General features: G+C 41.6%; 5 protein-coding genes and 1 long non-coding RNA gene across 6 annotated transcripts; 1 reads left to right on the forward strand and 5 right to left on the reverse strand.

Moving 5' to 3' along the window:
- The first annotated feature begins 2,614 nt into the window (after nt 1-2,614).
- Nucleotides 2,615-15,004, forward strand: LOC134874925 (trafficking kinesin-binding protein 1-like). Its single transcript, XM_063899218.1, has 17 exons — nt 2,615-2,712; nt 4,379-4,455; nt 4,711-4,827; nt 5,489-5,589; nt 5,687-5,780; nt 5,864-5,942; nt 6,254-6,384; nt 6,584-6,658; nt 6,751-6,888; nt 7,084-7,160; nt 8,261-8,506; nt 8,665-8,945; nt 10,944-11,062; nt 11,211-11,418; nt 11,523-11,628; nt 11,920-12,045; nt 12,475-15,004. The coding sequence occupies exons 1-17, from the start codon at nt 2,616-2,618 to the stop codon at nt 13,061-13,063; spliced, it is 2,661 nt and encodes an 886-aa protein (XP_063755288.1). The 5' UTR covers nt 2,615; the 3' UTR covers nt 13,064-15,004.
- Nucleotides 15,005-19,379: 4,375 nt separating this feature from the next.
- Nucleotides 19,380-22,806, reverse strand: cckb (cholecystokinin b). The gene is made up of 4 exons (XM_063899248.1): nt 22,756-22,806; nt 22,045-22,165; nt 21,800-21,955; nt 19,380-19,806 (listed from the first exon to the last, which is right to left on the reverse strand). The coding sequence occupies exons 2-4, from the start codon at nt 22,163-22,165 to the stop codon at nt 19,670-19,672; spliced, it is 414 nt and encodes a 137-aa protein (XP_063755318.1). The 5' UTR covers nt 22,756-22,806; the 3' UTR covers nt 19,380-19,669.
- Nucleotides 22,807-49,532: 26,726 nt separating this feature from the next.
- On the reverse strand, nt 49,533-82,916 carry trim71 (tripartite motif containing 71, E3 ubiquitin protein ligase). The gene is made up of 7 exons (XM_063899219.1): nt 81,210-82,916; nt 66,273-66,440; nt 61,563-61,697; nt 57,505-57,747; nt 56,861-57,358; nt 55,571-55,711; nt 49,533-55,359 (listed from the first exon to the last, which is right to left on the reverse strand). Exons 1-7 carry the CDS (start codon nt 81,945-81,947, stop codon nt 54,787-54,789), a joined length of 2,496 nt encoding a protein of 831 aa, XP_063755289.1. The 5' UTR covers nt 81,948-82,916; the 3' UTR covers nt 49,533-54,786.
- LOC134874618 (protein TOPAZ1-like) lies at nt 82,623-88,663 on the reverse strand. The gene is made up of 9 exons (XM_063898688.1): nt 88,470-88,663; nt 88,199-88,370; nt 88,008-88,108; nt 86,685-86,850; nt 86,194-86,346; nt 85,241-85,444; nt 84,981-85,161; nt 84,542-84,725; nt 82,623-82,760 (listed from the first exon to the last, which is right to left on the reverse strand). The coding sequence occupies exons 2-9, from the start codon at nt 88,338-88,340 to the stop codon at nt 82,623-82,625; spliced, it is 1,269 nt and encodes a 422-aa protein (XP_063754758.1). The 5' UTR covers nt 88,341-88,370; nt 88,470-88,663.
- Nucleotides 88,664-90,254: 1,591 nt separating this feature from the next.
- On the reverse strand, nt 90,255-94,309 carry LOC134874619 (uncharacterized). The gene is made up of 9 exons (XM_063898690.1): nt 93,412-94,309; nt 93,291-93,334; nt 92,998-93,089; nt 92,080-92,137; nt 91,896-91,954; nt 91,347-91,433; nt 90,907-90,964; nt 90,533-90,684; nt 90,255-90,389 (listed from the first exon to the last, which is right to left on the reverse strand). Exons 1-9 carry the CDS (start codon nt 94,182-94,184, stop codon nt 90,255-90,257), a joined length of 1,458 nt encoding a protein of 485 aa, XP_063754760.1. The 5' UTR covers nt 94,185-94,309.
- An 843-nt stretch (nt 94,310-95,152) lies between these two features.
- On the reverse strand, nt 95,153-101,147 carry LOC134874946 (uncharacterized). The gene is made up of 3 exons (XR_010167147.1): nt 100,565-101,147; nt 95,774-95,908; nt 95,153-95,362 (listed from the first exon to the last, which is right to left on the reverse strand). It is a non-coding gene; the product is annotated as an uncharacterized LOC134874946 (long non-coding RNA).
- Nucleotides 101,148-109,619: the final 8,472 nt, after the last annotated feature.

The raw sequence follows: 109,619 nt of genomic DNA on the forward strand, positions 1-109,619 counted from the left end.
AAACATTCATGGATCACTTAAGTAGCAACCTCTCATTTTACCATGCTGTCCTCAGCTCTTAAAACCCATGTGCCTTCTTTCATTTCCCAACAGATGAAGAGTGCTCTCTCACTGCAGTTTGTTGGCTGTGGTTCCCTCAGCGCAGTGCAGACGCAGCACTTCCTTAAAGACTCCAGGGAAAGAGAGAGGCGCATTGATTCATGTAGACTTTGTTACAGCAACACGAGTACGTCTCTGTAAAAGAATCTCTCTCCATCCCTCCTTCCTCCAGGTTTGATGTTCCTGCAGTCTCCTGTCTGTCAGGTGGACCTGCTAGAGCTCCAGCTCCTGAGGCCCATGGCCCCTGTTTCTCTCCTCCAGTGAGAGGTGAGCCAAGCTGGCCTCCCCGGCCCCCTCCCTTCCCCCGGCCCCAGACCTGGACCCCGACCCAGACCCAGATCCAGACGGGCTGCACCCAAACGAGGAGCAGTATGTGAGCGAGGCCGAGGCCAGCGTGGTCGACACAGACCCGGCGCAGCCCTACTGCAGGGACGCTGAGACCATCACAGGTGTGTGTGTGTGTGTGTGTGTGTGTGTGTGTGTGTGTGTGTGCCAGCATGCGTGCGTGGTAGAAAAAATAGGAGACATACAAAAACAGAAAAACTCTAGGAATAGGACAATCTTGATCCAAAGAACAACAAGTCTGACTTTTAAAGATAAAGAGTTGTGAGTAGTATGGTATAGTATGGTATGGTATGGTATGGTTCTTTAATACATTATATATAGTACCTTAAAAAGTCCTGTATGCATCACCAGGTAGCAGTATATTGAGGTCTGTCCCTCCCTGCCCTCTCTGCGCAGATGTGTGTAACAGCACCGACCTGCCGGAGTTCGAGATCATCAGCCTGCTGGAGGAGCAGCTGCCGGTGTACCGACTGAGGGCCGACACCGTCTACGGCTACGACCACGATGACTGGCTGCACACTCCGCTCGTCGCACCGGACACCAGGATCGACCTGACCACCGAGCAGATCGAAGAGACCCTCAAATACTTCTGTGAGTCAGTACAGGGTTAAATACGTCCTTAATATCTGTCCCCTGTGCTGCGGGTGAAGTGCGCAGGAAGCTTTAAGTATTCAAATCCAGGCGATGCAAATTCAGAAAAGTAATAAATGACAGAACCTGGAGATTAAACCTGGTGGATTTTCTCTGGGGTTGGTGGTGGAACAAATGGCTTTAAAAGTGAAGGATTTAACCACTTGGGTATTTAATCCTGCAATCGCTTTGGGGTTAGTTCTCTTTTAATTTGAAATCCAAGAATATAAGGTCATATGTTATTATAGGGTTAAATAAGGGCTAGGGTGGGGTTATTATGGTACACTTTTACAGTAATATTACATTTGCATCATCCTTCTTTTCAAGTCTCCACCCACCCTACTTCTCCAAGGAAACGAGTTGCCTGGAAGTAATCTCACAGATTGGTTAATGCCATACCCCCTTTCTCTTTTCAGTTTAATTTTAACTCTTGTAAAACACATAATGATTCTGCTTATTGGCTCAGGACGATCAATACGTCTTCTGGGGATTTTGCGCTCTTCCTGCCCTATCACCACTCTGCGTTATACTTCTCTCAGAGGCAGTTCACTCTGCAGAGGCTTTCTCAGGCAAACAGTTTTAAAAGGTTTGCCATTAATATTGATACCTGTTTGTTTATTATTGTTCAGTATGTGTTCTGAATGCTTTAATGGCACTTAATGAGGAAGTTACAGGGTTTCAAAAAGGAGATTTTAAATGTTTCTCAATAGTGACATTATACTCTGCCGATTTAGCATGAAAATAAAATGTAAGTTACAAATAGTAATACAAACACAGAGATGATATATCCTCCCGCCACAAGGTGGTGCCACGCTTCATGCTATTAACGATGTTGAGTTACCGTGTGTTGTTATTTTAAAGGGGCCGTATTACACTCATTTCAAGAGAAACTCCCTGTGGAGGAAACTCTGGGAATTTAGCCTTTGCAGACCATTTACATGCACAGAAACCTATGTAACACACTACAGGGGAAAAAAAGGGAACCCAAAAAAGCAGAATAAGGCCTCTTTAAGGAAAATGATGAATCACTTTGGAATGTATTGTGCGTGATCTATTCAGATTACAGGAAGTTACATATTCCTCTTTCTTCAGCATGATTAATGGTAAGAGTGTGCGTGTATGTGGTGTGTGTGTATGCGGTGTGTGTGTGTGTGTGTGTGTGTGTGTGTGTGTGTGTGTGTGTGTGTCAGGGGTTTGTTATTGCATTAGGGTCACCATAGTAACATGCAGGAGGCAGATAGATGTAACAGAAGCAGAAGGGAGAGGATGAAGGGAAGTGCACTGCAACATCACCGTCTCTGATTGGCTGTTTCTCCCCGTCCTACATCCCCCCTTATTATAACGTTCTACATCCGTTCCACCTCCAACTCAGTGGCTGTAGAGCGCGCGTGCGCACACGCACACACACACACACACACACACACACACGCACACACACACACACACACACTTTCTCATCTCTCCACCTCCATGTGGGCGGAGGGGCAGGGAGAATAGCAGAGGACAGTGAATGCATCAGTGTTTGGACTGGTTTCTTTTTCATGGCGGAGGTCAGGGAAGAGATGGACAACAAGGACAGGATGGAGAGATTATCCAGGGATAAATGCTGTGACTGGTACTATAAGGAGGACAAGAAAGGTGAAGTACATGACTCAAATATGAGAAATTAGAGACCGGTTTAAGTAGATTGGTGAATGAAAGGGATGTAATGTGACTGAATGCATTTACTCAAGCACTGTACTTTAATAAAACAGTAGTTCCTTGTCTTTTATTTGAGTATCTCACATAATATTAGTGTAATAAGCTGATTTATACTTATACTTCATTACAGTTTGTTTTATGTAGTTATGAGTTGATTTGCAGATCTAAGGTTTTTAGGTTATTAATTAACAGAAATCTCCACACATTATATTATGAGTAAAGCAACTCAGTACTGTATAAAGTCATTCATACGAGTGTTTTTTAAAGTACCAAGTACAATTTTCAATGCCGGGCTTTTACTTGTAGCTGAGTATTTTTACAGTGCAGTATTTCCACTTTCACTTAAATAATCTGAGTACATCTTCCACCTCCAGTAACAGTTTAGTGTATTTCCCGGTTAACTTACACAGAAGCTTGTCTCTTGTCTTTCTTCTTCTCATTAGGGGGAATTTTCCTGAAGCCTACTGACTTTGACTCTGTTCCGTTTTGACATATCGGCCCTCGAGCGCACACGCGTTTCCCTACAGTCCACTAATGTGTAAGAGTGAGGCAGAGTAGATCGTTTTTGAACATACTCAAAGGAACTCAACGTGCTTTTAACAAAAACAATTACACTTTTTCACTCTGGTTGTAATACCAACAGGAGGACTCAGAAGCGTCACAGCATACTCAATAACTTTGTCAACGCATGTCATTGATCACAGCTCTGAAGTCGATAAGAGCTCAGAGGCAAATCCTGTGCCCTGCTCTCTCTAACATCACGTCAATTGTGATGGAGGCGTTACATCCCGATCATGACCCCCTCCCATCACCCCCTCCCTAACCTCTGAAAGGATGACTATTTATTTATTCTTTATGTAATGTGTTTGCATACCATTGTACATGCCCCCCACACCAGAAGAGATAACCTGAAAGTTGATATCAAACCAAATGCCGAATTCCAGTAAACAAGGCATGACTCAGCGTTTTCTCTCAGACTGAATGTAGCTCTGAATATCATCGCTCTGTTTTCCTTGGTTTAATTACATTTAATTAAATAGTCTTTATTAGCAATAGATTCTACAAGCAGTGACACTTTTAAAGACTAATAACTAATAAAATATAAGTTTATTATTCAGTTATTTCAATGTAAATAAGACAAACATGAAAACAATGAATAGATATTAGTAGGGACAATACAACCTTTTCTTTGAATAAGAAAAAAACATCTACTGATAATAAAATAATAATAAAGATATTTCCAAAATACATAAAGATGTGTTGATAGTCAGGGTAATACCCAACACATGAGAATCCATGAATTACATTAAAAAGTGTATTTTTTTTAACGTTTATCCGTCTATATTTCATACTGGTTTAATAACTCTTGGGGCAGGAAGTGTCACATACAGTATATAGCCAACACTGCTTATTTAAATCCTATTTCTTCAACTATAATGAAGTTCATCTCTCCATTTCTGTTAGACTTCAGAACTTGGGAGGATTAAGTATAGTATATTATAAGTATGAATACATTTTTGGAAGAAATCCTCCCTTATATTCCTGCAGTTTTGAGTGTTAGTTTGATTCCTAATCCTCTCTTACTTTGTGTCTTTTCCAGCAGTGCTATGTGCAGACAGAGTGGGCCAGATGACGAAGACCTACAATGACATCGATGCTGTCACACGTCTGTTGGAGGAGGTGAGACCGCCTGTTATCGTTTGTTTTATTTGTGCTATTCAAAGATGCACTGTGGATTTTTAATAATCCTAAACAACGAGGAGGTTTTGCACTGTGGTTTACCCAAATTGTATAAACAGTTGTAGATAACAGTGATGAAATAATATGCAAAATACAGAAAGCAGTGAGTTAATTCTGCCTCTAAAAGTACCAACAGAAGCTGAATCTCCACCCTCTGTTGTATTGTGGGATTTATGATTTATTTCCAACCAACAGAAAGAGAGAGACTTGGAGCTGGCTGCAAGAATCGGTCAGTCGCTTCTAAAGAAGAATAGGACACTGACCGAGCAGAATGACTATCTGGAGGAGCGAGTTGGACAAATCGCAGAAGAGGTCTGCTCTCACACACACACACACACACACACACACACACACACACACACACACACACACACACACACACACACACACACACACACACACACACACACACACACACACACACACACACACACACACACTATTTTTGCAAGGCCAAACTTTAAAGGGATAGCTCTGATGTTGTGTGTGGTGTGTATAAGCTACTCATTCATATTTGTGAGTGTATGGTGGTTGATAAGGCCCAAATTTCAAAAAGCAGTCAAAATGTATTTTACCCACCCCAATAAAAGTATAACTTCATGTGTACGCTAAATTTAGAAATATTTTCACACTGTATTTATTCAGCCCTTTCTGACCTGATTTCTGATCTGTTGCTGGTCTGTGTTTGAATGTGTGACTGGGGTTTTAAAAGACTGGTTTGTATCCACTAAACTCTCACTATTATACAAACTATTGAAATGATGGAGACATCGCCCTTTTTTTGAGTTTGCTAAAATGTGTTTTTGGTTTGCTGACTTCCATCCCACATCTGAATTCTTTAAGAAAAACCATGATTTTAATGTGAAATTACATATGATATACAGTAAGATGAATCCACAGCAGATGCATCCATGATAACAGAACATTAAAATAGAGATATACACAAGTGTTGAACATTACCGCTCCTCTCCAGCTGGCGCAGCTGCACCATGAGATGAACCTGAAGGACGAGCTGCTGCAGTTTTACACTAACGCCGTGGACGAGAGCGAGGATGAATCCAGCATCTCCCCAACGTTAGCAACTTTTCTTTCTTACTCAATTTCACTCCTTCAATCTGTAAATACTAGAGATGTGAAAGCGTTGATCTCATATTTACTTTTCTGTCCAAAGGGGTAAAAGAAGTAAAGTGGAAATCCCTCCAGGAGGCACGCTGCAGAGGAAACTCAAAGAGCTGGAAGAGGAGAACCTCTCTCTGCGCTCTGAGGTACATTCACACACCAACACAGTGTTAAGAAATGTGATTTTGGAGGGTATATTTATATCTATGGAATATGTATTCATACACAGGCAAACCATCTGAAATCGGAGACAGAAATCTATGAAGAAAAGGAGCAGCAGCTTGTCAACGACTGTGTGAAAGAGCTCCGTAAGTGTTGTCTATTTAGCTTAACTCTGGTCATCTTGATTATTGCTGTTTTTGTTTTTAAATCAAGCTCTATTTTCCACTTTCAACAATGAAATGGTGCTAGAAAGCTTTCTAAAGTCACTCATATGTGGTTATTCATTATTATACTGATAATGTAAATGTTTTCATCACAATCAACGCTTGAATCCTCCTCTATCATCCTATCTCTAGTGTCGAAACTTCACAAAACTTAACTGGATTCTTTAACTCTCTTGTGTTACTCTCACACCTTGTGTTTTTCCCTCCAACTTATTGTTATTTCCATCCTCCAGGGATGTCTAGTCTCCAAATCTCCACCATAGCGGAGGAGTTGGCTCGTAAGACTGAGGATGCTTCCCGCCAACAGGAAGAGATCACACACCTGCTCTCTCAGATAGTAGACCTGCAAAAGAAAACCAAAACTGTGAGTACTCTTTCAAGATTGAATATAATATACCAAATTTAGTGTACAGCATCCGGGGAAGGGGATAGAGAAAACCTTAAGAAATGTGCAAAATCAGTAAATGAATATGGCCGCCATAATAACACTCACCTTTGAACTCAAAGGTGAGTGGTATTATGTGATGTTTATTCTTCCTATATGAACCTGCCTGTGTTTCTAGTTCGCTGTGGAGAACGAGGAGCTTTCTCAGCACCTGGTGGCAGCTAAAGATGCCCAAAGGCAGCTCACACTAGAGGTAACTTCCTTAATTGTTCCTTATTTTCTACGGACAAACAAGACAATTTGACTTTAATTCTATAAGATCATTTGAACGTCTGCTCCTAACAGCTCCAGGAGTTGGATGAGAAGTACTTGGAGTGTATCGAGATGCTCCACGAAGCTCAGGAGGAGCTAAAGAACCTGAGGAACAGGAACTTCCCCGCAGGAACGCCTCGCCGCTACCATCCTCTGGGACTGTACCCGATGGTGAGTGTGTGTGTGTGTGTGTGTGTGTGTGTGTGTGTGTGTGTGTGTGTGTGTGTGTGTGTGTGTGTGTGTGTGTGTGTGTGTGTGTGTGTGTGTGTGTGTGTGTGTGTGTGTGTGTGTGTGTGTGTGAGAGTGTGTGTTTGTGCAGGTGTGTGTACATCATCTGTTTCTTCACAAGGACTGTTTGTGTTGCAGGACTCTCTGGCAGCAGAGATTGAGGGAACGATGAGGAAGGAGTTGAGCATGGATGACCCCGAGTGCGAGGAACAGAAGTAAGTATGGACTAATGCTGCATTTATGAGCTCCTCAGATTGTCCCTTTTATTATTGAATTTAATTTATTGTTTACTTGGTAGGGACTGCTGCAATAGACATACATATACATAGGCAAGTTGAAAAAAGCTATCTGCTATCATTGTGTGTGTAGCTAATGCTAGTTTGCAACACGTCCCTAACTAAAAAGGTTTTTAGATTATTATAATTTTACAGATTACATTGCGATCCAACAAGACACTCATTTTAAAAAGTACATTTAAAACCCAGACCTGAGTACAGGTTCCTTGCTTAATTGACCAGGGTCGGGTAGCTCTCTTAAAAGTGCTGAAGAGTTCAAGCATTTTCCAGGATTTCTTACCTTTCAAAAATATGTTTTGCAGAATTAGAAATGCAACTTTAAGCATCTCTAGTTCATCGAGTGCAGCTCTGAGACCTCTGGATTTATTACAAAAAGGATGAGGAGCACTCACATTTAAACACAACCTTTACAAAATGAAATTCAATAAAGTCTGCAAGAGTGAGAAGGGAATCTCTTTGCCCTATTTGAGGTGTTCAAGAGCTTTAAGCCATAATGTGACAACATGAACACTACAAAGAAGACGTTGTATTTTATTACACACAGTGTCTAAACCACGTGTTGTTAGCTGTTAATATCGTATAAGTGATTGTGTCTTACTCCTGTTGCTGCATCAGAATATTCTCTAAGATATTGCTTAACCTGGTTTTCAGGGTTAATGCTAATAAAATGAATTTCAAAATACATAGACTTCAACACAGTCACAGCTTAATACTATAAAAAAAATCACATGAGCAAAAAATGTATGTGCTTTACATGAGTTAATTCAAAGTTTCTCGGCATTGACTGAACATTTACTTTTGCCTGCCATGTTTTTCTGCGTAAAATGAGGTCAACTCAACTACTAAATGTTCACTGATTTCTTAGTTGTTTCCGACAACTTGAATGGGTGTTCATGTGCATTGTCTCATTGGGGAGCTACATTTCTTGGATTATTTTCATATCACACGACCGCAGCATAACAGTAAAAGCTTGCGCACATACAAACACCAACATGTTTTCTTCTTTGTGTTGTGTATAGAGTCCACCGGAGGCGGGTGTTTGAGACGGTGAAGAACGTGAACCAGACGGTCCGTCAGCGCTCTCTGACTCCAACCAGCGCCAACATACCGGGCTCCAACCAGTCTCTGTCGGCCCGCACGTCGCCGCAGTCCAGCGGCCTCTCCACGCCGTACAGCAGCATGTACGGAGGGGACCTCAGCGGAGACAGCGTCACCCTCGACAACCGAACCCAGAGCATCCTGATGGAGACAGCCAATCAGGACAGGTGAGGAGGAGCAGGCCTAATGCAGTTGATAAATGAGAGAGGATCCAAGAATGCATCATTGGGGCTCGAGCTGACTGCCTGAATTGGCTGAACTACACTTTGTCCATTTGTGCAAAATAGAATGACACATGACGTTAGTTTCTGTTTCTCTCTGGCAGCGGCTCCGAGGGTCGAGAGAAGAAGGCCACCGGAGCGGAGGACCTTCGTCTCGCCCTGCGCCGTCTTTCTCTGCGGCGACAGAACAACCTGAGCGAGAGGCGCTTCTTTGAAGAGGAGAGGGTGCGGAGACGAGGAGGAAACGAAGGACTACCCGACGCCCTGGGCCAGGAGAGTGCCATGACCCCCTCGGAAAGCATCATGTCCCTCGGGAACCTCCACCTTTGGGCGTCGCGGGGGCCCTACCTGCCCGACAAACTCCAGATCGTCAAACCGCTCGAAGGTGAGGGACGAAGGGAGAATCAGACGAGCTGCAAGGCGGGGAGGAAGCGGGAAGGCGGCAAACAGAAAGTGATTGGGACAAAGAAAGACAGCAAGAGAAGTTTGGGGCCGGAGGGGGACAGGGAGGGAGGTTGGGGGTGGGTGAGGAAGACGAAAGCTGGGATAGAGAGGGAGAGAGGAAGGAGGTGGGCCAAAGACCGAGCCGGGAGCAGGAAGGTGAAGGGAGCGAAGGAGAGGCCGCTGCCGCTCAACTCTTTCTGGTCTCTGATGCACCATCACAAGTCCGGCAGCTTCGCGTCTCCACACAGTTACTACAAAGACACACAGCCGAGGGGATGGTTGTAGACACACACACACACACACACACACACACGCACAAAATCATGAGGAATGTGACTAAGTACATTTACTCAAGTCTTGAACTGCAAGTATTATTTCACATACTTGTACTTTAATTGGGTTTTGCCATTTTATGCTGCTTTTTACTTCTATTCCCCTTTTAGTTTTAGAGGCAAATATAACATTTTCCTTACAATTGTTCAACACATATTCATTTTCTACTTTTCAAATATAAAAAGCAGTTTTTTAACTACTAGTATAACCAGTATTACATTCAGTTTTTAAATTGGCTCCACATTGACCAACTACAACATATGACATGTATTTTGCTTTTATGAATTGTATACCCCATTGAGTATAAGCCAATATGTTTTTATTTTTAACCCTTAGGGTCAATCACATATAAATAGTTTGGAAAATGAATTGATAACTATTTTCCACATTGCACCCATATTACACTCTTATTAGACCAATAATTACACAGTTATTACACTATAATTACACTGTTATTACACTATAATTACACTGTTATTAGACCAATAATTACACTGTTATTACACTATAATTACACTGTTGTCAGACCCATATAGCACCCATGTAACAACCATATACAACAGCAATGTAACATCAATATTACACCCATATTACCAAGAAATTACTCCCTTTTTACACACGGACACAGCCTGTGAGATGACTGAACCCCCCAGGATACTTAAATGATTCAAGGGTTTTAAATGTGCTTTAGTATAAAGGTTAACTTTTATTTTTATTTTGGAGAGCGCCATAAGTGTAATGCACAAGTTTAAATCCAGACAGTCACAGCGGCGTTTTATTATCCCCTTGTGATTCAGTCTGCCTGTGCTGCCCTCTAGCGGCAATAATCCATACTTCATTTTGAAGACATACTTTTCTACTGTTAACCTATCCATGATACGTGCATAAAAACTCTTCTGTTTCCACACTTTTGTTTATTTGTTTTCACATCATCCCCATTTATTATTTATGTATTTCTCTTTCTTTGTGTCCAGTTATTATTTATTCACAACTTCCTTTGCTCATTCTGTCACTGCTTCCTCTCTCTGTTTCAAATTCACGTGGCTGAATAATAAAAATCTTTCTCATCTAATTTCTCCTCCATTTCATTTCAATTCTATTCCTCTGCTCTTTATCATATTTTGGTTTTCTTATCATCTTTGTTTGTCGTCCTGATCAATCGTCTTCATTGATCGTCATTACTTTTTACTGGATATGTATCATGTATATAATCTGCAGCCCTTATCCTATTTCTGTATGTGATATGTTTCAGATATCTACTTTTAAACAGCAGAATAGTTATCAATCTGTCCTTGCACCATGATCACAAAACACATTTTCTCACACTCATTATATATATAATTAATCCTATAAGGCGCTGAAAGGTATTGTGACTTTTCATGATATCAACAGCATTAAACGACGGCCCTATTCTGCTCATATTCAGGTTAATATTCCAAGTTTTTGGTCATATTGTGTGTGTGTGTGTGTGTGTGTGTGTGTGTGTGTGTGTGTGTGTGTGTGTGTGTGTGTGTGTGTGTGTGTGTGTGTGTGTGTGTGTGTGTGTGTGTGTGTGTGTGTGAAGCTCTTGAATACATACAGTTGTGTTTTTGTCTCTCTTCACCAGGCTCGGCCACGCTGCATCACTGGCAACAGTTAGCGCAGCCTCACCTCGGGGTGATCCTGGACGCCCGGCCGGGAGTCGTGCCGAAGGGATACAGACCCCTGGAGCTGGAGCTGGAGCAGGTTTGTGTGTGTACTAGATTTCTGAGTCATAAATTCATGGTATGATTTCATTACTTGCAAAGTTCCCCTTTACCTTAATCCTTAAAACTAAAAGAACAGGTATCAATTGGTGTCTCTGTATTGATTCCTCTCTGCTGTGTATCTCCAGGCTTATCCGTGGGGGAGCTTCGAGGAGGAAGAACCAGGAGAGCAGTACTTCCAGAATCTGCCCACCTCCTCCGCCTCTGCCTCACCCGCTGTGCCCTCCACCACCATCACCGCTGTCACCAACATCGCGCAGCCTCCCCCCAGCATCGCTCCACCTTCACCTCCCTCCCCATCACCGTCTCCACATCTCAGCAACACAGACGTCATGGGTGAGGACACACTGGATGTTTATCACATGCAATATCATGGGGTTTAAACCCACCAAACATAACAGGGCCTCTTTAATGAGTGTGTGTGTCTGTGTGATTTGCAGCCGCATTCTACCCAGGTAAATCCATGGCCCACACCAGCTCCACATACACCTTCACTACCTGTCGGATCCTGCACCCGACCGATGAGCTGACGCGGGTCACACCCAGGTAAGAAACAGAAGAAATGCGGCTTGAAAATGCATGATCAAAGTCACTTTCAGGAGCACTTCCCAGTTTTCATTCTTTATCAACTACTACAAAAGATGCTTTTCTGCTCAAAACAACCATTTGCATTTTTCCCAAAGTCCAAATGAAATAGTGTTATTTTATAGGAGCTGTGTTTGCTTCCTCTGTTTTGGACATTATATGCTTTTAAAAAAAATCATTTCAATCATAAAATTGGAACTTCTATTGCCTTCTATTAATATTTCAAATGATCTTTGTTTGCTTTCTTTCCAGTCTAAACCCCGTCCCATCGTCGTCCTCCTGTGTGATGACCAGCTGTCTGTTGGGGACTCCTGCGGTCACCCCCTGCACCCCCCGCAGGCTCAGTCTCCGGCCGTCCGAATCCTCAACCAATCTCAGGCATGGTTTAAACGACAACAACAGAAAATAACTTCCTTTTTAAAATATGAGTTTTCTTGTTGCTACAGTGAAAAACTAAACTGTATTTGCTTAATGTTAATGATAGATTGTAAATTCAGTTAACTTAAAGTCAATTTCAAAAAGCACTCGTATCATAATAAGTCTTTTCTGAGTTTCCTTAAAACAAGACTTGTTTTTGTTGTAAAAAACTGCACCAATGTACAAATAAATAAACAAAGTTCTCAGAAACATTTGACCCTTTATATGATAAGTGTTCGAGAACCTTTGGAAATACGACCTTTATTATTATTGTTGTTATTGTTGTTGTTATGCATTTCTAGGATCAACATACCTGTTTTAATTGAACTTTTTTTCTCAACGATTTGTCACTGAACAGTCTGTATTATTAACTCTCCTTTGTTTGTGCAGAGATGCAACGCGCACTACCAGTACCTCCCTGGGGCTGGTGCGCCTCCTGCAGGAGCGAGGTATCTCAGCAGCCATGTATCACCAGAGCCAGGGCCTGGAGTATGGTCAGGGCGGAGTCTTATTCAGCACCTCCATCAGCCCCAACAGAGCTCCCAACCCCGACCCCCTGCGCCCCTCCACGCCTCCAAACTCTCCCACGGGACAGGGAGCTTCAGCGGTGCCGACGTGCGCGGGCTTCGACTTCAAAAGCCCGTCCTACGACAACTTCCTCGCCTCCAAACCGGCCCGCTCCATCCTGAAGGAAGTGACGGGGGGGATGAGGGGTCGGCAGAGGGGGAGGGACTGCGAGAGCCAGACAGACGTTAGCGTGACCGTACACAACCTCAACCTGCTGGACAAAGTGAAGAGGTTAGGTGTGGCCGGAGCTCAAGGGGGCAGAGCGATGAGTCCCGGGCCCATCCTGGCGCCTCTTGGAGGGCTGCGCAGATCCGGCTCCCCCTTTGGACCCGATGGGATGAGGAGGAACCGGAGTTATCCAGCCATGGTCGGGGCCAGCATGGCTATGAAAGGCCCGGGACCTCAGGAGTAGTCTGGACTGCTGCTGGGAAACCGACTGAAAATGACTGACACTGTTCATACCAGTTTTTATTCACTTCTGGTTCCACACGGACACTTCCACTCTTAAAATGCTTTGAGGCGGTGACCCCTGCTTTAATTAAAAGCAAGAAACCTTATCCAAATATTATTGCAAACAACTTTGCACGGTTCTATGGGCCCGGCATCCCAGAAACGACTCAGATATTTGCAAATTGGACACAGATATATAGAAATCTGGAAATATAAATGAGTTTTATGAAACTAAATGTTATATAATTGGGTGAAATGACCCTTCAAGATCAGATTGATATTGAGATATCTCCAACTGCTAGCGGCTCACACTCTTGCTTTGGATACTGACTCTGCTGGCTAGATGTAGTACTCCCACTCTCGCCTTTTTTCTGAAACACATCCACACTCACAACCACACACACACTGAGGTGCACTCTGTTCCATACGCCATCACTCTAGTTGGCTCGTTGTTAGTCTCTGTAGCACTAAACCATGCCTTTCTTGTTCTCTGCTGTTGGATTGAGATCCATATTTTATAAATGACTCAAAACTTTACACCAAACACATGAAAATATGTCACATGTACCCTTACTCTTTCCAGTGGTGGACTGTAACTAAGTACATTAACTCAAGTACTTTAATTAAGTACTAATTTGAGGCACCTTGACTTTACTTGAATATTTTTTTTTGTGCCACGTCTACTGAACTACATGTCAAAAGGAAATATTCCACTGCATTACATGCCGAAACTTAAAGTACTCAAACAAAACATGGAGAACAAAATATTGAACATATTGTATTACCTCTGAAACAAAATTTGAAGATTTGCTGCACTTCCTTCTAATTATTTTAATTTATTTTTGATATGGAGATCTTCTGCAATTAGCACTTTTACTATCAACACTTTAAGTACATTTTCCTGATTTTATTTAAAGAGGTCCTATTGTGCTTTTTGGGGTTTTCCCTTTCCTATCCTATATAGGTTTTAGTGTTCTGCAAAGGCTAAAATCCCAAAGTTTATACACACATTATACTTGATAAGCTAAGGGGCGGGACATCTCTAAATCGACCAATCACAACAGAGTAGGCCAGCTAACCAATCAGAGCAGACTGGGCTCTGGTTTCAGACAGAGGGTGAAAAGAGGTGCTGCAGCACAGGCAGTATGAGAAAAATAAAGAGCTTTTTGAACATTAAAGCATGGAGACATGTCACAGTAAAGGAACAAAATACAAATATGACGCTGAAAATCAGCATAAAAGGACCCCTTTAAATACTTAGGTACCATTTTAAGTGTAGTTTTAACACGCTTACTTGAGTGAAGGATCTGGATACTTTTCTCCACCACTGACTCTATTCCCTCACCTCCTAAATCCTGTCTGAAGCGATTAAGTGTGAGTCTGACAAGTCACTTTCAACCAATCACTAAATAGATTTTATGTCAGTATAAAGATACTTTGCTTTAGATTCGTAATTGGCCATAAGACGGGGGAAGTCGATGGCGCTTCCATTGAACGGGACGGGTCGATACGTGAAGCCGCAGATCCCAAATAGGGCAGAAAGAGAGGGAGGATGGAAGTGGCCAATCAGACGTCCTGGGGAAAAGTTTTCGGACAAATAAAGCAATATAGTGCCTCGACCATCTGTTTTTCATTATTTATGTTCCTCATGAGGGTGTGTAAGAGCTGTCACAGCCATTGTGTTTATTCATTTAAGAATATCCTAAGAATATAACCTATTTAACTTTTTTTTAAAGGGTTTTTTCTCACGTGTGCTCACTGTAAATACTGTTCATTGTCACTAAACTGTCGGTAATGACACACTCATAAAGATATGTGTAGTGCATAAACTTGAACCACACATCACTGTAAGTATTGCGGTATTCATGTAATGAGGCTTTTCTTTTTCAAATAAAGATTCAATTATCAACTATAACTTAGTAGCAGGAATCTGTGGGGTTTTTTTTTCACCCTCTACATGTTATTGTGAGTCATTCAAGAGATGAAAATCCCAGACAGGAAGCTGTTTAGCCTCCTCCAGCAGATGGTGCTCATGAATAACTCAGAACACAGAAAGGCAAACATTTTGTGAAATATTTATGTTGAGTTTCTCCGTCTGTCCTCATCGGAGCAGTCATAATCCATCTGTATCTCTTGTGCAATGTTTGAGGGATATGATGACGGCTGCTTATTAAACCTCTATTCAATACAGGGTGAACGAGAGGTGAGCAATAATGAAAAAATGCCACTTGAAGCCGCTGGGGAAGTCCAATTAGAGGAAACTAGCTCTGATTGTTAATGCCACAGATGTCTTGTACCGTGGATATTTGTCCTGTTAGCATAACATTTAGGTAATCGTATTTATCACAAGATCAAATCAACATCCACCCTCAGAGGAACCAAACCGATCCTCTTCTGGGCACAGAAGGTCAGACAGTAAGGCACTGTGTGTTTCCGCAGAGCCCTGTCTGAGTTTAAATAGCCTCACAAATACTACCTTTAATGTCCAAATTTCAGGCATTCGGTCAGGCTAAAAATAAGCCTTACCTAGTCTGATCCAGGCCACATTCTGTCCTTTGTCAAATTTGTATCTCATGTTGAATCAGAACATTTGCAGATGAATTGAACCAGATATTGAATCATTTACTAAAAGAAGGCCAGATGCAAGATGTTTGTTTGTCTCCATTCTGACAGGAAGGAAGCCAAAAAGCATAAAGGGTTAAAAACAGAACACCCAAAATCCACTTACTGTCTATTTAAATGTGCAGAATGCCCTGGATATACATTAAAACCTCTATCCTTAGTGATAGATTTCATGTAGCACGTAAAGCAAACCCAACTGTCTTCTATTTTACTCTAAATGGGACAATCATTTACAAAATGAACATCATGCTATATTGAAGACGACTTACAACACAGACTGAGACCAGAAACCCTCAAGGAAAATGTTTACTGAGGTATAAATCGAGCTGGGTAACTTTTTCATAGACTTCTATTCAATCAGACTTCTTATTTGCATCAATGGAGATGGATATTTTAACCAACACAGGCAGAAAGTACTTCCACATTGGCTTTAGGACTCAGAGTTTGCCTCTTGATTAATAATTTGCATAAATGTAGAATTCTATCTAAGTGTTCATTTTCCTTTCGTGCCAAACTTTTTCTTGGCGGATTCAGCAACTTCTTAGAGTCTTGTCGTCACTATGAGTTTGTGAGGCTACCAAGACATAGTTCAGCGCACTATTTTTGGACCAAACAACCAAATAAGTTAATTGTAAATTAGGGGTGGCAGTAGCTCAATCTGTGGGGAGTTGGCTTGTGAACCCAAGGATCGCCAAACCCCCATTTCAGAAGCCTCTCCATTACACAGAAATGCATGTTTGTATATGTATTCAAACCTAATGTGAAAAGAAAAAGGTGCTGTGCATTAAGAGTCTTGTTGTCCTTCTAACAGGGTATACAGGTGCTGATTTGGCTAGATTTGTCTCCCTCTTTTCAGTATCTGTTTCTAACCGGTTGCAGCGTTATATTGACCACACACAATGGACGATAAGTGTCCTCAAAATGTCGAAAAATGTCTTCTAAATTTGCAGTTTCCTGCATCATAATATTTCAAACTTTTGCTTCTATGTTATGTGGTGATGGATGCAAGAAGAAACTATATTATTTGAGCAGAGTCCAGAGCATCAAACAAAGAAACTCTGATGCTTTTTCTCCATGTTCAGATGCCAATGAACTCCCTTTGAATTGACTGAAGCTTATCTGAAGTTAAAGAATGGACATTTGGAGACAAACAGTACTTTGAACCAGTTTCAAAGAGGACACAGGAAGAGCTCGGACCATCTGCTCGTCACCGTTGCTGGATCTTCATCGAAGACACACTCTTGGAGCTCATGTTCCTTTCATGAGTGTGTGGCTTTTCCCATTAGCACACATCACTGGAGCACTTATGCATGTATGAGTGTTCAAATCACTCCACGTTGTAGGCTGCACATGCATTCGCCTTCCGACCGTTTTTTTAATCACAGGCACATGAGCGGATATCCACATCCTCACATCTGCTGGCACACACACACACACACACACACACACACACACACACACACACACACACACACACACACACACACACACACACACACACACACACACACACACACACACACAAACAGAAGAGACATTTACTGGCAGTTCCTCTGAAGCCTTTAAACCTTTCCAGAGCCTTTAACTCTCAATTCAAAGTCAGATCTCTAAAAGTTTGAGTCAATTCCCACGGCCCTCTGACAATATCTAGTTTCGGATTCAAGTGCACCTTCAGCAAAGGGCCATCTTCAATGACCATCACACACACACACACACACACACACACACACACACACACACACACACACACACACACACACACACACACACACACACACACACACACACACACACACACACACACACACACACACACAAACAAACAAACAAACAAACATAAAAACACACAGCAAACCCCTCTCTATTCCCTAAGGCATCAATAACCACTCTCTGAATAATTCAGAGTTTACTTTGTCCATCGATCCCTCTCTGCACCTCACGTAAAGACATCTTTCACTTAAGGAGAGGCCAAATGGGACGCTTCATCAGAATTCACCACCACCTCTCTCCCGTAACAGAACTTTCTACAGGTCGAAACAGAGCCTCAGTGCTGCGGCTTTTGTCAGAAAGTGGTAACAAAATGTCAACTCAATACCACGTCATCAGATCCCTCTTCCGCTGCCTCGGCCGGAAGAAGTTTCCAGTGCTCTTATAAGTCTTCATGACTCCAAAACAAGCTGTTCTCGGAGCCAAAAGCAATTATCGGGATTTATTCCAAGCCTTCGTTAATAATTCAATCGATATCAGTTTCTCCAAACGCTTCAAACCGCTTCAATATTTAGCGCAGACGTTAAAGCTCATAATGATGGCGTCGGCCTTTTAAAGATTCCCAGGCCTGCTTCCCGAGTGATGCATTCACTGACTTTCATCTCCTTTGTGGGGCTGCAAGTTGACCCTCTTTCTCAGCATCAGACATCTCTCTCTTTATAGTCATCATACCAGCATCATTACCCAGAATACACCATTATGCTTTTATTCTTCTGCAACTGACCTGCCTTTTGACACCTGAGAAGTGGTGAAATCATTTTATAAGTGGGTATCAAAACATTTTCTTGTATTACCTGTAACGCTTAATATAAAAGAAGCTCAACCTGGAAGATAATAGGGAGAGATAAGTCCGATGAAAGACTCTTTATTTATGTTTTTTAGACATAATTTAAGACACAATAAAAAATATTTATGTCTTTTTTAGTTTTGGCACATTTAATTGATTCTTTTTTTAAATTTCAATCAGAAAACCAATTCAACCTGGACACATTTTTAAGGAAGTGTCATTTGTGAATAAACTACTTAGCTAAAATAATCATACTGTTATTTCCAAACTCTGTGTTTTTGTTTTCCAATTGAAAGGCAAAATGTACTACTTTCTGTCTAGACGTAGTTCAGAAGTGGTTTCTAATAAGGATGCACTATAATGGATTCATGCTGATATCAGATATTTTCGGTCGATTGTAAATGCCAAAACCAATATACACACATGTTGCTTTTCATCTAATTGCAGAGAACATTCAAGTCTCTCCGGTACTACAGTTAACATATTTGTATGTCTACTGTGATTTTAAAGAAGGAAGTGGCAGACGTTTACCACCATACAACTAATCGGGATGGCTTTACAGGTCTGTGTCGACACAAATGAAAAAAGATTCCTTGTTCTTTGCGAACTTCACACACAGGGGTGTTAAACCATCTTATTTCAAACAGTGTCCATTGGTTGTTTGCATGTAAAAACAGCCATTAATCTCATTCCAGTCATCCGGGAAGGTCTTTAAGAGGCTGATCTAGAAATGAAATGCATTATTTTTGATCAAATTTAAAAGAAATGGATGGATAATTTAATATCCTCTGTTATTCAGAAGGCCTTTGCCCTAATAAACTATCTTCAGAATGAATATTGAGTATGTATGTCATTATCCATGTGTTATAAATATTAATGCATGCACAGGCTGTCCCTAACCTCTCTTGTGATGCATCAGGGGTTTATACATATTAGAAAACTACACAGATTCATTATTATCTGTGTGCAGCGGTAATGGGGTGCCACAGTTAATCCTGTCTTTGACACCCAATGCAACCAATGAATCTTAATGGTGCTAATTCAAGCAGCATGCATTACATTGAAGGAATTCATATGCAGAGAGAGACATTTCCATTCTTTAATCAGTCCAGTTAGTCCCACAGACCTTCACACCATTCCAATCCTTTCCACCAGAAATGATAAAGAAATCAGAGGAAAACCAGAAACAACCAAACCTCGGACAGAGAGAGCTTTTCTGCTAAATTTGGCATATGTATATATTGCATTATTGCAGTTTTACAAACAAATGTACAACAAATACATCATAAATAGACTCTTATTGTGAGACAGTGAGGAGCCAGCTTGCAAGGGTTATCTTTTATTCTTCTTCTTTTTCCAGTGTGCTCGTACACAAGGGTTTGAGCTGTGACTTTACGAGGAGTATTCGTACTCCTCTGCACTGCGGCGGCCGAAATCCATCCACCCCATGTAGTCCCTGTCTGCTATCCGGTGGTTGGCACTCAGACCGTTGCTTTTGCTGTTTGCCGAGGAGTTTCTACGCACAGAACCTGGGAGGAGAAAGAGAGGAAGATGAGGAGGGATGGAGGTGATAGAAAGAGTGGGAGGAGGAGGGGAAAGAGAGCAGGGGGGAAATTAGATAAGTGAAGCATAGCAGTCCTACTCCTGTTTTTGGTGCAATGAGAGAGTAACTGAGATTTAATAACTCAAACATCATTACTTTGTTATATCTAGTCTAATGTGGATGATTTTTTAGGTGGAATTGGACACAAGTGAAGCTCTCACCAATCACAGTCTAATGAACTAAAGTGTATTTTCTATGATTGATGCTTTTCATATAAACATTTTCATTATTTTTACATACTTTTGTGCTTAAACAAGACTTTAGCAGTTAATGGACGTCATAACCAAGTTACACTTTCACAACGTTGCATCATTTGGTGTTTAAGCCTTTTAGGGTGTATTTACAACTCCAGAAATGAGACTCAAAGTGTTTCATTTCCATTTGGTTTGTATTTTGTTTTGATTAGATTTTCTTATTCGTTTTTTGCCGTCAAGCTGGTTTGCTTTTGGACATTTTAATAGTCTCAGTATTTCCTCCTCTCATTCACAGACACACCCCAGTAGAGGGGATGATTCAACAACAGCTGGACTTCAGGGGCGATAACATGCTATTACCCTCTCTTCCTTGTGTATCCATGCCTTATCAGTGTGTGCTAGTGTGTGTCATTTCCCTTGAAATGATCATCTTGTTCTTATTTCTTGTTCTTTTCTTCTTCATCATCTTCTTCACTGCACTGTGACCCCTGATCTTGTAAAACATCTCAGATTCTTCAACTTTTTATTCCAAGCAAGTGAAGCAGGAGTACTATCTGTTTGGTAATCGATAGAGTGCTCCGAGAGATGCTGCTTACAGTCCACCCACATCCTCCTACGCAACACACACACACACACACACACACACACACACGCTCACACACAGACAAACATAGACACACAGTGTTTCAGTTCCCTGGTGTGCTGAGACGATTGGCTGCAGAAGGCTCAACAACGACACCTCCTACACCGAAGCAGGCAAGTGAGCAGCGAGCACACGATCAAAGACACCCACAAGCACAAGTCAACAAATTCCCTTAGTGTATTACATATTAAATTCAATGTGCCCTTTGACATTTTTCTAGACTTCTCCGTCTGATTGAACAGGTTCTGATTTGCATTTTTTGTGCCGAAGATTATGCAACGGCACATAGAAACTTTAAATGGTTGAAGACGCAGAAAACTTTTCAACTATTTGCATGCTAATGTTGAACTGCAGGAATCGCTTTCACAAAGAGACGTGGACACACAAGAAGGCAGGTTTTGGATGAGTATAAATGTGTGTTAGAGCCTCAATCCTGTTACTGGGTACGAGCACTAAATAGGAGGAACTATGACAGGGTGAACAGCTTGGTTTTTTTACCCTTGAAGGAAAAAATAAGATCGACTTGGAGTGACTCGGGGGGAATAAGTGAAATAATATGGTACGATGAGAATGGCCGGAAGGCTGCACACTCTAATACTCGCTCTTTCAAACCACAAAAGCTTTTCAGAGCCACTAATTCATTTTTCAAAGCTGCCTGTGTGCTGATTCCAGTAATTAGCAAGACGGAGGGGAGGAGGAGGGCAGTGAAAAGCAGTTGTCTCTGAAAATGAAGCCTTTTTTTGTTGCAATAATTGTTGATGCCAGATGTTTTTTCTTTAAATACCAACAAACATCCTCACTGACAAACTGAAATGTTGCCTTTAATTAACAGTATCAATTCCCACAAATGTATTAGATTAGTTGAAAGTATTAAGAATAAGTTGAATATTTGATATTTGAACTTGAAAGTATTGCTTTCAACTTACCTAATTATGTGATGTGAAATCTGTTGACGTAATACATTTAATTAAAGTCAACGTTTCAGTTTCTTCTGTGCATCCCCTGTCCTCCAGGATGGTGCAGGTGCCACAAAGGATGGCCGCAATGACATGCAAACTAATAACGCAGACACATTCACACACCTTTCCTGGAGGAGATGAGTCTTGCCAGCAGCTCTCCGAGGTTTGCTCGGGAGTCTGCATCCTCGTCGGCCAGAGGAAGAGCTTTCAGCTGGGGGGCAGAGCGGCTGTGTTGGAGGTGGGGCTCTCCCAAGGTGTGGGTGTCAGCCTCGAGGAGAGCTGCTCACACAAAGACATAAGAGCAGATGTCAGATATTGGAGCTTTTAATGAAAAAGTGTCTATCTTTTCCGAGCCAGAGAGAGAGTACCTTCAGAAGCGGCGGACAAGGAGCGGTGACCCTCGTCTAGAAGCTGGGAGGAGAAGGGGAGCCCCAAACAGCTTGTACATAAGATCGCCAGCACGACACACACACACAGCCCTGCAGTCATCTGAAACACACGGAGGGAAAGTTCATTACTCAGATGCAGTGACAGACAGCAGGCGTCTCCTGACTCATTTACCACATTAACAAACTACAACTACGACCGTCTGCCAGACAAGTGCTCTTTCTCTGAGAACGACTGCATGGCAAAAAGGAGCGTGAATCACAGAACAGCAGATTCACAACACGCAACACACTGGCTCTCGATATCCTGAGCGCAATTTTAGGTCAAATTGACCCAATTTTTTGTAAGGAAAAAATCTCTCATTTCCACTTTGCTTTCGGGGGGAACATCTCTGGAAATACATTCATGAAATTAAAGGAAAAAGTGAAAATTATATTTTAAAACATATTTAATTTTAGAACAAAATACACATATTGTTATTCTAAAATATACATGTAAGTATTAAAAGCTCAAGGCAAAACATTTTAACCAAATATTTACATTTTCTTGTCTTTTCCTTGCATCAATATGTTAGGTTAGAAAAAGGTACTTCACTCGTCCAAGAATAAAGTAGAAAAAATATGTTCAAAACATTTTTAAAAATATAATGAAATCTCGTTGTATGAGATAGAAAATAAATGCCTCGTCCTTACCTTGAGAAGAGGTTCAGCGTGTCAGAGGAGTGTGTGAGAGTGAGGAGAGGACTTCTCTGTTGAGTGGGAAGGATGCCCCTTTTATACTCCACGCTCAGAGCTGTGTGTGTGAGTGTGTGTGTGTGTGTGTGTGTGTGTGTGTGTGTGTGTTGCCTCAGCGTACATCCTGTGTATTCCTCGGTGTGTTTGCAAGCCGAATTCGAGCATATTTGCTATAACCTCAACATAAAAACATCGAGGCTTCAGTTTTATTGTCTGTTTGCTTATGATAAAAATCAAAGCTGCTTGGTTGATGTGCACTTACGTGTGTGTGTGTGTGTGTGTGTGTGTGTGTGTGTGTGTGTGTGTGTGTGTGTGTGTGTGTGTGTGTGTGTGTATGTGTGTTTAATAGAGTGTTGTGCACATAACAGTGAATCATCAGAATCAAAATATCAATAACATAACCTAAATTTTATTTGCATTTATTTATAAATGCATTTATTATGTTAAATTACTGACTGATTACTGACAGAATGATGCATACTTCAATTGCTGCCCTGAGAATCATGTGTGTGTGTGTGTGTGTGTGTGTGTGTGTGTGTGTGTGTGTGTGTGTGTGTGTGTGTGTGTGTGTGTGTGTGTGTGTGTGTGTGTGTGTGTGTGTGTGTAGTACATGCAGTAGATGTCAGTGGATATTCACACTTTAAAAGTGGGCGGAAGCAGAAAGGAAAATGTTCAGTTTTGTTCATTTAACAGGTGACTGAAATCGAGACATCTCCACAATCCTCCCACTGCCTCCCCTCCCCTTAACTCCCCCCTTTCTCCCCCAACCTCTTTCCCTCTAAGCACACAGGAATACCCCGGCTCATTGAACATGCATGTGTAGCTAATCAGTCAGCCTGAGCCGATAGCTAACGATCAGCTGAGTTAATGTTTTTGTTAACGAGGCTGACAGCCTGCTGAATGATGCGTGACAGGATTAGCACCGCAGCACAGGAGCAGTTTGTACCTGCTGAGATAACGTGGACACGAAACAGAGACGCATCACAGAGGCTGTTAACTGAGGCGAACATCCGTCGAGGAATCACACACGTCCTTTTACTGCTTGAGCCTTATTAGAGGCAATAAATGAATGACAGTGAACTAAACACACTCAACAAAAACCTGTGCACAGTGAGCAGGACTCAAAAGTCTCTGGCACATTCAATGAAATATGAATCGAGTGCTCAGCTGCTGCCAAATAAATTAAGAATAACTGTAGTAACAAGTGAAGAGTCTCTGTTGTAGTGAGTAGAAGTTCCCACTTGATTTGAACGGCTGCCAGTGAAGATGATGATCTGTTTGAAATGCAACTGTAAAGAAAATAGTATCCAAAAGTCAAAGGAGTCCAACCGCTTTTCTTAAATGGATTGCAAAAAATATTTGTATATAGTCTAAACAACTCAAATCTCAAATCAGTGTCAGTAAAGAAATCATATATATGAAAGTCTGCAATTTACAGTATGTATACATATATATAAAAACAAACCTGTCGTTTTAGTTTAAATATAAAATGAGGCTTAAGGCTCATTATCAGTCAAGATTTTCTCATGACAACACATTTACAGAGCACAGTCATTATTACCCTTAACTTCACAGAGCCTTTAAGTGTCTTTAAGCTCATTGTTTTGGTTTTACGGCCAAAACTTTCCCCGTTTCTTTGTGTTTTTTAGCTCATTTCATCAAATTGCTGTGGTCTTACAGCAAGAACTTTCCAGATGTTTTAAGCATTTTTTATCCTATTGTTTTTGTTTTGCCTCACAACTTTACATAGCCTTTTAGCATCTTTCATTTCATCGTGTTGGTCACGCAGCAACAACTTTACAGATCCTTTTAGCTGCTTTAAGCTCATTGTTTTGGTTTTACGGCATACATTTACAGAACCTTTTATCGTCTTTCAGCTCAATATTTTATATAATAGTCACAACACTACTGAACCTTTTAGCGTCTTTGCTTTGGTCTTACAGCAACAATTTTACCGAACCTTTTAGCGTCTTTTAGCTAATTGTTTTGGTTTTCCGGCCCAACTTTGAATAACCTTTTGGTGTCTTTTGGCACTTTTTTGGAGGGTTTTACAGCAATACAAAAAATCTGTTTTGCTTAACTTACACTGCACTCATTTCCCGCAGCTGAAGCTTAGTTGTTTTTGGAGCACCTGTAAACTCCAAGTACATCACTTGCCAAGCACTAAACAAGTTATCAAATAGCTTTGATCTGCAAAAGATTGAGATATTTCCCCCAGGTGCAGAGAGGAAAGTAATATTTTAGAGTCAGGGCTGCTATTGTAGCTGCCTCCTGGGTTTAAAGCCTTCAAAATGTAATTCAACCACTGATGGCTGCCAGTTGCGAAGCTGCTGGACATACTTTGGGCCAGAGCTCGCAGCTGTCACTCGGGAGAATTGAGTCTCTCTCGATCACATCAGCTCGCTCTGACTTACTGTCACACTCATCGCTTTCCTTCAGTTCCCCTCTCAGTTTTTTCTCGCTCCATGAATACGCTGTAAAGTTTTCTCCAGGCACCATCAGAAGGCATAAGTGTAGGAGGTGAGGCCACGGCCGTACTAATTATAATTAATTAACCATGCAGTGTGGGAGGCATGCATGTGTGAAAAATGTGTGTGTACGTGTCTTTTATACTCAAGACTTTTTAGCCCTATCTCCGTTGTGTGTGTGCTTTGAGTTTGACAGAGCAGCCTCAAGGCAACCTGTTGGTCATGCTTATTCTCTCACCTCCTCATGTGGGCGAGCAAAATGATCCACTGTCGATTTTATGGATTCATCCAAAATACATTTGAACAGATAGCTTGAGTTCAAATGCAAATGATGCGTTTAATTAGTGACAGTGAAGAGGCTTCTGTGGAAAAAGAAAGCTAAACTAAAATCTGCAATTAAAAATAGAGAGACCCCTTGACGAGGGCATTCAGCTCTTTAAACAGCTAGTTAAATTATTCATGAAACTATTAACGTCTCATAGTGCTCAACACGAATATGTACTTAGGCCAGTCTCATAATGCTGTTAGGCCCTCAGGTTAGATCTTGGAGCCGCTACAGACTGATGGATGTACCTGTTGAACTTTAGACGATGTTTTCCTCGTGTGAGCCGTGGTTTCGTGTCGCAGAGCCTCAACTCGAAGCTCAGCGGGAGCCTCGTGTCAACAGGAACATACTGTACACCAATCTGTTAGTTTATATAAGAATATCAGTGTGTGTGTGTGTGTGTGTGTGTGTGTGTGTGTGTGTGTGTGTGTGTGTGTGTGTGTGTGTGTGTGTGTAAAGATAGTCCATAGGGTTATTGACATTTTAGATATATTAAAGAAAACATGTCATTATATTACAAAACTTACTTTTTGAGCAACGTTTTTTTTCACTGTTTGTAACATTTTTATCCGAAACAAAGAAAAAACTCAATGTTTTTCTTGGAGTCATAATGGCAGGACATGCTTATAACGTATACATTTGTTTGGTGCAGGATATATTAAACTGCAGGTGGCCACTGCAACGGTTCAACTGAATAGTGCTGGATATACTCTTGATGAGAACAGACCTAAAGTGACAGCTAACTTCTTTAAGCCGTAACATCTAGATCTGCACTTGTTTTAATCTGATGACACCTTTTTAATTGTAAGGGCATACGTTCAAGTTATATTTCCAGCATCATGCCCAACTTCCAAGAAATCAGAGAGCTCATTAGCCAGAACAACTGAAAACCTAAGTAGCACTCTTGCTCGCCGAGAGTTACATATGAAGATTGATGTTACTCAGGTGTCTGTGCATTAGAAAAGTACACAGCTGGATCCAGTATGTGGTCAGCTTAGTGAGGTAAACATAGCAGTACCAAAGCACACTGACAAATGCAACAAATGATCATTTTTGAAGAAAAAGTTCAGCATTTGAGAAATACACTTATCCACTTTTACAGGATGTTTGAGACCTTGAACCTCCAGAAGAGAAACAGCTGACATGAGCTTGGCGCACTCTCCATGCAAGAAGAAGAAGTATATAGTTAACTTTTATACAATCTTAAAAATGATAAGCCTTCTATTTATTGCATGGCGGGTGTGTTATTTCTGAGGCATGGCCATTTCTTTAACAGTCTGTTAGTTGATTTGGCTTTAAGTCCAGTTGGACATTTTTTCTGACTTTTGTGGTCCAAAGAAAAATATCAAACTAGCACATTCCAGCACATAGCAAAAAACATGCTCTATCAAACTATGGCACTGTTTCTATAGGCTAATGAGTTCCTGTATGCAGAGCAGCGAGGATTAAATGATGTTACATATATCCGCCATCAACCCTCTCCATGTGAAGCCTTAATGCTCCTCACCTGAAGAGCCGAGCTGCTTCAGCATACCACCACCACCACCACCACCCCCCACCACCCCCACCACCAACACCACCACCACCGCAGTCACACACTTGTGATGGAAGGGCCAGTTTGTTTGCTCTTCTACATTTGAAGCACACACACACACACACACACACACACACACACACACACACACACACACACACACACACACACACACACACACACACACACACACACACACACACACACACTCACACACACACACACACACACACACACACACACACACACACACACTCTGGATATTGATGAGTGCCAATGTGTGGTGTGTGGATACAGAGGTGGTCCAGTAGCACTTGAGGCACAACAAATTCAGTTTCAAGTGCAATGGGGAAAAAGAAACCTCAGACCTTCAGGGGAGGATGGAGCTCCAGATACCCCTTTACACACACAGACACACACAGACACACACACAAACACACACACACAGATGAAAAAATGGTTCAAAAATATGCAGTCATACATTCTTAACAATCTGGACGCATGGCTAGGAATAGCAAAAACTGATTAAACTATATCTTAATGGTGATGGTTCCACTAGCTCGAAATCTTTCATTTTCGTCTTATATTTGAATGTCCATGCCTGTAAACACGCTTGCATTCAATGGTTTTCATCAAACTGTAATGTATTTTGTACAATACTTGAATGACAATCAAAACAGAGATTCATTTTGTTCATAAAAGTGGAGAGGTAGTAAAAAAACATTTAATCATCGGAGTTATATAAACATGGATAATGAATGTCAAAAAGGAGCTAAAACCCCCCAAAAAGCGTTCTTCATGGCGCACATTCATGACACTTCCAAGCAATCCTGACCTTTTCTTTTGAGATCTCTTCATTTCTTGCCTAACTTCCACACATGGAGCTTTTCCATTTTCTTCTGCGGGCTGCAGGCGACTTTACGTGTGAATGAATCGCTCAGGAAATCAAGCACCAGCATGGGAAAGGACATGAAGACCTATTACACTGTGTGCTTCACATCAATTGTTCTGACACACGGGGCAATGAGACCCAACTTCGCCTCGTCCCCCCAGCAATGGACCTATTATGATGGAGATGTTCACAGGTATTATCCATTGTGTTATCGTGGGCGAATGGCTCAAATCTTATTCTTGATGGTTTTTCCTCGGAGTAACTCCTTTCATCTCTTGTCAAATATAAATGAAGTAATGGAGCATCTATTTCACTTGATACCCTTCTCCTTTGTGTGTCAATCAACTGAAATTAAATTGACCTTTAAAACTAAATCATGATCAATATTTTGCAAGAATAAGATGTGGAGAAAAGGGAAAAGGGTGTGTGTTTGACTGGAGGGGGAAAGGAGTGTGTGTGTTAATGGGGAATCTTTGTGATAACCAAGTTATTAACAGCAAGCCAGACACTTTAGCTCTGTTAGGCTCAAGGGTCTCTGAACAGTCAATACTATTGATTAGTGTTAATGAAAACATTGCTTCGCCTCTTTGGAACTGTCTTTGCAGCCGGAGATCCAGACAGCTTATGGATATTTTTGCATACATTTTGTTCTTTCTAAAAATGTTCTCTTGACCTCTTTACCATCTTATGATCAATTTGTCTCAGCTCAAAGACAAATAGACTATTGTAAAACTCAGAGTATTTCACTTTCAATCATCCAGGCAGGCAAACAAAGTACTTGAAGGCAACTCCAAGTCCTGTTAATCGAGGCTAAGGTGCAAACAGTGGTTAAAGATAAGTATTGTCAGGCAATGGTTTCTCAGAGCAGGGTCCATCCGAGCATTATCTTCCATCCTGGGGATTTTAGTATGGAAACTTGTTCTTTAAAATGCTTCAATGTGTTTGGCTATCTATTTTACTTTAGCCTTATATGTTCAGGATGGACTCGAGGTGCAGAAAAACGTGTGTGTGTGTGTGTGTGTGTGAGTGTGTGTGTGTGTGTGTGTGTGTGTGTGTGTGTGTCTTGCTTAGGTTAGCCGTTGTGCAGATCTTTTGACCTGTAACTGACCGGTACAAATCTGGATGCTTCACTGCAGATGAAATCCACAAACCACCATTTTAGTTGGAGAACAGCTCTCAGAGAAACAAGCTGATCAATACTTGTAGGAAAGACAGGCAGGCAAGATGTCTAACCGGGGAGAGCTGAAGCTATGGCCGCCGTTTGAAATACATCTACATCCCAATTAGGGACTCAGAGAGAGAAGCTCCTTCCATCCAAAGTGTCAACACTTATAAATGATCTTCTTACCTTCTCTGTTAAAGTCTCATTCATCGTGTACAAACATACATTTTTTTATTTGAGTGTATGTCTACAGGCTGCAGTCAGAGTGTGTGGATATTTTCCATCCAATTAAGTTGATGAGGGTTCATTAAATCCTGGAACATTTTTAAAGTCTGTGCAATTAAAAAGCTATTGACGAACAGCCGGCGTGACACACAAAGAAGTGAGGAGTTTGCAGAAGAAGATGAAAAATGTTCATCATTCAGGAGGATCTGTTATTATAATGAAAGTAAAAACCTTATTGTTGGTGATGAGACAAAGTTAAAATGCACTCAAAATCGTACTAAAGTATAGAGATTAAGATATACTTAAAGTGCCAAAAGTAAAAGTACTTTTTATGATTATGATTTTACTTTTTCATTTCAGAATCATATATATTGAAATGACTGGATATGAGCACTGATTGTATCACAGCTGTTACAAGTGGAGCTCATTTTAGTTACTGTATAAACTGTTGCTGGATATGTTAACCTATAATTACATGTCGATGTTCATTTATGAGTTGATTTATATTCTGTGTTAGCTAATAATCTGAATCTGTGACGTAACTAAAGCTGTGAAATAAATGTTCTGGAGTAAAACATACAATATTGGCTTTCTAAATGTAGCTCAAATGTTGCTCAATTGCAGAGTAAATACTCATAATTACAAATTCACCACTCTACCAGTCAGCACAAGGTCTAATGATATGAACCCTCTCTCCTCTGCACCGGCATGTGTTTCCTGGGAAATGTGTGTGTCTCTGCACAGGCAAACATGGATAATAGAGGATAGTATTTGTTGCTGCGCTGCCTTGTTGTCTGTAGGAAAGCCTCTTGTGTGAGTCCTCTGCTCTGCTCAGTCTCGCTGCTGAATTATAAATGATGCTGTGGTGTGTCGGTGATGACAGAGGATGAGGGATATAGGTTACTGCAAATGGGCAAATACAGGGGGACAGAAATCTGTGCCGACTTTCCCGCCTTGTAGAAAAGCTCCATCGCAATGTTTGTTTCCCTCAGATTTCTTTTGTATTTAAACAAAGAGATGAAATAAATAATCTGACTGTTTTTATCGCAGATGGAACATGATTCACCATGGATTCAATCATACGTGTAAACAAAAAATATATTGATTGTATAACATGGTGGTCTGATGTGTGAGTGAGTTGGGGAAAAGGTCGATTGCATTTTATGTGTTCATCTGTAAAACATGCTCTAGATTGAGGATTTTTCGTTCGTATTCAGAAGATGTTACACTTCTAACCAAGGGAGGGGTTTAACCAATGGCAAGTTCAGGATAAAAAACCAACAAACAACAAATTAATGATTTTTTGTAATGATAAATGCAATTTTGAGCTGAACTATCCTATCATTCACCACCAAACACAATCAAACAGATTTGAATGTAGCTCTAAATATTTCATTTGGGTGAATTTAACTTAAAGGAGCTCTATTATGCTCATTTTAAGGGTCATATTAATATGTTGTGTCTCTACTGTGACGTTTCCAGGCTTTAATGTTCAAAAAGCTCTTTATTTTTCTCATCCTGCCTGTGCTGCAGCACCTCTGTTCACCCTCTGTCTGAAACCAGAGCCCAGTCTGCTCTGATTGGTTAGCTGGCCTGCTCTGTTATGCTTTATCCTCCACTTAGAGATGTTCCGCCCCCTTAGCCTATCACGCACAATGTGTTGTCTATATATAAAAGGGAAAACCCCCAAAAGCATAATAGTGCTCCTTTAACATCTTTTTCCTCTTCATGACGTTCAGTCCTCTGAGAAATGCAGCTCCATGAATCACATCACAGCTATTAAGTGTAAACCCATAAGACAAGATAAAAGAACGTGTTAAATATTAATCACAAGCCATCATCGTCATGCAGAATGATTACAGCACACTGTGTATGTGTGTTGGTTAATGTACGTACAGTATGTTGATATCTTTAACACAAGGAGGATTTGGACAGGAAAGGGAGATAAACAACAATCATTATATCTCATTAAGGGAAATCAATACCCATCACTGCCTCACTCTATTGGTAATCACGCTGTGTGTCCACACCACCATTACTTTTCTTTTTTTGTCCAGGTGAAAACAACCTTGCTTGATCCCAGGTGGTACCACATAAAAGCATCAGGGTGTTGAAAAATGACCGTCATTGGAAATGGTTATGTGAAAACAAAATGTGTGCCTTGGAAAGCAAATAATAAAAGAAATAAAAGCTAAACATAATCACATGTTTCCCCCCGGTGTAAATAGCATTACTATGGATACCTGGGTGCATGTGTGTCTGTCATGCTTTATACACCCTAGTAGCATTGTTGCATTGTTGACTATTTTGACCCGGCCGGGTCGGTGTTTGCCAGTGTTTCTTCCTCCATAAAAGTTTGTTTGCAACCTGTGTGATTGGCTTTGTAGTACAGTTTATGGAATAGGTGCAAGACATGTTGCCAATTTCACACAACTGAAGAACAGACACGGTGAAATAACCCGAAGTCCATCATGCCCAATTAAAGCTGCAGGGGACTATTTTCACTCACTGCCAGATACTGAGGCTTAGCAGGACAACAGGTCAACGTTCCCCCCGATCCATGTGACCTTTCTTCAAAGACTTCTGGTTTGTAAAACTGTATGAATGTAGAAAAACAAACTAAAGTCTCTCAGGTTAGAAAACTCCTTAAGCTGTGACGGCAGTCTGTGGACACTCCGCTATGTAACTGTCGCTCTGCATCACAGTGAGTCCCTGCCAGATTTGCTGAATTTAAATGAGCGCCAGGCAGTCAATGGACGAAAGATCCAGACATGTTTCAGTTATTTTTCCGGTGTCTCGCAACCACGTTAGCCAAATAATTAGTGTCTAAAGTCCTCATTTAATTTAACTTTTCTTTCCCTTCACCTTATATGGCTCTCTTGGCTTGCCATTGCCATACATTTCTCGCTGAATGCTGAAGACAGCAGGGGGAATTCAACACACACACACACACAAACACACACACACACACACACACACACACACACACACACACACACACACACACACACACACACACACACACACACACACACACACACACACACACACACACACACACACACACACACTGTCTCTCCCTCTCACAGGATGTATAATTCATTAGGCGTTAGTGGAGTTTGGCAGCTTTTGGCTCTGTGAGAGTTTAGAGCTGAAATGTGACACCATTTTGGCAATCACCGGAAGAAATGTGTCCAAGCAGACTGCACGGGACAACATGCGCTGTCCAGAGAGGGACGGGGGAGAGTTTTGGTGTGTATTGTTGAGGAAGATTACAGGTGTCAGTGATGCACTTGACTCATATGAAAATCTTCAGTTAGCCCGTTCAAATTCAGCATTCTAAATCAAAACACTCCGATGGGTACTTTGATACCTCCCTTGATTAAGATCTTATGCATTATTTGCGGTCGTTGGTTATTTAACGCCTGCTTTCTAAAGGAACATCTACTGGTATTTCTTGCTTTAAAGGGAATAGACTAAATAGGTAGCTGTAATATCAGTCTCAGTTTACCAGAATGCCACCTACAGAAAAAAAAACGCAGGTTTGATTGGCAGATGATGTCTGAGAGGTGCAGAAACACGACTGTGATGAGCAACCAGTCCATCATATACAACGTGTATTGATGATAGTAAGTGGTACAGATTGTTAGAGCTTCAGATGTACTTCTTTTAATCAGACAGCCCTTCATCTCCCTGACCAGATGTGGACCTCCTTTCTGTTTCTCTGCTGCTGCTGTTTTCAAGGATCTCATAGCAGAGAGGAAATGTAGAAATCTTATTTTCTAGACTCATTTTTGCCAAGCTATTGTGGCGAGTGTGCAATAAGCCATGTGCTTAACATCTACCTCTTTTGAACCTTATCAGATCATTACAATGCTTTAATCAGTTGTTTTTTAATCACGATGGGCAAAAGGTGCATATGCAGTGGAATGGAGAGAAGCAATACGATCATTTTTTTATCACTATTGTGAGTCAGGTCCAGTGTTGCCGCAGTTACCTTGAAAAAGTAATCTGATTATTGATTACTTTAAAAAGCAACTTAGTTACTTTACTGATTACTTGATTTTAAAAGTAACTAAGTTAGATTACAAGTTACTTTATTAGTTGCATTCAGCAGCTGCCGACAAACTCAAAATAGTGCCTGTTTTTCCAGCTAGAAAACGCGCATCTCTCTCCTCCCTTCATTGTTGTTACGCATTACGTTTGTGTCTCTGCGTGGTATTGCACGTGAGTTGTCCTCATGCTGAAAATGAAAATGACAAAAATAGTAACGCACAGTGACTTGGATAAGTAATTTTAATCTGATTACTGGTTTGGAAATAGTAACGCGTTAGATTACTCGTTAAAGAAAAAGTGGTCAGATTAGAGTACCGACATCACTGGTCAAGTCTTTGGTTTATTATAATAAGTGAAATAATAGAACACTGTGGCAGCGGGGTGTGGTTAGGGCGCCGGCTTCTGGAGTGGTAGGAGTGGCTCAGCCGGAGGCCACAGCTGATGGGGATCAGGTAATCAGGCAGAGTCGGCGCCAGAGCAGATCTACTGGAGGGGCATTGGGTCATTGGCGGGGGGGGGCTTGCTTGCTTTTGTGACATTAAAAACTCTTTAGCAACTTCGAACTCAGCGTCAATTATAGTCGATTGTGACAGATCGAGAATATGCTTCACAGCTGGTAGGAGGGGCATCAATGACCGCTAGGGGGGGCACGGCCCTCGAATGCCCCCCCTTAGCGCCGGCACTGTAATCAGGCACTGATTAAAGTCATGGTCGTAACCTGGTTCTGGGCTGTTGCAGTAGACTGGGTCTACTGGGCTGTGAGGAAATCAATATATTTTGTTTCAAAGTACCAGTGGTCCTTCCATCATTGGGAACCCAGGTGTGAGCCCGAACACTCATAAATACATAACAACCACATGAAGTGGGTCAATGTCACGTTGTGACATTTAACAAATGACCAGGTACATTTGGTACTAGTCATCGGGAAGATGGATACACAAGACTTTGGGTGTAGTCAGGGACCATATTACTCATTTGTTATTGTAAACTCCACTCTCCAATACATTGTAGATGAATGCACAAACCATTATGTTATCTATACACAATTAGTAACAATAACATATTTCTATCCAGGAAACCTAACCCAAAATTAATGAAAGATAATTATGAATTTACTGACATGCACGTCTTACTCATTTATGGCCCAACCTGTGAGATTCTGATTGGGTTAACAGGATCAAACAAACAATAATATTTAATTGGTAAATTTCTCTCTGGCTGGAAAAAAACCCCAATCATATTGTTGAGATCGTGCAGGTCTGGAAATGAGACACCTACTGAACGTAATCCAAGCTGACATGAAGAAATTAGTCACACAGCCACCCGAAAGTCATTCATGTGGGTGCACACACACACACACACACACACACACACACACACACACACACACACACACACACACACACACACACACACACACACACACACACACACACACACACACACACACACACACACACAGTCTGACAGGTACATCTAGCTCCCATCTTATTGCATATGTATGAACATAGCCTCGGGCGCTGCTGAAATACAGTATGCATGGTATGCCTGTGTGCTTCTATAAATCATAAGTAATATTTCATACTTGGCATGCCTCGTCTGGATTAGCAGATGGTTCCTCTTCTGCCTGTCTCCCGAGCACCTGGACCCTGTTCTCCTATTAGCATTAAAGAATGTCTCGTCCATCTCTCCCTCTTTATCTGCTCTCTGTCTGAACGATGTACTCACGTTTTCAGGAATTATCTCATTAGTTTGGTTTGAGATCAGACGCTCACATTCTACCTGATTTCCTCCACATTCTGTTTATTGTCCTTTGAAATGGGATCTAGGCTGGAAACATAAACTTTATGCACTTTGTGTTTTTATCAACACCAGTAAAAGCCAGTGTTTTATTGCACTTGGATTTCTTGTTTTTTAATGCACCATTTTTTCTGTGTGTTTTGACAGTCAAAAATACTGCACCGCCCAAGGCTAAAATCCCAAAGTTAGGCTATAGGGGCGGGACATCTCCAAGAGGTTGAGGCAATCACAACAGAGCCGGCCAGCTAACCAATCAGAGCAGACTGGGCTCTGGTTCCAGACAGAGGGTTAAAAGAGGTGCAAATCAAACCTATATATATATATGATATTTTATCGTTCTGGCTATAAGCAGCTTTTAATGAATTACCTTAAGATGCCGACTAACAAAACTGAACTGTAGCTCAGTCAAACGGCTATTAAATATTACAGGAAGACTTCATTCTAAGCTTGTAAAATGTGCCTTTTAACCTTTACCAAAGGTCAAAGGTAATAAACCTTTGCAAATTCTGGACATTGTATGCACACTGGAAGCAGGCTGGCTGTTAATGGAGATGTATTCTCGTGCAGACTCACCGTTCTCCATCCCATTAGTCAGCCATGTGGTTCACACGATGCCAAATCAAAAACAAGGAGAGAAAGCAACCTGAATCCACAGAGGATCCCACAGAGATGGAGCCAAGCGCTCGACAGACGATCTGAGAGGAGCCAAGCCGCCCATCTCCCAGATGGCTCTATCTACATGCAGCTAGGGGGTGTACAAACACAATCCCTTGAAGACCTCTTTGAAAGAGAAGATTTTTCATGTCTGTGAGAAAGTTGGTTAAATTGAAATGATAATATTGTGTTCAACCTCCCTTTTCATGGTCTGGTTTGATCCTTTATTATATGACTATACTTTATGAGTCGTGCTGCTGATTTTTGGTTTTGAATCTGAAAGTTAACCAATATGTCCTTCGATATTTCAGTAGCTTTTCATCTGCTATTAATACATTTCCCCCTCATTATTTGACATTATTGTATTCATTTAAATTATCTTCTATTCTTCACTCCACTTGGATTAGTTTTCCTGAAGGCCACAACTTCCTTGATGTCTTGCATCTATAAGCAACAGTTTGCAGTTTTTACAACACGCTTTCTGCTCTGAAACGCTCAGAGGACTCATATCACAGTAATGGCCCTCGAACAGTCGTTGCGAAATGCTTTTCAGAGAGTAAGTTGCATCACCCACTTCTCTTCACAGTATTTTAATTCAGATTTCACATCAATAATTCATCAAATTCATTTCGTACAAACTCTTACGGCTTTGGTGAACAGCTGGATGTTTCAGTAAACAAGATTACTTCAGCTTAACTTGGATCAATTTCTGGGGGTAATAAAAAGAAACTGTATGTTGACTTTTCAGAACACACCAAGCAGACATTGCATTGTACCATAGCTTGTATCGAATGCATATCAATGGTCACCATAGCACTCCATTTTATATTAATGTGACGTGAGTCCTTGTTGGTTGAAGCAGGGAAGTAATTGTGTGTCCTACGATAATGAGGAAACATCTCAAAGGTTTATTTTTGGGGAGATGCCACTCAGGATAAATTACTTGTAATGTGAGTTGAAGCCATGTACTGTAATGTTCAACAGTCCTTATTATCAGTCAAGGTGGAGGAAATTGGCACTGGAGCACTTAAGACCAAACTCAATCTGCAGCCACTGGGTCTGAGGGGCTGTTAATTAGAAAAAGGAGATGATAACATCGCTCTGTCTCACCTTGTTGTTTCGTTCTTTTTCTATTCTCCTTTCAGTATTCGTCACACGGAGCTTCCACTGTAAAACACTAATGATCAAAGAACTGCCGGGACTTTTTGTCCTTTTTGTGGCTTCACCTAAAATATGACAAGAGGATCAACAGCACCCAGTCCCCAATATTTGCGCTGCATGGTACACAGGTGGAGCTTTTTAATTGTGTTTTTGTTTGCATGTTTACCAGCATAATCACATGGTTGGAATTCAAGAGATACACATTTCTTCTAATGGCGGAGGCTGTGGATAAAGTTGGTGCCAAAACCACAGGAAGAGCAACAGGATTTCATGCCAAATGTAGTGGTCAAACAAATTACAAATTCTGTGTTTGATTCATTGGGCCAAAAAAATACCTATTTCCATTGACTTGTTTTCGGGAGAGATGTCTGTAAATTACAGAATCAATCACAATTTCTTGGAACGGCCAAATACCTACATAGCATGTGCAGTGTTTACTACAAGTGCTGCATAAACTAAATGCTACAAGAAGCTTAAACACAACGGAAACCACGGGACACTAAAAAGTGGTGCACACAGCTGGGATAGAAGCGCTTGTTGACATTCGGGCATTATAGAGTCAGTCAGTCACTGTCACTGTCACTGTCCCTGGAAATGTACCCAAATTTGTAGGTTTTTCTTATTTAAACAATGTGATCTTATGATTATTGCAGATCTGCTGTACGCTAGCTAGCTAATTTATCTAAAGTAGTCATTTCAAATATACTGACAAAACATACAAATATGAAACAGACTAATTGTGCTACATTGACAGACGGAAAACTCCAATGCCAACAAGCGCTCCAGTCCCAGCTGTGTGCATCACTTTTTAGATTACATATTGCAAACCTTTTCAAATCCTATGTTATTTTTTAATACTGTACTTAGTGAGCATGATTCACAAAACACTTGCTTTGACATTAAGCCAAGGGGTAAAAACACAAGCCCAGTCTTTGCTTTCCATTGAGTATAAATTCAGTGTCAACATTTCAATTTTTTACTTTTACCCTGAAGCATTTCCTTGATGATGATGTTAGCATAGCGCCACTGATCATTACCGATATACTGCCAAGGGTGAAACCCTCAGAGAGAGAGAAGTGACAGATTAAATAAAAACTAAAACTGTGTGTTCGTGTTTGTAAGTAACACACATCCCCCTTCATAACAGGATCTTTAAAAATGTACTGCATTCCCCCCGGCGGCGTCACAACACTTGTCCTCATTGCTGACAGCCAGGACAGCAGGAAAGCTTCAACTCTCTCAATCCCCGTCCTGTTCGTCTTTAAGGAAAACATCCACCATCACCACATGTCAAAATATAGCAGCCTTGAGACAAAATCACAACAGATAACATATGGTAGATGCTGCTGCAGGGGGTGTGATGGAGCAGGCCTCGTATAGGAGGGTTGTCACTTTGATACAGATGCATGGGGGGGATCTTAAAATTTAAATGTGGGTTCTTCCCGTTTTGTAACAGCCTCATGTGTATAATAAAGAGTATTCTCAGCTGCAAGTCTTACAATGTCTTTATTTATGTATGCCTGCAGACCTTGATGGTGACGTGCGATTATGAAGTCTCTCCGGTCTTCATTAGAGTTTTTATTCACAGCTTTTGTTACAGGGGGGAAAGAGTATAAGAAAGGGGAATAAAAGGAATAGGAAATTAGCTCAGGGTGGGGGAGAAAGATAGGGGGTGGGGACATGAGAAGATGGCTGAGATGAGGTATTAAAAAGATCTTTCATTCTGGCTTTTTCCTCAATTGTCTCACACAGTATGAGAGTTAAGGAGCTGATTAACCTGTTGACCTGTTTCAACATTTAATAACATTTTTAAAATGCCTCACCATAATCAAAAAAGTACAATTCAAAACCTTCCTTCTTTTCTGATTTCTCCATTCCAATAACATGTCGTTTTTTCCTGGATGTAGATGGAGGTCTGTGTGTGAAGCGGCTGCTCGTCTGGGTCATTTAAATGCGATCAGTAGCAGAAGGATCAGAGAAACAGCACAGTGTTGTACATTTTTAATGCACATCACTTTAATATTTAAAAGGCCGGCAGGCTTCACAGATATTGTGGCTGACAAATGTTGGCTCTACAAGTCTTGGGGAAAATCTCACAGATTAAAAGTTTACGTCTCAATTTTAGAAAGTGTCAGTTTGGGTGTGGTGCTGATCTTGTTTCCTCCTTTACAAGGGGAGGAATGGAGAATATTTAAAAAGGAAACAGGGTTTTTTTTTTGTGATATTCCATTTTTCATCGTTGTCCTGATTATTTAGCCAGACCTGTTCCCATAAAATTGGATGAATTGAATTTTTGTTCACCTGAGAGCAATGCCTCAAACAGTAAACATAAGAAGAAAAAATGACTTGTCATATTGCACTTTGAGCTGACGTTAGCACTGTTTTCTGTTATATTGTAGTATGTATTTCCAGATATATTTTAATTACTGAAAACATTTCTAAAAATTATAAAACTTTAAGCTGTTTTTGTGCTCAGAATGTACAATGGGTTTTAAGGGCTTTATTCCATAAAACATTGTCTTGAGACAATCAAAAGGAGGCTATTGAGAGCAGTGAGACTAAATCAAACCCAAAATAAAAGGCATCGAAACTGAAGATCTGAGGAGAATGAGATGTTTTTAACAGTGCCTTGTTCAGGGACACCTTGTGACACTTGGTCCTTCAGGGAATTGAACCAGTGACCTTCCAGTTCCCAAGCCAAGTCCCTATGTACCACCACCTCGATAAGAAGACATAAGAGCCAAGTCATAATGGTTTCAATGCTGGACACTGGACAACGACTCTCCAATTACCTGATATGTTCTTAATAAAAAAAACATTGTGAAAACTGTTTCCTAAATTGCTCTAGGATACATTTTATTGCAATTAAATTAAATAAAATGTACCACACAAATGCATCGATAAAAGGATATACTGTACATCCCTTCGTGATAATCCCATCGCTTAATAACAGACAGGTAACAGGCCACTTAATCGATCAGTGATCCGTTGTGCCAATAGCTCTGTGTTTGCTGTACTCGATAGATATTGACTAAATCATTATCACAGCAGAAGCACCGACGCTGTTCCACCCTCTTATCTCACTAACAGATGACTTTTAAATGTTGCGCACACATCCTTCAGATCAATGTCCCGTGTGTCTGCACCGCCAGTCAGACTTGAAGCTTGTCCATGTGTCTCCTGTTGATCATTTACACATTTCTATTTGCTCAAAATTAAGAAAATAAAAGCAGCTTTAAAGAATAGCACTTTGGCAACCTTAAAAGTGTATCTAAAATGTTATAGAAGTTCTCGCAAAAGGCTATATTACTTATATTTTGTATAACTAAAGCATGTTGGAGGACATGCTAGCATTATTAAAGTGTGTGGAATTCACAAATGAAGGAAAAATAACATCAAATAAGATAAATAATGCCATTAGCTTATAAAAAAGAACATATACTGTATGTATCCTTCACCTAAACACACACTAAATTATGTCATTTTTAAAAAATACTGTATTTAAGCAAATGTGCATAAACCTCAATTTAACTCGGTGTACCGCATACAGGTATAGGCTACTGTTGCAAATATATTTACTGATGCTTTATCGGTATTAAAAACAATTACACACTAAAAAAAGCTGGGTTGAAATCTACCCAAATAGGGTAGATTTCAACATAGTTATTCTAACCCAGCGCGTGTTCTGTCCTATATTTAACCAGCATTTTTTAGTGTGTAATAGGTTGCCAAGTTGTGAAAAATTCCTTTGAGTGACTGGTGAAAGATGAAGTTGAATTTTAATAATATGATGATGCCTGACGCCAAACACATTATTATAGTTCTGACTGAAAATATATATAACAGCTCGTGGATGGATTTAAACATATATATATATTTGTCGATTTTATGGTCCCCATAAGATGAGGCTTTTTGACTTTGGTAATCTTTTACTTCTAAATGAATAAGCAAGTTGATTAAATTGTCTTCAAGTGCAATCCTCTAAAACCTATTAGAGCTTTGGAATAAAAGGCCGGGGTTTGCACACCAACATGAAACAGACTTTGATGCACTTCACCACTGGGTCCTCTGCTGTCGTCAAAGAGCAATAAACTCCTTTTGTTCAAACAGAAAGATCTATGAATGAGTGGGAGATAAAGCGTAAGAGATGACAAAAAAGTTCTGATGAAGCGTCCCATTTGGCCTCTCCTTAAGTGAAAGATGTCTTTACGTGAGGTGCAGAGAGGGATCGATGGACAAAGTAAACTCTGAATTATTCAGAGAGTGGTTATTGATGCCTTTGGGAATAGAGAGGGGTTTGCCGTGTGTTTTTATGTTTGTTTGTTTGTTTGTTTGTTTGTTTGGGTGTGTGTGTGTGTGTGTGTGTGTGTGTGTGTGTGTGTGTGTGTGTGTGTGTGTGTGTGTGTGTGTGTGTGTGTGTGTGTGTGTGTGTGTGTGTGTGTGTGAGTGTGTGTTTAAATGTTTTATACAGCAACAGTTCAGCTCCCCCTGGGTGTTTTCATTTGAGACACCCTTGTGAGAAACAAGAGCAAGAGAGACAAACAGAAATGCTGGATGAATAAATAAGAACATTATCTTATTGACAGCAGCACAATATTCATGCTTCACTGACTTCTTAGAGAGTTGTTTAACAGACAACAGGAGTTAGGGAATGACAAATTGGCTGGTTAAACTGTGAACAACATGGCCACATAAGGGACTCTCCTGAGAGACTGTTCTTGAGGTTGGACAAATACCAAAAAAGCAATGAATGAAAAAGTAAATATTTATAGGTATTACTCAGGAACAAGCAATTGGAGTATTTAAATGGGGCAAAGAACTATTTTCCTTTTTCCTCCTGTTAGAAATAATCAATATATTAGAGCGGAACTTTAAAAGATAATTCACTGTTTCTGGACGGATCATATTTGTCCATTTTCGGTAGTATTACAGGATGTTGTTTTTAGCCTCAGATAGCATAAAGCTAATATTGTTTTGTATATATGAGTAGAGGGAGAAGGACCAGTGGAGTTGCATACTAAACACACTGCCTCTACCTCTCACTCATTGATGCTGCAATGATACAGTTGCCTGTTTAATAACTGATAAACCTCCTAAGAATTGCATAATAGAATATCGTAGATGACAGCTCCAGGACTTCGCTAACAAGATGGCGACGGTGACGTCATAAGAGGACCCGCCCCCGACGACGTCAGCCTATGGAGGAGGATCCAGCCCCCCGCTACCAACCAATGAGAGGACGACAGCGGGGCGCGTCTGATTTTGAAGTTGTTTATTGTATGGTCGGAAAGGGGTGGTTCTATAAAACATGTTAGGATTGTGAAATCGAGCTCTCTTTTGTTCCGGACCGCCAGACAGTAACTACTGCTGAGCTCCACTCAGTCAGTGGCCTGTGGACGCGTGTCCCGGGCTATTGAGCCACAGCTGTGAAACTTTTGTAAAACCTACTGCTGCATCCTTTTATTAAACACTCCTTTTATAACTTTTAAGGGAGTTTTGCTTTCTTTATTTTAAACCGACTCCTGGGCTTCAAATAAACGAACATTTCTTACACTCCCTCTTCCTAACAAAAAGAAATTATGCCTGAAAAACCTACACAATAAAAGGAGTAAACTATGTTCATTAGAAACTAGTCTTCCTTAGCCGGTGTGGGAATGATTAATCATACGGTTCTGTAGCTCCAGCATTTTAAGCGGGTGCTAACACTAGCTAAGTTAGCTAATACTAAGGTTTTGTATCGGCAAAATGCTTTTTGGACTGCACGGTTTTTGTTGTTGCAAAACTGTGTGACCAAAGGGAAACATCAGTTAGCTAGCTTAACCAACATTAACTTTCTGGCTAAAATACTTTAGCTACTGTTGCTTATATACAGGGAATAACTACATAGGTGACTAGCAAGAAGATGCTAATGCTCAGTGTTTAACATATGTATTCAGTGAGCAATCCATCTGTGGAGATGTGAGCTGTGTGATTACAGTTTCCTACCTTTTGTACGTTTGTGGCTCCTTATGTCTTGAATTAATAAAAAATGTAGTTCTGTTCAGCCAGAAAAATAGTTTCTAGAACCATGTGTGACAAATTAGCTGGCTAGTTTTACCAACGTTAGCTCTCTGGCTAAAACACTTTGACTACTGTTGCTTTTAAGCAAAATACCCAAAATTATTGATGTATTTTGGATGTATAAATACAGTGAAGAAGTACATGGGTGAAATGTTAATGCTCAGTGTGTTTACAAGATGTATTCAGTTATATTTTTTACATTTAGTAACTTTTGGGCTTTTTATTACGACGGAGTATTAGGGCCACATATGAAGAAAAAAAATATTTTTGCCGTGACGAGATTAAAGTCGACACGGCGACTTTAAAGTCGACACGGCGACTTTAAAGTCAACATGTCGACATTAAACTCGAAATGTCGAGAATAAAGTTGAAATGTCATGTCGAGAATAAAGTTGAAATATTATGTCGACTTTAATCTCGACGTGTCGAGATAAAACTCGAAATGTCGAGAATAAAGTTGAAATTAGTTGGGAGACATAGTACCGCTCCCACAGGTCCTGCACTGAATCCGAAATGGCTTGTGTAGATCATTTGGTCAAATTATACTTCCGAATTGGATTTAACAATAAAGAGATCCTCTCTGTTTTAGCGCAGAACCACGGTGTGGTGATTAGTGTAAGAACCATGCGTGACTCAAACTGCACCTGTGGAGCGGTTGCTTTCTCTCTGAATAGTTTTCAGTGTCAATTGACATAAAGTCGAGTTTATTCTCGACATGTCGAGATTAAACTCGACATAATATTTCAACTTTATTCTCGACATTTCGAGTTTAATGTCGACATGTTGACTTTAAAGTCGCCGTGTCGACTTTAATCTCGTCACGGCAAAAATATTTTTTTTCTTCATATGTGGCCCTAATACTCCGTCGTATTTTATACCTTGAATGTAAGAATGAAATTCAGTTCGTCCAGAAAATAAAGTTCAGAGGACGAATCCGATCAACAGAAACTCCAAAGACATGTATATTTCTGAGCCTTCAGTTACCTTTGCAATTATTTGGCACCATATATGGGCCCTACCTCTATTTTGAAAAATGTAACCAAGCCAGACGAAAAACATTTCTTAGAGAGGATAAATCAAAGCAGCAGAAACTCTAAAAACACATGTCTTCACTTTGCAGTCTTCTAATAGAACACTGCTGAACTTCATACCCTCTCTCCCCCTCACGTCTTCTGTGGATATTTCTCTCTTTTGTCAGCATACGCACGCATGAAAGGACTCGCATTTCTGGATGGAAGCTGGCTATATCTGAGCAGGCGGTGATCCACAGTCGATCCCATTCTGCGGGGAGTATGCTAGGGATGGATAGACGGGTAATTTACGCCAGCGGACACAGCGCCCAGAACATAGCAGAGGTCAATGAGCTCTTACATGGCTCCATCTTGCATCTGTCGCTTTGTATGGAAATCAGTCATCTGCCTAGTATAATGGCATGGTCAGGTGAGTGTATGTGCAAGCACAGGTCTGTGAGTATCTAATAAACATCTGAGGCATGATGACTACGGAGAGTAGTGGTCAGCCTGAATGAAACTTGAGGTCATGAGGCCGCGGTGAATCTACGATCCCATCATTTGCTTATGTTCCCTTCACATTAAATCACATTCTGCCTGATGACGCTGCTATAGTAGGGCTGCCATGACTCACTGACGGGAGGGGGAGGAGGATGGGGTCTCCGATTTGTTTGTGGAAGAAATTAATCAGAGGATATTGGATAATGCAATGGCTGCAGGGAACCACGTGCCCAACAGTTGTTGCGTCACAAACTCATCCGCTCCATCTTCTTTAAAGGGGTTCACCAGAAAAACGATCATGCAGAGCCCCTGTCTCTGAGGAAAATGAGCCCAAGTATGACTCAGCGTGTCACCTCGAACTGCTTAGGCAGAAAAGTGGGCATCATTTTTTCGAGTTTACTCAATTGCCCTTGAGTATCTCATCCTCAATGCTGGAAAAAAAAAAGCGTGCACATGCATAATGCAATCTGGGTACTTGTGGATGAGTGTGTGTGTTAAGTGTGTATGTGAATGTCTATGCATGTGGCTGGGACTGATGGATGGTCTTAAAAGTGGATGCTAATTTTTACACCTGATACAATGAAGGTTTGATTGAAAGAAAGAAAACTACCCTACAGACTACATTATAAAACGGTGAAGTGGATACGATGAGAAATGAACAGTCGCTGAGATTATTTGTTGGCTTCCAGAAGAAGTGAATAAATAACATAAGGATGGTTTTAACACCATATTTATAGCAGAGCTGAATGTCTCGACACAACTCTTTTCATGATGAGAACACGCATGAAAAATGACACCACAACATGCTCTCAATTATTAATCAGGAGCTGTTTCCACATCTTGTGCAACAGGTCATTTGAATAACCCTCCAATCGACTCAGGGAAACACAAATGAACACAAGTAGTAAGCGAAAGCATTTTTAAGAAAACCCTTTTCAATTCCTCTGCTTTATTTCCTGCTAATAGAACTCAAATGAGATACCCTGGTGTATGCTGTGGTGTATGTTTTCCTGTACCTACTTAAATATATTCCAACAATAAGGATTACGCAACAAATACTAGCCGGATAAATCTTAAAGGGTGTAGCATAGGCAAAGTAAGCCTTCATTATATATTGCAACGGGAAACTATGGTCCACTTTAGTAAACATTGAAAGATCCATTCATGGGTCGTCTAAATAATCTGGAAAATTACTTCCTGTGAAATCACGTCCCTTAAGATTGGAAACACAACACAATCACATTATGATTTAAAGCTCATAAACAGAGGAACAGCTTCCCAACTCTGGAAAGGGACCATTAGAGGAGCACTTGAATGCACCATTGGCCTTGGCAGATGTCTTTGCTCCCCGAGTGCCATTCAGGTTCAAATCTGTGATCAAGTATCTCTGGTTTGAAATTGAAATCATAAGCCTTCCAGCTGAGAATTGATACTTCCCTCTCCAAATGATATTTCTAACCAGCAGATTTTGGGATTAAGTCAAGAATTTTCTCATCCTGATTTGCAATCAAACTGTGGACAAGGCAAAAGTTGCGTTGTGCATCTTCAATTGTTATTTTTCTGGTTTGGAAATGCTCATTATCTTATGCGGTTTTCTGATCGTCTCCATGATGAGAAAGGGCGCAAACATGTGTTGTTTGTGAGCTGGAGTCAAGAAGTCTTTGAAGAGTTTGAAACACAAGACAAAATCAATGCTTCACCCCCTCACATCTGCCCCCTCTTTACCTCCTTCTCTCTGACACCTCCTCAACTCTGAGGAATGACTCTCCTCAGGTTGTGAATTGGGAAATGAAGGCGCCTCCAGGGTTCACTTTCTTCTGGAGTCTAAACGACGCCACAGCCTACATCACCTGAACGTCAACACTTCTGCAGCTACCCGCTCTGCTTGGCACGGGAGGGGGCGATCAAATCAGCCCACACCTCCGTACCTCAGTCAAACAACCGTAACGGTCCTGTGTCAGATATCTGACACGCTCAACAGGAAATGGAAGTCAAGAAAAATAAAGGAACTTAAGTTGAGCTCAAAAACACGTGGCTGTCGAAAAATTGGTAAAACCCAATGATGGAATAATGATTATTTATTTGGAGGAAAAAATATTCTGTGTCTATGATCTAATTTTTAAATAACACCTGTGGTCATGAAAGTTAGAACACTTTTCAAAGTTAAGAGGCCCTATCACGCTTTTTGGGGTTCTCCCTTTCCTGTAGCGTGATATATAGAATGTTGTGCATGTCAATGGTCTGCAAAGGCTAAAATCCCAAAGTTCCTCTTTTTTGGCGTTTTTTCTTAACAAAAATAAAACGTACAACTTTTTTCAGTAGTGCAAAAAAAGAGGTCCGTCGTTTGTGTCCGGAATTTATTCAAGTTTGAATTCTGAGCAAGATGAAACGCCTCCATCGGAGTCCTTTGTTTACTTGTGACATCACTATGTAACACGTACACTTCTATTGGATAGCGCTCCAACACATTGTACGTGATAGGCTAAGGGGTGGGACATATCTAAGCAGTTGAGTAATCACAACAGAGCAGACCAGCTAACCAGTCAGAGCAGACTGGGCTCTGATTTCAGACAGAGGGTGAAAAGAGGTGCTGCAGCACAGGCAGTATGAGAAACATAAAGAGCTTTCTGAACATTAAAGCATGGAGACATATCCCAGGAGAGACACAGAATACAGATATGAACCTGAAAATGTGCGGATAATATAACAATAACAAATATAATTAATTGCATTTTTATATTTCTCATGTTGAAAACTTTGTGGGTTTCTTGTTCTCTTGGCCATTCCATTTTTTCTCAATGAACATTGAAAACAAATAAGTAAAACTATGAACATGTAGAGCTGTTTTCGGGTGACTAAAGGTGACCGAGGCTCTCCGGTGACTCTGGTTTGTGTCGCAACCAAAGCGAAACAATCTGGATCTCTGTGCTCTGTGGCTCCTCTCAGCCTGCTGTGGCTAATTGCCTCCTCTGAGAACCACGTACAGCTCAAACACACACACACACACACACACACCAGCCCGGGACCTCCCATCCATCTGTTTGCAGCTCACACACACAAACACACACTCACACAGGTGTGCTCCTCAGCTCAGGGGAGGTCCCAGCCGCCTGCTGTCGTGTTTGATCACGCCGTGTCGTGTCTTGTCATTGTGATTTTGCAAAACCTGCGGTTCACGACTCATCTCGGTCCAAACAGCCTCTCCTCTCACTGCCTCCCACCTCCTCTCTGCTACCTCTCTGTAGCCGGGCTCTGGAGAAGATCACACAGATGCTCCACGATACATTTCACACAGCTTACACTCCCATCCCGTCCTCCTCTTCATCGGATCATTCATTGATACTCTTTAACCACAAATCTCCTGAAACATCTTTCCTCACTTTTGCTCTCTGGGGCAGATCTGAAATGTAACGCTGCTGACATCAAGTTGTGGAGGCAGGCAACTACAGCTGGGTTTCCTTCTGGTGCACGTTATTTCTATGTAGACCCAAATGAGCTTTATTCAGTGGGGTTTCAATGTTATGCTGCTTTATACTTCTACTTTGATAAGCATATGAATACATCAATAATTATAATCATAACATTGCTTTGATGCATTGTAGTGTTGCAGTTATACGACCCTTAGCTATCAGTGTCCTTAATAACATCTGTTCCCAAATAATACATTTGAGTTTATGACCGTAAGAACAACATGCATGTATTTATGAATATACGTGATTCCCCTTTAATACATCTGCAGCTCACTGGGAGACAGTAAAGACAGCTAATTGTTGAAATACTCAGTAGAAACCTGTTTCTGATTCACTTTTCACTTTGACATAAAGTGGGGAAAGCTAACATAATAATTTCAGCTTTCCCCACAAAATGAAAAACGTCCACTATGATAATATCAGATATTATCAGCAAATGAACAGTAATTGATTCCTGTTGTTTCTGTTTTTTTTATTGTCTCCATCTTGTATTTAATTTCTTCTCACAGGTTCAATTTGACCTCTGACCTTTCTGACAGCAGCCAGGAGGATTGAATGCTTTTCTTCCTGTTATCTCCACTAGGAGGCGATGAGAGCCTGTGATTACATTACATGTCGCTTGTTAGCCGCTTTTATCCAAAGCGATTTATGTACATTCAGTACTGTAGGCAATCCCCACAGGAGCAATTTGGGGTGAAGTGTCTTGCCCAGGGACACATGCTGACTGCAGTGGGGATTGAACCAGTGATCTGAAGATCAGCGCATTAAAACACTGAGCCTCAGCTTGTCGAGTCTTTAAAATGTCCTGCATAAAACCAGGATGCAACAGGAGGAACATTTAACATATTCACCATGTTATAAATACAACATTTTAATCAAATATTTGCTTTAAAAAAACGTTATATAAATTTAAAATCAAGAATATAATTATTTAAATATTATTTTAGGTTCATCACGATTTGATCTGTTTCAATCTTTTACATCATAAAACAATTTATTAAGGGGATGGAAAAAAGATAGGCTCTCCCTCTTATCTGGAGTGGTTGAAACCTTCTTAAACATCAAATTCAAGGACTTCCCTGGACCAAATCACTCAAATCAAGGACCCAATCAAGTAAAATCTGAGACATGGATCAACATTAATTTCCTTTGTGATTTCTAGAGGCAGGTGGAGTCTGAAACTAAAAGCCATCTTCAGGAAACACACATGCAGACTGTGGAAAACAGCCTGCTTGCTAATTTAATATCAATTCTATAAATATTTTATATGATTTTTGAAAATAACACTGATGCTTACAGGACATTGTTGCCTCATACGTAGCTTAGTAGATTATATATTAACGTGGGGAAAACACCAGATCAATATATAATGCATTATTTGTTATCTGTATAATATCTAATGCTGCCCTAAGGGCCGTTGAAAAGTGGCTTGAATTTATTTAAGAAATGAGTCTAAAATGGTTCAAATACCAGATCTACCTCTTATTGTAATATGTATCTTTTTTATTTCAGTCATTGTTTTTCTTTATTTCAGAACAGTGCAATCGTTTTGCATTTTACATAAAAAGAAATGGTAATAACTTCAAATGATGAATGTCATTAAATGATGGGATTGCCCAATGAAATAGCAATGAACTATTGCCACTATAAAAGCATATGCTGTGCTTCATCCAAGGTCACAACAATAAAAAGATAAACAGTGTTTGTTCAGTTTAAGAGCAAAGAAAGACTCCGAGTTTTGAAGTCAAAGAAATACAACTTTATTTAAGTGTAAACAAAAAAACAAACAAAAACTGCATAGGAAATGTTTAAAGTCCACAGAGTACAGAGAGAGCAGCAGGTGGCCAATATATTATAGTCTCCTTTACCTTATTTAGACTTAAACCTGACATCTGCACTAAACTCAGCAGGACGAGCGTGTGTGTGTGTGTGTTTATCATCAGTCAACGATCACTCCCTCTTTTACACACACACACCCACACACACCTGCATGAGGAAGCGCCAGCAGCAACCATCTAAACTCAGCGGACCACCCCGGCCCTCCCCGCCTCTTGGACTGTTGGAGGATACATTCAGTGGATTTCTGCTTACACAACACGGATGCAGCGCACAAACACCAAACACACTCTCACACACCCAACTGCCGGGAGAACAGGACACAACGCAAACAAGATTTTTGGACATGATTAACTGGCTGTCAGACCCTCAGGCCTCCTGTCGGGGTAAAGGCTGTCTTAAAGCTGGTTCAGAAATACAAACGCAGTGCCGCATGTTTCCACCACACACACATGATTCCACCTCACACTCGAGGTATTGCTGGTGTGGAACATTTAGCGTCGAATAGAAAACTCTGCGTCGTGTCTTGTTCTGCGACCGGCAGCCGGCTGTGGTCAGCGAGCATCAACGAGACGCCGTATAACCCTTTTCTTCACAAAATACATTCTAAAAGGGCCAATGGACGTCAGGCGGTGGAGAGCGTTTGTACTTTTTGTAAAAGAAAAATTGGCAAAAAAAACCAACCCAAAGATGAATCGGGGGAGCTAATTGAAAGTGTTTCAGATTTAGAAATAATTTGTTTTATAATATGTAAAGGGGGCACACAAAAGAATCAGACTAGTACTGAGGGGGCATAAGGAGAGGAGGGGGGGGAGGTACTACATCATCACTACGGGACACGTTTCAATGAGCGACAGGGCCGCTGAGAACTACCTGAGTTTTTTTTTTTTCCTTTCTTAATTTTCCAACCTTTTTTTTTTGTCTTTCTGTCTTTAGAGTATACAATCATTAAAAGAGGGTCTACGACCTTGCACACGTCACCTGGTGCAGCTTTGCTTTTTCTCTCTTAAAGCCGTGAGAGGCCAGCAATAAAAATGGTGGACAAAAAACCACAGGGGCCCAATAATAAAAACATTAAAAAGAAACACTGAACAGGAGTGCAGTCAACCGATCACGTGCTGAGCAGCCCTCGCCGCACTTCCTGGATTCTTATAAAGACGAGGAAGGAAGCTGGTTGCTAGTTTGTGCTGCAGGAAGCTAGCTGCTTCTCACATGACAGCGAGCAAGTTCCCATCACTAAGTCAAACACAAAACGGCCACCTTGTGGATTCATCGTATTTGGGGAGGTACCATCTACGGAAGGACAGTATGTTAATATGTCTAATATGCAAACTAGAGGGAGCTAAAGTAAAGTAAGCACCAATGGTGGAGGGGCGCAGCAGCCTTCTGCTTTTCTATCTGAAGACGGCCTCAGGGCTCGAGGCTCGGCTCGCCCAACAGGTTGTGCTCTGCAGAGCCTCTTGAGAACAGGAAATACAATCGCAAAGGTCAAAGGTTAATCCCATCCAACGCAACCCTAAAACACACACATACACATCTTTGGGTATATATTTTGGTAAAAACCATCCCAATAGTCAGCTACCCCACCCCATCTTTTTCAACACCTATCAATATAATACAAGGACTTTTTAAAGCATGCAACAAAAAAAGAAAAGAAAAGCAAAAGTTTTAAAATACATGTTTTTCCTCTTTAAGAGTGAAGACCTAAGGATCTTAAAGATAGAATTCTGCAAAAAAAAAAGAAAGAAATGGATGCAACATGAGTTAATACTGAAAAGCAAAAAACAATCTTACTGGTGAAACTAGGTGTTGAGTTCAAAGCAGCTGGGTCTATGGAATCAAACTGGCTCGCCATCGATGTGCTAACAGCTCCACTTTAATAATAAACCAGGCTGTTGTAATGCCTGTGTGATGCGTTTGTTTAAATCCACGCTGAAATATTGGTAAATTGTGCTGAAAATTGAGGTAATTCTTGTGCGTTAAAAGGCGGATTTGTGAAGTTATCAACTCTTTAGAAGAGGCCACATCCTCTTGCCCTCACCCAAGTGGAATCCGCATGTTCATTATCATCATTTTGAGGTAAATTGGGCCCAGCCCTCATAAGTGCATCCAATCAGAGAGTGAGGATTTAACCCCCGGTGCTCCCATGACTCAACATGTGTATCTGTGATATAACGGTCCAGTGACACTTGTCGTCTACAACGTCTGGTCCCGCTGCCAACTCCGTTTGGCACTGAACTCTCACAGACCATTTTGGCACAATGCTTTCATCTGAAATATTTGGTTTCTTGATGATAAAAGGCAAAGTTCACCAGGCATTTTACAGTAGATTCGACAAACCAAAAGAAGCTGCTCGGGGTTGCAGGATGGAGCGATGACCATAATAACAATATTTTTTCTCTACTTCAACCGGGGACAAAACCATGATCTTTGGTCCAACAGCTATGGGACATTAACTGCACTGTAACACAAGAAGATTCAAAGAATGAGGTATATCTGTAATGCATAAAAATCTGACGAGGTATGCTTAAATATAAGAGTAAAAATTAGGTATGTAACAAATGAGGTATTTCCATGTTTAAATGCACAGTAGCTATGAGTGACACACTTGAGGTATTCAGGAGTTGAGGTATATATACGAGAAAAGAGGTAAAACAACCGTTGAGGTACAGGATTTCTGAGATATGACGGCGTGAATCCTGATCATGTGCAGACGGGCCCTCTCCTCTGAGGGGAGCGCCGGTCGGTCATTCTTTTCAAAAAGGTCCCAAAATTCGTCGCTAGGCTAAGGGAGTGGCTAACCGAACCGAATAATTGTCTAGTGCTTCTAGTGGGACACGGATCGAACAAAAAAAAAGGGCAAGGGGATTCAAAACCCCGCAAGAGTTAGTAGCGATTCTATTGAGGTACAGATCTGAGATGCCACTCTGAGTCCACTGAGTCTACGGGTCGCATAAAAATGACAAAACAGGGGCCACGTTTGATGGGATGAGGCGATGGATGAGAGGGAAAGGGGGTTATCTTTGGTGCGGGTATCTTCTGTTCTCTACACCGCGAACATCTCTGCAGAAATCTCCTGTCACTACCTAGGTCCCCAAGCTGCAGGTCATAGCGGGAAGTGAAAGTACTCGTGCATGATAAACTCACATGCACTTTTGTTCTTCTAAGCCTAACATGGACAGTGCTATGTACTCAACTCCAGGCCCTTCATGAACTCCAGACTTCCCAGCAACAATGATTAATTAAGAAAATGTTTTTAAAGGGGATTTTCTTTTTCTTCAAATGGCCAAATCTACAGTTGGCCATTGTGCAGAAAAATCTAACTTTGGTTGACTCCAGTATTTGTAGTCTATAGACCTCCATCTTTAGAGGAATCGGTCTAATAGCGCTCAATCTGGAGATTTCTCCTCAACTCCCAACATCAATAAATAGGACAGGGCTTCCTGATCACGCCCCCTCATTGGACTCAATCCCGGGCCCCAAGGAGCCCAAGACGGTGGCTTTCAACCACCATCTCAAATTCAAAGGATTGTAAATGTCGGGCCTTAAATTTGATGTCATTAACGTCCTCTGGACAGCCAAATCAGGTGTCTACTTGTGAGGCTTTTGTCACACAGCATGCCTCATGAAAAAGGTGTCATTTAATTAAATGATTAAATCTCTACGTTAAGATCACTAATAGATCCGGATCTCGGATAATCATTCATCACCAAAATCCTTTGGTGTCCTCCCTTTTAGAGGAGACGCTGCTCTCCTTGCATACTTTGCATTTGAGTTGCAACTCACTGGAGAATAACGACCCAGGTTGTCTTATTTTTATAAAGACAATAATTTCCTCCAGTCTTATGAAACTGATTGGGGAAGGGGAGTACTGGATGATCGTAGTATTTTATAACAGGTTTTATTTTAGGGATCGTTTTGGAGATGACTTTATATTTTTAATTCTCAATAACTCAGCATTAGCCATTAAAGCTAGAGGGGGAGCCTTGAGAGTACTGGTCATTTTAATCAGTCCTACGTGACCTGAGCTAATTTTGATTCTTTCTGTTTTGGCATCGCTTCGCGCTCTCTTCTTAGGCGATCATGACAAACTCCGCAGAGCCACAAAGAGACAAGGGTCGATGCATACGCGAAACACTAACTAGCCCAAAAAATAAAACATAAAAAAGGACACTAAATCCTTCTCCGAGATAAACCCTCTAATGAGAATAAATCATGCAGCCTCGACAGCGGTCTGAGTATTGTCTCAGCAACAACATTCAGGAGGTTCACTTTAACTCATATTTCAAAATGCACAGCAAGAATGTCTTTAATCCTGTGCAAATATCAACTGAACAGTCTATTCTTTTTTTTGTCTTTCTTAAATAACAAAGTATAGGAGGTAGGCTTTTCTTCTTTGTAAAACTTCACGGACTTTAAACCTCTGCTCAGTGACTATGAGTACATTCATAAAGAGCTAAATGAGGTAGGTGTGGAGCAGAGGGTACAAGATTTCAAGAAAAGTGAAAAAATCCCTGAGATGGATACTAAAGGAGAGCTCACAGAGAGGGTTCAGAGCAGCTGAGACCGGGGGATGGAAATATGGCTTTTTCTACTGATTATCAATTTGTAGAGGTCCCCTTTGTCATACATACCACAAATCTCTGATTGGAAAATATATATCAATGCACGTGAAAAAAAAATCTATAGTTTTGTTTTCCCTTCACTGCAGCATGCTCTCAACCCTCTCTGCGCCCGCTTCCTCCTGTGTGTTGATTCATTCTCTCGCCTCTATTTCCTTCATCAAGAAAACTGCAAAAGGACAAACGGAGGCGGAGAATGCAAAAAAATAAATCTTAGAACTTGAGGATGCGATTATTTCCAAAGTCAACGACCACAATGACTCCTTCGGGCGTCACGGCCACACCGGAGGGGCGGTCCATCTGTCCGAAGCCACTCCCCTGTGTGCCAAATTTGCATAAGAAGTTCCCGTTGGGCTCGAACACTTGCACCCGGTGGTTGCGGGAGTCGGCCACGATGATGCGGTTCTCCTGATCCACGGCGACGCCCTGGGGCCGCAGAAACTGCCCGTTCCCGGTGCCCTCGGAGCCCAGGAAGCGAGCCGACTGGCAGTCCGGCCGGATGACCAGCAGCCTGTGGTTGTTGAAGTCGGTCACCACCAGGTGGTCTTCGTGGTTAAAGGCCACGCCCCTGGGGGAGTCAAAGTGTTTCCACAAGGCCCCCTCGAAGCCGTACTTGTTGAGGAAGGAGCCGTCGGGGCCGAAGAGCTGCACGCGGTGGTTCCTGGTGTCCGAGACCAGGATCTTACCCTCAGAGTTGACAGCCACATCCCAGGGATAGTTGAACTGCCCGTTCTTGGTACCCTTTTCCCCAAACTTCAGCAGGAACTGGCCCTCAAAAGTAAACACCTGTCAGACAAAGCAAATGTGTTAGAGTCCAACATGTTTACATCTGCAGGAGAGAGAATAAGCATGTGGACCTGTGTGTTTACACGGCTTTAAAAGCTTTTCAGAAGCTTAACATGCCGTTTTACGATAACATTTATTCTCCGATGTCTTATGGACTTACCAATCCACAAGTGGAATTCCAGCTAAATTAGTAAGTTGTGTGTTTTCGTACCTGCACTCGGTGATTGTCCTTATCAGCCACAATGATTCGTCTCTGACTGTCACATGCAACCCCGGCTGGACGGTCAAACTGTCCCGGACGGGAACCCAGAGAGCCAAACTTATGGTGGAAGGCACCGCAGGGCTTGAATATCTGGAGAGCGAAGAAACAAAAAGTCCAGTTGATTCCACTTCAATGCATCTACTCCAAAAAGCTCTCACATGTTGAAGTGAAAGGGTCAAACTCAGCTGTGTTTGTGCAGATTCTACAGAATGAACTCTAATGTACACACCGCTAATGTCTTAACCAAGCAAAGCAATACATGTATGTGAAAACCACTCAGGCCCATGAGTGTGTGATACGTTTATATATCCCTGCTTTAAATTGAGGCCATTTGTTCTATTAAATATTTCTTTCTATTTTCCTTTAGGTGACATTGGTGTACGCAAAGTGTACTCAAACACAAAGTTTGCTTAGCAGACTCTCCGCTGTGTAAACATCTCGGCTCAAAAATCAACAGTGTGAAGTCGGCATTGACTGCTGAGTGGATGGTGCATCACTTCTAACCACTCTTAAGTCAATTCAGTCCAGATCAGTGTGGTGTTTAGCAGAGACAAAGGGTAGAATTAAAAACAAAAGGAAGTGTGTATGTATATACAGTACATGGGAATAACTGGGTACATATGTGTGTGTATGAATGTATATTTATGACATCATCCCTCTGTGTGTAGCACCGTCGATGGATAATGAATGGATGCAAAGGGTAGCAACTGGAAGACATAAGGAGAACATATCTGAGTCCTCTCTGCATAGCATGGCTTTTTTTTGTTGCGTTAATTTAACTTAAAAATTGTTGTGTTTCTTTTGGTTTAATTGTTGTCTCGTTGTTGTGATTTACCTTTAAGAGGATTAAGACTTTTTAAAGCCTTGGGAGCAGAAAATAAAGCCCCTTTTTAAATGTGCTTTACCTACATTTAACTGGCCAGGCATAGAGAAGATTCATTACAACCATGCGTGTGACACTGTGATTAAAGTTTCATATCGAAAAGATTAAAAAGCTTTTTTTGTTGCATGCGAAAAAGCTAAAGCGGAGGTGTTGGGAATAAAAATCTCAGGCTCCTTCAACAACGCTTAACACAATAAACATCATACATGAAGGAATAGGGAAAAAAATATGCGATAGAATAGTGCAATTAACACAAAAGTAAAATCCAGAGAAAAGTAAAAAATGTAAAAGTAGTTGAGAATAAGATAAACAGAAAGTAAAATACTGTAAATATAATATTGGGTCAGGAGCTCTACCTGTACGCGGTTGTTGCTTCGATCGGCCACCACCACGTATCCCTCCTTGTCCACGCTGATGCCCCAGGGGCGACACAGCTGACCATCCCCCTCCCCCTCGTTCCCGAAGGCCGCCACCTGGGAGCCCAGCGCTCCGTAGCTGCGCCCGGACTTCACCAGCACCTTGAAGGGGCTGCCCTGGATGTGCTGGTTACACACCAGCACCGACACCAGGTGCTCCCCCTCACTCTTGGGCAGGTAGCCCACGGTGTACGAGCCGTTCTGGTGGTCCGTCACCTCCGCCGCGGACAGGTTACCCTCTGGGACCGACATGATGATTGCAGACACCGTGTCGCCGCCGGAGAGACGAGGCTCGCCGTCATGGTCGTATCCAATCACAGTGAAGGAGGAGGGCTTGCCACGAAGGGCTGTTTTTAGACCCTCACCGTGGGCTTTGGTGACGGGGGCGAAGGCTCCGCTGCTGATCAGACCCATGGACTGGACGGCTATGTACAGAGCCTGAGGAAAGCATGATGGAAAACATTAGTGTGGTTTAAAGATTTAGCCCCTCTCCTCCAATCAGTCTTCCTTTTTTAAAACTTATTTCTATTTTATCTTTCGGAAGATTTATCATGCTGTACTTTTATGATCTGGAGATAAGCTACCTGGTCTGGAGGAGTGAACATGAAGCGGTCGTCTTCCTGTGCCTGCAGCAGACCCCTCAGAGCTTTCAGCTCGTGGATCTGTGTGAGCATTCGCTCTCGGGCCAGCAGGACGTCCAGGTGGCGGCCCTCGTCCAGCACCTGGCTGACGGCAGCGATGGTGCTGTCCAACTTGGTCAGACTCTGGTGCAGTTTCTCCACTTGCAGGTACAGAGACTTGGCCTTCACCTGACGGATCTTCTCCACCTGAGAGGAGACGGGAAACAGAACGTTAACAATCTAAAAAACAAATGTTATTGTTCAAAAAGCATAGAAAGCACGTTTTACCTGGCACGCAAAACAAAGACACACCTATTTTGCATTGCACTATTATTAAGTCACACATTTATGTATTCCTGTTCCTTGTAAGGGCTCAACATTAGGAAAGCAATACTTTTTATCCATCGGAAAACAGTTATTCACTCTGTTAGTATTTACATCACACACATGTATTTCGGTCTGATCGGGATTTGAACCCGCAACCCTTTGGATCCCAACTTTAAATCAAAACTGAGCCCCAACAAATGTGTGTCTGCCTGGTAATCTTCACTAAAAGTTACCCCGATATAACACACTTCTATGAGTTGTGGTAACCTCATGTGTAACCACATGACTATTCAATTCTGAACATATGATTTGAAGTGGAAATAATCAAGTCTCCTGGCTCCTCTTAACCCTGTGTGCCCACAGGGTGGCAGCAATGTGTCTGTCAGGTATTCAGGACAGAGAAAAGGAATATTTGGGTGAAAATGAGTTGTCTGCTTAGCCTTTTTTCCTAGGGCATCAGTGTGTCAAAAAGTGAAAAGACTGGAAGTAGCAGAGATGCATCTATAGGAGACACCATGAAATGTTTACTTAAAGTGAATCAGCACGGAGGAGAAATACTACATTGCTGATTCAAATGGTAATTATGTGCTTGGCAAAATGTGCATGACCTTTACTTTAAGTCACATTTAATTCTGTGTAATAACTATTAATGACTCCCTGATTGTGATACAGGAAATATAAGCATCACCATTGTTGGGAAGCACAACTTAAAATCCTTTTTCAGATCTGCTGCTCCTCCAGATTATTCTTTCAGCAGACATTCAAACACACAGAATTAAATCCTGCAACTTTACATTAGGGACATGTTAAATGTTGGTAATACATCAAAATAAAAAAGGCATAACTTGTGCATTAGTGCTAAATAGGACGCACTAAGTCCAATTTACATCACAGTTGTTAGTGACTGTTGCAGCTTTGTTGCTTCTGCCTGAACAATACAACAGAAGACAATAGGACAACAATGAGCATACAAAGTATACGATCCAAAGAGATACCAGGATCCGCAGCTCACCAAAGGAAAAGTGTTTCGGGAGTGATTCATTCAGCCGATTGTGAAGAAAATAAATTAACGCGTCACTTAACCACCGCTCATCTCTGTTCCCCGTTAGAAGCCAGGTAGAGTTACGGTACAGTCGGTGAGAATAAAGAAGTTAAGAGGGCGACAGAACCTGAGAAGCACAGATTGGGCTCTTGCCTACCGTCAGCAAACAAAAAGAGTCAAACACAAAAGCCTGACTGCCTCTATGGCTTCTGATAGTGGGGAGGGACTGAAGAAGAAACAAAAGAGCCCAAAGGAGAGGGCTCTTTTGTTAATCCTTGGCGTAAGTGGAACTGCAATTTGCATCTGTGTGACTCGAGTTACACTTTATAGCCACGCAGGACAAAGAGTTGAGTTAGGCTTTCTAATGGGCAGACATGGAGTTTGAGTGGAACACAGTCACTGGTAGAGCTGGTATGTATTTCAAAGAGTTACAGAGTGACTGCTATTTGATGTTATAACTCCTTTTAATTTCCCATGCTAACCTATGCCGGTGCTACACATACACAAGACACACCCAGAGTCACACTTTCAAGTCAAATACTTCACCCCTGAGTAACTTGTAGTATTGTTTTTGTTGTAATCCCACAGCCATGAATCACTCCAGTGCAGAGTCACAGAGCTGAGTCACTGCAGAGCGCTTTCCTAGATTTAGTTTGTGATTTCCGGTCACCACTGTCAGCCTACCACACAGGCTCACCGTCCAGGAAACACTAGCCGAGTCATTTCCAATATCGTGTCTGATTCAGAGGTTTACGGCTCAACTTGCAAGCGCTATTCACCCCATAGGCCAGTCTGCCTCTGATGGGCGGGACTTAGCGAAGCCTCGTTTTACAGGTAACCCCTGTCATCTCTATCACACGACAATAAACACGGCAATAAAAAAGGAAGTATTTAACCAGTAGCAAGACCGCCTTCAAGCAGCTTTACAAGCACAAGAGAACTATGATACATGAAGAAAATCACTACCTTCCTACTTGAGGTATTTACAGCACCTAGGTATTTCTCAGGCAACAGTAAGCATAATGCAGACACAACACACACACACACACACACACACACACACACACACACACACACACACACACACACACAGAACGGCCTCTCAACTCACCACTTAGCTATTCAGATTCATACAAGAAAAAAATAAAAACTTTGCCATAAATTAAACATGTGCAAGTTAAGACAGAAAATCAGTGTGTGTGTGTGTGTGTGTGTGTGTGTGTGTGTGTGTGTGTGTGTGTGTGTGTGTGTGTGTGTGTGTGTGTGTGTGTGTGTGTGGTTTGGTTGCCTGTAATGACTTTATCAGGGCAGGGATAAGGGGTGAGACCTGAAGTGGTGCACAAAGGATTAAAGAGGGAGCACGGGTAAGTGAAAACCTCCTCGGTGACACTTTGACCTGCACACACACACATGCACACTTGAGAGCTGTAAGATCTGAGGGAGTAATACACAGGTCAGTTTTTACAATGTCACCGAGCCGGCTCTCAGGAGGAAAAGGAGAAATAAGAGTTGGGTAGACCGGAGGGTGTTCGGATAAATCATCCGGGATGTTGTGTAAGGCTACAGCAACACAAAGCACATCTAACCTCTTCTTTTCAGTTGTATCATCAGACGTTTTGTGTGTTTCAACGTGTGTGTGAGAGATCTGAATGGTAAAAAAGCATGCATGTAGTCCCTTTTTATTCATTTATAAGAAAAGGTTCAGGGGTTTTGAGGGGTGAGGGGCCTCATGGATGTTTCTTCCTCCCTGCTCCTTCTCTGGGTAACCTTAAACCTGGGGGGCCCTTCAGAGGGATCCTGAAGCACAGGCTGCGGGCCACACTGCTTTGTAAACAGCCTTTTCCTCAGTTTTGTTTAACCATAAGCTACTACAAGGAGTTCTTAACTGGTTATGAACCTGCTCCATTTAATACTGATGCCTCTGAAGCAAACATGTCCATCAGTGACTAGATTTGCTGTTTCTATATAGTTATTTTTAATCCCCCTGAACTTAGACGGATGATTTACAGCACGCAGACAGGAGGAGTATACATTTAAAAGTGCCACATTTTGCAGAGATTAGAGCAATCATGTATTAATTTCGCACTCCTGACAAAACATTACATGCACAATTAAAAGCAGACACCTTTATTCTCCCTAACAATGGATTTACTCGGTGTACCATGAGGGTATCAAAGGCTATATAGTAATAACATTAAGAGGGGCCATATTATGCTTTAAGGGATATTCAGAGGGCGTTTTTCTCCCATACACTCCCCCCCTACCTGAAACACCTCCATTGGACTCCTTTGTTTACTTCTGTAACATAGTGACATCGCTATTTAACACTCATGCTTCTACTACGCTCCAACACATTGTACATGATCGGCTGAGGAGCGGGACATCTCTAAACGGTTGACTAATCACAACAGAGCCAGCCAGCTGACCAATCAGAGCAGACTGGGCCCTGGTTTCAGACAGAGGGGGGAGAGTGGTGCTGCAGCACAGGCAGTATGAGGAAAAAGTAAAGAACTTTTTGAACATTAAAGCATGAAGACATGTCCCAGTAGAGACACAAAATACAAATATGAATCTGAAAATGAGCAGAATAAGGCCCCTTTAATTTATAATGCTTTGTGACGCTGATAACGATGCAGCAGCGGCAGCAGCTCACCTTCCACAGTAGTTCACACTCCCTCTCCTCCAGGGCTTTCTTGTGTCGGAGCACGAGGGCCTTCACTTCCGTCTGCACCACCTTGGCTTTGATCTCCACCTGCTCCGCCATGGCCTGGACCTTCTCCATGCTTAGCTGAGGAAACAAAACATGAGGATGGTAGGAGGGTTAGCAGCTGTTTCCCTACAGTTTCCCTTTTTCATTTCAATTTTCACCTCAGTTATGAAGGTGACATCACTGATGTCCATCTTTAGCCGTCCCGAATGAAACCACACCATAATGTCACAGGGTGAAGTATCTAGAGAGATTTTCAGTATTCTTTAGCTCGGCCTCTTTTCCTTATTATGGTATGCAGGATTATCTCCCGCTGCAGTGGAACAAAAGGAGCAGTGGACCACCTCCTGCTCTGTTTTATCACTCTGACGAGACACTGATGACCCCCAGAAACAGGATGCAGAGGACCAGGAAACATTAAAAACAGAGGACACTGTACGGGACATCTTTCCTGGCAGGCCCATGCTCTAACACCTGCTCGGTTTTGCTATCTGTTCCTTTCTCACGTTTGGTGGCTACTTTAGAAGGGGAAAGGGAAACAGGGGTCAGGAATAGGAAGTCACTTCCCACAGCACAAAATGATGCCACTTCCTGCTGATTTAACCCAGACTCAGTCCTGATATTTAAAGTGGGCATCGTGGGAATTAGAAGCACTATTTGGAAACCGTTTAACGCTCATAATTCTGTAATTAACCTTGTGAAAAGTGTTTATGAAATTGAGAAAAATATCAAGAAATAAAATTTGGCATTGCCGATTTAGTCAGATTTTTAGACCTGATGACATTTTTTAATCAGATATTTTATCAATTAAACTTTATAGTAATTATCATACATTTGATTGTGTGATTTAGATTAAAATGACACTCTCACTAGATCAAATGTTCATTTTATAAGCAGTTTGGTATGTCTGTAAAAAAGATTGTCAAATTAGGGGTAAATCTCTAAATTAAAAGGAATTTTAAAAAAATAGTGAGTTTTTTATAATCAAAAAGTTGTATTTTAAAAAAAAACAGACCTATAGAACAAGATGCAAATTGCTTTAAAATCCTGACCAAGAATCTCTATTGATCTGCTGTCTCACCGCACAGAATGTAGTTAAAAATCAGGGTTTCTGCATGATATAATATAGACACTGTTTCTTCATTACCCTAATAAACCCAGGTACTGAAATACAACTGTATGGCATAAGCTGGAGGTGTAAGCTTTTACTACCCCCAATTTGGGCTTAATGCACATTTCCCTCTTTGTCTCCCCCCTCTCCCTGCTGTGTTTTATCTGGCTTTTCCTCTGGCGTTTTGTGGGAGGTCACAGGGTGAGCCGGACCTCACAGGGACGAAGGGGAGGTGGGATAAGGCCTCCTTTGTGATATCGGCCGCAGGGATCAAAGGTCAGCCAAACCTCTCCAGGTCATGATCTGCAACCTCTGTCTGAAGACACATACCGTCCACCCCCACTGCTGCCCTGCAGGAACAAAGCCTGGCAGCAGGGCCCTCTTTCTCTTCCCCCTGGCCATTTGAGGTGGGCAGCTAAAGGGTCAAATAAATCTGGCCCCCAGAGAGAGAACAGCAGGGGGGAGAAGACTTCTGGAAGAATCGGGGGAGTTTTATCAATACGTAAGGAAAGAGAAAGGGGGGAAACATGAAGGCTCCAACACCCTTTTTTCCGGTTAGATTTCTCGCTTTTCTGATTCGCTTTACTGCAGCTCAGTCTTTCCTTTTAACACTCTGCTTCTTGGTCTTAATATTAAGAGGTAGTAGCTGTAGGGACTTGGCTTGGGAACCAAATGGTCGTCGGTTCAAGTCCCAATCGGACCAAAAGTAGAGAGTAAGGTAGATTAAAGTAGATTTGTTTCCTTGAGCCAGAACAAAACCCCCAATTGCGCCCTGGTGGAGTAAAACATGGCATCTTATATTCTCTGATACCTCTCCATAAAAATATATGTGTGTTTGTGCATGTGTGTATTTAAACTAATTGTGAAAAACTGAATTTCCTGGATCAATGAAGTTGCTTCTTCTTCTTCTTTAATATCCCTGCCCGTCTCAGTGTCTCCTTCCCCTCTCCTTGCGTCTTTCTCTCAACATTTCCAGAATGGCACGTCTTGGAACACAAAGAGGGTGAAACCGGCCAATCAAATTGCAGCGTGACGCAGCTCTGACCAACCAGGAAGGTCACAAGTCCGGGGTCGGAGGTCAGGGAAGATAATGGATGTGGAGTGGGCGGAAATTTCCGACCTCAGGGGACAGTGTGGAGCGTGTGTGTGTGTGTGTGTGTGTGTGTGTGTGTGTGTGTGTGTGTGTGTGTGTGTGTGTGTGTGTGTGTGTGTGTGTGTGTGTGTGTGTGTGTGTGTGTGTGTGTGTGTGTGTGTGTGTGTGCGTGTATGTGTTTACTATCTGGCGTCAGCATTTACTCTCGTGTTGACCTGGGACAAAATGCACAAACACATGAAACACCAACGTAGTGCCAGATGGTAGGCGGGGTTTATAACTCAGCAGCACAGATCCATGTGCTGTTCATTACATAAATTATTGGATTTTGTCTCTCCTTGGTCAAGAAAGTGTGTGTTCGCTGTAGTATTATCCTTTAACTTTTCTAAAGATAGCCTGCTGACTGCAGTGTTGTGATATGTGGGAATTTGCAGAACACCCAGAGTGACACAAGTATCCATCCATTAAGGCACATGATGACCTCAGTGGAGCAGCTAGTATTTCAAGTTTGGGAAAAGGGTCATAACACTACATAACCACACCTTCCAAGCACATTAGACAACACTAGGGAGTGACCCAGTACTGTTACCCCTTTTAGCCGTGGCTACTATTCATAACTCATTCATGTCCACCAACGTAAATAACTTTTATTATCCCTTAACATCAGGTTAAAATTCATCCAAGAGCAAACACCACCATATACCGTGAGTTTAACTTACTAGTAAATGTTAGCAACGTGCTACACTAAGCTAGTGCGCATAGCTAACTGTTTCTGCTAACCATTAGCATGTTAGCACAAATTTTTTGCAGAGTATTTCTGTGCCTGAATACTGCCTCACAAAGCGGCTAACGTGGCTGTTGTAGAAAGAACTGTATCTTGCTGATCAAATTGTTTGGTAATTACTAGTTTTATTTCAAACAACTAATCAAATGATGCTAAGAAGAAAATGCAAAGAATCAGGTCGACAGATTATTCGGAGTTTCATTTGCACATATGTCAAACGTGTTGTTACTTACTGAAAACACACCGCTTGGTTTAGGCGAGGAATAGATCGTACAGGAGGCACAACATGACTTTAATTAAAGCACTTAAAGGGTTTGAGATCTGGTTCTAAACAACAGAGTTTCTTGACGTTCCTTCTGAAAAGTGTGTGAGTTCCTGAATATTTTCCTCTCGAATGTATATCCCTACGCTTCCTTTATCATGTGTAACTGAGATGGACACACCTCTACCAGAGCTATAACACCAGGGATAGCCACGTAATTAATCTTAAACACACTAATAATATACGTTTTCTTTATTCTATTGTCTGTCTTGCAGCTTTCCTTACGAAAAAGTGGCGACCAGCAGAGCAGATCAGGACTGTTTAGGCAAATATCAAACTGTCAGTGCGACCTCTGATCCTTTCTTCTCTTCCGTCACTGTATGAACTGGAAACAAGGGGGGTCTAGGAAGCTGCCACCCAATCTATAATTACGTAATTGTAGGCAGTGTGTGTGTGTGTGTGGGAGTGAGAGTAAGAGGGGGGGGGGGGAGAGTGGATGGGTGAGCGCCTGAATAGGGGGAAGGCAAAGTGTTCCACATCTTTGAAAAGAGGAGGAGAGTTCTCCTTTCTCTGAAATCCTTTAAATACCTCATCTACCCTCCCCCCATCCTCCTCTCCACTCCTCCACCCCTTTGACCTTCAGCCCTGCCCCCGCCAGACCTCACCCAATGTAACCCACCCCCTTTCAGGGCCAGCTGGACACCTCTAACCTCAGGCTTCCCAGCAGTCCCTGCACTGGTCAAGCTCTCAAACACATTCAGGCTGATCATCTGGGCTGAGGGACGTTGGAAAGACGCAGCTGCTCTCCGCGACGTCTCCAGGAGATGGATGAGTTTGGGTTTGTGCGGTTTGACCTCCACAAGGATTGTCTTTTTGTCAGACCTTGAAGAAATCATGCAGATGAGCTTCCCCGTAGTTAAAGACTTGAATTAGGTTGGCCTTTTTGAATACGGTGGAGTGATACAAGCACGTTTTCTTTTGAAGCAATTATAAGGACATCTGGTCGTGTTGTCCTCAATTCAGATTTTACACACTTTTTATTTGGACAAATTCTGATGTGATGTGAGGATGAATATCGTCTTAGATTTTGGATTTTACAGTATCATAAGTGCTGCTTCAAAAGCTTGCTTTACACTGAATGGATTTAATTTTCTGAATTTATTTGACTGTTCGAGCTATTTACCTTTACTCTACGTAATAAATCAACATTACTGCTCAATATTTGTCAAATTTCAACCCAACAATACTGTCACAATATTGACATTGAGTATTCGGATAAACATAGAAATATAGTTTAGCTTATGTCCCCAACACTGCGTTAGTTCCAGCTTTTAATGGTGAAACAACTGAAGGATATTTTTCCTTTGAATCCCCTTTGAGAGTGTCTGTCCAGGTTCACGTCTCACCTGCACGGCCTGGCGTCCCTGCTGAGCGTCTGACAGCAGCTGGATGGTGATGGACCTGCAGTCCTGTACGGCGTCTTGTAGATAAACGAAGGTGTGGCCCATGTGACGGCCCAAACTGCACTCCCGACAGATAGGCACCGAGCAGGTTTCACAGAAGAACAGAAACACCTGGGAGAGAGACGGACAAATCAGCTTTATGTTAAAAATGAAACAGCAAAATACAAATCCTATGGGACTACATGTAAGACTTCAATCAAAGCTAAACTCTAGTAGAAGCTTACTCCTTTTGAATGTTAAATGCATGAAGTGACCTATAATTTGCAATACTCTAATTATTGATCAGATTGACCCTCAAGAAGTCCTTAAAGGTGCTTTATTCTGCTCATTTTGAGGTCCATATTTATATATCGTCTCCATGCTTTAATGTAAGTGCTTCAGACTGACGGATCATTTTTAAATACACTCATTATCGCTTTACATTTCCCTTTGTTTTATCTATGTGCCTAATTTAGTGACTTTTCTTTTACTTAGATTTTATACATGTTTGAAGGTCTTCATTTTAAAAGAATGCATGACTAACAAGACCCTGCAATCATGGAAATGTACTTCTTATTTAAATTGTACCAAAAATCTACCCCAACGGACCCAAAAAAGAGCTTAATTAAGGCACCGCAGGTTTGATATTCTGATAAACCCCATTCAGAACTGTTATGATATAGACCGTAGGCCAGGTGCTTAATTAGTTATTTAAAAAAAGGATACAGACACATATCTGTCATCATCTTTCCTCTTTCAATGACTCGGCAAAAGGACGACTCAGCAGAGTTAATTTCGAGTCACCACATGCTGACAATAAACGTGACTGGCAGGATGAAGGCCTTAATCCATGTGTCACTCACTTCCCCTTACACACACACACAAACACACACACAGCTAATTAATGAGAAAAGCCCATGAATGATGAGCAAGTCATCCATATGCATTGTTACCGGGGAGGCTCTGTCGGCAGCAGCACCCCAGAGAGTTTCTCTTCTTTCCCCAATCACAGAGGGACTAAAGGCCACTAAATCAGATCAATACTCATTCTGAACAAACTCCCAACAGCTGTGGAGGAGGGCCATACAGGGGTGTCACATATTTCAAACCATTTAAAACTGTAAATACATTGGGAACAGTCTCATACCTGATGTGATTTATGCTTGAAAGCAACTTGTTTTGGTTGTAAATGTACTATTTCTGAATTATAACAAGCCTTTTTGTCAAAGATTGAATTGTACACCTTTCAAAACCATGTTGAAGAGACAAGAAATCTTCATTGGGATAGGTTACAATCAAGACTCATTCCCAGGACAAATTACTTTGCAGTATTCATGGTTAATTATCAGCCTCAGCTCTGATTGGCTGTGATGGAAACACGACACCTGGGTTGACACGCTAATTTTCGCCCCTTTTTTTCCGGTGCCGTGATATGCGACACAAGTGATAAATAATAACTGAAATCAATCGGGATTCAGACAATAATTACACTTTCTTAACGTTCATTCTAGCTACACCTTTAGTCACAGTGATTTTACCACGCTGATCATCATGAAACCTACTTAATTTGAACTTTACGAAAAGACAAATTAATACTCATTTAATACTCCTTTACTGTGCCCACAATCACCAACTCTGGTTTAACAGTTTGAAAAAGACTGAATAAGTACAAATATATTTTTTAAAAGCTACATTTTCACTAGCTTCATCCATTGTTCACTAATCCTGCTTCCTGGTCCAAACAGAAGCGTCCAGCAACACACCAACAAGCATAGAGAAAATATAGTTGAAAGTCACGTTTCCCGCATGTTTTAACCATCACGTGGTTTATTTCACTGGGAAAGGGTGTTATGTTGGCAGGTATGCTTGGTTTTGGTATGACAGGTGAAGTAAACGCATCCCTGACCATAGGAGGAAAAAAGCCCCATGGGATCCGAAGGTAAAGTGCCATTTAACCTTTGTTCCTAAAACCTAAGCTTTGATCTAAACCCTAGTGTCTGAATGTTGATTGTTTGTAATGGAAGGATAATTAAATATGCACTAGCCATCATATCCCAAAGAGACACCAGATGAATGGCCTCCAATAGCAGGAGACCTGAGTGGATGGGGAGGGGCCGGCAATCAATCCATCAATAAAGGCCGTTCCCCCAGGGAGGCAGCATAATCTAATGACACACACACACACACACACACACACACACACACACACACACACACACACTCCTCCTCCTCCTCCTCCAATCCTTTTCCTTTTCTTGTCCTAAACCACAGTCTCTGCACCGCTCTGTCACTCAATGCTCTTCCACGCGAGTCCCATCCTAACCGACCCACCCCCCCTTCACCACATTGCCATCCCCTAAATTCCAAGGGGACGGCACACACAAAAGCCAGGAATGCAGCTGGGCTCGAGAGTGGAGGAGGAAAGTGGAGATGACGGACTCAGGGCTGATGGGGCTGAGGCACAGGATGGATTCTGATGACCTAAAATATCTTCAGGACTGAGATCTGCAGCAGATCAGAGGAAGCGGTCCCAATACTTGTGATTACATGAAGAGTAATATAACAATTGTATCCGTCTACCATTGCCTTTGCAGGCCATCAAATGTTCTACATGATATATAAAACATATGTTATATAAATGAGGGTGTCATCTACTGGTTATTGGCCGATTACTGAAAGCTGTGTGTGTAAATCAATTGTTGTAATACCATCAAATGAAGTCTTCACACCTGATTTCACCAATGATGGTCTCTTGTACTAAAACCATTTCCATCCCAGAGGAGGTTTCCCTTTCTCTACATTAAAGTTCTTCATTTTTTCCGTCCTTAAAAGGCTTTTTTGGAGAGTTGTTTGAAGACCCAAGGCTCTGAGGACAGAAGGAGTTGCATGCTCTGTCGATTGTAAAGCACCTCGAGGCAAATTTGGGCTATATAAATAAAGTTGACTTTGGCCAATGCAAATGGTAAAATGCTAATCAGTTCTTTCATACACAGCCTGCCACAGAACAATGAAGCAGGATGCGTGCAATATAATGTGCTAATTTACTTTTACGGATGTTCAAAAGTCCTCGACATTCCCCGGAGCAACGTTAAAACTCCCAGTTCTGCTGGTGAGACATCTTGGAAAAAGCCAATGTAGAAAAACCATTACCAACATTCGACAGAACTGTTTCCTGTTTCTCCCATTTTAAACAAGTAGATGTCTAATGCTGTTTGTTAAGTCCCAAAAGCGCAACCGTAATGTTGTACTTTAAATCTTGGTTCTACAACATTTTTCACATATAAACAAATACACAAATAAGACTTGGGGTAAATGGGGTGAAGGTTTTTTTCCGCTGTGTGACGGTGTGTTTATGTTTGATTTCAGTCGGATTTGCATTCATGTATTCACAAGTGTGTGTGCATTGTTTTCTGAATGTTTACTGAATGGTTTCAGTGGTTTGTGAGGATATCGGTACTTTGTAAAGCTGTATAATTACTCTGTGAGACGGCTGAGACAGCTCTGTTTTTACGGAGAATAAATAGGGGATGGATGTCCGGTGGGTCTGCTGGTGGACGAGTGGCAGGCAGCAGGCTGACACTGAAACTGAGATTTCTGATCCTTTCTTTTGCTCTCCTTTTTTGTGGAGAGGAAGTAAAGAAACTGGAACTCTGTATTTATTTGTTGTTTGAGGTGCAATATAAGACTCAGCAGCTTTAAGACATGAAGAAAAGTCTGGAAAGTGGGCGGGGCCGTCATTTTTGCAGAAAGTGACGCAAGCGCCCTCGTACATTATTTCTCTCGAAAAACCCGTGGACCATATTCATTAGATTTCATATGGACCAATCAAACATCTACAACATCTTATGATTGCATTTTCTCATGTTTACAGTCCCCATTGGTGGAAAAATAGCTGAATGAAAAGCAACAGAAAACATTGGACTCCTATTTCAGGGAACTAGATCCTGCAACAGGCTGCTGAAGCTGCTCATGAGCCATAAACAGCTCCTCAAGATGACACACACACACACCACACACACACACAGTCGTAGATTACATAACACACAGCCTCTTGGAATGCCAGTCAATATTATTGACTCGCTCGGGATACTGCCTCTTCCCAGAGGTTTTCATGAGGAAGATGATGTTCCCATTGCCTCTTTCCGACATCTATCCTATACAAGCTTCGAGTGTATTCAAACTTTGAGAGACAGAAATGCACAACACACACACACACAAGCCAAATTCTCCAGACGCCAGGAAAAGCAGCGTCTCCGTTACACATGTGGTACTTGAACAGAGCAGGAATTTCACAGCCCTGCCATGCGCTGGACACGCCGGATACCTTCACTCACACGTGCACACCAGAAACTCCCAGAGTGCATGTGAGGCAGAGAAGTGAAAAACAACTCTAAAAAAGACGTGAAATACAGGCGTGGTGTCATACTAACAAAGTTGTAAATTCCTCAGAACACCCTCGAGGGGCGGCGCTCAGGCTGAGGTGACTCAAAACATCTCTGTTACACAAAAACAAGTTGAATGCTCGGACAAAATACTACTTTGGTACATAGAGGTACAACTTGCATGCTGATTAATTACTTGTACTACACATTTCTACATTTGCTAATCTAAACAGCTATACTGCAGTACAGATTTCTGACTAAATCTGACAAACTATCATTTGTAAATGTTCACTTCTTCACAAATCAAGTTGCAACCTTTTCTGAACTTGTTTTTTTATTATTATAAAAAGCCTATTTCTTTGGGTTTATTGGACCAAAGAAACGAAAAGTAACCAGCTAAAATGAACAAGCAAAAGTGTGTTTTTATATCTTATTGTTCGCCCAACTCTACAGTTATTGTACAGTTGATGTATTTGTGTTAGGAGGGGTGCAGTATTTAACGTGTGCTGCTTATGTTTATGTCAAATAGGAATCATTGTGCGGTGGCAAGTGTGGAATATGCAAAACAAAAACCAAACAGAGCACCGCGAAGTGAACAGTTAACCTGATCTTGTTTGCTGTAGGGGAGGGGCTGGAACATGTGATCAGCTGTAAAGCTCTGAGCAGGAGGCTCGGCTGGGGGAAGTGAGTTATTGTATTTCATTAGTGACCGGATGTTTCTCCTGCTCCCGCTCTGCCCATTACGCTCCTCCAATATGAGTGTGCATATGTAACCCTCGTTCACATTACACAGGAGATTTTTTTACGTTTAGCTCTAGCTTGTTTTTGATGCCATTTTTTGATTCAATTGGTTGATTATTCAATTAAACTAAATAAATGTTTTACTTTTTTAAGTTTTGTTGAACAGTTTTTTAATTTTTTTATATATAAATGTTATATCTTTGAATTTTTGGACTCAAAGAATTTTGTTGTAGTTAATAAATATACATCAGGCATTCACATCAGTTTCTAGCATTTATTGGACGTAACCTGTTGGTTATTCCTAAAAAAAATAGACAAATTGAATAACTACATACTGTCAGTTCACTACTACTGAAAAATGTGTCATGCATTTATGATTTCAGTCGTTTAAATATCTAAAAACTACAGAAAAGAATCTTAAGAAATTATGAAAAATGAATTTCATGGATAACTTTAAAGCAGCAGACACACACACAAGCTCCACGAAACACAGGTGTATTTAAATATAAATAAATCAGGTATCAGAGTGCATCACAAAAGACTAAATCCAAGGGGAAGACCCTCCCCTACAGTGAAATGTCCTAAATGGCCAACAGCCCCCTGTCATTTTGCAAAAGTGGCCCCCTGGGAAAGCAGGTTGAGGGTCCCTGCAGTAATGGGGATGACAGTATCGCACCAAGAGCACAACGCTGAAGTCGTGAGGGAAAAACAACGTTAGCGTGCACGATGGCCGGCCCTCCGCTTACACTGTGTGGAGGATGGGGCCCCCTCCTCCCTCCCTCGGTGGTACTGGGAACTGGGGGAGAGGGCACGAGCTCAATCAGCCAGTAGGATCGCTCCGTGCAGCCGAGTGGGGGGAAGGGACGAGGGCCATGTAATGTCACACTGCGGTGCCAGAAAATCCAGCGCTGCTGAGAGAGCACGTTCAGAAAACACACCGCCCTCTCCACTGACGGGGGGCGCTCGGAGAGTCTGTCCAAATGCCTCAAGACGCTATGCAAACAAAATCTTTATTCATTTCATTTAATTATTGCAAGCTCTGCACAACCCTCGGAATATTTTGCACATGTACACAAGCTACCTCTCTTAGTATCTGCACAGATTTCCACTTTCCATAACTATACTGCACACGTTTCATTCTGACTATTTGTCATTGTATACTGCACGTACTTTTTGGACCTTCTACATTTCATGTAAATCATTTCCTATATCTTAACGTTATAATAGCTTTTTATAGAGGTTTTCTTTTTCTTACAATCCATCTTTACTGTGTTTTTGTATGCACAATATACACCACGAGAAATGTCTCGTATGGGTTAACTTAGTTGGCAACTAACCGGATTCTGATGCTTATTCTCAACCATTTCCATCTTACTCTACTCCACGTTAGAAAGCTCATACTCTTTGTGGTCCGTACCGAAGATGTGAACTTATTTTTAAAGATGAGATCACACTCAGCTTCTTCTCCTCTGGGAATTTATGTTTCCAGTAGCAGTGTGCAAGGGCTCAGGTTAGGGGGGGGGTTTAATATGTAGAGAAACTGTTAAGAAAAACATTATTTTAACCCAGAGAAACAACTGTCTGTTCAAAGCCACTGGGGAAAGATGGACAGTAAAATCTATTCAAAGCATTTTAGGAATGGAAATTCCTTTCAGATGTAGGAGTTGAGCAGCTTGTGACACTTTGAGGGTTTTGTAGTGAGTTACAGACGTTTTATGTAAAACTCGGAATTTACCTCTAAGTTTATTTATTCCTTTGAAATAACCTTTATTTTAAACATTTATCCATGTACAATGAGCCTGAAATGCACTTTTTACAGCGACATGATTAACACATACTTACACAACAGCACTTACTGGACAGTAAAGATAATTAAATAAATACTTTGAAATTATGAGTTATTTCAAAACCACTAAATCCATTTCTTTTTCTGGTCAAAGATCCACGTCATAAGCTCGTAATTCTTCCCGTTTCGAGATAAAGTCAGGTAAGACAGCCAAGCATTTGAGAGATTTGATGACTAACACCAACACGCCTTATTCCAGACAAAAGCCGGGGGTCAGGACGCCTTAAGCACTTAAACACAAAACATATGAAAACAGATATAACCAGAAAATATCTCGTGAAGCGTTTCCTGCACAGCAAAACAGATCAACGACTTTCCTCCAAATTACCATGCAGAATCAATGTTAATTATATCCTACTTAGTGTGGGCAGATAGTCTTTGTGTACATATTTTACCTTTAAGTTCTGTTTTATTAGATATTTTGAGACATTTATATTTGATGTTTATTTTGTACATTTTCTCCTTGTGTGCAATGCCTTGTTTACATGTTGCTGTGACGTAAAAAGGTCCCAAATTGGGATCAATAAGGTATATCGCATCGGTCTGTAAGGAAACTGGCTCTGCCTCCCTACAGCTTTTATAGTCAGCGTTGTGAGGCTGGGGTAAGACAAAAAGATTAGCAAAGTTACTCCACTTATGAAGGGCCATAGACCGCACCAGACCTAAGCCAGTCTGGTATGTCCAGGCGGGATAATCTGTGGACTACCCAATCCCGACATTCCCAGCAATCCCAGCAATCCCAGCAATCCCAGGAACACCATCTGCCAGACAAAGCTCCTTTTATGGCCCTCGCAGACACCTACTCTAATCTGTTCCAAACACATTCCATATCTCGCTCACATTTAGTTTCCCCTCTCTGTTCCCTCCATCACTCTTCTCGTTTGCCATTTTTCCCTTTCCTGCCTCGCCGGCCGCCCCACCCTCGAACCCTGTTGGCTCGTTGCCACGGACACTACACGCACACAGACATGCCTGCCGATGTTTTGAAACCCTGCCAGATACGACAGGGGAGGGGGGCGGTGGCCGTGAGCCGGCGATCTGATTGGACGGCCCCGGAGCGAAAACAAACCACAGTCAGCTGGCCTCCTTAGCCAGCGAGCATGTGACTGACCGTTGTGTGCTTATTACTAGAGCAGTAAAAAAAAAAGGGGGGGGAGGAGGTGAAAGGGTGGGAGACATGGGTGGAGATAGAAATCTAGTGAGAGAGAAAAAGGAGTTATACAACGATAACAAAGAGGAGAAGAGAAACATGAGAGCTGGGGGGGAAATGGAGAAGCTGTGTGAATGAAATGTGGAGCAGCTGAGAGGTAAATGTGCGCCTGTTTACAGTCACAAACCAACCTATTCCTGGTGACAGTGACATAGGAGAGTAAAATAAACAACCCACATGCTTCATGACCTTCAGTTGCACTGACCAGAAAAACAGCTCATTAACACGCAAAACACATAACACACATCCAATGTTTTGTCCAGAGCTCTGCCATATATTTGCCACACACACACTGTTTTACATGGCCGGCATTCCCAACCCGACCGTCTAAAGAGCATTACCTTAACAGGAAGTCGCCCTGTTACACAAGTAAGCTCAACATGAGCAAACGCCTGTCACATGCGGCATTACACGCAACATAAGGGAGTGACAACTTCCAAGACGGCTGAATCCTGAAGTGAAAACAATAAAGGAAAACATGTGTTGTACCTGATAATTATTATGATGAGGTGATTCAGTGTTGATGTTTCGATAAATCTGCTGCAATTTAATGTAAGGATCCATGAGTCTGAAGGCTAATCGGACAACACAGAGGTTTCTAACACTGTGAGGAATGAAGGTAACACTCACATGGGGCATTGGGGTAATATACTAGGAGTGTGAACTTGCACATCTAGGATTGAATGATTGCCAGTGTTTTTTGGCATAGCTTCCATTCAAATCAATAAAAGGTGGCTTTATTCCTTCCCCTGGTGCCTATCAAAGCATGACCTTAATTTAGCATGTTCTTACTGCCTGAGACAGAAGGACAAATACATCCATAATTGTACAACAGTCGGTAAATATTAGGAGCTAAATCTTGCCACTGGCTACTAAATTGAGCTTCAGTGCCAACTGTTAATCACGTCTAATAATAATAATCATCTGCATGTGGTAGCTAACAAGCATAGCCTTGGCCTAATATATAATGATAATAATAATGTGGCTGGAAGCTGTGCAATGTCCCCCAAATAGGGTCGAGGGTTTTAACGTCAAATGTGTTAACAGCGCAATCCCGTTGAGCGAGGTCAAATAATGGCCAATTAAAACCCCATTTGTGCCCGACTGCTGAGGAGGAAGTGGCAGTGTCCAGCTCTGTGAATGGGTTTTAAACCCTGTTGTCAAAGAGAATGTGATAAATGCCTCCCTTTCTATCCATTAAATTTATATGGCCCTAAAGTCCTCAAATGGACATCAAAGCAAGGACACACACACATGCACAATCCCCCTTAGTCTACATGAAACACACTCACAACACACAGGAAACAGGGAATGCTCTCTAATTACAGGGCACATGTTGAGCATTAAAACTCTGGAAGTACAACTTCATATACTCTGCTGGCTGTGTGGACGGACACACACACACACACACACACACACACAAATCCTCTTCAGGGGATAACTGCCTACAGATGGGAGATGCTCTTAGAGAGGAAAGCGCTGCAGCCCCGCACTCACACGGATACTTCCAGGAGTGATGAAATGTAATCACCCGCCCCTCCGCAGCAACGGCTGCTTAATCATGCCGAGGAGACTTTCTGCATTCATAATGTGCATTGTCTCTGACATAGAGCAGACAGAGAGCGCTGATGAGAACGGCAGGAGTATCCAGAGGAAATACCCCGGGTGTGTGAGGGAGAGAGAGAAGGGGAAAAGAGAACCCAGGAGGTATAAACTCAAGTTACAGGAATTCCTCTGGCCTTGTATCAGCGTCAGCGCTGGGTTAGGTTTCCTTACAAACATTCTCCGCTAGTGAGCTCCAGAGAGGGGGGGGCAAACCTGGTGATCACAGAGCCAACCCAGCATGTGTTTTCAAGTGATTGTCTTCCCCATACAGAACTACGTAGAAGGTAAACTTGCAGAATTTAGTCAAATCGTGTGCAGTAAACCTGCAACGTGCAATATTAGCACTTGATGCAATTGTACGGTGCTACAGTTACCTGAAAAAGACATCTATGCCTAAACTTTTTTTAAGGTTGAAACACTTTAGGTTACTTATGTCACTTAACTTAAATTGATGCTCCTTATTTTTTAGCCATGGTTGTGTTCTGATTTATCTTTATTAGTAATGTGTGCTTTTCTTTTTTACCTGCTATTCCAATGTTGCTATAACACAGTACATTTCCAATGCTGTGGGACCAATAAGTAATTATATTCTGAAATACAATACAATTCCTAATCCTCCCACTGCAAACAAACATCCGACAGTCTTTATTAAGACTCTAAAACAAAAATGAGGCGGAAAAACAAGAGCGTCAGTCAGCTGATGCACTGATTAGTTCAACTTCACCTCATCCTTATAAACACAATGTATTGTAGACGCTCATCGCCCGGCAACACTCTGTCCGCTCCCAGTCTGTTTCTGCAACCCCCCCCCCCTCACCTCCCACCCTACTTTATAAGGACTAGTTGTGTGTGTGTGTGTGTGTGTGTGTGTGTGTGTGTGTGTGTGTGTGTGTGTGTGTGTGTGTGACTGAGAAGCCACGCACGTGCACAGTCAACTATTTAATCTAGAGCACAGAGCGACGTTCTGTGGGATTACCATATCATTAGCCGAGCCTCTGATAGAGATGTGTGTGTGTGTGTGTGTGTGTGTGTGTGTGTGTGTGTGTGTGTGTGTGTTGGAGGGGTGACATCACAGCAAGCAGAGGGCACCCTTTTGATGTAATCCCATTTTCCAACGTGGGACCCCCTTCCCGAGGAGCACCGCCTCTTCGGATGAGTAACAACTGACATTTGTGCCGTTTAAGTAGGCCAACATATTCACTCATGTGTGCGAAACCTATATATTCTTATCAGGGACGAGCAGCCTCCCTTATCTTCCAACTGAAACCCCTTCCTTTCACAGTCAATCCTGCTGTTCTTAAATCAATTCGGTTTTGCAATTTCTGCTGCAAAAATCATACTCCATTGAGGAGTGTACAATAACAGTGGGTTAGCTCGATGAACTGGTGCGCACGGAATTGGGAGACAAACTCAATCCAAAGCAAATAAATGCGATATTCGCTCCACGGCCTCCACAAGAGGGAAAACAAACATAACCTCCCCCTGCATCACATTTGATGAAGTTAAAATATGAGACATTTGGCATTTCCCTCCAAGTCCAAATATGTCCATCTCTGTTTTTCCAACATCAGGGTCTCACCGAGTATCCTGAGTTTGAAGACGATTTCAGTTTTCTGAATCCAGGACTATGTAAGCACTTAGAGGCTTCCTTCTTTCTCAGGAATGACCCACTTTTATCCGCTGCAGCAAATCCACATTAGGGCTTTACACTCTCTCCCTAAAACAGTTTGTAGACGATGGAAAGTTTCGTACTTTGCAGAGAGTTAAGCCCTTTGGCAAACATGACCAACAACTTGCAGATGGTGATTATATACATGTTAACTTTAACCACCAGAAATACAGAACTGTGAAGACTTCAGCCGATCAGTCCAAGCTAACGTTTGTTAAGGCTGCCACAACATAACTGTATAATTTTGCACCGGCATGCTTGAAGTAGTAAGTCAATAAAGTCTATTTCCTAGAAGACATTCAAACATTTTCTCAGGGAAAGTCAAATCAGGTGTTGCTAATGACATTCATTATTGTTCCATTGTATATTGAAGCACTGTTTATGTTACAAATGACTCCTGTGAGAGGATGTTCTTGTTGCACACTTACAAAACCTTTAGGACTTTTGGGCAACAAAATCTCCAGTAAAGGGGAATGTGATTCGTCATTAATCGACCCCATAGAATCAGAGTCAAGAAACATGTGAATTGCCAAGTAAGTTTACACATACCAGGAATTTGCCAAGGTGTATTTGGTGCATACATTTACACAGTTAAAGAAGATAAACTGCAAGAAAAGTACCAATAAAACTAGTTAAACAAAACGATTTCACCTTCAGCATAAAGCAATATTTACATGAAATATAGATCAAGACCCGTAAAATAAACACAGTAATGGTAAGACAAGTGGAAAGCCGTGGAGATACAAGAGGTGATGTGTGTACAACATTTGAAAGGATTACTGAATTACTGAATAACTTTTCTCCTTGTATTCCTCTTAGACCCGAGGGTCTGGACACTTCCACACTAACGTAACTAACAAAATCTTCCTGAGCCGTAACCATCCTCTCCTGGGAGAGGAGAAATTCCTCGGCCGGCTCACGTAACACTGGAGGGGTCGGCCTCGGCTCTTGGATGATACTCTGCTCCACACCACTCAGTCTTTATAATGGTATGAGGGCCCTGACACACCTTAAATGGAGCAGCCTGGACAAAAGCGTGCTTTGTAATGCGTTGTGTCTTATGTTAAGAGATGAAAACACAGCAGAAGCTACAGCTGACAGCCAGCTGACTGCAGATTCGTTCTGGGCCTGAGTGAGAGGACGTAACTAACCAGTAGACAACATGAAGTCAACTGTGTTTGCGTCACTGGAAATCTTGATAAATAGGATGACAAAAACACTGTAGGAAAACCGTCTTTATGAGATCCTTTGCTGCGTGCAACAAATATATCTGTTGTACCCTCCAGTAACCAGCTCCCACAATACATGAGAAACAGATGACTGAATATCTGGTTGGAGCTTTGCTGGATAATGGCCTTAGTAAGAAGGTCTGTTAAGACAGCCCGTACACCAGTTTTAGAGGGTAGAAAACTTTGAGGCCAAGTCAAATAGGGAAGCCGAGTTTAAAGCTTACTTTTATAGAAAATGAAATGGGGATAATACCTGGACATACTTTCTCTCCTGCATTCATAATGTTTTAGTCTGTGGTACAAGTGGAAAGAGACAGAAATAGTTGGGTATTGAATGGAAAAAAAGTGTGTTTCTTCCTCACCTATGCACTGCTGAAGTGGGCAGGAATCACAGATCAACGCTTTTGGAAAGTTAGAGAACTGTTTGGAAACGGGAGTATACTGGCTCCTTCACAAACTAATAAATGGTGAGTTGTACGTCGATTAAATCACCATTGAGAATATACATAGAGGACTTTCCAAATGCATAATGATTACGGAGCACACCAACCGAACGGCTGAGGAAGCTTTATTAATATGTGATGGATGTGGAGCGAGGTGACGGACAATGACTGATCGCTCGGAGCTCAAAGGTAAAGTCAGAGCGGCCTTCTCCTGTGTCACTCCCTCCCCCAGGGCTGAAGCACAGTGAGTGAGTGAGTGAGGCATTACTGGAAAATGAAGCCCTTACTGGAAAACTGCGCTCACCTATTTACTGGCAATGGATGGGGAGTGGGGGGGGGGGGAATGAGGAGGTCGGATAAGAAGTTAATTGGAAATGTGACCTGGGGTTTTGTGACTGGGGACTTTATGTTTTGAAACTTCAGACAGATTTAGTGTTTTTTTGACATTTTGAGAACTTTTTAATTGACTCTTTTACAACTCTGGACACGGCTTCATATGCATTGCGTTCCTTAAACAAACCCTTTAGTTTAAGTGAAGCCTATGTGATGGAGAATTGGGAAGCCATTGACTTTTTCCTTCCACCAAAAACTAGTTTGAAAACAAATATTTGCTTCTGAGAGGACTCAAACGCGTACAACAGGTTGTTAGCAGCACGCGCAACAGGATTTTATTCCTATAGTCCAACCTCCTTCAATTTTCCCATGATGCACCACTGGAAGTATTTTGAGTCTAATCGCCAGCAAGATTTTTCAAGGTTCAGTTAACAATGAACGGCATCCTGCAGCATCCTCTGGGATTTTGTGTGTGACAGGCAGTAAGGTGCGCGCATTGTACTGTCATTTGAAAGATAGATGTGTAGTCTGATTATTGGTTATGTGGGAAAGTTAACATGGCTTTAACTACTGCAAAAGTGCTACACAACTTGCCGAATTTAATCATTTAGGTGGAGAAATACCAACTGATTACATTTGCTGCCTTACCTGACTGAGGCTACCGGACCTTGTCGCTAATTTTAGATTAAATCATTCATTTTCCCTGCTCTTGTGGGAGGGAGAACCTTCTTGAGCTGCTCAACAGAAAACAGAAGTGGTGCATAAATGAAATTCCAAGACCCCCTACCAATGCTATTTGTTATTCTTCCTGACCATATGACTAAACAAGAAAAAGCTGGTTTCCTGTTATACAGTCTTTGTAGTTACCTTACCCAGATCACATGGTTAAAAAAAAAGCCCTTTGGGCCCCGAGTTCCAACTTGTCTTTCCCATTGTCAGAGAAAACCTAGATCTCCATAATGTGTCCATGGATAGGACGTCTAACAGTCATAGAAACATGTGTGCCATTACTACAGGGGCCTCTCTCCGCCCTGAATGGATGGTGTGGTACAGATTAACCAGACTCTGCATGTGTCTATGCTTATGAGTGTGTGTGTGTGTGTGTGTGTGTGTGTGTGTGTGTGTGTGTGTGTGTGCGTAAATCCAGCTCAGCACACGTGCCTGTTCGTCTCCAGGGAACTAGGTGAAGAGCCACTCAGCTCCCTTTGAACCTAAGGCCATATGGCCCTCAGTATGGTTCTATAGTACACACATAAAGCCATTACACTTATTACTAAAGAGCGTTTGTCCAATGAATATGCTATGACACATTAAACCAGGAGAACGCAAAATGAGTCGAAATACATTTTTAAAAAGATACGTTTTTATGGGCAAATATTTCCCATTTGTTTCTCTGATGTGTTTTGCACAGGAATGGACATCCAGAGTTTTAATCCCACTCACCTCATTGTCGTGGTGCTGGCAGAAGCTCATGTGGTCCTGGAAGAGGGACAGCAGGGCGAAGTTGTTCTGCAGGGACTGGGCGAGGGACTGCTGGCCTGTGTTGCTGTTGACATTGAGGCGGCTCAGGTGGAGGTTCTCCCCCAGTCGCTCGATGAAATGGTCCTTGGTCAGCCTCACCCTCTGGTGCGCCCGCACACAGTTGTCACACAGGTACTCCTGGCAGTCGAGGCAGTGAGAGGTGGCCGGGTTCTCTTCGTCACAGGAGCTGCACTGAGGCTCTCCCAGGTGGTTGGGGAGCAGCAGGCCTCCATGGGGGTGATGGAAAACCGAGGAGCCTCCACCCAAGCCTCCCCGGAGGTGGTTGTGGTGGCCGTTCTTGTTCTGGATCTGCTCCTCGGAGCTCACCACCACGTCCAGCAGGTTGCTGAACAGGAAGTTTGAGGAAGGCAGGGAGTCTACCCCAGCCTCAGAGATGCACACCTTCTGGTCACAGGTGGGGCACCTCAGCTTCAGGGGGTCCCCGGGACTCCGCTGGCCCTCTAGGCACTGCCTGCAGAAGGCATGGAGGCAGGGCAGGACGTGGAGCCTTCTGGTGGTCTGGCTTGAGGAGGAAGAGGTATGCGAGGAAGATGAAGAGGTAGAAGAGCTTGAGGAAATGGGAGCAGAGGAGCCGCACAGCTCCTTGCAGAGCGGGCAGGTCTGCAGGTCCGATTCTGGAAACGAAGCCATCTGCAGCATTTACCCAAACCCAGGTTTACAACATGCGCAATCTGAGGTATTTATCTGCAGTCACATCGGCCAGTTGTGAGTTGTAGCAAAGAAAACGTGTTTGAGGTAGATTCATGAGGTATGAAAGTCAGTTCAACAGTGGAAACAGTGCTCATGGACTTGCAGATTTGTCTCTGTGTTATACAACTCTGACCTGATGCGAAACAAGGAGGTAGGCAGTTCTTCGAAGATGAGGTAACAAAAAGAAAATACTTTTTTAGGCTTTTATGATCATTCACTTGTGTGAGGCGAGGGTGAAGCATCCGCGACACTCATTTCCAAATAAGCTTACAATGGGCGAGAAAAAGTGTTGAGGCTCATAAAATAAACCCGAAACTGGAGTGACACTGGATCGGCGTCGAAATACAAGGGGCTACGTCTCTCCTGCCCATGACTGCGGGGCTCCAACAGCGCCAAGACGAGCGTAAAAGGGATTTAAATGCGTCTTTCCTCTTTTCCAATTAAGGCCCGTGTTGTGGTTGTGTTTTCCTCCTCTCTAGTCCACCATCGGGGCCCTGGAAGTCGGCGTCGGACGCAGCCACCGGTCTGTTGGTAGTCGCCTCGGAACGCAAGACCGTAAATTATTCATCAAAGCAACCATTCCATGGTGCGCCTTGGGTCTCCAAAACAACAAACGCACGCAGTCTACGGTAAAGCCCGCACATCAGAGGTGTTTCGCCAGCCTCTGGGGGTGAATGCATCGGTCCGGGTTGTGAAGAGGGCCGCTTGCAGCTCTACTTCGGCCGGGCTGGATCTCTGGCTCTCTGCGTACAGGAATTCGCACTGGCAGCGTGGAAAACGGAGGCGAAAAACTCGGTCCCGAGGACCGTACGGAGGGGATTCGCGTCCCGTACTGCGTTGTTGCTGCCCTTGTTTACTCCCGGGTGGTTTAAGATTAACATAAACATAAGGTGTGTGCGCTCTCGTGGCTGCCGTGGTGCTCGGGCTGCAGCTTCTCGAGCTGCTCTTATCCGATTGAGAAAAAATGGACCCACTTCCGCCCAAGGGAGGAGAGGGGTGTGCGTCAAATGCGCGTTCCCGACAGTGACGAGAGTGTGAGCGCGTCCGTGCGTGCGAGCAAAGCTCACATGGCTTCAGTAGTGATAGGTAATGTACTATATTTAGTTGAAATACTTGTACTTTAAGAGAGTATGTTCATTTTATGCTACTTTATTACTTCTACTCCACTACATGTTAGAAGCAAACATACAGTCAGTGGGGTGAAGTACAATTTTGAGGGATTTGTACTTTTACTACACAACACTGATTTAATACCTTTAGTTTATTTCCAGGTTTTGATTAATGATGTGATATATAATCAACACGTCAATGAGACTTTAGTTAAACCTTGAGTACATTCATTTTTATTAGCTAATACAAAAATGTAAACCCACTAATCGGGGGTTTCATTACTGCTTCTTTTATTCTAGTATAAAACCTGAGTACTTCTATAATCACTGGATGTAGTCTGTAACTAGATGTTCACTACTGAATAAAAACAAAACAATAGTTTCACAATTTAATACTGCTACTTCTATTTAAAACGTAGGGGTACGTCCTGCATATGCCATCTCTCATCTGGCTGCTTTGCATTTGATGTGGCTACATGTCAATATGGAAATGCTGAGAAATGTGATGCAGAAAGTCAGGCAGAGAGAGGTTGGGTTATTATACAACAGAGATCATAATGAGCCACTTAAATAACCAACATTTATTTGACATGGGTCACAAATGTTACACCATTTAACTCTGGGGTTAAAGTTGAGAAAAAACAGTGACTCAGAGAAGAAAAGGCTGAGATGGTGAGTTGACTAACAGCAAACTCCAGTAGATTAAAGGATGAATCTTTTGGAAACACGCCAGAGGTTATGTTGATACGTCAAAGAGGCGTTTCTGCAGAGGCACATGATGAGGCTGGCTGCAGAATCACAGTATTCTCATTCTCCATGTGAAGAAGAAGAGGCTGTTCTTTCATATAGTCTCATGAAAAGCAGTCGTGGTTACGGTGACTTGAGGCTGAGGGGGGGGGCACTGCTCCGAGCAACAACAAATCACACAATCAGTCCAGTGTTGGGACTCACTATCCCTGGATGACTACAGCATATCATCTGACTGTATTGTGGGAGACATTTTACTTTAAGTATTCAGATTTTACACGCTCGAGATGAACATTTCACAACTGGTTTCTGTCTGTTGCAAACAAGGTCCGTGTCTTGTGTTTTCTTCACCTCTCTCAACTTGTGTGAGACCACTAGTTTTCTCCGGTAATCACACTTTTTGCCTTACAAATACATTTCAAGCATCTGAGCAAATATACTGTATCTACAATCCTCTTTGCATTGCTGGGAGTATTGAGAATTGTATAATTATATAATACTGTTCAAAGTTAAATTCATGTCAGTATTCACAATTCACATCCAAATGGGCGATTGCACAGATAGTAAAAGTATTCATTTTACATGAAAATCGCTTTGATATTGCAGCCAGTCAGGGGAACGGTTGACGAACTACTTTATATGCTGCATGAATGAAGATTTAAAGATTTAATATCAATGCCTCCACACCTCGTTGGCCCACAGGCGATTTTGGTGGAGCCAGCACCGAGCGGAGGAAACGTTGAGGGAGAAAACTTGATCCCGAGAGGAGTCAACGGCTGTGTAGCGAACAGCCAGTTTGGGTTGCGGGATGCAAGCTGCAGAGAGGAGGCGGCTTCCTGCGGAGAGGTACTCGATCTCAGAGCTCTGATTCCTGGAGGAAGAGGAGGAAGTAGCACCGTCAGGTACGTACAGATCACATAATGCACTCACAAACACACACTCGTTAAGTCTTCTTATCTTAGAGCCTGCGTCCACATAACAACTAGTTTGATTGGATGGATGGACGGACAGATAGATATTTTATTTATCGCAAGTTAAGCAAATTGTTTTGTCCCAGCAGCATTTTGATTATATTGATTTTATATCCTCTTGTGTTTCTTTTGCACTTAAACTCGTCTGGCCTTACCTTCTCAGGATGATACTAAGACAGGAAGTGGAGGTCTCTGAAAGGTGGAGGATGTCCATAGAGCTGACCATGACTAACATCTCCAAGGCGAGAGTCAGCTCCACCTCCCCCAGAGAGCATGGCACCGTCAGGGCCATGAAACTAGTGAACACTTCCGGGTAGTAGCCACAATTCAGCGAGTCTGAGGAAGACACACAGGGATGTAGCAGCTTAATAGAACCACCAGACTAATAATTCATAAACCAGAGGACAGTACTCACTTCTGAAGAGTGTCCTCGCTCTGTGCCAGAGGTTTGGCTTTCCCAGTTTGTTCAAAAGTATCTTAAGCAGAAGAGGATCGACGGACAGTTTCTTACAGAGCATGAAGTCCACGGTGTCTGAAGCTACAGAGAGGATCTGTCTGTTCACACACACGAGCAGGTGAGTGTTAAACAGAGTACCATACCTGGGGACATTGGACAAGTCTGAGGAAAACAAAGATAGAAAATAATAATTAAAAAGTGGACAACATTGAGGAAATTGCTTCTCATTTGCTGCTTGTATTTCATTAAGTAACAACGTTTTAGAATCCTTACTTTTGCTGAAATTTGATTAGAGGGGGGCAAAACTATGGCAAGTATTACCAAAAACATATACGTAAAAAGATAAGTCGTTTTCCATGAAATTACAGTCATTTCGGGGCTGAAGAAATGTCACAGTTTCATAGGTTTAACTTCTGAAAGTGACAGGTTTTATGAGTCTTTTGATTTATAAACTAGGCCTGCAAGATATGAGGAAAATCTGTTAATTTCAAAGATCATAGGACTGGCAAATAATGATAATAAATATATTAGTTGTACTATTAGCTAAACATTTTTGCTGCCAGCCTGGTTGTCTTTAAATTTAAAGGCAAGTAAGAATTCAATATTTTAAACAGCAACAATAAAACTTTGAAACGGAATGAACACAATTTAAACATTTTAGTATCGGACAGGAAACAATCAGAAATAATCTAAATATTGAGTTATACTAAATGTTATACTCACTTGTGTCCTTAGGATGATTGAAAATGTGTTAGGGATGGAGTCATTTTTTAAATACAGATTTTTCTCCCTTGAAAATGCTGCATTGTGAACCAAGAATCAGTGTTGAAATCAGCAAGAGAGCTAGCTAACGTTAGCTGCTAACAACCACTGAACGGGGGTTCCTGTTAGCTGCGCTACATTGCTCTCACCGTTCAGCTCTCTGAATCCAGGCAGATTACAGAGGACCTCCAGCGTGTCTCTGCGAGAGGTTTGCTCGGTCAGACGAATCAACGCACGAGTCCTACTATCCAGATCGGCAGTTTCACACGGCCAGAAGGACGACCTCAGGAACCAGTTGTCCTCTGAATTCAAAGGCGCAGGAAAACAAACCCACAAAATATTAGTTTTTCTAAGATTTCTAAAGGCTAAAAGCACAAACAATAACAGAGCTGTTGTGTGCAGCTTTTCTTGGTGTAATGTTGTACCAGGCTAAGCTACAATAGCATCCAACTCGGATTCAGAGTCAAAAACCTGTCAAAAAAGGTTTTTATTTTGCCTAGAACAGAATCCATCTTCAAGAAAAACCTGGTGCATGACACTACGACTGCCGAATAGAAACAAAGGTTACATTTTGATGCATTATGGGGGGAGCTGAAGTAATCATAGAAAAACCTATTAACTTGGGGGTCAGCGGCGTTACCTCGCAATGCGTTCAGCGCTCCCTCCACCCTGCCACTCAGGAGGAGCAGCTCAGTTGCCACGGTAATCATGTGGCAGCGCGATGCTTTATTCTCGTTCCCGAACAAACCCTTAATCCTGGAGTAGTTCACTTTCAATGCGGTCAGCACCTCCACCACCTCCCGACCCTGCATGAAAACACACAGAAATGGCAACGTAACACCATGCTGCATCTTACTCCAACGCATCTGAACCAAAATACGATGTGTGATTATAAAGATAATCCTCTTTTTGTAAATCGCAGTATTACTTTAACATCAAACCAAAAACACTCCACTATAATAACAACAACAATAAAGAGCTGATTTAATCTATTCAAATAATTGCTTTTGTGTAGTTTATCGAGTGGTGCAGTGATGCATTTGGTAAGCCGTACCCAAAAGAGCGCAAACTTTTGGAATCCCGTATTCAAGAAAAATAGAACATTCAGAGAAATGTTGACTTTGTGAAACTTGGGCACCCGTCCCGATGCTAATACCCCCGCTGAGAAAGTATTAATAGCATTAGTTTTATTGTTAAGGTACAACAAAGAATATCCAGAAATACAAAAATAAAAACTATGGAGTACTGTTCAAATCTGAATGAACTTTAAACAATCCATTTTAGCTTGTTTTCCCAGGCTTTTAAGAAAAAGTTAGAAAACTTGATTGATTAGGGCCACATGAAGAGGTTATGACAAAAAAGTGGGTCATTTTTTTAATTCGAAATTTAGAAAAAAAGTTAAGATTGTTTTTGGAAAAAGTGTCGGAAATTTACAAAAGGTTGAAATTTGGGGGAAAAAAAAAATCTGAAGTTTGAAAAGAAAATAGAAAGGACAAAAGACTTGGAGACAAAAAGTGTGAATTTTTAAAAGAAGATGGTTAGGGCCACACGAACGAGTTAGAATAATGAGAAAATTGTGGGACATTTTGAAAAGTCCAAAGTATTTATTAAAACTCGTTTTGGAAAAAATGAAGAATTGTTTTGGAAAAATAATCGGACATTTTTAAAAGTCGACATTTACAAAAGGTGATCATTTTAAAGAAATAGTCGTTCCAAAAAGTCGAAATCTGGAGTGAAAAAGAAAGTAAGACGTTTGAAAACAAAATTAGGGCCACATGAAGAAGGAGTTAGAATAATGAGAAAATAGTGGGACATTTTCAAAATGTAGAAAGAGTCAGAAATGAGCTTATGTAATTTTTAGGACTCATTACTGCACCACCCTGTTTGGATCAGACCGAATGAAGACCGCTAACATGAAGGTTATTTTACAGAGATAAGAGTGTGAAACAAACTTTTTATTTACCTTGGACCATTTTTGCGTTTTGTGGTATCTTAACATGAGCGAGACCCCAATTCGGCCCAAAAAACACCAGGACAGGCTCTCCTTATCTTCCCCCTGAAAGACTAATAACCACATAAAGTCAGGATTACTACACAGAAGCATGCTATGAAAACAAATGCATGTTTAATCACATATTAAGTTACAGGTTTTACCCGTCTCAGCGAAGGCAGCGAAGGGCAGCGGCAGCTTGTCCTTGCTCCCGGACAGAAGCGCAATGGTTATGCGACTGCTGATTTGCACCAATTGGTTGGGATGCTTGGACGACAGACAGATGTGCTGGAAAACCTGCCCCATCCGCTTCCACTTCTCCTGCTTTGCACACAGCTGACGGACAGAACAAAAACAAAAAGGCAGACCTGAATACTAAACCCTTTCCTCTTTTGGATCAATTGCAAAAGTAATATCCTGAAGAGAAGAACTAACCTGTATTTCCACAATGGAGTGGCCAAAATCCGGGCACTCTGGGAAGGGTGAACTGGGGATAACCTTTGTTAATAAGCAGAGGTGGGACAAAGTCTCTGTTTGGCAAGTCACAAGTCAGTCCCAAGTCTTAGCAGTCAAGTCCAAGTGAAGTCCCAAGTAAAGACAGAGAAGGGCAAGTCGAGTCCAAGTCGGAGTCACGTCATAGCCAAGTCGAGTCCAAGTCGAGTCCAAGTCCCGATCTTTTTCAAGTCTAATCTACAGTCTAATTTTATAAATACAGATTGAAATATGTTCAATGTTTCTGTATTGAAATCTTTTACGATATACACATGCGCCCGAAAACCTTCAAAGTATCTCAGAGAAGAAGTGAGAGTGAATACCGGGTTTGAATTGTTTTAGCACGGAAGGCACCAAGCGCCTTGACCAGTGAGGCATATGAGCCGAGTGGATGTCTGAAAGCAATGCTTGAGCATGCCAGTTACAGTACGTAAACATTTTCCTTTCATTACAATGAGACTTAATATTTCAATAAACAATGTTTAATCTACATTACAAAACTACATTACAAAAACAGCAGAGTTGAAAGAAAAATAGGGGCAGTTATTTTACGGTTCACATCGGGAAAATGAAAAGTGAGCCATTTTTTTTCTCAGGTGTTGCCTCCAAAATGTAAGTGAGAGAGAGAGAACTAACATGTGCCACAGTAATGTGGCAATGAGAAGGTTGTTTTTTTCTCAGGTGGTGTGTGTGTGTGTGTCAAGTGTTCATTTTGGCAGCTATTTTAGATTTAGTCTTTGGACGAAAATGGTTATTAGTTTTAGTCACATTTTAGTCCTTTTTATCCTTCATAGTTTAAGTCCACAACTCAAAACGTTTTAGTCAAAATGTTTTTCTCTCTATAAACTAATTCAGTTCGGCAAATACAGGTATCTGAAATTGGAATCAAGGTGACAGCATTAAGTGTTGAAATGTGTAAAGCAACATTTCACCCTCTTAACACTTTGTGTAATATCTGGTGTTCTGCTATAAGGGTCATGCAGAGGCAGAGCGCCTATCCCTGAGAGAGAGAGAGAGAGAGAGAGAGAGAGAGAGAGAGAGAGAGAGAGAGAGAGAGAGAGAGAGAGAGAGAGAGAGAGAGAGAGACTGGACGGACAGCTCTCAACTTCCCTCCTTAGCCGATCCGAAAAGGCCAAAATCCGCCACATGATTGCATCGCTTGCCTGCCGGCTCTCACACTTTACGGTCTTCGGGGCTTCGCAAGTTCGCATTGCAGGGAAGGATGTCCATGATCAGAAAATGTTGTTTTTGACTCGAGACATGTCAAGTCATTACAAGTAAAAGAGGCAAAGTCCGAGTCAAGTCTCGAGTTAATAGTATTCAAGTCCAAGTCGAGTCGCAAGTCATGCCGAATTTGATCAAGTCAAGTCTGAAGTCATTAAAATCAAGACTCGAGTCACATGACTCCACATGTCTGTTAATAAGGATAAAGACCAATTAAGTGACTTATTTGTGAAGAATTGATAAATAAAATCACAACACTTCTGAAATAAGAGTCATAAATAAGAATGAGGATATTCAACTACTATTTTAAGTGCGATAGGAGTAGTTGAGGGGTCACTCACTTGGGGTTAGCAGACACTGAAAAAAGGGAGACTGAATCGACCATCTGCTGGAACTCAGGAGTGTTTTTAATGCAGTTGAAACTCAGATCCAGGCCTGCACTGGCCATCTGTCATTCAACAAAGATGCACAATTACTTCTTCATAAAGGTAAAACATTCAGATTTCACTGCCTCTCGGTGAGATAGGTGTGTATGAGCTGAAATACCTTGAACAAGAGCTGCACGATTCGAGGTACAACACTCGTGAGACCCTGTTCTCTCACAGTGTTGCAGAGGGCCAACAGGAACCCATGGCCCGGCTAGAAAAAGAAAACCCCTTAGTTTTGATCAATTATTGAGTGCTCCTCTATATCAAAACAGGACATGCACTGCCCCCTGGTGGATGACATGCCACACTGCAGCTAGAGACTATCGTTAAAACATGGATGAAAAGCACACTGACCACGATGCAGTGAGCCAAGCTGACACTGAGGACTGACAAGATCTTGGACACCATGCAGGATTCGAGCAGAGCCCAGAGAAGGGCCAAAAGCACATGCATGGAGAAATACATTCCTGGTGGGTTGTTCTTGTAGTATCCTGTAAACACATCTCCTAGAGACAAACACACATTGTTTCGTTTACATCTTTACTCAATGTTTCCCAATGAGAAGAAGGATCATGCTGAACACTTTTTTCCATTTTATATGAGGTGGCACAGAATGCTTCTAGTCAAGAAATCTTTCAATTAAGGACCTTCAAACAGAGTGACTTGCTTTGAAGTGAAATATTAATCTGCTCATTGAGCTTTACCTTACTAAATAGTTTATAACTCACCTGCTTCTTCAAGGCATGTTGCATTTTGGGAGTACCTCATCACAGTGTCAATGCACAGCTTAAAAGGGGAGAAAAGTAAATCATTCTGAAATCAAGTGTAGAAAAATACAGCCATGGCTCAGCAGAGGGTGATGTTGCCTCTGTGGTCAACACCTGAGTTGTATACATAGGTTTTAGTGCATGTTAATGGCCTGCATAGGCTAAAGGAGTTTTTCTCACCACTTAAGAGCTTTTTGAACATTAAAGCATGGAAACATGTCTCAGTAGAGGCACAAAATACTAATGTGAACCTGAAAATAAGCATTTAAGGGGCGTTTAATTAATTTAACACTTCCCAGTACTTTCCAGTTGCTTACACATCTTCTCTCCTCGCCCATCATGACTTCAGTTTATCATGATACCGGGAAGCTAAGAACATATTATTCTCACTGTGAGCGTACCTTCTCTTCGATCTCAACATGCACATGTAGATAGGAACCCGTCTTGAAGTCACCGGACATCGTCTTACTCAAGTAGTTTCTGTAGTACTGAGGGTTTAGAGAAAGTCACATACTTTGATTACAATTAAAGCTGCGGCAGGAGACTTTACAGGTCTCGATTAAACATCATTAACAAACCGGGCGTCATTCATGTCCCGGCACTCATTCCTAACGCTACACAATTCATTAGAAATCAGACCTGAAAACCATCTTGTGCAACCATCTCAGACATTTGGAAAGGTGATAGAGATCCTAAAAAGAGCTTAATTTTCTTTAGAATTTGTACCATTAACACAATTTTTGAACTAAAAATGTAATTACCACACAGGATTAATGGGTTTTAACACACTACCTACAGCAAGTAAGATCGTCCCGTTGTATGTTTGTGTAGCACTGATTTATTTGGTCAGTTTCCTGGGAATAACACCCATGCTTAGGGCCAATAAGCATGTGTATAAATGAGGCCTTTACTGTGGGAACATGGTGTTATTCATGTGATGGAGCACTTACAAAATCAGATTTCTGGTTGCTGAACCCCCTCGTGTAGGGTTCCTTTCTGATCAACGACCCTGTGGAGAGAAGGAGAGTCAAACACAGCAGCTTCTACTCTGAATCAGCAACACTGGACTCGGTTAAAAGACTAAATGAAGAGTGATCAGTGCGAACAAGATGCACGGTTTCATTATCTCCTCACCTGTTCTTGCGGTCATAGGTGGAGGGATGTTGTTGTTGTTGTTGTCATCAGGGTGACTCTGTTCGAAAACACGCAAAAAAATTAGAACGCTTTTAGCAAAATAAATGATAACAGTTTCCTATAAGAGCTGAAGCCCCCCAGCACAACGTAATGGAGAAGTTTGATGGTCACCATTGAAACAGGCGACACAAAGCCCTAATCACACGTCTCATATTTATTCTTTTTATTGCCCTTCTCTTATTTATTTTAATTTCCTTCAATTATCTTTTTTATTTAGATTGTACTATCATCAATAACCATCACCATAAATCTGAAAGCATTTTTATTTGTGTGTGTATTATGCAAAGGATATATTTAATTTGTGATACATTGCGTACATTTCAGTAACACTTTTCTTGACAATTAAGAGACAAAGCTTTTCTTTTGAGGGCATTATGGATACAGCCGTTTGTATAACTCCATAAATATGAACATACTTTTCTCCAAATATGCAATTAATGCTGATTTATTGTAAATTTGGGAGATATCTACTGATGCAAATAGACGAAAATGTGGAAAAATAAACACCAAAATGTGCAATTTGGATGTTTTTCATACAGATGGTCCGACCGGAATACAAGCCATGGAAGCATAGCTCTCAAAATTGACAAGTGCATAACAAGGTCTCGTCTGAACAGGATATTAAAACATCCTGTGGAGTCCCATGTGGATTTAGGTACGGTACCTGTATATTGAAAATGTGCCCAGCACTAATGTTAGTCTGCATCATGCTCCTTATTTCATTCTGGACTTTTACCCGGGGGATGGGCACAGAGAGCAATTATGCAGGAGAGAAGCCCTGTTTAATGTTTATGTTGCAGTCCCAATAAAGTGGAGCGGGAGTGTCGCCTTGCTATAGAACGCCTCATTACACAGTACCATGGTTGGCTCTTCAGTCGAACAACATGGGTTGCTTTGCGTGGCGGACGGGTTTCCGCTCCACTGAGGTCTCAATGTCCTGCTCTTCTGTCCTGTAAAACACGAAAAAATACCTAAATGCCACAAACTAATATTTTTCTTTAAATAAAAAAGGTAACTTTATTTTTAATTGACAATCAAGTCCCCCGAGCAGAAGTCAGTATCGGAAGTAAAAATGTGTCTTCTGCTGTGGTAATTGTTTTGCATCGTTTCAAATGAGGGATTGTTGCGCTCCATTTCCTGACTGGTCTTACTTGTGATAACAGAACCGCCACCGTAGGTATGAACTGAAGTCAATCTGAAACAGAACACATATTTTTAATTGAATTTGCAGTGAGCCATACAACTCAGCAAGGATATGCTTTTAGACCTTACCTTTGGTTAAGCTCCAGTGATACTCTTTTTTTATCTTTCCTGCGCTTCAGCATTTTCACCACTCCAACAGGTCTGCATTTGGGGGCCTTTTTGACCCAGGTGGGGCCCAGTTTCAGCAGACTGTCCGGGGGCAGGTTTCCGAACAGCTCGGGGTCGTCTTCGGTCATGTTCACCAGCAGGATGTCCCGTTTGTAAGCTGTGACCTCGTCCAGAGTATCCTCTTTGACACTTTCATCCATATCACTGCCTGCTACCTCAGATGTATTAGATTCCTTTCCTCCAGTAGAACTTGGCTGTCCTTCATCACTGAAAGCCCCGCCGTCGTCTTCAACACTGCTTGAAGAAGCGCTGGGTTCTGTCAGAGCTCCTGAGGTTAAGGTCTCCTTTATTTTAGTCTCTGAAGGAACTTGATCTGATTTTTCGTGAACCTGTTCCATATCATCTTCATTGTGAGTCTCATCCTGGATTTCCTCTTCGTTTCCATCCTCCACATTTTCATCATTGCATGGCGAAGACTCCACTTCCATTGGAGTAGTTTCAGAGACTCCTTCCAAGTCTTCCCTATCATGTTCAAGATCCTCCTTTGAGTTTTCATTATTGCAATTGACCATTTCTGGCATGTGACATTCAGGTAACAATTTAGGTTTGCTGGAGTCCATACTTTTGTCCTCCTCTTCTTCTCCTTCATCATCTTCTTTTTCTGGGCAGTCTTGGCTTTGGAGAAACAGGCTTTCAAGTGATCGTCCTTGGGGGGAAGTGTCAGTAGAGAGCATCAGTGGATCCCTCTTGTGTGTGAGGAGTTCTTCCTCCCTCTCTTGCCCGTCTTGAGGGAGGACGAGGGAGGATTGATATGAATCAAAGGAGGTGTGTGAAGGAGCAAAGGGTGAAGAACATGACATTATTTGGGTTTCTTCACAGGTGAACAACGCTTTATCTCCAGCGTTGACCATACGTTTGGGTGTAGAGGACATACATACGTAGGAGGGTGTGGCTGAAAGGCTGCTTGCTCCACTATGTGTGAATGGAAAGGACATGGGAGTTAATGTAGTGTGAGTCTCCCAGTCACGCAGGCCAAGAGCTGATGGGGAAGGGATCGACATGGAGCTGTCCAGCTCAGGTCCCTTAACTGGCGAAGATGCGATTAAGACTATGTCAGTTTGAGGCTCTTTTCCTCTCTGACTCGGGTTGGAAAATGTAGCCTTATCCGAGGAGAGACTGGGTTCTTCTGCCTTCATACGGTGAGATGCAAACTCCCTAGATAATGACGACACAGTCAGATGTTTCTCTAGAATGCTTTCTCCATTCTCTTCTCGATTGTAAACATGACAGACTGTGCTCAAGGAGGCTTCTGAATGTGCTTTAAGGAGTTCCTCATTCTTCCGTTTGCTGGATACACCTGGCTGAATTTGGTCTGATGGGGACTTGCTGTTCTTTCGAGTTGATAGATCAATAGGCTCTGCTGGACAGTCTGCGTGATGTGGTTTTGGGATCAAGCTACTTTTAGAGAAGGGCCAGGACATGCAAGTGCGTGCACAAGAACATTGTATTTTCCTGATATGGGCCCTCGCTCTCTGGCAGGTGAATGAGTCCGTTTCAACCTGGTTCGTCTGACTGAACACTCCTGATGACACTTCTGCTCCGTGATGGTTTGTGGGATTGTCTTTCTCTTCACAAGGTCTATTGTGGACATTGTTTTCTTTCTCAGTGGAGCCAAAACAGCTGCTGTCACAAACTGCACGCTCTACACCAGACATCTCCTTATCTACAGACTCTGTTTCTGCCGGATCTTTGTACAAGGAGTACAATGGCAACGTCCCACCTTCAACACCATCCCCTAGCTTCAGTCTTTTGTGGATTTTCGGTTCTACTAGGTTGCATCCAGGGCCAGGATCCTCCTCAACATCTCGGCCATACACGGGAGACCTGCACTGCCGTTTTTGTGCGCATTCACCTGGAGAGGAAGAAGCAGAGCTGGTAGCAGACCATTTACTCGTTCGACTCTGCAGGGAATTGCTTGCAGTGTGACTGGATGTTGTCTGTGCATTTGTGCGATGGCTCTGGTATTTAGTAAGACTCAGAGCCCCACAGACACTCTTTTCCGACTGAGCTTTTGAACAAAACTCTTTATTTTTCGCCGACACACTCTCCGTGATTTGTTGCTGGTTATGCCGTAAACAACCAGGCTTAAATGAAAAGCCAGCTGTTGTTTCTAGTTTTTGAGCGATGTCAAAAAGCACCACCTTCGGGTACTGGTTAATCCATATCATAATTTTCTTAGAGGTGTCTGTGGCTCCTTTATCGTCATTAACCTCAACCGTAGGCTGCTCTGTCCCACCGCTACTGCTTTGTTGCCTGTGCTTACCTGAAGTTATCCGCTGAAGGGAAACATATTTAGAGTCACCGCAGGGGCAGCAACCGGAGGCTTTGGCATCCGTTCCCAAAGACCCATCTGAACCAGCAAGTCTGGCAGGGCTTGGATGCATAATGTTGTTAACATCTGTGAATAAAAAACCGTGTTAAATTGTGTTATGTATCAGTCAACAACTGGAATTATTAAGCACTAAGAAAATCCCCTCCATCACAATAAAAGTGTTTTGTTGTTTAACAGATTTAAACTAGGGCTGGGTGATCTAAAGAATTGCACATTAGATTTAATTTTTCAAACAAATACGTCCATTTTGATATGGTAGATTGGCCATTGAGATGTTCGGATGTTAAAGATCTAAGAAGATATTTAATCTGATACGACAATTATGGACAATTATTAGAACTGAGTACTTCTCCCGCCTCTGGCTAAACAGACCACAATGAACAGTAAGGGGGTAAAAAAAAAAGCAAGACAGGAGGGTTAAAATCAGTATACAAAATATGGGGTGGGTTACCTTCATTTTTTATGTTTTACTATATTACACTTTACTTATCTGCTAACAGAACACACTCACAGGCTAAGCAAGTAGCACATTTTTAGAGATTTTTTCAAAGTAGCTAAATGTAGAGGAGTCAAATGACACTATTTCCCTTATAAATGTAGTGGAGTTGAAGAATAAAGCAGCATGACAGGGAAATACTTAAGTAAAGTACCTTAAAACTGTACCATCTCTGTAGGACGGGTTGCACATTCGCGGCCTTTAGCTTAGCATAAGACACGTTCTGACTCATTTAGCAAAACGCACGCGATAGCACATTAGCTAACGGCCATTTTGGATGAAATAATATACCTTTTAAAAACCTACCAATTTTAGGCTCATTAGCTCATCTTTAACTATCTTTTATAACCCTTCCGTCTTGTTTCTGGTCACACCTGAACAATTTAATACGTTCAATCTTAAAAATTGTGTTTTACATTTCACTGCAAAGCACTTTAGTGACACATGGAGTAAAATTCACAAGCTACCCTGCAGTATACAAATGTAAAAAAAAAACCCTAGCTGCACCTTTACCAGCTTTGAACACATGAATGCATCAATAATTATAAATCAAAACAGATCATATATATTATTCTGAAACAGAATTTGATGCTAATACTTTTATATTATATTTTGAATGCAGGACTTTAACTTTTAAGAGACTATTCCTACACACTGGTTATTCTACTATTAGCCTACTAAGAACTGAGTACTTCTCCCACCTCTGGCTAAACAGACCACAATGAACAGTAAGGGGGTAAAAAAAAACAAGACGGGAGGGTTAAAATCAGTATTGTTAGAAATAATCAATATATTAGAGCGGAACTTTAAAAGATAATTCACTGTTTCTGGACGGATCATATTTGTCCATTTCCGGTAGTATTACAGGATGTTGTTTTTAGCCTCAGATAGCATAAAGCTAATATTGTTTTGTATATATGAGTAGAGGGAGAAGGACCAGTGGAGTTGCATACTAAACACACCGCCTCTACCTCTCACTCATTGATGCTGCAATGATACAGTTGCCTGTTTAATAACTGATAAACCTCCTAAGAATTGCATAATAGACTATCGTAGATGACAGCTCCAGGACTTCGCTAACAAGATGGCGACGGTGACGTCATAAGAGGACCCGCCCCGACGACGTCAGCCTATAGAGGAGGATCCAGCCCCCCGCTACCAACCAATGAGAGCACGACAGCGGGGCGCGTCTGATTTTGAAGTTGTTTATTGTATGGTCGGAAAGGGGTGGTTCTATAAAACATGTAAGGATTGTGAAATCGAGCTCTCTTTTGTTCCGGACCGCCAGACAGTAACTACTGATGAGCTCCGCTCAGTCAGTGGCCTGTGGACGCGTGTCCCGGGCTATTGAGCCACAGCTGTGAAGCTTTTGTAAGGCCTACTACTGCATCCTTTTATTAAACACTCCTTTTATAACTTTTAAGGGAGTTTTGCTTTCTTTATTTTAAACCGTCTCCTGGGCTTCGAATAAACGAACATTTCTTACAGTATACAAAATATGGGGTGGGTTACCTTCGTTTTTTATGTTTTACTATATTACACTTTACTTATCTGCTAACAGAACACACTCACAGGCTAAGCAAGTAGCACATTTTTAGAGATTTTCTCAAAGTAGCTAAATGTAGAGGAGTCAAATGACATTATTTCCCTTATAAATGTAGTGGAGTTGAAGAATAAAGCAGCATGACAGGGAAATACTTAAGTAAAGTACCTTAAAACTGTACCATCTCTGTAGGACGGGATGCACATTCGCGGCCTTTAGCTTAGCATAACGCACGTTCTGACTCATTTAGCAAAATGCACGCGATAGCACATTAGCTAACGGCCATTTTGGATGAAATAATATACCTTTTAAAAACCTACCAATTTTAGGCTCATTAGCTCATCTTTAACTATCTTTTATAACCCTTCTGTCTTGTTTCTGGTCACACCTGAACAATTTAATACGTTCAATCTTAAAAATTGTGTTTTACATTTCACTGCAAAGCACTTTAGTGACACATGGAGTAAAATTCACAAGCTACCCTGCAGTATACAAATGTAAAAAAAAAAACCCTAGCTGCACCTTTACCAGCTTTGAACACATGAATGCATCAATAATTATAAATCAAAACAGATCATATATATTATTCTGAAACAGAATTTGATGCTAATACTTTTACATTATATTTTGAATGCAGGACTTTAACTTTTAAGAGACTATTCCTACACACTGGTTATTCTACTATTACTAAGAACTGAGTACTTCTCCCACCTCTGGCTAAACAGACCACAATGAACAGTAAGGGGGTAAAAAAAAAAAAGCAAGACAGGAGGGTTAAAATCAGTATACAAAATATGGGGTGGGTTACCTTCATTTTTTTATGTTTTACTATATTACACTTTACTTATCTGCTAACAGAACACACTCATAGGCTAAGCAAGTAGCACATTTTTTGAGATTTTCTCAAAGTAGCTAAATGTAGAGGAGTCAAATGACATTATTTCCCTTATAAATGTAGTGGAGTTGAAGAATAAAGCAGCATGACAGGGAAATACTTAAGTAAAGTACCTTAAAACTGTACCATCTCTGTAGGACGGGATGCACATTCGCGGCCTTTAGCTTAGCATAACGCACGTTCTGACTCATTTAGCAAAATGCACGCGATAGCACATTAGCTAACGGCCATTTTGGATGAAATAATATACCTTTTAAAAACCTACCAATTTTAGGCTCATTAGCTCATCTTTAACTATCTTTTATAACCCTTCTGTCTTGTTTCTGGTCACACCTGAACAATTTAATACGTTCAATCTTAAAAATTGTGTTTTACATTTCACTGCAAAGCACTTTAGTGACACATGGAGTAAAATTCACAAGCTACCCTGCAGTATACAAATGTAAAAAAAACACCTAGCTGCACCTTTACCAGCTTTGAACATATGAATGCATCAATAATTATAAATCAAAACAGATCATATATATTATTCTGAAACAGAATTTGATGCTAATACTTTTACATTATATTTTGAATGCAGGACTTTAACTTTTAAGAGACTATTCCTACACACTGGTTATTCTACTATTACTAAGAACTGAGTACTTCTCCCACCTCTGGCTAAACAGACCACAATGAACAGTAAGGGGGTAAAAAAAAAAAAGCAAGACAGGAGGGTTAAAATCAGTATACAAAATATGGGGTGGGTTACCTTCATTTTTTATGTTTTACTATATTACACTTTACTTATCTGCTAACAGAACACACTCACAGGCTAAGCAAGTAGCACATTTTTTGAGATTTTCTCAAAGTAGCTAAATGTAGAGGAGTCAAATGACATTATTTCCCTTATAAATGTAGTGGAGTTGAAGAATAAAGCAGCATGACAGGGAAATACTTAAGTAAAGTACCTTAGAACTGTACCATCTCTGTAGGACGGGATGCACATTCGCGGCCTTTAGCTTAGCATAACACACGTTCTGACTCATTTAGCAAAATGCACGCGATAGCACATTAGCTAACGGCCATTTTGGATGAAATAATATACCTTTTAAAAACCTACCAATTTTAGGCTTATTACCTCATCTTTAACTATCTTTTATAACCCTTCTGTCTTGTTTCTGGTCACACCTGAACAATTTAATACGTTCAATCTTAAAAATTGTGTTTTACATTTCACTGCAAAGCACTTTAGTGACACGGAGTAAAATTCACAAGCTACCCTGCAGTATACAAATGTAAAAAAAAAAAACCTAGCTGCACCTTTACCAGCTTTGAACACATGAATGCATCAATAATTATAAATCAAAACAGATCATATATATTATTCTGAAACTGAATTTGATGCTAATACTTTTATATTATATTTTGAATGCAGGACTTTAACTTTTAAGAGACTATTCCTACACACTGGAGATTTTTTCAAAGTAGCTAAATGTAGAGGAGTCAAATGACATTATTTCCCTTATAAATGTAGTGGAGTTGAAGAATAAAGCAGCATGACAGGGAAATACTTAAGTAAAGTACCTTAAAACTGTACCATCTCTGTAGGAAGGGATGCACATTCGCGGCCTTTAGCTTAGCATAAGACACGTTCTGACTCACTTCGCAAAATGCACGTGATAGCACATTAGCTAACGGCCTTTTCCTACCAAATCATCCCCAATCCAAACACATTCACTAGACCCCAATGCCAGTGTGTTTGCACGCTTAGTCATAGTCAAACAACGCTCTTAAAGTAGCCCTTACTTGACATTTCGCCGTGTATGGAGGGCCGTGATCCTGAAGCCGGAGACGGATCAAACAATGCACACTTCACCTCGTCCATACTCCCGCTGTCCCTGGCTCTTCTACCAACGCAAGTTTTCCCTTTGACACCACCTTGTTTGGAGTTGCGCCTTCCAGATTTGACTGCACTTGACTTTCTATTCTTTTTAGCCTTGTTATTTAAGTCCTTTTTGCAAGATATTTTGCCTACACTTGACTTTTTATGCTTTGTCGTCTCAATGTTTAAGTCCTTTTTGCAAGACATTTTGCCTACACTTGACTTTTTCTTCTTTGTAGCCTCGTTATGCACGTCCTTATTGCAAAACATTTTGCCTACACTTGACTTTTTCTTCTTTGTAGCCTCGTTATGCACGTCCTTATTGCAAAACATTTTGCCTACACTTGACTTTTTCTTCTTTGTAGCCTCGTTATGCACGTCCTTATTGCAAAACATTTTGCCCCTTCTTGGCTTTACCACTTCGTTTCTGTCTGCAGGTAAAGGTAAAAAAGGTAAATTTGGAGCTAGGGTTGCAGAGCTCCTCTAACACGTGCCGCCCGTGCTTGACCTTGCTCCTGGTGTTCGGTTTGGTCTTTTGAAAGCTGCTTCCGGTGCATTGTCCCTCTTGTTTCTCTGGTGCAACATTATTTTTCAAGCGTAGTCTCCGCCGCAGCGCTAACGTCAGACCAACGTTTTTCAACCCTTCTCGGTTAAGTTTTTTCCTGCTATAAGAGGGTAACATGCTTATAAATGAAAACACGACTCATCAAAACGGGAGAACTGTTACTCTCTTAAACTGGTTATTTTAAAGAGTGCTACAAGTTAACAGGTGTGACAACGTCAAAACTACTCCGTTCCAAGCGTCCATTTTCCCTACCCCCATTAATCGACCTCGCTTACATCTGCGCATGCGCAAGATAATCCGCCATTTTGCTTGAAATATATAAAAAGATTTCCTTTGGCAACTAACAATATATAACATAATACAAAGGATAGATATTACTGTTTTGTGGTAGGCTGCTCACCATTAATGTATTGACAAAGTGAATTGTATTAAGAAAATACGAAAAAAAATATGTTACAAAAACATTATGGAAGCTAAACAAGGGGAACATGTTCTGAGTTTGTTCTTTCATGCTTTAATTCAGGTATTGTAGGCTCCTTTGGATAACAGTGTCATCTAAAATGATTTTAACATGTCATTAAAATATGATAAAATGACAAAAATAACTTTTATCCGTGCATGTATGTTTGCATTGACTTTATACAACTGTGTATGCTTAGAATAGAATCGGAGGATGAAACCCTCTTTATTAGTCACATACATGCACACACAGAGGGGATTGGAGGTGTCTGGTGCCTTGCTCAAGGGCACCACAGCAGGGCCTAGGAGGTGAACTGGGACCTCTCCAAGTAGCAGTCCACTTTCCATATTTCAAGTCTGTTCGGGGACTTGAACCGGCGATCCTACGATTCCCAGTCCAAGCCCCTACTGACTGAGCCACTGCTGGCCACTTACTTACTTAAAATTTGATTTACCACAAATGAACTCTTATGAGATGTGTACAAATACAATGATAATGGGGCCATACTTCATTTAAGATGTGGAACTAACCATTTATCATACTGGGAAGAGCCAGTCTATAATGTAAGTAGTATTTGGTGTACTCAAACGTGGTGCTGGGATTCAATTATTGTGAATGAAGTGAATAATGCATTGTTATCCTGAAGTGACACGGTGATCAGTTATTGCTACAGCAGCATTACAGAACAGCTTTGGTTTGAGTATTCAAAAGGTATGCTGTTTTTTTCACTACAATTGCCAGACCTACAGGTGGAAGCTGGATGGATTGAAGCTATGGTGGCGGTGGGGCAGGTAAACAGCAGCAACGTAAAGTAGCAGCAGCAGTATTTAGCCATGTGGATGGAGGCAGATCTGGTAGCTTAAATAGTGTGGCAAATAAAGGACACTATTTGGTTGGTTGTAAGAGCGGCATGGGGCGTTGTGTACGAAGGTATCATTGGTGCTCGAGTTGACTGCCTGAACTAGCTCGAAGGCTTCGCCCCATTTCATTTTCTAAGAAGCCTTTTCCTTTCTAAATATTATATATGCCTATATGAGAAAGGAGATATTTCACGTTATGCTTTCTGTTCAGAGAAACTAAATCAAGCCTTAAACGGCCCTATTCTGCTCAATTTGAGTCACATTTGTATGCTATAATGTTCAACCTCTCTCTGGGGGGAACATTTTAGCCTTTGTAGACCGTTTACATGCACTAAAACATAACACTCAGGAAATGGAACACTCCAAAAAGCTTAATAAGGCCTCTTTAAAGATTTTTTTCGGATTACTTAAAAGAACAAAGCCACACATATTTCTTTAATGTTTCTTTAATTTGTTTATTTGGGGAAATACTACAAACATTTGGCAGTTCAACCACTTTATTTGATATATTGACTTACATTTTTTGGTTAATTCATAATTCGAGAGGATAAAATGCATAGGAAATATACATCACACAGATTTTGGCGAGTATTACAAGTAGTTAATCACCTTTACATCCAACATATTAGAGCATAAAGCACCTATATGAATTGATGAAGTATTTTGAGACCGAAGTGAATCCCATGAGGATGTGAGGATGTGAGGGTGAGGGTGGGACCCTGGTGTTGGGAAGTAGCCGGTCCCTGGATTTCGGCGGCCTGATTCACAACACCAGCTGTCCCGCCCCACCAGAACCAGCAGATGGCGCCCTGATGGTGGGAGAAGTTAGAAGTGTTTCCATCTCATTGCATCCTCCCTGGGGGAAGAGTCTCCCTTTCTTCCTAATCTTCGCTACATCTGTGATAACTGTGAGAAGAGAAAATGCAAATTAGAGTCAGAGGAAACCATCGGAGGTGAGGAGAGAGGGAAGATTTCTCTGGGCTCCTCACGACCACTTCTCATAAATCCAAAAACATGAGGGATTCTGGGAGTCTCTGCCCCACCTCTCTACACCTGACAGACATTAGACCACCCACTGCTTCTGCACTCCGAACAACATCCTCTATGCAAATTTTATAATCACGCCACAGCAACGAGGGATGTGCATGTACGTACAGTGAAGAGGGATATAAGCTTTTACTTAGCATATGAAATGAGTTGGGATTAGAAAGAGATGAAGAGCGGAGTGAGGAGCAGAGGGAGTGTTATGAGGGAGGTCACTCGTCATTCTGCGTCTTTGGAGCAATTTAAAATCTTCCTGACTGCTTTCACAGGCGTTGGAAAAGGCTCTACGGGGCCATAAAAGAACGGCAGCAGTTCCACCAATAATCGTGCACTTCAAATTAAAAGAGTTGAATAAAAAGACGTTAGATTTACGAGCACTTTTTTATAGGGAGAAAAGAAAATGACCTATTAACCCTGTGAGCCAAAACCAGTGAGGTTTATACTACAAAGCATTAAATCTTTTGACTACAGCCAACCAATGCTCATTTATAAAACACTGGCACCGACTCATACTGGAAGTATGTTAAAGGCTGAAATTCATCAGTATATGTTATTATTTTGAGTCTTTTATCAATAAATGATTAAGTATTAAGTCTCTACAATGTCAGCCCAATGACAAAATATAACAAACAACGAAGAAAAGCATTCAATTCTTGATTATGAGGAAATACATTTAAGTGATGTCTTTCATTTGTGTTTGAAAAATTACTTTAGAGGAATAGATAATACATTTTATGTCAATCAACTCGTCAATTCATAGTCTAATCATTTATCTCTATATTAAAGTTTGTTAATTGATGTGATCGTGGGCAGTTCTAAGGGGCGGCAACAGGGGCCACAATAGGCCTGGTCCCCCCTGTGGCACCCTACAAAAAGAACATTTGATTAGAATACAATTTGGGATCGAGTCGCCGCAAAGACTGGGCTGAAAACAACTGGATTTTTATCCAATCATTTCATTTCATTTATAAATTTCATTGCCACAAATTCTAAAACAAACACCAGTCATTTTATGAATTTTTTGTGGGCTATGACTTTATACTGAACTAAAGAAGACGAAATCTTGAACGCTGTCTTTGTCTCTGTTACATTAAATGTGTCCCCTGTCATAAATTAACCCCGCAGTAAAATTGGTTAGGATGGCCACCCTGAATGAGACAGGTTTTATTTAAAAGCCTGTCAGACTAGCAGTGGCATGTTTTAGTGGTTATTTGGTGAACAGAAAAGCAGAATAATAGAGAGGAAGCGCTGCCTATCACTAACAGTTAGACGCTGACAGAGACGAATGGGGGGGGTTAAGTGAGAATACAGAAATGCTCTCAGTAGGTGATAGGAGATAAATGTCAATTTCCTCCAGGTGTGCGACTGACAGATAAATATGTGTGTGAACGATGTGTGTGAGAAACGGTGCTTCCCTTTGTCTGCTCTGCGTCTGTTTGGCATGCAGTGTGCTGTAGGTGCACAACGGTTTCTCTCTCCCCATCCCCATGTGTGACTGTCCACCGAGAACAACCTCCCTGGAGAAAAAGGTTTGTTTGCTTTTAATATGAATATTTTCAGACGATGCATTACAGTGGCCCCCTTCTGCAGGTAATTCAAGCAAATGCACATCAATGTTAAAAAGAAAATCCTCTATTGTGCAAGCTTTTGCATATATTTCAATTTATATATATTATAAAGCAGGGAAATTCACCATTTTGGCAAGAATGTGTTTACGTTTCATGAGAATGGATTTAACATATTTGTGTTTTTAAATGGAAACGCTTCGTCTAAAATCGCATCTATTTAACTGGAAGAATACACACCAAGGAGGGTAGAGACAAAAAAATGTAAGGGGTAGGAGTTTTTTCCTAAGAAGTTAAGGCAAAAATAAATAGATGTTCAGACTCCATTGTTCGTTTGCGTAGCGCTAAGCATCCCTTAATTTATTCCGCTTTGCCGCTGCTTCGAGCCCTAATACCAGACATTAGACTGCAGGGGTGGAACTATAAGTATCTGTGCATTCACATCTAGCTCTTTGTCTTTCAGTGGACCGGTGTGAAGCTGACGGGAACGCGAGCAGCAGCTGAATTCCTTTAAATAGCCCTGCCTGCTTCATCATATGGTTGCTATGGCAGCCAGCCCCTCGTTTCAAGATAACGTCCACGAGCGGCTTGAGGAAAAAAAAAAAAAAACCCTCCTCAACCTGAACAGTATAGATCCCCCGCGAGCCGCTTGGAAAAAGAGGAGACTTGCCGAAGCGAGACGGCCACTTAACGGCGCGTATAAATAATGACGTGTGTGTCTACATGTGAAAACAATCAATATTGGAGATATATGCATTTGTGTGTGAGATCAATCTGCTGTCATTGCAGCTTCCCATAGTAGGGATTGAAATACAGGACAAAAAAATGTGTTTTAACGTGTTTTTTTATGACTTATGGAAAGGAAATACTGTATTAAAAGTCAAACGTATAAAACTTTCATTAAACTGCCTGATTATTTAACAACAACATAGGAACATCTCTACTGCATTAACAGTGTGTTAACATGTTGTAGCGTTAGGATTATCTCATATGATTTTATAAGATGTGAGCGAGGAGGAGGAAAATGTAAAGCAGGTAGAGCTACGGTGAAAGAAAAAAAAATCTGAAACGAGATCAAAAGTTAAACAGATGAGTGAACAGCTGTTCCAAGAAATGACTTGAACCGGGGAGAAATGGAGAGTGAAAAGACGCTGAATGATCCGTGACATTTCTGAGGGAATGAAGGAATTGAAAGAATGCTAAAGACAGCAGGGTATAATGGTAAAAGCCATCTTTTCAAAAAACCATCTCCCTGACTTTTACCAGCTCTTTCCCCCTATCCCCTCCTCTCATCCCTGCCATTCCCAGCCCCCCCGCCCCTCCTTTGTCCTGCTCTTCTCATCATTTCATTTTTTTTTTTGTTGCTCTCAATGAGTCAAATGTTGAGCTGAGGGTCAGTCAGGACGTTAAACAGCGCAGGGTTGAAGTAAAGCTGGTGCGAGATCTACTGAATCAGATACTGAATCCCCCCCCTCCCCCGCTGTAAGTGCACTCAGGAAACTACAGTGAGGCTCCAAGGTGTGAAATCAATTACAGGGGGAGGAGAGGGAGACGCAGACTTTCAGCAGGTTTAACAAAGCCATGTTTAAAGAGCTTTTTTAATGCTACCTGGAACGCAACTGAAGATCAATTTAACGGCTGGAATATAGAACAAGAACGTGTGAAACGGGGTTATTTCTGACTGAAAAAAAGTGATTACATGTACAAAACAAAGTACTCTATCCATGTTGTTCAGCACACAAGTCCGATATTGGAAAACACTACTAATGCCATCCCTTAATATTGTGTAAAATGCGAAAATAGTGGCATTAGCAGAATTGTTTTAATGTGTGTCAAATTGAGCAATTGACTAATTTCAAATGATGCCATCAGTCGCTTTGAAATGACTTGTTAAAAAAACGGCACTGTGGGTTAAAAATATGACAATCAAGCCTTAAATGTAATTAATTTAAACATTTTTAAAGACACAGGATAACATGCGACATATTGGAAAGCATTAAAGAGAAAGATTTTCAAGTCAGTATTATTTAAACCAGATATGTTTATAACTTACCTTAGAAAATCGAAATCTTTATTGGCTCAATTTATTCCTCCAAAGCATCTTCTTTGTCTTTTTTTTCACGAAACCTAAAAAAAAGGGAGACAAATCAGTACAGGGTAGTCATGAGAAAAATCCATACACAGCTATTAATGTTTTTCAAGTTATTTAGTGAGACATTACGTCTGGGTAAGAGGAGAAGTCAGAGAGAAGTCGATAAAGACGGCAACCTCTGTTTCCTCTTAAAACACACTGGCAGGCTGATTACATTTGAGAGAGTTGGGCGCGCCTCAGCATCTCCTAATGCGTCTGTAAATCGAGTTGGAAAAATGACGACGTCTGTTGTCTGCACTTGGGATGGAAGCCAGGGAGGCGAAAAGCCTTCCTTCCCATACTCTGTGTTTTATACCTGCACTATTAACCAGGAGACATGCACTTGTGTCAATCATTGCTCTCTTTTTATTCCATTTTCAGGGAAACGTACAATACTTTTGTTTTCACGTGTGCCGCATCGCCTTTTAATCAGTTGATGAATGTGTGTGTTAATAGAAACTAACACACTCGTACGTTATTATGTGCATTTCCATTATCTGCAGCAACGCAGTGGCGGCTGAGAGGTGTTAGTGAGTGCATTAATAGAAATGACTCTGTGTTTTCTTTCCATTATTAAAGGAGCAGGGGTGGTCGGATTTGAGAGCAGCAGCGATAAGGATGCTGGCTGAGCATTTGCCAAGCATCCATTTCCTCTTCACTCGGGTCTAAAAGGCCCTCACACAGGTACACACACACACACACTGCTGTCCTCATTTTCCCTTTACTCAAAAAGGTGGACATCAATATCTATCCAATTAAATGGGTTAACAAAACAAGATTACTCCTCTACTCCTGGCTTCCCAACTCCATCTCTTTTATGGTCTTATTCTAAATTGACGTTAGCATATCGGTTTATAACAGAAGGTCTTTATTTAAAATGGGACCCAATAACAATAAATGGGCCCCTGGTCGCTCTGCTCACTGTGGGCCTTCTGCGATGATTACCCAGAACAAATGTAGGAATATAAAACAACACATAAATCAAATACAGGGACATTTATTAGGATCATATTCTTCACTTTGTTGAATTGTCTAGACTTTTTTATATATTTATTTGTAATTGTTATTGGGAAAAGGCCTGCCTTTGGCTGAAGTCCACTGTGTTTATAGACACTGATCAAATGGCTCCAATGTATCCATAAAGGATTATTTGAAAGACAGAAGCATTATGTAATCAATAGCAAACAGCAGAGGTATATTCACATACATGTCCTTTTTACTCCCTCTCTCACACACACACACACACCTATATCTACACATCCACAGACACACACATTACAACCCACTGTGTTAACGTCTTTCCTCCCAGCTGTATCTCCACCATTCGGCGAAACGGTGACCACGCTACTGCAGATGCATTCGAAACAGCGGCAGAGATTTTAATGTGTAAACCCGACACACACACACACACACACACACTCTCGCTCTCTCTCTCTCCTTTACATGTGCACACAAGCCGCACACCCACACAGCCGAGATAAGGCCCGAGCGCTGGTAGTCATTTAGTTCAGCTTTGTCTTTTTCTCAGCGTCTCCCCGGTGATCTGCGTAAAATGCTAACACTTGCAGAATTTGAATTATTAGCCAAACGGCAACAGCTTCTACTTAATCCAGCGATGCCTTTAATCTGTGTGTAGTATAATATGAATGGGAGAAGAGGGTATGTAAATGGGAAAATGTTGCTTATCACTGAGAAAAAATGTGTGTCTGCTTGTGTGTGTGGGTTTAAAACGATGCTAAGCTATTATATTGTACTAGTGACCTTAAAGAGAGTCATTGCTCTCTTTGTGTCAACGCGTTTAGAAAAAACATCATAAATCAAACAAACTAAACGGCCATCACTCGATATCTCCTCTTAGATTACAATGAAACATTGGCTTTTGTGCTGCGATATAAAATGTCTCTTGACTTGTCCTATTGATCGTGATAAATCAGGAGCAGGAGCAGTGTTTTACCCCCCCCCTCTCTCCCCCTCTCTTTCCCTAATGTAAGTATATTATTTGATTGTCTGGCCTTTGGTTTAAGTGCAGATCTATAAATTTACAAGTTCCTGCCTGATGCTTGCGGATGATTCTGGCACAGAGGCGTGCCAAAGGCGCACTAACCCTGATGACTGCTGCAGGTTGCCAGGTCTGTGCAGGGCAGGGCCGGATTCGCAGGCTGGGCGGAGGGACGGATGTGAAGATATCTGGATGGCTGGCTGGGCAGAGAACTGTAAAGAGAAAAAAACACAAGGTCAGCTGTTTAGTGAAACACATTCAGCACCTTCATGCTGGCGTGTGAAAACGCTCTGGTGGACGTGAAGCGGAGAGGGGCGACTCCCTGACGGCGCCATCTCTTCAGACTTTTTATCAA

This window comes from Eleginops maclovinus, chromosome 13 (assembly GCF_036324505.1).
Source record: "Eleginops maclovinus isolate JMC-PN-2008 ecotype Puerto Natales chromosome 13, JC_Emac_rtc_rv5, whole genome shotgun sequence".
Lineage (NCBI taxonomy): Eukaryota > Metazoa > Chordata > Actinopteri > Perciformes > Eleginopidae > Eleginops > Eleginops maclovinus.

Coding starts and splice junctions, on each gene's coding strand:
- LOC134874925 (XM_063899218.1), top strand. CDS start 2,616: ATGGCGGAGGTCAGGGAAGAGATGGACAACAAGGACAGGATGGAGAGA. Junction 8,946..10,943: donor GATCGTCAAACCGCTCGAAG/GTGAGGGACGAA, acceptor TCTCTTCACCAG/GCTCGGCCACGCTGCATCAC. Junction 11,419..11,522: donor CAGCAACACAGACGTCATGG/GTGAGGACACAC, acceptor TGTGATTTGCAG/CCGCATTCTACCCAGGTAAA.
- cckb (XM_063899248.1), bottom strand. CDS start 22,165: ATGACTGCAGGGCTGTGTGTGTGTGTCGTGCTGGCGATCTTATGTACA. Junction 21,956..22,044: donor CTTGTCCGCCGCTTCTGAAG/GTACTCTCTCTC, acceptor TTGTGTGAGCAG/CTCTCCTCGAGGCTGACACC. Junction 19,807..21,799: donor ACTCATCTCCTCCAGGAAAG/GTGTGTGAATGT, acceptor TTCTCCTCCCAG/GTTCTGTGCGTAGAAACTCC.
- trim71 (XM_063899219.1), bottom strand. CDS start 81,947: ATGCTGCAGATGGCTTCGTTTCCAGAATCGGACCTGCAGACCTGCCCG. Junction 66,441..81,209: donor GCCAGCACCACGACAATGAG/GTGAGTGGGATT, acceptor TCTCTCTCCCAG/GTGTTTCTGTTCTTCTGTGA. Junction 61,698..66,272: donor AGGGACGCCAGGCCGTGCAG/GTGAGACGTGAA, acceptor TTGTTTCCTCAG/CTAAGCATGGAGAAGGTCCA.
- LOC134874618 (XM_063898688.1), bottom strand. CDS start 88,340: ATGGGGCAGGTTTTCCAGCACATCTGTCTGTCGTCCAAGCATCCCAAC. Junction 85,445..86,193: donor TGGATTCAGAGAGCTGAACG/GTGAGAGCAATG, acceptor TGTTTTCCTCAG/ACTTGTCCAATGTCCCCAGG. Junction 84,726..84,980: donor CTTAGTATCATCCTGAGAAG/GTAAGGCCAGAC, acceptor CTCTTCCTCCAG/GAATCAGAGCTCTGAGATCG.
- LOC134874619 (XM_063898690.1), bottom strand. CDS start 94,184: ATGCTCTCTACTGACACTTCCCCCCAAGGACGATCACTTGAAAGCCTG. Junction 93,335..93,411: donor TCACTGGAGCTTAACCAAAG/GTAAGGTCTAAA, acceptor GTTCTGTTTCAG/ATTGACTTCAGTTCATACCT. Junction 90,965..91,346: donor ATGTTGAGATCGAAGAGAAG/GTACGCTCACAG, acceptor TCCCCTTTTAAG/CTGTGCATTGACACTGTGAT.